The sequence below is a fragment of the Drosophila arizonae genome, chromosome 2, assembly GCF_054131065.1.
Source record: "Drosophila arizonae isolate 15081-1271.41 chromosome 2, UAZ_ARI_1.0, whole genome shotgun sequence".
In the NCBI taxonomy this organism is placed as follows: Eukaryota; Metazoa; Arthropoda; class Insecta; order Diptera; family Drosophilidae; genus Drosophila; species Drosophila arizonae.
Genome location: NC_142922.1, coordinates 10,971,820 through 11,072,956, shown reverse-complemented (window position 1 = coordinate 11,072,956; position 101,137 = coordinate 10,971,820). Strand labels below are relative to the sequence as shown.

The following is a 101,137-nucleotide window of genomic DNA, read 5'->3' as shown; positions in this document are numbered from 1 at the left end:
CTAAGCCAAGGAGAATGCAACTTTGACTCCTCCGCAACGTACCGCACTGCACTGCACTGCGCTGCACTCCACTGCAGTGCATCAGCACAAAAGGTGCATCAGCTGAAGGGCAATCCACTCCGCTCAACAATGAGTTGTTGCGCACAAACTTTGGAAAAGTTTAAGTGGCTGCCAGGGCAAGGCTCGTGTAGCGCAGTCAAGTGGACTTTGTGTGGCTTTCGATGTCTTTAATCTAATTTACTCAGCCATCTGCCCAACTGTCCAGCAGTCCAGCTGTCCAACTGTCTAGCTGTCCAAGTGCCAGCCAGCCAGTCATTTCACTCAACTCCAGCCATATTATGCAGGTATAATTCAAACTTTTTCCTAATAATAATGCTTGGCTTCAAACATCCATTAGCTGCTGCTATAATTTTTTGTCCCTTTTGTCAAGGTAAATAGGAATAAGCTGCTTAGTGTCGCATTGTATTAAATGTAATTAATACGTCCCAATCTGAACCCTTTGAAAGTCACAAATTTAATAACAAAGGAACCGCGTCCAATCCAGGTCGAGATATCTGGCTAAGATAATCTAGTCAGGAAATTTTAAATCTATATATATTGTATCATCAGTTTTCCTCATACCAATTTATTTGCCTAACATCGGTCAAACAAAAATTAAATCTCAAATAGAAATTATTGTTACATTGCTTATTACAGACGTATTATTATTACTCAAAAATAAATGAAGGCACTAAATTAATATATGAAGGTCGGTTATATATAATGATTCTAAGATTTCTACATTATTTTTAAATATTCTGGTCAGCTTACTGAATATAAAATGTTTCAGAGAATACAATCAACAAAATTAAATTATATATGTGGTAAGATATAATGTAATTTTGCTGAATTGTATTCCCTTTATTATAATCTTTATTTAATTATTTCTATAAAATTTATTTGATGGGCATTAAATTAAATTAAATTAGAGTGCAGTATTATGAAATTTGTATAAAGAGCAAGGCTTGAGAGCAAGAGAGTCGATTCGACCGAGTGTGCTGCAGTTGTTGCTTGATTGAAGCATTATTCTAGACCGAATCAACGATTGATGCACGAGTATAGAGGCGATACGAGAGACAAATATGCAGACAGTCCACCTATGGAAAAAGAAGAGAGACAACACAATTTTAGCTAGCTGCATTCTGAGCACAATTCAACTAGGCAAGGAATTGAGAAGGGATTGTGATATGCCTACTGGCATGAATCAAATTCAATACATTCCCCTTCACATTTGTCACATGGAAAATAAAGACAAATACGCAATTTTATTACGACAGCTCTTAAAATAAAAATATATTGTTTACTTTTTATATTCATATGAATAATATACAGATGTATTTCAGCCTTTACCGAAACTTGCATCCATGTCAAATAACAATTTCCATACAACCAATATTTTCTGATTTGAGGCATATTTCATTGAGAATTTTATTGAAAATACGAAACTTCAAGTCAACTGAAAGCTGCCAACAATAAGCTTAGGCCTTTACCTTTGGAAAGTTAGCAGTGAAGCGAAACAAACTTATCACACTAATCAATTTTCTGAAGTTGAGTGGTATGTGTTTAGAAATAAACTGGAACATAAGAAATAATGCAATTAAAAAGCAGGCAGATGATAAACAATCAATGCCTCTGCCGAATATTTATTAAAGTTTTGCCAGAAAGAGATATGCAAACCAGGCCAAATAAATACTGACAGGCATAAAGCAATTATAAAATGCAATCGAATCATTTACAAGCACATAAATATGTGTATATGTATATGTATATGTATGTATATATATTTGTGCAGAGCGAGTATGCTAGTGGCATTGGGTCACGTGCCGTCCCGAAAGACAATGTGATCGATATGCGAAAACTGCAACTAGTCCACAACAACAACAACATCGTTGAGGCGTAGGATATGCCGACATTGTCCTTAGACATTCAGCCTCAACCTGTGATACTATTTTGCAAAACGCCAAGGGAGGCATACAGACACACACGCACACACACACACACACACACACAGGCGTACACACGCATACGTGTATGTATATAGAATGAACGTGTGGGATAGACTCGTGCAGGCATAGCCGTACAAACATATAAACAGGATTACGTGTCTCAAGGGTTATGCAAGCAAGCTTCCGTTGTAAATTGATTTTGTAGCAGGCAGAAGGAGCACACAAAGGAAAAATGAAAGGCATTTTATCAACTTATTGTTGAGGGTTCAATATCGAAGTCCACCTGAATATACAATACATGTATTGTATGTATATACATCGACAAATCAGCTCATAAGCCATTCAAGCTCAAAGCTGTGTTGACGTGTGTATGCGTGTGTGTGTGTGTGTGTGTGTGTGTGTGGCGGATTTCAGTTCGCCTGAACAAATTATGCAGGACATTTGGGCATAAAAATCACAAGATTCTTTTTCTTGTACTATATTAAGGGTAGCACAAACCGGCATTGTCAGCCCATGCGTCATGAATATACATATTCCATATATTGAAGCTATGCATTGATTAGACACTGAAAGGATAAGCAGAAGGGTTAGCATTGCCGAGCAATTCGACGCTTGATTCATTTGACAGGCGGCAAGAGGTGGTTCGATGAATTGGCTTCTGTTATTCATGATGATGCCTCATAAAGTGCTTTCAATTAGCTCGGAATGCTGAACAGAACTTTTCATTCCATTATTTTTTTTACTTTTTGCGAATTCTTCATAAAGTGACTGTGAGCTGCTTCCAATTGCTCGTCTGCTGTCGGCATATTAATGGAGGCCAAACAGCCGGCTTTGGCTTTGGCTTTGATGACACACAAGCACACACAAAGCTATCTGCTAATTGCGCACACACGTTCACAATTTCACCTGGACAGGTAACTAGGCAACTCGTGTTCCAAATGAGCGCAAAAGCGAATAGCAAAAACGGAACGGACGACAAAAAAAAAAAAAAAATACTAAAACTGACGACATGTACGCCAAATTGGCGCTCAGCTGGATTAGCCGATGTCCAGTTTCATTCTACATATGACAACTGCGAACAGGTGGTCCTTGGAGCCTGTGCAAACATTTGCCTGAACTTTGCCCCTTTTTTCCCGCTTCGCAATAAATTCATGTGTCTGTGTGTGCGTAGGTGTGTGCGGGTGTGCGGGTGTGTGTGCTGGACTAATTTAGTGAACATCTGTGGCAGCTGAGCTTTGACATTGTTTTTGCATAACACCCAAACTAGAGAATGGTCCTGAATATTAATGTCGATTATATCAGCCCAATGGGAGGCTTATACGCACACCCACACATCCGGGCCATCAACATAATTTACTCGGCTCTGTTAGTTTAGTTACTCCTACTTCCTGCGCTCCCCTCACTTCTCTCGGCCTACACATGCATATTTTATGCCTTTTATCATAATTTATGCGTTCATACTGCAAATGCATAAAATTAAATTCAATTCATTCAGATATCTGCATGCATATATAAAGACATAAATATTGTCTCTCTCTCTCTCTCTCTCTCACACATACACCCACACACACACAACCACACTTAGCTGTGGTTATCTGGCCGCATTAGGTTTGCGTAATACGCAGTTTTGGTCAATGGATTCACATTTTATATAATGCCCTATCGGCCTCGGTCACGCCCCTTTGGCTGCCTTTGTCGAGAAATCATATTTTTTGCCATCATTTGCATAATTTTCTGTGAATTTATTGCAGTTAGATGGACAAAGAGGTTTGTCGCTTTTGTATCACATTGATAATAAATTTATAGGAATTGGGAGTTGGCGGAGTTAGTAAATCATTTTTAATTAAATCGCAGTCAATCAACTCGATTAAAGCTACAGTAATGAAATCTTCCAAGTACAAATCCCGATTTGCTGCTGCAATTTGATTACGTCTGTTGTCTATTTACCTATTTCCTTTTATTTACCATCTCGGCCCTTGTCTCCGTTGCAATGAAAATCTAATTAAATTAAGAATTGGCCGATTGCTCCAGCCAGATACATTGGTACATCCCACGCCCACTTTATTGAATTCGCTTGCGCAATAAAAATTTATGTTCAGTCCGCCCCAACTCCGGTCATGCTCCAACTCCAATTCCAACTCCAACTCCTCCCACACAGTTGATCACAAAGCGTAAAAATGCAAAAAATAAAAAAGAGAAAATGAAATGAGGAAAATCTAAAAGGGAAGACACAAAAAGAGGCAAAAGAGAAAACAAAAAGGAAAACATTTTTGAAAGAGCAGGCAAACTGATGATTTTATCACGGCCAGCATTTTTTCAGCTTGAGCTGTGGCGTTGGCCTTTTATTCAATTTGCGCGCTTCATTCAAATTGTGCGCCAACAAGTTTTGGCCGGGGTTGAACTTTTGGCATTGTTCTCCAGTCAGCGGAACAGCCACTGCTGGTTGGCTCCATTAAAGGAGCTACCAAATCGACGGTTATTTGGCCAAGCAATTCTAAACCTCATTAATTTTTTGTGTGATAAATTAAATCAAAGCAAATTGTGTGGCCTTTGCCATGACAATATATATATATATATGTATATGATGTGGAGAGCTTCTCTGAAAACATTTATTATTATTAATGTTTAACCAAGCAAAACAGGTCAAAAAAAATAAATAAAAATAAATATTCAGTTAAAAATAGAAAAGTTTTCATGGCGCTAATCTATCACGATGCTACCATTAAGACGTCCATTGATCTGGTGTTGACTGTACTCGATGAGATCGGTAAAGGCATCCCGTTTTGCCAGTTGGTCAACTATTTCAGCGCCAGAATCGGATTTCCCGCCGACGTTTGCAACACGATCGTCCAGGAAGCCCTCGAGTGTGGCATGGAGAAGAAGGCGATCATAAAAATGCGATCACATTACTATCTGACCCCGCCTCGTCGCCTGCGCAACCCAAGGGCACGCGACAGATTCATAGACTTTTGCAGCATTGTGAAATACAGGCGGAAGCTGAAAGCCAGGAGAACTAGACCAAACAGGGCAAAGCCAGCATCAGTCTGATATAATTAATTCATAATTCTATGAGTATCAGCTGGAGTGTGCCGGGAGTGCAGCGCAAACACTTTATTAAAATTAAAATTTATCTAAATTGCGGCGGCAAGCCATTTTGCCCGCAAAGTACTTAAACAACTTCGTCGACTCTTGTGGAGATGGTGCTGGCCACAGATTTTGGGAGAGAGAGAGAGAGCAAGAGAGAGAGGAGGGGTAGCTCAGGCGATGAAAGCTGCAAAGCCCTGCAGGGGTTGCTTTTGATTGTTGTTGCTGTGCGAGTTTTATAACCGAGTACTGTCAGTCAGGTTGTCAGCCTGGCAGTCTGGGAGTCTGGCAGTCTGGCAGTCCTCTACTCAGCTAGTCAGCTAGTCAGCCAAGTGTCGGGATCGCCTCGTCGGCTGCCTGCTTAGTGCTTTGCTCCAGAAATTGAAAGCCTTCTGTTGCCTCAACTGTCTTTGGCGAAGAGAGCTGCCAAGTGGCAGGCAACACCTTGCATTTTTCAATGTATCCATGCTGATTTATTATTTTTGACAGTTGTTTCTTTTGGCGCTGGCATTGCCTGCCTGCACTTCAATTCAAACATTGTGTGCTCACTCGTGTGTGTGCATGTGTGTGTGTGTGTGCGAGGGTGTGCATTAAAGTGCGCGGTTAGCTGCCAGGCGTTGCAGCTCGTGCACAATTTGTCATTTCCTTAGCATGATGTTCTGCAGCTCGCGCCACTTCACGTTTTTATTTCATTTATTTATTTTACAATTAGACAAAGTGAAGTGCAGCTCGAGTCAGACACAGAAGACAGACTGTTACAACAGAGAAGGAGGGTTGCCACTCTAAGGAGGCATTATGTGAGGGTGAGTGAGAGAGGGAAAGGGAGAGAATGTGTAAAGAGGGGTTGTCACCGTGTAATGGCAGCACGCCAACACGGGGCACCTTAAATCTGAAGCTTATGCCCAGAAATGCTTAAAATCCACATTAAGGCGCACTTAAGACCATCTGTAAGAAGATACACAATCATCCGCATAGATACAAATACCTTCATTCCGAGGCGGCAGCGACAGAAAGCAATAATCATAAAAGTAGCCCGCACGCCCAGCTGCCTGTCAGCCTAGGCTACCTTTGGAGCAAAGTTTTCGCATCTGGGTGCCACGGCTGCCTCGGCTGCCTCGGCTGCTACTGTTGCGCCCCTCTGCCCGTGTTGGGCGTGCTGTGCCAAAACAAATGGCAAATGGTCTTGGCGATGGAACACTTAAGCGCAAGGTAAGTGAAAACTCAAATAAAAAACGCTCCAGCACCAGAAAAGTTTCACAATGCCGCACGATACGGACATTGGAGCTGCAAGTTCCTAAAAGTAACTTCAAGGCTATTTTTGGGCCAAAGCGAGCCTTGGCTATATCCAGCGCCAAAAATGGCGGCAAATTCAATAAACAGTTTGTTGTCAGCCCTCTTTAAGCTCAACTTGAATAACTGATATGCGGGCTTTAAGACCCTTCGCACTGCCAACGCCTGTGGCTATGCAGCGGTTTATTTATCGTGAGGCTCCAGCTCCCTTTGAAGTTGCCCCATCCAAGCTGTGACTGCATTCGGCCAACGACTCGACAATTGTGATTATCTGCAATCATGGGCCTGCACTCTCGCCTATAATTCTCCCTTTCCTCTAAGACTCGACAGTTTCTGAAATGGCGGCCTTTGTTGTTTAGTGTTCCGTAAATGCGACACACAGCCCGGCGATATCACAGCAATCTTGCCTCAAATAAGCGATTGGGCCACTGCAATTATGTTGCACTATTGTGTTGCATCACCCAGCTGCAGCTCAATCAACGCTCTAATAATCGCGTCAATGAGGTACGCAGTGCTGGGCTGTAGCTTTTAATTATGTATGCAGGTATGCGGACTCAAACTTTATGAAAATTAAAGAAATCAAAAATTATAATTCAATTATTTGATAATGGGAAAATTAATGATTTAAAAGTCTTCTTTCTTTCTTGAGTTTGAATTTTTTATTTTTTTTTTTTATATTCAATTTAATTCGCAGATACTGTTTGTTCAAACTCTGATTGTTTAAACTATCTAATAAATAAGCAGAAAATCTATTTTAAGACTATATGTCTTCATTGTTTCTTATTATATTCAAATCTGTAATATTATATTCTAATCTACAATATTTTAAGCTCCTTACTCTTTTCAGCTTTCAGGCTGGTTTCAATACACTTCTCAAATATGATTTGTAATATATGTATTTATTTATTATATTTATGAAATATATTTATTGTATATAATTTATATTTTATTTCTATCTCCTATTAGTTTAAGATTTTACAGTTTGTAAATATTCACTCATTGTATTTTTGGCGGATACTTAATAATAAATAAATACATATACATATAGACCAATATATATTTATTTATTTAATATAAACTCAATAAAAAATTAAATTAAAAGTAGTCAGCTCAACTTAAAATATTCAGCTATTTTTTTTTTTTTTTTTTTTTTTTTTGCGCTTTTTAATTCAAGGACAGAAATCATGGACAATAAATTGGAAATTGATAGACAGGCGCAAATCATTCGTCAAGGTACAAAAATAACCTAGATTTTCTTTTGTGCAATTCATGCTTTCCGATTTTCCACTTCTCAATGGACGGACTATATAATTTATGAGTCCATAAGAACTTCCTTGCTCAACTTTGGCAATGAATAATTAATGTCATTATTACGACATTAATTATTTCTGATTTCCCACGCCCTCAAATGGATATTACGCAGATCCAATACACTCTTCTGCACAGCACATTCGACTATAAAAGTATAAGTATTTGTCAGAAACATTCATCGGTAAGTGTCACAAACCGCAAACTTTTTGTGTCAACTGTACTACAGCTAGAGCTTAATTAGTTGTTGCACTCATCATTGCTATTGCCATCCCGAAAAGCTCACACAGTAATTACTTGTAATTACATGTGTGCGAATATTATAAACTTAATTAGTGAATTCCTGAATGTGCGCTAATTGTGTATCATTTTTATTTTTTTTTTTCTTCTTTTGCTTTTTTATTTTTATTTTTTATTTTTGTCGAGTCTTGGTCAATTTTTGTGGTCATTAAAACAACTACTCGTAATTGACAGGCATTGCTCGATGACTGAATTAATAGATGCGATGAGATGGCAGAGGGAGAAAGAGATAAAGCGGCAGAAATTTGCACTTTGTTTGATTTCCGTTTCCATGTCATTGTTTAATTGCAGTCAGCGGCTATCATAGAACGTTGTATACCCTTTGATGGTATTAAAATTTAGAAGGCTTGATTTTTATTGACGAAAATGCTCTTTATTTTAGTTGATCAATAAAACAATAGTTGATTAAAAATATTTCACATTTCATTTGCATTTTCATGAGGAGCATTAGCATATTCGTTGGTCTAGGGCAGAAAAACTGATCCAATATAATTTTAGTTGATTTACAGTGAATTGTTGAATAACAGACGAAAGAGATACACTGAAATAATATGCATATGGACTGCACAAAAACATTCAAATAATACAATTCAAATAATTCAAGCAATTAAATACGCATCAATGTTAAAAATTTAATTTATTTTGCCTCCAGCCATGCAAAGCAGTCTATATAGATGTTTATTATGCTCATTTAACGAACATGCATGATAAAAAATGCACATGTGTGTGTGAAGGAGTGAGCGTGTGGGTGCACAGTGATAGCGAATGCAATAGCAACAGGCGAAGCATAACCTCATAATGCCAAATATCGTATAGTATATCTTAAATATCGTATATCGTTGTTCCGTTATATATACTTATTTAATTTTTTTGGGAGCACAACTACAAATTGCATCCTTAATATTACTGTATTCATGTGGAATATATCCTTTGCTTACTTAATTTTCCATGTGTGTATGAGAGAGCACATTACGAGTGAATGCAATAGCACATAGTGAATCGCTGAGCTACGAATATCGTATATCTTGCTTATTAAATCTAGCTAAGAGTTTGTTTCTGTGGGTGTGTTCCTATAAGAAGGAAATATAATGGTGAGACTGCAGCAGATCTATAAATATATCATATTAGATCGTAATAATGGTATATGGTATATATTTCGATATTCTTATATGGTATATTAAATAGTATATCGTATATTCTTGACAAATCAATAAAAAACTACAATAACTAACGTGTAGTAAATAAATATAGCATAATATATCCTTAATATAGTACGTATATAATTATTTGTTAATTCAATTCTTCTCATGGGCTTAAGTAACAGAGAGACAGACAGAGCGAGAGAGAAAGGGCGAGTAAGTGATATTTTAATGTGTTTTATTGAATACTGTATATTCTCTGTAACTTCATTGTTTGTTTGGCTAACTTGGTTAGCCTATCATTAATTTACATGGCAAATGCTCACTCCTGCACCTTTATTTTTCCATTGAAATCCATTAATAACTGTTAAGTGCTTCAGTTAGATAATTAGGCCCCTTACTTTTATTAATTACCAAACAATGATGGGGAAGCGAGCAGAACTTGAGCTGAGTGAATAGCAGTGACAATGCGGCAGAAGAAACTGACATGATTATCAGCTGCGATGTGGATAAGTACGGGGTCGAGGCGAGGCACACACTCAGGCGTTCACGGATGGCCTAGCAAGGCGACGCGACGTCAACAACAAGAGCAGCAACAACAACAACAACAGTAGCAAGAACAGCATCCCACAAGGGCGGCCACAATGCCGCTACTTAAGCTGCTTTACGTGCGCAAAGGACACACACGCAAATAACTGCGGGGTAGCTTTTAATTATCTCGTTATTTTTTAATTTCCAGCATTTCACTGATTTCATTTTGAGCACATTGAGCGAGGCTGTGGGCGGTGGGCGGTGGGCGGTGGGTGCTGTGCAATGGGTTGTGGGCGGTTGTCCTGAACGTCGCCTTTTTGTCACCACCCGCAGAGCTGGCTACTTGAAGCAAGTTGACGCCAATTGAATGCGGAACCTGATGCATTAAGCTGAATTGCAGCAATTTTCAGATGCGACCCATTGTTAGCTGGCCACGCAATTAACTTTACTTTTACCTTTAGCTCCGGCTTTAATGGCTGTGCGCACAAATTGTTAACGCTCGAATGACTCAGCTTTAAAGCCCCACAATAGCGCCAGTGTAAGGTGAGTCGAAAAACAATTAACTCGTCTACCCCTAAAACCCGCACGTCAACGTCAAATTAGTTTGTGGATTAACACGTTTTTTACATGTCCCGCCGGCGACCCGGAGAAGGTCAAAAGGGTGAGCAGGGATTCTATGCTTAATTACGCATACGACACGATGACGAGCTCAGTTTGCACTGCTCACTCACTCGGTTGGGCATGAGATGGGCGCATAGTTCTCAATTATTTTTAATGCGCTCGTTTTATTATTTTTGGCCATGTGTCCATCTTTAGCTGTCTATTATTAACAGGTGAAACTATTTTTAAGTATCTCATTAGTCCCTTCCAGTTGGCCCATCCATCTGCGTGACTGGCTACAGAGTGCAGGGATTATGAGAGCATTTAAATAAAGTTTTGTTCGCATTGTGAAAGTTTGCAGCCAGCAGGCAGCAAATAGGCTTCATTGTGCCATTGTCATGCTCTCGAAGCGCAGCCCGCTGCCAATATATCTTTAAGCTCAAATCACTGGCACAATGAACGTATTGTCTGTTTCAAAATTTAATGCTTACGTGACCGACTCGACTGAAATATGGAGCGGTCGTCGAGCGTATCAGAAAGGATAAGAAAAACTGTTGCAATGTATTGGGGCACATGAACGAACGCATCGATTGCGAGCAAAGCTCATAAATAAACGCAGAGAAACCTTGTCTTGGCTTAAAATAAAAGTTGCTGTTGCAAAAAAGGAAAAGAAAACGAAAAAAAAAGAAGAGAAAATACAATAAAATTGCACTGCATTGAAGAAAATCTTTTGCTGATTTACCCGCTGAGCCGCGAGTGCAGCAGCACCGAGCCACTAATAAAAGTTTCTGCAGTTCGTAGCCGCTGATGTTTGTTGTGCGGCAATACTTTCAATGTGGTTGCATACACACACACGTACACACAAACACACACTCTCGCAGACACTCACAAATGCCGGGCAGTGGAGAAAATTTTTGGCTTTTGTGGAATTTCAACAGCAAATGGCTATCAACCGCAGGGCAACCAGCATCCGGCATCATCCAACTTCACGGCACACGTACGCCCGGGAGAAACTTAATTTGGCCAACACTTTAATAATGAGATTTGTATTGAAGCGCCGTTGATTGACTGTTTGGGGCTATAGCTGCATCTAAACTTGGCTTATTCTCCCTGTTATTCGATGCCATTAGAAGCGGCAATCAAACTTATTAAGTCCATACACATTCTTTTAGAAAGATTTAAGTAACCAATGCGAAATATATTCAGTTATTTAACTCTATGTAATATTCCTAGCTAAAAGAGTTGTTTAAGCTGTCAAGCTAGAGTTAGAGATTTTCATATATCCCTAGATTTGCCTAGATAAGTTGTTTGCTTTTAATTATCGTCAATAATTACCATAACAATCAAAATAGTAATTACAATAATAATAATAATATCTATATCTAATCATTAAGAAAGTCATGAACGGTTCTTGTGGCGCCAGCTAGCGAAAATTTTTGCAAGCTCACTCCAGAGAGCTGCCACACCGGCAATAAAAGCAAGCAGTTAACGAACGGGATGCGTTGCAAAGCAGTTCAATTATTTGAATTCTAGACTAAGGAAAATGAAGCTGCCAATTCAACACAAAGCAAATTATAGATAATGATAAATTATGAAAATGTATCTTTAATTTAGTTTTATGTACACGATGGTGAATATAACAAAAAAATGTGTGTGTAATTACTTCTCTAGTACACAGTATTCACAATTTTAACAAGCAATGCTTTAAACGCCACATTGAGCAGAGCAAGCAGTGCAGAGCAGTTCCGAAGCTAAACTAATGTATATATGTTTATATAAAGCAAATAATAATATAAACTATATGAAATATATATAAAAAGTTTATTAAGAATAAAACATTTAACGACAAGTCTATTGATCATGATTTATTGAGCTGGCGAGATTTATAGGCAAGGAAAATGCAATCCCTATAAGCTGAACAAGCTAAGCTTATATTTCCTGCTTTAAGTCCGTAGCGACTTCTACAGCAATGACGAAAGAAACGCAATTAAACTGGATAAGCGACATCCAGCCCGAGCACCGCTGAGAAAACCACTCAAGAAAGTGGCTGCCACTGCTGCCAGCGGAAGTAAGCTAAGCTGGCAAGCATATATTCAATTAGGTGTTTGTTGCTGAGACAAATTGATTAATTTGCCAGTGGAAGCCCATAGCTGCCCTGACAACAGGCAAACAATATAAATACACTAAGAACTCTGCACTGCGGCAACAGTCGGTGTAGAACCAGTTTTCAGCAAACAAACCCGCCGCCAACGCCGAATCTTCGCTTTGCCAACGAACCCACCCACGTACGCGTTTAAGCCGACAAAACGTTTCCAGATCTTAAGATCGAACTACCGGTGAGTGTCGAGTGCTATTGCTGTGCCGTGTACGTCATCAGAGCAATTAGCCAAAACAAAAAGCTGTTGTCCGCTCAAGTGGCACGCCCACAAAACGTCTGTGACGTAGGCGCTGCACTTAGCACTCAATTCACATTACTCATACGTACGGCGCGTGTTAGCAATTAGCTCGAAAATAACAATAATAATAATAGTAGCAAAACTGTCTAAGTTGCATAAAATTAACATAACTTGATATTTTCCCACGATTTACATAGTTGACAGGCTAATATATGATTTTGTTTGCGCTCAAACTGTATACAAAAGTATAAACAAAACAAACTTTAAACAAAATTCCGAGAGTTGATGTTTGGATACTCTTACAGAAATAATCGTAATATACTCGATATTGATTGATGGCTTGGGAAATCAATCTAACTAAACTAACAATAAATGGAATACCAAAATTGAATTAGAATAGAATGAGAATCAATTTATTTCCAAGTTCATTGAGAGATCGTCTCTATCTAGCTCGAGTAGCTTGAGTACCCTCTGGAAGGGTAATGGAAGTGACGCTACCGTTGACAAGCTGCCAGACAGCGTGTAGCCACTGGCTGGCTATCGCGCTAAACCAGTCGCTGGCATCGTGTCCGGTTGGAACAAAAGAATTTCACGCATTTTATTGGGGCGTAACTTATTCGTATTGGCGCCAGCGCCAACACCCGCTGGCATCTGGACTAGCCGGCTCTCCCAACTCTGTTCTACGTTGTAAGCTTTAAGCTGCAGTCATTAATTAATGAGCGATCGGTTGATCGGCCGATCGCTGATTGGGCAGCCAACAACTACAACTGGTCCGCATTCGATTTGCATTAAATACAGTTTTTAACACACGACAACGGCTGCAGTTGGGCTCTGGCCGATTCCATGACACTTCCTGCTGTTACTTTCCGTGCGATTCTCTCAGCTTTCTTTCCCAAAGTCGGTGAAGTTTTTTTTTTTTTTTTCACTATTTGCTCTTGAGACTGGGGATTTTTGTGCCAACTCACCGCCAACTATTTAGTTGAAAGTGTACTTTTATTTAGAATAGATGAAATTTCGACGTATTTTATTTGTTTATTAGTTTATCTCCACAATAGTTTAAAACGCACTTTTATAATCACTAAACTATCTCATTAGAATTTATTTTTCCAAACCGCCCATTTACATATTCTAATGTTAGACGAGAAATATTTTGATTGTTATTAAAATACCTTTTAATCTGTTGACCACGCGACTCCCATACATAAGGCTTTGCTGGTTCCTGCCAGCATTTAGAATGAGAACAATATGTATTCTAATATATATCACATACATATACATAAAGTAATTTGCATACAGAACATCAAGCAAATTGGCATTTTATTGAATTTGTATTGAGTTGAAGTTGTTCTTCTTCTTCTTCTTTTTGTTTGATAACCTTACGTACGGCGAGCTCTCTGAGACCGGCTTGAAGCGTTGTTGTAGCCGCTGCCGTTGCCGTTCAGACTTCTTGACGTTGTTAAGCTTTCGCATCTGTGTTTGGGTTGCCTATAAAATAAGAAGAGACAAACGTGCGTTTAATTATTTCAACAACGCACTTGGCGGACAACGGTCGCAGCGCTGTACTCTACCATAAGCCAAAACAATTTTGAATCGTATATTTATCTAAATAGATTGATATATATTTAACTATTTGCTTGACTTAGATCTTGAACTTATATCAGCCATGTGCAGCAACAAGACCCTACTGCTGGCTAGTATTGCATTGGCCGCTCTGTGCCTCATGCAATACGGAGAGGCGTTACCGTCGATCGGGCACTATGGCAAGCGATTTGGTAAGTCGTGAGAAGTAGTTGGGGTAGTCATACGTTTAAGGTTAATTCGTCTTCTTGATTTGTAGATCCCATGGGTGGCATTGATTTCATACAGATTTGCCTCAACAATTGCGCACAGTGCAAGAAAATGTTCGGAGACTATTTCCAGGGCCAGACCTGTGCCGAGTCCTGCCTCAAGTTTAAGGGCAAAGCGATTCCCGATTGCGAAGATATCGGCTCTATAGCGCCGTTTCTGAACGCGCTCGAGTAGAGCTTTCAAAGATGGCTCTGCCGTGTATTAACAGTTTATTTATATATGTGTATGTGTATGTGTGTGTGCGATTATTTATCGCCTGTGACTCAGACGCGTTTTTTGGGTCAATGCGATGCGATGCGATGCGGTTCGATGCGATGCGATGCGATGTTTAACACGATCTTGGTTGACGACTACCACGACGACGACAACGACGACACTGAAACTGGCGCTTACTATACGATTAAATGGCTTTAACTATAATGCTTACCTAGAGTTTCCGGCAAACCTCAGCCTGGGTTTGCCGCACAACACGTAACCGATGAAGTTCCTATAGCACCTACTTATATACATACTTATACTTATTAGTCTTAACCAGCATTAAATAATTACAAGAATTTGAACAAACATTAACTCTGTTTTTATTTTATTTAAATCTTAGATTTTGCATATACAAAACTTACAAACGAAATATTCGTATGGTTTAACTTTATTCAAGGCCTCGCGTGTCATGACGACCTTCCTCGTTTCCTTTCTTTTTTCACTTACCCTGTACTTTTGCTATTTTTAAAAATAATACATATATACAAAAAATGTATGGATAATGCATGGAAATGTTGGAAATCACTATGGAAAATGGCAGTGTGCACCTACAACTGACTGGCTTTAGGATGTATCAGAGCGGAAATTGCGTGGCAGCGGGAGAGAAGACTAGTTAAAGAGACTAAGCGGTAGAGAGAAAGAGAGAGTTGAAAACTAAATGCTGTAGATGTGTGGGTTTTCTTCTTTGCCAGATGGTATAGAGAGACGTCCAAAATGGTGTATAGAAATGGATTGTATAAAATGATGTTTACTTTCTAAAGTTGAGCAACGTTTCGGGTATTTCGTTGATATAGTTCTAAGAGTAGAAAGAATATACATTATGTAAAGCTATATATGCTTATACTAAATGTGCCTGACTTACATAGACAGACGGGTCCAGGCCTTGGTTGCCGAAGTCGGCCCACTTGCTCAAATCGATGGAGGGTATAATGCCGCTCTTGCAGGGCACGCGCGGATTGCTATGGATAAGACGAAAGTTAGATCACATCACATCAGAGCAGATCAGATCAGCATTTATTAACTCACATTTCGTGATCTGGCAGAACCATGGGATATATCTGTACGGTATCGATCAAGTCGGTGTTGTCGCAAATCAAACGTGAGAGTTTGGCCTTGCGAATCTCTTGCAGCTGCTCGGGCGTAAAGGACGAGGGCTGATTGGGCAGCTCGTACCAGAAGCGATCGCCGCGACGCAAGTAGCTCATCTGTGTGGCGATGATGCAGGCAAACGTGGGTCCCAGCATGGAGCCAGGCAGCGACTTCTCCGACACGCCGCCAGACCACAGATCAATATCAGCCGGATGTCTAAGTGGGCGAAGCGAATGATTCACGAGTAAAAGCCAGCAACATAATCAACTACTCACTCGAATATACTGCCGTAGCGCAGTACAGTCTCGTTCGGCATGGAGCCGTACATCTCATCCCAGGTGTTCGATGTGGGCAGACCACAGAATTTGCGGAACTCCATGTAGCCGGGTATGCCGAATTCGCGTCCACGCTGCATGTTGAACGAGACCAGGTCCATGCCGAAGCGAGCGCCCTCCTTCTTGAAGAGATGATTGGTGACCTCTTGGGTAATCGAGTCGTCCATGGCCTGTGCCACCTGATTCATCAGACCCATAAAGTACTCGTCCAGCACGCCGGCTCTATACAAATCGTATGGACGTCGAATCAGGTCCGACAAGCGCTTTGAAGCAATGAATTTGTGAGCCTTGGACCAGCGCTCCACGGCGGTGGGCAGCAGCGAGTGACCGAAGCGGAAAGCAGCGCCTGCGAACGAGTCAATGATGCCTGGATTGACATTCGGATCATAGCCATCCCAGTAGCCATCCTTCTGCAATACCAGGCCAAACTTCTCCATCACTTCTTTGCCCAGCAGGATGGGCAGGAACTCGTTGTAGGTGACGTGCTGCACGATGGCAATGTTGATGCGGCGCGCCTCCTGGAACAGCGTCTCGTCATCCCAGTGGTGGTTTATTTGGGCCAGGCCCGTGGCCAGACGATTGTGCTCCCGCGCCATCAGAGTGTGCATGCAGGTCAGCACTAGCTGCTCATTGACTCGGATCTCTCCGCCCTCGAAGCAGTACATGCTCTTGTTGGGCCGCGTGCATCCCTCGTCGGGTATGTCCAGCTTGAGTGGCAGCAGGTCCTTCAGGCCGTACTCCTGGAACACGGGATTCATGCGCATCAGGCCGCCGTAGCCGGTGCGCAGCTTGCGTGCAAACGACTCCTTAACGCCATACACAGTGTTCGCATCAATCACACCGGTCAAGGTATTGAACTGCTGACGCGAGCCTGAAATGCAGGGCATGAGTATTAGTCATCAGGCCATTATTGGGCTTAACTTACCCAAGCGACAGCCGGGTCTGGGCGAGGGGAAGCCGCGCACGAAATCAATACACTTGACATTAAAGAGCCGATAGAAGTAGTCGTCGTCTGGGATGCGTATCTCGTTGCAATATGGATGCTTCTTGTGCAGCGGCCGCTTGCAGCACTCCTCCGGATCGTTGCGATTGATGGGGTCTGTAATGGGAGCGAATCGGATTCTATTCAACAATTCAATGCGCACAGGTCGAGCGACCTACCCAGAGGCGTGCCAGTCAGCGTAAAGTCGTGATCCATGAACTGGCCCCAGGCAATGACCATAACGGTGCCTGCGTGATCATGATACCCATCGTCTGGGTGCATTGTGCGCGAGACCACACGTGAGTAGGGCAAATCGCGACCGGTTACCGAAATGCGCGGCGCATTGATGCCGTCCGCATAGAGTGGGCCGATCAGACGCTGAAACGGTGCATTCGCCGCGCCCCAGGTGGGATGCTCAATGTTATTGCACAGTCCGTCGAAGCGACGGTATTTGCCCGGCCGGCACTCGACGCCCGCAAAGAACGGCGGACAGACCTCACGAATCAGTGTCTTCGACGTGTCTATGGTGGGTAGACCCTTCTCGATTTCCTCATAGGACAGGCCATAGCTGCAAGAGAAAACGCTAAATCAGTTGCCTGACCAACTATGGCTAAATGCTGACAAATTATTGCCAGCTATAACTGTATTGGCTGCGGATGTCGCCCAACTTGGCGTTTTCCTGTCGCGCCAGCTGCTTAGCCCGTTTGGTTCTCCTTTGATCTGTTATTTTTCAATCTTGTCAGAGAATTGCAAAACGATCGAATTAGCCCGGCTCGCAAGCGGCAGGCAATTAACGCGCTTTTGGCCCGGCTTACCGAGACAGACACTGATGCTGATATTTGAGATTTGAGATTTGACGTCGCCATCAATGACAGAAAAAAAAAATTTGAAGCCAGTTACCGTTTTATGGAATCGGACTGCGAGGCCTGTGGTCCGTGAATTAAACGCGTCTTATCTTGTATCTAATGCAGCGCAGAGTGCTGGAAAGCTCTGAACTGGCGGCTGCAATATAAATTACCATCCGCCACTTCCTCAAGTGCATGGGAAAGTGAGAAAAACGGCACTGGAAAGGGCGCCAAAGGTAGGCCAGAGCTATTGTTGCTGCCTCTGGCAGATGTGAAGTCAAAAAAGAAAACAAAAGAGAAAAGAAAAGCTACAGCATTTTACAGTCAATTGGGCTGGCAGTTAAACAGACTGAAGGTCCATAAATTAGAGCAACTGAGGAAATGGGCAGAAAAACTTGAGGCTATTAAAAGGAAACCTTTCAGCAGAGCGTTAAAACCTTTCGAAAAGGCATTACCAAATAACTGATCTCGAATTGGGTGGGATAGATAATAGCATTCAGTGCCTGCAGCCGGCTAATGCTAAGGCAATTTTTTCACTGTTATTTATTGTTTAAAAATTTGAATTTTTGTTGTTGGTAAAACTCCAAATAGTTATTGGTAATTAAAAAATGTGTATTAAGCCGCAACTTAAGTCTTTGAAGTTGGCGGTGCATTGCCTCAATAAAGCTCGCAGCTGGAACTGAAAGTTTGAGCACACCTCTGAGGGTTTCCAATAATGTACAAAAATATTAAATAAATTGATTCAAGACAGTATTATTAATAATATCTCTGTTAGCATAAAATTGCCATTCTAATCCTTTAGCTTATATCATCGACTTGAATAAAAATTACTTCACATATATGCGAAGCTGAGACTGTATAATCATAGGATTATACAACTACAACTGCAGCTGTTGCTGCAGCTGCTACGACTGATGATCCTCGAAGCCAAGCTTTGCATTCATATTAGATGAGCAGGAGTGCAGGGGGTGGAGGCTGGCCAAAAAAGAAAGTCAAGCTGCAACTGCGAAACGGCTGCTCTGACCAACTGACTCGGCAGCACGATTACCCACAAGCGACAGTTGGCCAACTGCAAGACTGCAAAACTGGTAATACTTTGTTGCATCCTCAGCTGGCTTCTGCTCGTTTTCTTGCCGGGGGGAGGGTGGGGGGCAGCCACTCGCGCACTCTCACTGCGACTGCCATCCCGAACCGACGACGCATTGCATAATTCGCGTTTGTTTACATTTTGCGCAGCGAGCACAACAAATAGCTAGCAGCCAAACAAAAACAAAAAACATATTTTTGGAAGCAGGTTAAAAAAAATGCAGTTGCGCCAGTTTGAAGACGACTGACTGTTTGCAGTTGCCCCATCGACAGCAGAGCTACAGGTGGCCAAGTGGCCATCAGTCAAAGCCACCGACAGCGACGGCGACAGCAAATTTGGCATTGCAATTAGCATTTGCATGTGCCAAACTTTCAAATTTCAAATTCATCTGAGGCTGCAGAACCTTGAGAGCAGGCACAGCACCAATTCAGTTCAGTTCAGTTCAGTTTAGTTCGGTTCCAGCTTTAAGCTCATACATATTTATGACTACAGGCGGTCTGGACGGAGCTCAGCCACAGCAGCAGCCACAGCATCAGCATCAGCATCGGCAGCACGAGCACGACTTAAGTGCCATGTCATGCGTTATTTGGCAATCGTTTATTGGGGCTGTGGGCGTGCCAGGCGCAACTTTCAAATGCGTTTAGCATTTATTACCGTAACATTTACTTACGTGCGAGCCAGCTGTATGGATATGTCGAGCAGTAGCTCGCCCACGGTGGCCAGCTCCTCGGGCTTCCAGTCGGACTTGGGCTCGGCCACACCTGAAACGCGTATCAGAAATATATATACATGTATATAAATGTCTATGTATGCATGTATGTGTGCAATGCTCTTGCTCTACTTACGTATACGCTTGCGTGCATCTACGTAGGCCGCATTGATGGCATCGTAGGTAATGCAAGTGCCCGTGCCAGTGTTGTAGGGATTTCTGCAATGACAAAGGCAACGAATGCCACACACAATTCGATTATTGAATGCTATTGACAATATCAGACAATTTGTCGTTATCACATGCTAACCACGCACACGCACACGCACACAAAACACTCAACCACCACCAGCAGCAGCACCACATACGCACACGCCCGCACCGTCTGCACTCGGTCTGATAATCGAGTTATTGACAGGCGAGCGACTCGAGCAGCTGGCCAGATGTCGCTAGGCGAGCAGGAAACGGAAATGTTGGCCACAGTCGACTACGCGACTCGGCCGAGGCAACATGGAGCAAGCACGCAGCCAGTTGAGACGCATTTTGTGGACTCATCGCAGCGGTGATCCAAGTGCCACCATGCAGCAGCTGTTGCAGCAGCACTGCTCAGCCTCTGGGTGCAGCCAAAAGCTGCTCAGGCTGACCAAAATCTTGTTATTATGTGTGCTGGCCATATATTTCTTGAGTTACTACCGAACGGAGTTGCAGGGACAGGTGATGGCATATGCGCAGAATTGTTGGGAATATATTTGTAAACATTTATATGTATTTTATTTTATTTTACTGCCTTTGTAATGGATTTACAGCGCTGTGCTCTGGCACTGCCACGCCCACTGCGCTATGCACTGCGGCCGCCCGAACGCTGTGACTTTTGTGCGAATATTCAAAGCGTGCCACGCCTTAGCAATCTGACGCCCGGCCAATTCGAGGCGGAGTACGCATACAGTGGAGCACCCGTCATAGTCAGCGATGCCATGCAGAACTGGACAGCTAAAACGGTGAGTGGGCTAACGAAATGAGGGGAGTCTCCGCTTGGCTTATGTGCAATGCATTTAGCTCTTTGACTACTGGTACTTTCGGGATGTCTATCGCAAGGCTAAGCGGAAGGAGCGCATACGCGACTGTCAGTTTCTGCCCTACAAGACAGGCTTTCGGGACATCTACGAGGCCTTGGACATGACGCCGGCACGCGTCAACCTCGAGCCGAACGAGGCGCCGTGGTACTTCGGCTGGAGCAACTGTCATGCGGAGACGGCCGAGGAGTTTCGTCGACACTATGGCAGGCCCTATTTCCTGCCCGAGCGCTCGGAGAACAATGCAGTCGATTGGTTTTTCATTGGCACCGCCGGACTGGGCGCCCAAATGCATGTGAGTGACGGAGCTCCCTCTCTCTCTTTCTCTCTCTTTTGATGGTCTCTTTTAATTCCTCCACTCCTGCCAGATTGACAATGTGCGGTTGCCGTCGTGGCAGGCACAGCTGGCGGGCAGCAAGCGCTGGCTCCTGGTGCCCCCGCCCGAGTGTTACTTTCAATGCCAGCGCTTCGATGTGGTCGTGCAGCAGGGAGATATAAGTGAGTATCGCTTGCAATTATAGAGCTGCCCATGTGATTGCCAGACAATTGTTTTGCAGTCGTTCTCGATACCAACCGATGGTATCATCAGACATTTGTGCAACCCGGCGCCATTAGCCTAACCATCGGCGCCGAATATGACTAACTCAGGCCGAATCCGAATTCGAATTCCAATTCGAGTTCGAATGCGGAGTGGGTTGCTCCGAACAGGAAACAAAATGCAGCCGCAGCAGATACCGCATCTCGGGGCATAAATAAATAAGCTAAACTCTAACTGTAACAGTAACAGTAACAGTAACAACTTAACTTAACATTTAACATTGCATTGCGTTTGTAGCCGGTTTGTTAATTAAATGCCAAAACACGCAAATTTCTCGTCTCGCGACTTACTCGCAAAAGGCCCCTCGAAAAAGAGGGGCACAGCGACTTCCTCAAATGGAGCGACATGTAAAACGCGTGTCAGGTGACAACGATACATGTTAACAATGCGTAAGTATTAAATAATTACAAAAACAACAACAACAACACACGCAGCGCACCCAAGACATTGCCCAGACACGCAATGCAAAATCCATTTAAGCTATAGACGACATTCTTCACGAACTTGCAGCCATATCTAGAGTGCAGCATTTGCAGCTGAGCAGCCTAAAGATATTTAACCAAGATATGTGGCATATGTATATCATGGGAAGCGACACAGTCTCACAGAGCTTCACTATTCATGCTTGTCCACCGTATGACTGAATTTGCATTCTATATTTATAGTAGAGCAACACCCTTTCAACACAATGATACCTTTTGAATAGACTGCATAGAGTTGCTTTTAATAGTCATACTATACAGATATATATTTACATAATACATGTATATATACAATCAATTCCATTGCAAAGGATTCTTAGAGGGGCCTCAAGAGCGTCGGGCAATCCCTACTATCCCTAGAGCATTTGCCCGTGTTAATGAGAATCCAATCTGAGTAAACGAATGCACATTAAGCAGTTGGTAAATGTGAAGGATTTTTGTTTATCAATCTTTTGACTTACTTTGTTTTCTGACGCATTGCTGTCTGTTTAACGCGCAGCTATTGGAAAAGGTGCACGCGCTAATTACTCGACCGCGTCGCAAAATGGCGCACACGGGCTTATAGTCCTGGGTGCATATCGTTGGGCAGTTTGACCTCGGTCTACTGGCACCGGAGAGCACACAGATGCTGACGACGATAAGCAATAGGAGAGTCACCGATTTCATGTTGAATGTACTAGCTTGAAGACTGAAGGAACTTCTATAATTTCCCTGGATTCGGCTGTGGTTTATATACAGCTCAAGAGCACTAGAAGGCTGTATAAAACAATGTTGCATATTATATTCATTGACAAGAATGAAACACATGCCATTTCGGCTTTTGATGAATACAAGATTCATTTAATGCTCTTCTAAAATACAATACAACAATTTTACAATATTGTATATTGTCAGAATTAAATGCTACACTTGTGGGCTTCTGCTGTGCCGTCAAGTTATTGACCTCGAATTCGGCTGTATGTAAAGACAGAGTCATGTGATAAGAACAGACGAGCTACAGTTGAAACCGCACAACAATATAAATATATTCTTATATTTATACAATTAATAACAATTTTAGTCAGACAGCCAAAAGTAACAACCATTTCTGTCTGCTATCAAGTTAATCGTAGTTGGACATCTCAATAATACGTATGATCTGCTAGTCACATGAAAGACATTAATCAATTCGCGGAAAGTCAACTTATAAAAATGTTAAAGAAAACTATGTGTAAGACCTGAGTAATCGCTTGAAAATAGTGCCTTAATTTCAGACATTTTCGAGATTGCGAAACAATTGAAAATAGCTCCACAAATAATCGTATGGATTCTAAACTATAAAGATTATTACGCAAACAACATCATCTGTTGAATAACTACAACATTAAAATCAAGCTGACTAACCCATTGTCAAAAGATTAGAGAAAATCCCTTTTAGTTCATAATACATATAATCCCTTTGATATTTACAATTAATGGCATTCAATTGTCTATATAGGTATACGCATATATTAATTCATATTTCTGTATATGAAGACTTTCAAAGATAAGATAAATATCTACTTAATGGCTTATCATAAAGTATAAATCTATATATAACTGCAAATGTGTTAGACAGCATATCTAACAACCATGGAATGTAAGATTTTTCAAAAATTTTAAACGCATTAATTTTCCACACTAACAATACGATAAATTAACATTTATTTACATAATACATGCGCCTGTTAACGCATTTATTATAAGCCAAACTTTCAATATATCTCGCTTAGTTGGGGTGCTCGCTAAAGACTGCATAGATTTTGAATAGTTTTCTTCTTCTTTTTTTTTTTTTTTTTTTTTTTTTTTTGTTGCATTTTTTTGCGTGAAAAATTTGTCAAATGCGAAATAGCGGCTGGCACTTAACTGGTCCGCCAGTTAACTTAAAAATTTATTGCTGATGGAAAGTTCAATGTGCGCATTGCACTCAGCCAGCGGGCAGTCCGAGGTAAAGTTTTGGGCCAGCTAGAAAGTTGCTTGCATGCGGCACGCACTGCAATCGACGTTGCATGGGGCTGGGACTGGGACTGGGACTGGGACTTGCTATCCTGATTGGGTGGCTGTGGCACAATGAATGTGCCTCTTGTTGCACTGTGAAATGAATTCGCGTCTGCAGGTGCGCAACTGAATGCTTCCTGCTGAAAGTGAAACTGTAGTTGGCTGGCGTGGCGTATGCGTAATATTGCGAGTTGTGAGTTGTGCGTTGTGAGCCGTGAGTAATTGCAAAAGCGTGTCGTAAAACGATATGCACACCATCCGAATATCAGTTATCTGTGCACGCGTAAGATTTTTGGGGCCTTGTGGCAGCGCAGAGAGCTCAGACGATCGCCGGCACTACCTTGCTTACGCAGACAGACGTGCGGCGGCGAAATGTAGGAGGAAACTTTATAGCCGCAGCAGCAGTTGCAGCAGCAAAAGCAATGAAAGTGTCCCGGGTCGTGAAACCTGTATTTATCATTTAAGTAGGTTGTTGTGGCTGCAATTGTGGACTGAATATTTGCCGGCCGCAGCAAGGCTCCATAGCCAAAGCGAAGCCGAATAGTGGCCAAGTCACGTTTTGCGCCAGGCAACCTCAAATTAGCTCAACTCGCTGCTGACCCCTATATAAATTCGCCATGGCCCGATCGTGCGACATTTAAAACGGTAACTGTTTGTGGCAGAGCCGCAATTTTTGTGGCGCATGGTCAGAGTTCAGGCATTGTCTCTTGGCACTTTTTTTTCAAAGTCACATTTCGAAATCGTTTGCCATCGATAGAAGAATAACAGCAGCTGCTGCCATGCTGCGAAACAGGTGCTTTTGGCGGCAGAAGTGTTGCAACGCCATTTATTTGTATAGCTGTTGTTGCTCACTTTGTTCGTCTCTGTTGTTGCTCAGCTCGCTGCAGCTGTCGTGCGGTTTTTACCAATAAATCTGTGGCGGCCTGTCAAGTGCCGTCAAGCAGACGCGCTCGCATCACATGACTCTGTCTTCACATACAGCCGAAGTCGAGGTCAATAACTTGACGGCACAGCAGAAGCCCACAAGTGTAGCATTTAATTCTGACAATATATTGTAAAATTGGTGTATTGTCAACAAGAGCATTAAATGAATCTTGTATTCATCGTAGACAAAAGCCGAAATGGCATGTGTTTCATTCTTGTCAATGAATAGAATATGCAACATTGTTTTATCCAGCCCTCTAGAGCTCTTGAGCTGTATATAAACCACAGCCGAATCCAGGGAAATTATAGAAGTTCCTTCAGTCTTCAAGCTAGTACATTCAACATGAAATCGGTGACTCTCCTATTGCTTATCGTCGTCAGCATCTGTGCGCTTTCCAGTGCCAGTAGACCAAGGCCAGTCTGCCGAACCGCATGCAACAGGATCTATGATCCCGTCTGTGCCACCTTGAAACGCGGTCGAGTAATCAGCAGGTGCACCTTTGCCAACAGATGCGAGCTGGCCAAACAGCGCTGCGTCAGAAATGAAAGTAAGCAATGACATTTAAATTTAATAATCCCTCACATTTACTAACTGCTTTCTGCACTTTTATTTAGATTGGGTTCGTGTTTCTAATGAAAAATGCAAGAGGAATACCAGGGATTGCCTGAAGCTCTTAAAGTCCCCCTAAGAATCCATTGGACTATTGAAACTCTTTGCGACAGATCTACAACAAATTTGTTCTTTTTTCATGTCATGAAAATTTTTATATTTCTGTTAAATAAATACAGGCACGCCACAAAAGCAAATTCCGAGCAAGACCTATACTCAAATATAATGAATATAATTTATAGAATCTACTGCAGAGTCTTTCTAATCCTGCTCAATCGCTCCCTCTTCAGCTGTCCCTTAGTAGAGGCGCATCAATTTTTCTTTATTTTTGTATAAGCCAAAGACTTTATAAGCCTAAGTTTACTTCCACAAAGAAAAAACTATTGACAATCCGAGGAGCTGTCACAGTAGAGTCACAAGATTTCAATCTTCTTTTAGGTCTGATGATAGACTAAAAAGTAATTTATATATTGCAGTATTCCCTCAAGTATAAATTTTAGCGTCTACTGCTAATGGAGCTGTTGATACAGACAGTTGCCCAAGCCAGTCCTGCCCCAAAGCAGATCCAATCACTCAGCGAGCCTTTGGCAACTGACACTGCAGTTGACTATGCGGCGGTTGCCCGCTGCGTTGCTAGCTCCACTCGGGTGCAAGTACGTCAGGCCTAGGCACGAGTTGAAGACTCGCTCCCAGGCGTGCAACAGTTGCCCCTGTTGCCCATTTGGCAAGACAAACAGTTGCAACATGCCGCCACGTTGTTGTCGCTGCTGCTACTGCAGCTGTTAATGATTAGCTCAAAGCCAACTGTCGCCATCGTTGTCGTTGTTGTTGTCGTAGGCGTAGAGTATCGACAGGCCGTGCACTTGCCCCCGCTGTAGCCGCAGTCAAGATTTATGACTGACAGCTAAGCTTTTTGTCGTTTTTGGTGTCAACGTTCAAATATTTGCTCGCAAACGTAACCCAGAATGCCACTTGAACATTTTCTATTTGTACTTACAGCGTGCCGCGAAACAAATTTACATTGTAGTCGTAGACAGAGGAGCGACCCGGTCCGGCCAGCAGCAGGGCGCACTCCGAGCCATGCGGCGACTGCAGCTGTGCGCCAAATTGATGATATTGCGACTGGGCAGCACTGAACAGGCTCAGCATAAGTATTCTGCAAATAGAGACAAGAATAAGGCATATTTATTGGCAACTAGCAGACGTGCATTGGATTGACTTAATGTCTTTAGGCAGAGAAAGTAACGTTGGCTATGAATATGTCGATTAAAGCTATAGGCCTATAGCGTGGCCTATTCAACAGAAACAACAATAACAACAACAACAGCTATCGAATTGCTGTCAGTGTAACGAATTTGAATTTCATTGTCTTTGTCTGTCGATTGTTGTGTGCCACGCTCGGCGGCGCCTGGCTGCTTGACAGCAACAGGCAACCTTGCTTTTATTGAGTCCAATTTATGACTTGTGGCACGCGTTGATGTTATTGGCTTGTTAGCCCATTGTCAACTCCACAGAGCCAAACACGTAAACATATTTTTGGTCAATTGTTAATGGTCTTTTATAAGTTTCGATTGTAAAGCCAGCAGCAGCAGCAGTGAAAGTGCCCTGTACTGTGGCCTGGTATCTGGTCAAGTTTCATTTATGATCTATTGCCTTTAGTCTTTTTTTCTTATTTTGATGAAAAGAGCTGCTTAGGGCATATCGCACTGTTTCGCTCTTCGGTATTGTGTAAGCGCAATGAAACGCACTTAAGTCCTTTCACTTTCCACTTCGCATTCAATTTGCTGGCTTGTACTGGGGCTTTCTTTCTTGCCAACTGGCCAAACACAAGAAACAAGTGTATCCCATTTCAGAGCAGCCCATTGATGCCGCCGCGTAATCTGAGCAACACGGTGGCAAGTGCACTGCCCTTAGCAATGCAGAGTACCATATATGACGAGCTCTGCAATGCTAAGTGCAGTTGTTAAACAATTTCGAAAATTTAATATTTATGCGATGGGATGCGCTGGGAAGAATTATAAATTTGGCATAAATTGTGCAAAACATCAAGATGTGACAAAAGCTCAGCCCCATAAATCCTTAATCTAAATGCTTATATATTATAATTGTTAATTTATCTGTATAGTCATATATCTGCTATGCTAACTCATCGTGGAAATCGAATGAGAGCTACAATTTATGTTGTATTCAGATGTTTGATAGAGAACACATTATGCTAAGCTCTCTCTATCGCTCTCTCTCTCTCACGCTCTCCCTCTCTCTCTCTCTCCCTCTCGCTCTCACTCTTTCTCTCTCTCCCTGTTTGAGAGTCATTTTACTGGTGAGGGAGACTCAGAGTGGCTAGATGGACTCAACAATAAAAGAGAACGAATGAATATGAATGAGAACAGCTAGATGTAAGATAAGTAACTGACAGCGATGTATGGTAAACGGCTTGTCTCTGTTAAAAATCATATAAATAAAACAAAACAAAAAAAACTTATACTCAAGTCATCTCTGTATCATATGTTTAATCAGTTTGGAATATTTAATTTCTTCACATTCTTCGGTTGATTTGACGGCTGGTAAACCTTTAACTTGCCCAGCCTACATTCGCATATATTTCAGTTAACATTTAGCTATTGTGAGAGACTCCGCCTTTTCTGGCTCAACAGCTCTTCAGAGACAATCTCGAGTTGCAAAAATAAATAAAAACGTACATAAAAGCATTTGAATAGGTACACGAAGCAAAATGGTTCAAGGCAGCATTTTGAAATCATAAGCCGTTAAATGCGAATAGCGTGCAATGCTGGTAATTAAATGGCCAGTAAGCTGGTTGCTTGGACCGTTTGGCTTATGAACCGTCAAGCCAAGGCAATTAGAACGCACCAATAGGCTCCCAATTGGCGCCCACGCAGTGATTGCCTAGCTGAATTCCAATTGGACACGCCTCTCGAAAATCGAGCTGCTGCGAGTTGATTGCATGCAGCCTGCTGCTGCGTAAGTCAATTAATTGTTGCTCGCCACTGGGGCGACAGCATTTGTGAAAGGCGTTCACGCACACATAATAATAATAATAAAAAAAAAGAGACAAGAAAAACATACAAAAAATAGGCAACGTCCTTCTAGCCGAAAGCCAAACAAAACGACAATATTTTTTGCATATTCACGCAGCGTCAAGTTTTACACCTGCCCGCAAGAGCCAATTAATTTTTAGCTCGCATACCTATCTTAAATATGCAGAGATACACACATATGTATATGTATATATGCACATACATACAATATATTTTTATATGCCAAATTGTAGCTGCAGTTTATCTAACGATCCAACGCATTTGCATCGCACTGAACTCTGGTCCAGCTCAGCCCCAATTTTGCTGGCAGCTGGGTGACCATATTTGGACTTGGGTCGCCACTGCTGTCCTCTTTGAGTACATGCCCAAAAATCGGGCGACCTTTTTCGTCAGCTATATGTGCTGCAGTCGGGCTAAAGCCACAGCGAATTAGGGGCACATACAATCCGTTAGCAATATCTGTCTGCTAACGATGCAGCACACTCAGTTTTGAACATTGTTAAAAACATACAAAAATAAAATATAAATAAAAAAATAAAGTAACTGCTGTTATATGCCCTAAAATGGAAGCTATTAATCTGCGCATATTAAAAGCGCGTCCACAGTTGACATTTGTTAATAATTTTTACCAGAGTTACGTTAATTGCCGGTTGCATTGTTGTTGTCCCATTGTTGTGGCATTGCTGGATGTTGCATGATGCTGTGCATTTGCATTGCACGATGCCCGCCGCCACCTCTCGGTTATGTCATCTCTGACTGGCTGACTGGCTGGCATTCATGTAAGACCCAACACAGCTCATCGCCCAGACCCAGGCCCAGGCCCAGGGGCGCGCCAAGTGCATAGAGGACCTTTTGTTGGGCTTAACATGTGGACTCAGTTTTTGCGCTTACTGCGGCTTAAGATTGTGCTTACCACATCGCTCAGCATTGTCTTTCGGATTTGTATGTAAATTGCTCGCGCCTCTCTATACAAAGTGTTGAAACGCGCATAATTTTCCCTGATTAATATTACTCAAATAGCATATGGAAGCGCATGCACAATAGGCCATTCAAGAGCGAATGAGCTGACTAGTGAAATGCAATCTTAAGATGCAACAATCAAGAATGAGCTTAAGCGACAAATATGTGACTTTGTCAACTCTCATTATATATGTAAATACGGGCATATTTGTTGGGCACATTGTATACATGGAAACAGTCAAAAATGCCGATATGATCGGCAATCAGCTTATTGCTATTTATAATTTTTAAATATATTTAAATATATAAGATATAAGATATAAGATAAGATAAGATAAGATATTAGATATATAAAATTTAATAAATAAATAAAAATAATAATTTATGAATAATGCACACATAATTAAGTGTCTATAAAATATGTTTAAGCAAGCTAACTAAAGGCTTCCTTTCATGTTTTATGGGCATTTGAAGTTGAAAAATAAAAAAAACGAATATTATGTTATATAAACGAATATATGTTATACACTGTATATGTTTAAGATAATTCACTAAAAGTACATATATCATAAAAAATTTATAAGATATGTTTGAACAAGTAATAATATTCAGTATTTTTTTAAGCTACACAATTATAGTCTTTAGTTTACCTAAGTTTAACTCGAGTTTCAATAATTAAATAAAATAAAATAATAGAAATGAAGTTAGCTTAAGGCTTAAAACGTCTATAATCCTGCAGAGTGCTAATGCCAACTTCAGTATAATACCAAGTCTTCAACTAACTGGCTGACAGCGTGACTGACAAAAACAAAAGCGGATCTGGCTAGATAGTCAAGATGACAAACAAATACTGCAGCTGAGTTCCTCCGCTTCCGGATCTATATCTAACTATCTGTATACCTCTTAAATTCAGTTGCATATCTTATATTATTTATTCAATAATAAAGCAATTAATAGAGATTTATTTCCATTGGCTAAACAGTTTCCATAGCAATTTGCAATTATAAGTAAAAATTGATTGTGTTAAAGCCACTTGACTTTGTGGTGCTTGAGATTGTGTAATAATTGGCAGTCATTCAAAAATATGAAACTCTCTGAGTGGCGGGCAACGCGTTAGCTGCAATAAAAACCTAGACATATGTAAGTGGGTCTTATTTCTATTCGATTGCTAATGTTGAATTCATGACGTTTTAATTGCCGCATTTAGTTTTTTCCATTTTCTCAATATTGTGTTGCGTTGGCCCATTGCTCAAGTCTAAGTGCATCTCGTTGGCCGGCCAGAATCGCGTCTGAGACTGACTAGATCAGGCTCTGGCCACCGGCCACTGTCATGTCTTCACATCCGCTCGCCATGCGAAACGCAACTGTGAAAAACATCAAATCAATAGCGCACACATGGCGCATACTTAATAAACTGTTGGCCAGTTGCAACACGAAGCGCATTTATGTGGCATTAGTGTCGCTCTTTTTTATCGACCACTTGTGCAGCGACAAACACGTTTAATAGATTCATGCAATGGGTTAATAGGCTCTACTTTAAATTGACCCAAAAACCATTGGCAATCGGGAACTTTTCAGTTTTGTGAACTGGAGTCGACGACGACATCTTGTGAAGGGTTTCATATATCACCGAATAGAGTTTAGCACGCAATCACTTGGCAGCAGATAAGCATCAGACATGGCTTACGTGCAGTTTATGGACTCGAATATCGAATTCACTCGATTAGAATGTAACGCGCAGACAGGCCAAAGCGCAGCAGCAGCAGCCAGAGCAGCTGTTGCAGCAACCCATTGATCTTTGTTGCTCATACGCCGCGTTGCACAGCTGCGCAGCCCCTGATAACTAAGTAGACGATCGGCGGGCTTATTAGCAGGCTAACGCCTTTGCAGATTTATAACTCGCAGTGTTTCGGCTAATTGCAAACAAATTGCAGTGCTTAGCGGCCAGTCAAATATTGTCTGTATCTGCGGCCACTTTCAATGCCAGCTTACTGACCAAACTGTTTGCCATTTTATTTTATTTTTTTATGTTTTATGAAGTGCAAAGCTCAATGCAAAACTAGCTGGGACTCAGAGCTGCGATCGATTGTAAATGCATAAATCAAATAAAAACAACTTTTGCATTTGATGTTGAACGCTGATATCGGCCTGCCTTTTTGTCCAACTAAACTGCCTTGACTTTCTTAGCCGAATCTGGCTGCGCAGTCGGTCAGTCAGTCACTCGGTCCGTCATGCAGACATCCTCATGCGACACCTACAGCTAAATTATATGCTCACTTATGGCAACGCCTTTCGCCAGTGCTCAAGCATTTGATTTCAACAATTACCAAATTGTTGCATGAATTCAATAACTCAGCAATTGTTGCTTCGACTTCAAATGTCTGGCAATTGGCACATCGTCGTCGTCATCATCATCATCATCATCAATTTAAGTACGAATGATGCAAGAGCCACTCCACTTGCTCTGCCTACAAATGAGCGGGTGATTATCGCTCAAGCATTGGTGGGTGCATTTGTATAGCAATTGGATATTTGGATATTTGGGTATTTGGATTTGTGTATTTGGCTATTGCATAGCGCCTCAGCATGCCAACATGCAGCATTTAGCGCTGCGCTTTGTTTAAATAGTTTTCCAGCTGATTTGGGGCGCTGCAACATGCTGCATAGTTTCGCTTTCAATTGCCCCATCATTTTGACAGGCGCACATGAAAAATACGAAACAAAAACCCTGCGCTACATATTTGGGTTAGCTTGACTCTCACGATCTATAAGACTTTGTTATTGTCGATCCGTGGCGCTTCATTCTGCATCACGATCGCCGACATCTACTGCATATTAATTAATGCCGCCGGCTGGCTCTTCTATACGCTCTTGACTGATAAGCGCAAAAAAAAAAAAAAAAAAAAAAACAAACAAACAAACAAACAAAAACGAAAAACTGCGTGGAATTAAAGTATGTGTACCAAGAGATCCAACTGAAATGAATTCAGACATTTCACTTTCGGTTCTCACGCTTCGCAGCCAACTAGCTCAGGTACAGAAATATCTAGCATACGACCCGTTGACACGAGCATATACATAACAATCACTTGTCACAGTTATTTGTAACACTTTCTCACCTCTGATTCAGCAAATTTGGCTGCTCATCTCAGAGAAGAGGAAAATTTCTACACTGTAAGCGGAATTAGCACAGACAACTGAATGAATTGCAATTTCATGGGTGATTACTGAGCATGCTGGGAGAGATGTAGAAGATGTACTTGGTGTTAACTCAACACACAAGAGTTGGGGTTAGGTAAATTTATGAGGAGTCTTCGGCTCTGGCCGTTCGTTATCAACTGCTGCTGCTGAGTTGGCTTAACCAGGCTATAATTTATTTCATTTGCACGCTTAACTTTCATTTGTTACGCGCCAAGCATCATTAATAGATCGCCTTTTGGCAAAAAAAAAAAAAAAATGCAATAAAATAAATAAGCAAATGCAAAAAGTCTATTAAATGTCCAGAGTAAATAAACAAATTCGAAGATAAAGCCTTATGTGGGCAGCTTGAGCATAATATTTTTTGAAAGCGAAATGATTTCGGTTAATTTAACATAATGTCGTGTATTATGGCGCATCATCAGTTGAAATACAATTTCAAAGATCTGTAAATCAAAAGTGAATGTTGGCCCAACATTCACTTTGAAAATCGAGCACTCAGCCAAAGTGCCGCAAAGCCCATCAATGTCAGGCGCACAGTTTTTGTGTTGAAAGCAAAAACAAAAACCAAGAAATGGAAAAAAAAGAGGCCGTCACGTGGTTAAAGGAGAGAGAAGACAAGGAATTGGCATTAAAGCAGTAATTGTAGCAAAGCTCATGACCAAAAATCGACTCAAGTACAAATTCAGCTCAAAAAGCCATCACAATCCACGGCTGCTGCGACTGCTGATGTCTTCAATTGTAAAACTTTTTTTGTTTTATGTAACACAAGTAAGAGCAGAGCCGAGCAATCGGTCAAATAAATGATACATATTGTGGGCCAGCGCTCATTAATACGCAGCACAAGGCCTCGTTATCGCAACGCCTCGATCTCCATTTGGGCGCTTTCCAATTGCCAGGCAACACGCCCACCGCATATCCACATATCGACAGCCGCGATTTGTGGCTCACCTGTGTGCTGGGGGTGCAGAAAGTGCATGCAAATGATCAGCCGCAAACGGTGCTGCTGCAGCCTTGACACAAATACGACGTGCAACGGCAAAGGCAACGGCAATGGCAACGATGCGATCAGGCACTTTGATTTCTGTGCAGCTACCTGTTGGCTTTGCTCAGCTCAGCTCAGCTCAGCTCGGCTCTGCTCTGCTCTGCTCTCTATAGTCACAATTATGTCTTCATTTTATAACATTTGTGCGAACCGGATTTCTAGCAAGTCACGCGGCAGATGCAGCCCAGTTTCAGAGCGGGGCACGCTGAGCGCGCAGCGCCAGTTGCAACAGCAGGAAATCAACTCGACATTGCACTTAAGGCAGCCTCGAGCCTGCCTGCCTTCTACATTTAAGGAGAAAGTAAAGTGGACAAATGCAGACGCTGTCGCAGACGTCGCAGACAGCCAACTGGTTCAACATGAATTCCAAATCGAAAAGAAAAAAAAATGAAATAAAAATAAAAATAAAAATAAAGAAACAAGAAACCAAAATGAACAATCATTTGGACAATTGTGTAACTCGCGCTGAACTTCGACTGCAATGTTAATGACCTCGTTAACGCCCCCCGTTTTCATGGCTTGGATATTTATTGTCTGCAAGCCAATGCTAATAGTCTGTTCTATTAATTCACGCTTGGTAATAGCTTTATTTTATGAATGCTGTCGGAACGCCCAGCAAATCGACACAAACGTGGCCAACAACTGACAATTTACAGCAAGGCGATAACTCAATATTGTTGCCGTAAATTATTGTTGGCCCAGTCTTGAGCTGTTGGCTTAGGTGCGAGCCCAGATGCCGTTAGCCAAAGAACGAACGATGGCAAAGAGAAACGAATATTTAACTATTCGCAACCAAGCATTGACTCGCAACTGACCTGGCCACGCCCACAAAGGCAGACGAGTCGACCGCCTTGCATTTATGCGACAATGCGCCCGAAGCTAACAATTCAGCTAATAACATATGCATGAGCGTATTCAATTCCGTGTAAGCCCATATTGTTTTGCCTGGCTTACAGACTTATCTTTCACCTTTGGCGCTGCTTAATTGCTTTTTAAATGAAACGATAGTCGAGCTGAGCTCAATTCAAGTAGGTGTGAATGACGAAACGAGCAGCGGGCAGCACTAAGCCAAGAGCATGACCTGTACGCTCATTAACTAAGCCTGCTCAGCTCTTGCCTAGAGGCTGTCTCCGATGATTTGTTTGGCTGTAGGTCGCTAACAATATCATTAGTTTTGTGCGCTCCGAGCCATGATTGGCGCGTGACAAACAAAAGATGTGTAGATGTGTAGAAAGTTTTCGGAAGCCAGCAAGCTGCGGATGTACGTACTTAGTTACATAAAGAGGAAGGGAAATGACAACAGCCAGAGAAATCATGTGGTACTCTAAGCCTTTCATAGAACTCATTAAGCCAAGCAACTTGAGCATGGGCCACTCACTGGGCCGCAGACAATCGAAAAACACCGTCAACCTGAATATAAATGTGATAATCAAAACACAAACATGGCCCAAGGTAGAAGTTTATTAAACAGCGTCAACAGAACGCATATAAATTTCTCCACCGGCCGGACAGAACTTTCCAGTGCCACGGCGCAGAGAAACGGTAAAATTTTTAACAGAAAGTTGTCATAACCCTAACAGGTAGGCACATAAAAATTACATAAAATTACAGGCATTCCCGAAACGAGCCGACTTCTTTGATTATAGTATTTGTGCCACACACGTTTCAAAATTAACTTGAAATATGTGTGTACTAAAGCGACATGAGCCATTCATGAAAATGCAACTCATTAGTGCGCCACACAAATGGAAACAAATCTGCACAACTGACCAACTACGATCTGTGGTGAGCGGGGCTGGGAATATAACATACCTTAAAATCATTTTCTTGACGTTGTACGTTGCCACTTGGCCGCCGATCGTGGTGACTGTTAATGACTTCTTTAAATGCGTTTTTGCGTCGATTTTCGCACGCAAAGACCAAAAGCTGCGAATTAATCCAATTATGGCCGGCGGAACGATAAAGTGGAACGTTGCGACAGCCCACGCAGTTTCTGATGATGGTTTTGCGTTTTTCTTCTTATTTACTTTTCGTTTATTTCTTAAACTTTTATTTTGACTTGGCCTTAATTATTTTTTGCAGCCTGTTGACTGGCCAAAGTGCAGCACTTTAGCTGCTGGCTTCAAACACGCGGCCACAGATCTATTTGCAAGTTTGTTGCTTAAGTCTTTTGTATTTGGTTCTGTTTAGGAAATGTCGAATTAACACCTGTTTGTCACTAATTTTCATAAATTTGCTTTCAATTTAATTTAATCACTGCACTTGTTGCATGCTGCGTTTGTTGTTCAACACGCTTCAACGTTCAGCACCCAGTTAACCGTTAGCCGCTTGCTGTACCGCCACGGCGTATGTCCAACAAATAACTGAAGTCGGCAGCCCATTGCTGCCACACAAAACCAAATTGCCTGCCGACTTGAATGCGGCTGCGTCAACGTCAGCGCCGTCGTCGCCAACGCCAACAGCGACAACAACATCGACAGCGACAGCGACTGCGGCAACAGCAACAGCAACAGCAACAACAACAGCCGCAGCAACATAATACCGATAGCCAGCCCAGACAACGGTCTCGATATTTGCCCAGTGCTTTGGTTATCAGCCAAGCAGCTGCCAACAACGCCGGCAAAACAAACGCCCAACGAAGCTGGCTCTGAGCTCAACTTTGAGTCGCTGCGTCGTGTTCGAGCTCGACTTGTGTTTGGGTTGTGTGCGAGTCGGGCTGCAGCAGCGAACATGTGTTGAGTTCACTCTCTGTGTGGTAGCTTACGGCGCAGTGGTGTATTAAGTAGAGTGCGTATTAAGTTCGTTGCCTAAGTCATTTGTACGCAACGCTCGCGACGCGCTGAGGCATTCGACTGATAAACTTGTAAATGCTATCGTAATTGTTGCCAATCAAAAGAAGACGACAAGCTGTAAAAAATAAATTTTTAATGAGTTTCTTAACTTAGAGTATTATAAATTATATAAGTTTATAATTATTAGTAATATTTTATATATTATAATATTCACTAAATATTCTGGTTTTTTATTATATATGTATAAATATTCTTTTATTATTTAATTTGCTTTATAATTTGTTTTAATTATTATATATTTAGTTAATTAAATATTTTAAATTTATAAAATTAATAGTCATATTTGACTAGACAAGATTTCTAAATTTTATTTAATATTTTTATTTATTTTATATACCACAAATATACATTTTTTATTTAATTTATTTTTACTATTATTAATAGTATTAATATTTAATTTATTATTATATATCTATAAAGATTTATATTTAATTTATTTTGATTTAAATTTGATTATTTAATAAATTTTAGTTAATAAATTTGCATTATTATAACATTTTTTAATTATTTAAATACTCATGTCTAGGATTTGGCTGGTTATTATTAAACATTAGTATTTAATAAATATAATAAAAATAATAAAATGTTCTTATAAGTGTTTCTACTTTTATTATTATTTCTACTCTCATTTTTATATAAATAAATACAATTTTTAGAGCACATATTTTATATGGCCAGGCAAGCAATTAATAATATTCCATTACAATAAACCTGTAATTGAATTTTACTGACTTTGCACACAAGTAAATCAAGACATGAAGCCATAATTAAGCTAAGCTCACCGAAAACGTCCAAAGGTTGAACCATTAAAATCAATTTAACATGCGCCAGGCTCGAAAATTCGTTTTTATCTTGAGATATTTTCCATATCGATTTTATAGCTTTTGAGATTGGCTTTGAGAGACTTCGTTGCCTTTACAATTGGTTTGCATGAACGCATGGAAATTGTGCAACTATTTCAGAAGCAACAACAAACAAGCGCAACACTTTGACACGAGCTCCACGCATTTTTGAAAAGTCGTTTGCTGAGCTCTGTTGCTGTTCTTTTATTAAAGACCAACAAGAGGCCATTTTTTATTTTTATTTTTAAGTTTAGTTTGTGGGCTTTAGAAGTCCGCGTTATCGACCTGGTTTGACAGCATTACATTTTGTTTCGTTTTTGTCTCGTTTTTCTTAAAGTTTATTAAACATGCCATTAGATTTTAATGGCGTGTGACATTTTTGTTTACGCACAGCTTCAATGTAGAGCAAAACATTAACATGTTCGCATATTAGTTGCTCACTCTCCTTTGCCCATGCCATTGAGTTGCTTAATTAATATTTATTGCATGCCATTTTGTTTGCTGGCCAGCCGAGTGCATCATAATGGAATCGTTAGGCGTTGGCCTGACAAAAAGCTCGTTGCTATGGCCTAACTTCATTGCAAATGCGCCTTCAAATTGGCAATTTGATTAGTCGGACAGAGCCGCCAGCTAGCCAACTAAGCCACAAATGGTCCATGTTAAGCCAATTTAATTAAGTTGGAGGCGCTGAATGGCTGCCACAGTGGTTGTAGACAACCTTGCGGGCATTCTTAACATGTTCAAGATTTTTACCAACGCACCACATGTATGTAGGCCTGTTGTTGTTGTTGCTGTGAGTGCTGCTGCGTTCACTTTTCAAAATGCTTACAAAATGTCAATTTTCGGCACAATGTTATTTGTTACTTGATCAATGCGATTGAGCAATTGCTGATATGTATGTACTGATTTAATAGCCGCCTGGCTAATTGTATAAGAAAAACGCACGAATATGGCATAGAAATTAAAACTTTTTGGCACTCTGCAGACACCCCAAAACGCGCAGCTGGCAACGGGGCTCCGTCTGAGTCATAGCTGGCTAAAGATTTAGAGCACCTCCGGCACATGCTCCCAAGTGGTCTGAAGTGTAGTATAAGCCAATTTTATTACGCTTACATAATTGTAAAATTGTGAAGTGAAGCATTTGCCACGATGGTGGCATTTGTACATTTTTTTTTTTCTCGAAATTTTGTCTATAGATTTCTTAAATCATTATTGCCATGACATTTCATTTTTGCAAAAAAGCACTTATCACAGCAATTGGATTTGCGATAGCTCAGGCGAATAGTAAGCATAATTTGCTCTTATTGTTGCATATCAGCCAGACACCAATAATCGACCAGAGCCGACCCTGAGCCATTTACCAATTGGGTGTGCGAAGGTTGATTTTCAAATGCCTAACGATCATGTTATTTCTTTTCACACTGCTTCGGCTTTCGCTGAGCGCCATTATAAAAGTTAAATAACTTTGACCAACAACCCCAAATCCAGCCGTGGCTGTAATGAAGTCTTCTATATGCCAATTATGGCAATCGTGACAACTAATGAGGAATTGCACAGGCAATGAGCATTAAGCCAACCCGGCTACGGTTTAAAGTACTTATGGCTTATGTATTATGTATATTGTATAAACAGCTGTCTGAATCTCATATTGAAGCAGCAGCAAAAACATTGTTTAAATTACACCAAAATATTTATGAATTTAAATTAAATGACAACAATTTAAAGCATTTTTATGTTATGTGTCAATTATTCATATTTAATTGGGAAGCCCGAGTAAACTTTTCGTTTTATTAAGATTTAATAGGGACCACGAGAATATTTATTGGGGATTCCCTGGTAGCCATAACCTGAAGAGATTGGAGACACAATGCCTTGTTGGTAGCCAGGGTTTATGCGAGGACGACCAACAATGCCAACGGGAGCACCGAATTTACGACCAATGAGGGATCCGTAAGCAGGTATCTGCTGGTTAACTCTACCATACGGATAGCCGGATGAAATTCCTCCAACTCCACCTATTGCACCAATGCCTCCAATTCCACCAACTCCTCCAATTCTACTAACGCCTCCAATGCCTCCACCCAACACAGATCCGTAAGCAATAGGGCCTGGAAGACCGGGTCTGTAACCCGGCGATACAGCTCCAATTGGCGACACATACGGCGGGACTGGAGGCACGGCTACGACTCCATAGGCCAGGCAGCTAAGCAGCAGCACCTTAATAATTGACATCTTTGAAAGTTTTCCAGCTGCTACTGATGTTCCTTTCCGTGATGTTGACTCTTTTATAGCTGCTGCTTGACCCACATCTTATTTGCCAATTAAATCATGCAAAAGGTCAAGCGTTAAGTGCTAAAAAATAAAATTTAATTTTAATTAACTTAATAACTAATTATAAATTATTATCTAATTATCTAATTGAAGAGTTATATTCGGAATTTCCCAGTGCGTAAATATTTAATATTATTGTACTCCTTAGTGCAACACTTTAGCTCTGCGATAAATATGTTATCATCTAATAATATATTTATTGCATATTATATAAACTCATAAGTTAGTACCTAGTACAACCTAAAATTGAATAGAACATTTATATATATGAATATAAACTATTTAATCTTTTCCACTAAGTAAGATGATGATATCTACCAAGATGTTCAGCTCTCTATGACTAATAGAGCAATGTTGTTGGGATCAATTACATTTGCAAACTCTCTCTTTCAGATTCATACGGGCTTATTACAGTCTAAACAAGTAAGAAGGCACCAGTCGAGACTGCTCGACTAGCCTGAACCGCCCAAGCTGATATTCTAATTATTCTGGACCTCTTTTATGCACACATACATACATATGCACTTATAAGCACGCGCTCTGCTAACTGCGCAGTAAGCAGCGGCTGCGCTTGGGCTGCGCTGCAATGTGGGCAATATTATGAGAATTTGTTTGTTGAATAATTTCTTTTGTAGCCGTATGATCTTAATGAAACTTTCAGAACGTAATCATAATGTTCTAAGGCACAAGACTCTAGTACTTGAAATGCGTTTTTTACAAATTGGGGGAGAAGGGGGCGTGGTATCCAAAATCTGTAAATTGCAAAATCTTTGTTTTCATTAACTTTATATACAACGAAAATTTGAAGTCTCCAGGTCTAAAAGTGCTCAAATTAGGCTGAAAAAACAATGTCGATTTTTCGATTATTCTCGATAAAAAAGTTATCAGATAAGTTATCGAAAAAATAAGATAAACTTGAACTGCCTATGGTATACACGAGTATGCATGCCAAATTTCAGCTCTCTAGCTCTTATATCTTCTGAGATCCTTTTGCTCATACTGACGGACGGACAGAGGGGCAGAGCTATATCGACTCAGCTCGTCGTCCTGATCAAGAATATATATGTTTTATGGGGTCTGCGATGATTCCTTCTGCCTGTTACATACTTTTCACAAAACCATTATACCCTGATTTCCCATTTTCAATGGGTTCAGGGTATAAAAAGTAGTTCATTTGGCTACCGTGAAAGATTGATAAAAACAAAGCAAGTAATTTAAGTTAGGTTTGTCTTACTTGAGTTGAGGTCAACGCAACGAAAAATACGATTTAACTGACAACGCAGCTTTTATAGATTTAATCTTATGAAACATTTTAAAGCCCTTTCTTAATTTGAAATCAAAATCACTTTATCTTATTTTGCTGCTTTCAGAATCAAACTACTTCATTTTGAAGAAATGGAATAACCATTGCTTAACACATATCGCAATGGAACAACCTTCAAAGATATGTTTGATTTCTTATAGTGAAAAACAAATTTAATTTTTATAATTCTGTCTTGCTTGAAATTTATTTAAGATTTTTTAGAGAACATATGCGATATGAAAAATAAAGATTATAAATTGATTTTTAGGAGTAGGTTTGTTGTTGTGTGTTCAATGTGATCAGCGATTTTCCGTTTCCATCTTCAAGAGTCATATTGCCGCCAAAATCGTTTAGTAAGGAGCCTTGGAGCCGACAGTGCGGGAACCAACAGTGCGAGAGCCGACAATGTCAGAACCCAGTTTCTGACGGATGGGTGAGATTGGACGCGCACCGCCAACTGCCGGTCCTCGTCGTACGGCACCGCCATAAGATGATCGCTGCTTGAGGGGGGCAGACAGACGAGATCCCGAGGCAATAGGACGCTGGATAACCTGGCGTTTGCCTCCGACGGATGGAGCTCCGATGACAGTTTGGCGATTCACAGATTGAGCACCAACAATGGGACGGTCAGCAGGTAGACGTTTGCCGCCCACATTGACTGGAGCGCGATTATCAACAGGGCGCTGTGCACCTGGTGCCAAATTGAGAGGAGCAGAAGCAGCTGGAGCTCTGACCACACCCTTAGCTGGGGGCAAATAGGCATTCGATGGTCTCGAAACAGCAGGTCCTGCCACTGGTGGGCGTAGAGGAGGAACGCCTACGTCTTGGGCAACCGGACGTCCTTCCACTGGCGATAGTTTGGATGGTGCTGCGCCGCCAGCCAAGGCACCGTACACCAGGCAACTCAACAGGATAATGTAAGTAGCGGCCATTTTAGTAATCGGAGAAAAGCAGATGTTTGTTTAGTTGGCAAATTAGTTCGTTGACAACTGATACTTTTTCTGATCAAGCTCGACGCTTTTATAGATCCAATCCCTGAATGCTCATTCGTCAAGTGCATTAATATTTCAATTAGTGTGTTCAAATTAGGCGCAGCTGATTTATCTCATGTGAACATTAATGCATTGATTACCTGATTACAGAATGAATCATATAATTAAAGAAAAGTTGACTTGGCCCAATTTCAAAAATAATATAGATTTAGATTTGTTTCATGTATTATCTATATATTTTTCTATTACTCTATTCCAGACAATGGAAACTCTGCAGCAACTAAGTCAATGTACCAATGCTTGCATATATTTAATAAAAATCTACCATATGTCGTTTCTATGTATAACGCTAGTTTCCCTTATAGGTAAATTCGTCTGCTAAATGCAAAGGTTATGTGAGTACACAAAATTTGCTAAATAATCTATATTTCATAGTAATATTTAGAAAATTATATGCTGATGGAGCAAATCAAAGGAAATCACACAGTATATCTATATATGTATATCAAAATGATTACTGTTTGCCCTTACTATCTAGCTATCTATAAAGTTAAGCTCAACTCTATGCTTTCAAGCTGGATTCAAAGACCATTCCAATAGTATAAGGACATACTATGAAAACCCATACGCTATGCAAATAAGAAGCAGATTCAGATAAGAAGTTTCAGTGCAGCAAATATTATTGTAACTCAGTCTAAACTCAATTTATGCTATTTCTATTTTCATAACCTGATTGAATCTGATTGTACTTCCGTTTTCTTCAACCTAGTCTATACCACTTTGGTTCATTCTTTTTTTTTTTGGGCATCGCGACTTTAGGCTTTCTTAATATAAACGGGAGCCATCGATAATTGGTTTTTAGGGGTTTCATAGTTTAAACGTAAAAAGTAAACGTATATTTTATAATATGCAATAAGACCATCAACGCCTGAAACTGTTATTTATAATTAATAGTTAATATAAATTAATAAGCAAGAAATTATTTTCTAAAATATTTTTATTTGAGTAAATATATAAATTTGTTGCGTATGTTTAGTAGTATCACAAGTGGAATTCATATCTTAATAATATTTAGTAGGGAGTCTTGGAGCGGTCTCTGCTTGGCTCCAAGATAGCACCTTCGGTAGTTCCAGCAAAAAAAGGCCGTTGTTGAACAGGTGTAAGTATAGTAGATCCAGCAGCAATTGGTCGTTCGAAGCTTACGGGCAATGTAGTGCCAGTACCCACGGATGGTCGATAGGGCCGTGAACATGCAACTATGCCGTATCCGAAAAAAATCAGAAGGATAACGAGAGTAGAACTCATTATTGCTATCGACAAAAGAATAAATATTTGAATTTTTAGTAAATAAATACAGCATTTATTTATTTAACAAATGATACTTATTCCTATCAAGCTCAGCGCTTTTATAGATTCAACTCTTACAATTAAAAAAGAAAATCATTTATTATTTAATTGGCAAAGAAGATTACAGCTTGACGTATATACTATATAACAATAATTTATAGGGACTCATTATTCGACACACGCCACTTTTAAATGAGAACAAACTTACTTTCGGAGATTCACCTCATATTATTTAAAAATGAAGCACGTGTATTAATTAACCAAAAATTTTACAAAAAAAAAAATTTTTTTGATTTTAAATCCCGACGACAGCAAAAATAAATATAAGTAAAATAATGTTAAGGTCTATGCAAATAGTAAATAATATAAATTTTTTAAGCTTTTAAAATACATTTTAATGATTTTTAATGAAGTGAAATGGGCATATTGGTTTTTGTAATTTAGGCAAAATACTTTAAATTCAAATAATATTCTCGGAATATTATTCCCTGTGGATTGTTTGGATAGGGTAAACTCTATTTGTCATATATTTCCCACTAGAATTACTTAACATGTTAGACATGTTTCTGTCTTTAAGAGAGACTTATTAAATCCAATTATACTTACCTCGGTAAATAACATAAATTTTAATTGATTTGAGTTTCATCGAAGCGTAAACTAGTATAACACGTTCAGTTGCATCCGACTACGTATATTCGACTTAGTATATTATATTAATTTCGATTCCCATCTAACGTGATGAATTCAGCTTTAAAGTTTTAGATAGAAATTGGTATTATAAAGAAGCTATCCCCATTTTGACTAAATAAAAATAATAAATTATTATAAATGAATATTAATTAAAAATTAATTGTCTTTAAAGTTACTAAATTGTAAACGTTTTTTTTTTTTTTTTTTTTTTTTTTTGCAATGAGTTTATCTTTAATATTTGTATGTAATAGAGTCAAGAATTCTATAATAATTGTTTTCATCATATGATTTGTGGGTCGTAAAATCCGATAAGTGCATACACATACACTTATCTGAAATCATGATGTTTAGTAAGGAGCGGTGGAGCCAACGGTACGAGAGCCATAACCGCTCTTTGGGTTTGGTGCAGGTACAACAGGACGCTGTATGGGACGCTGGATAGGACGCTGGACAGGACGTTTACCACCTCCTGGGCGTTTTATTGGTCCTGGAATGACAGGTCCTGGAAGGACAGGTCCTGGAATTACTGGTCCCGGAATAACAGGTCCTGGAATTACTGGTCCTGGAATGACTGGTCCTGGAGCTATTGGGCGACCAGAGGGTCTGCAAACAATTGGTGAAGGGCGTCTGCCTACTCCTTTAGATGGTGGCAAGTTAATCGCAGGTAGATCAACTGCGGGTAATGTAATTTCAGGAATGCGCACGGGAATTTGAGCTGGGCGTTCGGCAGGCTGGCTTCCGGTTGGTGGTGGTGGAATGGCTACGATGCCATATGCAAGGCAGCTCAGCAGAATAACGAGAGTGGCAGCCATTGTTGATATTATTTCAAAAGGCTCTGTATGATTGTTGCTTGTTTGTTGCTCAGGGACAACTGATGTTTTTGTTGAGAAACCTTGGCTTATTTATAGCTCAAAATTCCCGACAAAATTAGACCAAAACACTCAATTATGAATTTTAAGAAACCCTAGTCATTAAAAAGATAAGAAAAATGCGAAATGAAATACTTGATCTAATCTAAAAACCCAATTTGAACAGTGTTTGGATTTGCTTCAGTATGTAGCGGTGGTTGAACTCTGAACTTAGGACTACGAGACAGAACTTTAATGTATCAACTCTGATAAGCTTAAATGGGTAAACCCGAGTAATTCGCTTAGTGAGTTTGATGACTTTATCAAACAAATTGTAATACTTCTGTTTTTGTATAAAAAAAAAAGCCGTTGTACAAATAAACAGAAACAGAAGGGCATTACTTATTGAATTTACGATGGGAAATTTGTTATTGAATATTTTTTTCTAATGTTCCGATGTTCTATTTACCTTCTGTTGTACAAATTTGATTGATTGATATATACAAAATCCGAAATCTACTAAGTCGGTGTATTCATGTCCCGCATGAAGTTAAAGCCTTTTATATAGACTTCCCATAGCAAACTTAGAACATGTTTGCATTAAATAACCTATAACTTCTCCGTTTCATTGAATAAAACTAAACTTATATTAAAATCTGTATATGTCGTATATTAATTTTATTTATTTCAGAATAGAGCTTTCTTATTTACTCTTAATTAATTTATGACCTAAACCAGTGACTTTAGCAAGATAAATCGTCCGTGAACAAATAGTTATAGACTTTGTATATGAGTTCTGCGACAGAATCTATGAGCCTCTTAACAAGGTGTTTGTGACAATTATGAATTTGATTGTATGATAAGGCATCTATTGCTGATATATTGCTTCATTCACATTTCCTGAATTAAATAGGAAACTATACCATTGCCTGTGTTACTAAAAATAAAATCCAATTAATCTATTCAATTTTCTGCTTCGCTAGAAATAATAAAATACATGTTTTTTTTGTTGCAGCTATTTGTATATTTTTGTAATTTTATATAGTTGATTCGAAAGTTATACAATGATCATTTTCATCGAACGTTTTCAGTGCCACATGTCTCATGATATTTAGTAGGGAGCGTTCGGGCCGACGGTGCGAGATCCGCTCTTGGAGCGTCCAGCGGAGATCGGTCGCTGTGGAACAGGTGCAGGTGCAGCTGGTTCAGCAACAGGACGCTGAACAATTGGGCGAGGAGCTACGATGAGAGACGGCTTCTGCACAGATGGCTTCAGGACAGATGGAGCAGGAACAACAGGACGATAAGAAGATGGACGTTTGCCGCCCACGTTAGTTGGAGCCCGAACAGTAACTGGTGCAGGCCTAACAGTTGCAGGAGCTGGAACGGAGGGTTCGACCACTCCCTTAGCTGGTGGCAAGTAAGATGTTGATGGCTTGTTAACCACAGGAGCTGGTACGGTTGGACGACCGCCAGGTGAGCTTCCAATTTGCGAAGGACTAGCTACGATACCGTATGCGAGGCAGCTCAGCAGGATTACGAAAGTGGCAGACATTGTTGATATTTTAGAAGGTTCTGTATGTGTTCCTTGGGGACAACTGATGCCTTTCTTGAGAAACCTCGGCTTATTTATAATTCCAAATGCATATAAAAATTTACCCAAGGCACTCAATCAAGATTTCAATCTGTCCCTACACACAAAACAGTTAAGAACAACGCGAAGTTAAGTACTTGATAAATCTAGTAACCTGATTCGGTTATCGGAGAGCTGTAATTTGCTCCAGTTTTAGCGGTGGTTGATCTCTAAACTTAGCGGTACGAGTTTAGATTGTAGTGCAATAAAAGTATAGATTGTAATTCAATGTTGATCTGTACAAGTTTGAAATATACAAGCATGGCCGGGAGGGCTTAACTCAACTTTCAATCATTCCACGCTACGTATAATGTATACATATAATAAATTAATTATGGAAAATAAATTCTTATAAAAACTTTTATCACTCTTATGGCTAGCAGTTGCTATACTATAAAAATTAACCGCTTTACTCTTTCCGATCATAAGCATTAATTAAATTCAGCTATTAGATTAGCTCTTATGACCTTACATCTGCTCTAGTCTATAGATTTTACATCTAGTTTTATGAGAATTGGATATAGGCTCAAAATATTACAAAAATTGCATTAAAATCCATTAAGTAACTTTGAAATATTAATAAAAAAAACCTTTGACCTTTGACCAATTAGCAAAGGCACGTAGCAGCATATGCATTTTACGTTTGCAAAACTTCTAAGAATAGACATAGATATTGAATTATGTTTGAATGGATGAAGACTTTCTAGATTTTTAATCAGTGAAATGGCGGTGTATAAAAAGGTTATGCGTATTGCCCAAGAGATGCCGATTCTTTAGAAGATATATCAGTTCTTACAATACTTATTTTTCCCCTTCCCTCTTTACACCCTACAAACACATATAAACTGAGGAGAATATATAAAGAGACAAATCTGCCGGGGTTAAGGGTATTATCTAGTCGAGCAACATATACCTTCATTCTTGTTTCCAAATTGTTCATAACTTTATTTGTGACTTCGAATATAAATTCTACGTATTGAGAAGGTCCTAACTATGCGACTCTTCCAATCTACAATATATATGATGACTGCGCATTTGCGTGTATTGGTAGTAATATTTCAACCAGTATGGAAACTTTATTCTTCCTACTGCAACGTCTTATGCAATTTATACCTGAATGAAATCTAAAATGTTTGATAACTTCAGAATATCAAAACGCTTTATTTATGTACCTGTATTTCGAAACAACAATTTATTTATTTTCATTTTGTCTTCAAGATTAAAGATTAAAATACTTCTTTTTTTTTAGCTATGTGTTTGTTTTAGTAATTTAATGTATTTGGAAAAGTTGTAATAAATGTTTTCATCGCAAGTTTTGAGGGTCACAATTTTGAGTGGGGGTCTTGGTATTTAGTAAGGAGCGTTAGGGCCGACAGTGCGAGATCCGCTTTTAGAACCAGAGGAGACCGGCCGCTGCACAGGCACAGCAGGGGCAACAGGACGCTGGACAATGGGGCGAGGAGCTCCGATGAGAGATGGCTTCTGCACAGGTGGCCTCTGCACAGATGGCTTCTGGACAGCTGGCTTCTGGACAGATGGTTTCTGGACAGCTGGCTTCTGGACAGATGGCTTCTGCACAGATGGCCTCTGGACAGCTGGTTTCTGGACAGCTGGCTTCTGAATAGATGGATTCTGGGTAGATGAAGCAGGATCAACCGGACGGTAAGATGATTTACGTATGTCAACCACGTTGACAGGAACTCGACCAGAAACCGGGCGCTGCGCAACTGGTGCGGACACAACAGATCCGAGAGCTGGTTGAGCTGGATTCGAGGGTATGGACACAACAGGCTCAGCACTTGGACGTCTGCCCAGCTTAGCTGGTGGCAAGTAAGATGGCGATGGTTTGCTAACCACAGGAGCCGGGACAAGCTGAGCTGGGCGACCGCCAGGCAAGCTTCCAATTTGCGAGGGACTGGCTACAATGCCGTATGCGAGGCAGCTCAGCAGGATAACGAAAATGGCAGCCATTGTTGATGTTACTTCAGAAGGTTCTGTATGTGTTGCTTGTGGACAACTGATGTCTTTAAGGAGAAAGTCCGGCTTATTTATAACACCAAACTCCCAACAAAATTTGGCTAAGGCACTCAATTAAGATTTTAATCTGTCCTTACACAATCAAATTAAGAACAAGGCAAAGTTAAATACTTGATATATCTGATATATCTAATAACCTGATCCCAAAATAAATTACTGACATTGGATTTGCTCCAGTTTGAAGCGATGTCTGATCTCTGAACTTCATATTTTATAATTTAAATTACAACTAAAAATACAAAGTGTGTGAAGCTTAAGGCCCGAATAATTGGAGCTCTGTCTGACTTTGTGAAATGAGTTGAATGACTTTTGTGTATGGATATTTTTATTGAATACAAAAATAAATTTTAATGTTTACAATTATTGTTCTCCACAAAACAATTAATTGCATTCCTTAATTTTGCGATGGGGGAAACCTAACACATTTCCCAAGATCGTAGAACGAGTAGGCTGTTGAGAAGTTTGTAGATCAGTTGCTTATTATTCTCAAACACTCACAGTTAATACTCACCCCTTTCGTGGGTGCATATATAGTTGCGCATCTCGCACTCATTGCTGAAGGTTATGTACTCCTCCTGGAAGAACTGAGCACAGACGGGCTCAAAGTTTCTCTCGCACGGCCTCTCACAGGTCTTTTTGCAAGTCTCTCGATCCGTCTCCACCAACTCCGCCTTGCCCTGATCACGGCGCGCACATTGCTCGACCTCTAGCAGGCACCTGTTGTGGATAACATGACAACGCTCTTCGTCGGTTGCCCAGATGTAATCTTTCTCCGCCGAGCACTTGTACTTCACATTACAGTCGAACAGGCTGTGTCGAGCCTCCGTTCCCTTCAGTATGGCCAGAAGTGAAAGCAAGGCGATTGCCAATGCCAATTGATTTTTGCTGCTATTCCACATCTCTCTCATTGACGGTTTGCTTCGTAACTTGGCTATTTCAGCGGCATCGGCACGTTTTTATATGACTTTGCATGCATTGACGTCACTTCGTGGGATTTTTGCAAGCCGACAGGTAACGAACCTATATGTTTGTTTATACAACCACAATAGATATTAATTTTATCGCTTCATCGACAGCTTTTAATTATTATTCATTGAAAAACGTAGTTGCTCTTTAATTGGACTTTTATTATAGTATATCACTACCATCTTCACTCCATGTGAATATAATTTAGTAATATTATATTTCGTCGTATAATAAATGAATCAAAATGTTTGTTCTCTGACTCATGGTCCTAGATTACTGAAATCATTAACCTCAAGCTATTTCATATTATATATCCATATTCAATTAGATACACATGTTCAATCTGTTATCTCGATCAGAGTTAAGCTCAACATTATAATTTCTATTGCAAAAACAAAATCATAACAAAACATTCTCTATATCTGGACAATTGACTCAGGGTCATAGAATTAAGACTTCTTTATTATTTGTTTGATCAATGCCGTCTACAAAAAAAAAAAAAAAAAAAAAAAAAAAAAAAAAAAGAAAACAACACTCACTTTTGATCAGTATTCAAATTTCAAACTCATGTTGAATTGCTCGTATATAGTATATAGTATATAGTAAAAATCCATCTAGACAGCAATTGCCACTGTTTTTTTTTTCTTTCGAACATTCATTAAAGTTATATATAACAAAAATAACTGTGTAAATAAAAAGTAAACAAGTTTTGCGCGTCTTTAAGTTATAAAACAGGTTTCAATTTAGGAAAGTAATATTTGGCTTTTTTGCACTTCTGCTACTTTTTTAATACTTTTATAGTTTTTAATATGATGGAATTATTATAGTAGATGAAATAGAATTATTATAGAATATGTTGCCCATTCATATACGATTTTAATGGAGCCAAGTTCCGTAAAATATGAATTAGATAATATTGAATCTAGAAAATAGACGAAATTTCATGAAGCTCCTGGGAAAGGGCTTAACACAGACACCGAAACCTATTGTTTTCCAACATACTATAATTGTTAAAGTATTAATTAATTGGAGTTTAAAATTGAGTTAAAGTTTATACTAAATTTTGATTATATTGATCGAGCCTATTTCTTATTTACTCTAAACTTAATATTTTGACTTTGCTAACAAGTCTTCTTAACAAGTAAATCGCAGGGCAGAAATGCATTGAGAGAAGCCTAACCTGTCTAACTGTGTTTGGAATTCGTTTTAAAAGCTTGTCTTAAAAGACTCTGATTGACAATCATATATATCAACACAATCACATTAAACCAAATTTAAGGTCTATATAAAATATTATCTTTTTAATGATACACAAAAGTTAATTAACAAATTAAAGATATGAACAAAAATCACATAAATACGTTGAGGTCAAGACAGAGCAGCTAATTACTTTTGACAGCTGTGACCCAAATAAGGAAAGGTTTTTTAAATAATTCAATTATAGCATATTCAAAATGTTCAAATCCTCAAACGTTTCCTATCCTATATTTGTATGATATGAGTACTAAATGTAAAAATAACTAAAAGATAATTGAAAATTTTGCTCTATTCGTTCACTTAATTAAAAGTTTTCATTTTAGTCCAAGAAAGCTGAAAAAAGAAAACAGATATCAATTAGGCTTCTGGTTTATATAAAAGATTACGTACTTTCGCCGGTTCGGCAGGTGTGCACAATCTTTTCGCATGCATTGCCAAAGTGTCTTGATTGGCCCTTATAGGTGCCCCCAATTGGTTGATAAATTAGTGGGCAGACACTAGGGCAGAGCTTTTGACACTCCTCCTTGGTGGAAATGGTCAGTGCTGTCAATTAAATATGATTTTAATGAAATATTCACTGAGATGAATTGACAAGTTCAGTTGCTTACGCGGCTTCCTGTGACAGTTCTCCCTGTCGAAGTAACACTTATTACGGAAGACACTGCAACCGCCACCAACTGCCCACACCACATCCTCAGTGTCGGGACAATCAGCCGAGCAGCTGGCACTGGCGTGACTTAAGGCCAGGCCAAGCAATACGCAAGCCGCGTAAATGAGCTTCATTTCGACTGTTTAGCATCAACTGCTGCCACATTGCCCAATGTAATCGGAATATATAGCACGATCTAAAAATGAAACTAGCTTGAGCATTTGAATATATTTGTATATTAGTATGTATGTTTACTAAAATGCTGAGCAGCTGATAAAATAAACAGGTTTTGTTCACACACACACACACACACATACACATACACAACAGTTGTTCATAGAGCGAGAACTCTCCATGCAAACAAACAAAATTCAGATTTTACTCATTAGCTTATTAAATATGACGTAAATCAAGAGACCGTGTTGATAAGGTTAATGAATTCTGTACAGTAATTGGATAAGTGAATAGTTTAATCTATCAATGGGTGAATCCCCATCTGAATGCGAGCTCATATATCATTAACTAAACTAACCCACGTAAATCTATAAATGTATATTTAGTTCTGGCTAAGAGCTAATAGGTTTCTCTTTTGTGTTAATTATCATTTCTTTGATAAACAAATCACATAAATAAGAACAATAATACTTGTTTTAATATTAGAAAATCAACAAAATTAGCCATGTAATAATGTGTAATATTACAAATTAAAGTTAAGGTTGTTCAAATGCCTTGATTTATTGAAATATTAATATCACACTCCAAGAACATTTAAAGATCTGAAACTTTGATTTGAAGTTGGCGATTAACTTTTCTTTAATGATTTCTTTTTTATTATTTATAATTTTAATTAATTTATTAATTTATTTTATTTATTAATCTTTTTTTTTTTTTTTTTTTTTTTTTGCATACAACAAAATTCATTTAATTAAATAAATTGAGATTTTTGTTAAAGAGAACTTTTTAAGCTTTCAAAAATATCAAACCTATTCAGTTGAGCAGCACTGTATAGGTTTATATACCATATACCAAATGATATAGAAATATTATTTGGTAAACTATTTTAAACTTTCTTCATTCATATTATGCTAATTCTCCTCGAGAACGGCTTCGGCAAAGCCAACACGTTTGGCGTCCGCATCGAAGACGCTGTAAACGCGCGTCAGGAATATATCGCCCAGCACCCAGAAGCTCTCATCGATTGGCATAAATCCAGCGATACAGATCGTTTTACTGGGAGTTTCTAGCTTAACCACATAGTCGGCAGGGCTTAGAGTAAACTTTTTCTCCCCGATATGGAAGTAAACATCTTGCAGATTCTCCGCCTGGCAGCTAACGACGCTCGATCCGTTCACAATGATGGCCCCGATGGCGCGCTGCAGCTCCTCAAAGAGATCGATTGGCAGCAGAATGAATGAGGTGCCCGTGTCCAAGATGACTTCAATCTTCTCAGCCACTTGTCGATTGCCCACAGCCACGCTGGACATCTCGAACTGCCAGTAGCCGACTTTGGACAACGGCACATAGTGGAGATCGCCCAGGTAGCGGGACTCGTCAATGCCCCCAAATGTGATCTCGCCACCGTACAGCTCGCCAGGCATGCGCCGCAGATAGACGGAGAACAGGCAATGCTCGACGAGATGCTGCTGGCAGAGGAGCTCCAGGAAGGGAGTCGTATTGCGCCAGCCAATCTCGCCGAAGCCTAGGCCCACGATGCCATCGAAGGTCGTCGGAATGAAGGCAGGCTGATAGTGCGTCAGCGTCTCCCCGAAGGTCACGCCGGGCACAACGACATCCGCTAATCGCAGCGTGTCCTGCGACAGATATCCACTCACATAGCCACTGCCGTAGGCCATCGAGTAGTTGCGACCATTTGGCACGTGGCTCTTCGACTTGCGCGCCTTGTAGCGGCTGTGCAGCTGGCAGGCGATATTGCTCTCCGGGCAATTGCTCGAGGGCAGCCACGTGTTGGCCGAACCCGTGTCGAAGATCACCCTGAACAGCTGTGGGGGCGTGCCCATGCTAATGCGCCCGTAATACTCCATATTGTCTCTATTTTCCAGCGTCAGCTTCAGCGTCTCAGTTGCAAGAAAACTGTGCAATTGCGGACTGGCCAGAGGCTTCGCCTTCACCTCCAGTGGCACTCGGAGCATGAGAGACTTGGTCAAGGGGCTGACATATACTTGAAGTAGGCAAAAAACTATTATACACATTTGCAACATCTTCGATGAGGCTTGTCCGAGAACTGAGCTATTTCGCTCTGGGCGCTGTTAGCTGCCAATACACCTGTTGGCTGTAATGAGCCCATTAAAGCCAACCCGCAACGTGTGTTTAGGCATACCAATATATTTATAGGCAATACAATATTAAGGGTATATAACGGATACAGCTATGTTTTTTTTTTTTTAACATTTAATACGGAATGTTCCCGTTTTCAAATGCGGCTATCAGTATTATTCATATATTGATTTGATTTAAAAATTAGGAAAACCTATAACAGTATTTTTTATGTTTGAGTAATCAACTTAGTTCTTCAGAGCATCGCATAGTGGTGAGAGTCCTTTACAAGACGATTCCTGCCAGTCTGTAAAATAAAAAAATTATATCAAATAAAATATATATAAATATATTAACGAAAGATTTAGTCACGTAAGACTAGATTAAGTTGCCACTCAGAACAATTGCTATACATCCAATATTGTATATACGTATATAAATATGTGACTTACTGATTCCCTTAGTGCAGGCATTAACTCCCATCACACAGCTGTTTGAGAACTCGCAGCGCACCGGCCTGCCCTTGACTGTGGCCTGTCCACAGACAGGTTTATATATCGCTGGACAGATGCTCGGGCAATCGTAGGCGGCGAATATTTGGCCACAGCAGAGCAGCAAACCGATTAGCGCCAAGCAGAATTTCATTGCGATGGAGAGTGACAATAGAATATTTGTTAGTCAAATCATCCGCAAGCTTATATAGCGACTGTTTGGCATTTGGCTAAAACTGGTTTCCTCTCTGAGAACGTTGGCATGGAGAGCAAAACAATTGTCATCTGCGTAGATGTGCGAGCATATTAATTAAAAGTGAATCCCAATTCGTATATGAGTGGAATCAGATAAACAAACACACTACTATTATTTCTGTGAACAACCTCTTCCAGGTACTTATTACACCTGACTTGCAAAATAATTACACGAGTGTGAAACTTGAAGCCAGCTATCGAATGACTCTCGCTCAAAGCTGAACATTAATCTGGGCTTGACTGAAAGATTGTAAACAATTTCTGTGGGTCAACAGAGTTGACCATTCCGTTTTCCATTTACAAACCTCATTTTATGCCACGAATCGATTCGTTACATAGCAATCGCTGGCAAGCGTGGCGATAATTCGAATAATATTCAGTACGCCGCTATGTATACCAGCTGGATGTGGAGCGTCTTGTGGCTCGTAGAGGTTTCGAACTGCTATTTCATACGCGAGCATGTTGCGATGGGAGACTTCGGAATTGGAGTTCATTACGATAACATCAATTGTTGTCCGCACCCTTGTAGCTATCCTTGTGTTGAGCTACTGAAGCCATACAAACCACACCGACCACATAAGCCACACAGGCCCCATAGGCCACACAAGCCACACAGACCTCACAGGCCACACAAGCCAGTAACACTCATAACAACCGAGAATCCTTGCTCGACCACGACGTCTTGCCCAACCACAACGACGCCTTGTCCGACCACGACGACACCCTGTTCGACCACAACGACACCCTGTCCAACCACGACGACACCCTGTCCGACCACCAGACGGACCACGACACCCTGTCCGACCACCAGACGGACCACGACACCCTGTCCGACCACCAGACGGACCACGACACCCTGTCCGACCACCAGACGGACCACGACACCCTGTCCGACTACCAAGCGGACCACGACGTCCTGTCCGACCACCAGGCGGACCACAATGCCCTGTGCAACCACGACGACGCCATGTCCGACTACAACGACGCCCTGTCCGACTACCAAACGACGGAAAAAACACAGGTGCTGCAAAAAGTCCCATAAAAACATTTATATAATCATAAATCAAATCAAATGATATCCATAAGTTGCCTAAGGAGAGTTAAGGAGAGGAGGAGAAAACCACGGGAGTAACACAGATGAACACAATTCATAAACCAAATAAATAAAGTGTTTGCCAAATATTGTCATAAATCATATGTGTATTTAAGTGCAGCTCTTCTTTAGTTAATGTGAGCTTACATATAAATAGAGGACGTCAAATTGAAGAAGAGATTCATTACCTTTTCATTCAGTACAGTCAAGTGCCTTAAGCGTATTCAATTTAAATCCAAATGAAAGACTTTACTTTCGAAAGGGGCGAAAAAGTATGCGACTGCAAAGCTATGACAGAAGAAGGGAATGTGCCCGGCCAAGAAATACCCTAAAACGTGCTCTATCCATTTTTGTTATTGAACTCGGACTGAAATGAGTATACTCTGAGTCACGTCGGACTATACCTAGAGGCATAGGTAGCTAAATATGTATAAAATAAAGTGTGACGATTTTTGTATTCGCCCTTTAGATGTATGGCAAATCAGCAATAACTATATCAATTTTCACGTTGATATTCAAAGAATTTCCTGAATGCTGTAACTTTTACGAGCTTTACAGCTGGACGTTGCCGGCGAAAGGCTCGAGACTGGCCACAAATATAATTAATATATATAATATGATACAAAATATATTTATATATAAATATACTTATATATAATATATATATATAATATACCCCCAATAGCGAATTTCAATGCTCACAGAGTATATCAACATGCATAACAACATCTCTACATGTGGATGACTTTCAAAAGCGTCTCTCTGTCCAGACCACTCGACTCCAGTCCAGTCCAGTCAAGTCAAGTCCAGTGGACAACTGAAAAAGATATTGTTGCCAGAAAGCCAGGTGCCTGTTGTGTTTTGGCAATTAAAATTATGTATGGTAAGTTGAAATTTCATGCCAAATTATTTACAACTGAATTCACAAATCCCTTTGAAACTGCTATTGAGATTCATCTGTTGTTATTTGTACTTTATAAGTACGTAAGATTCCTGAAGTATATAAATATAATAAAATATAATTTTACAGAAGAAGATTTACCATAATAATTAAAAAAGACTAAAAAACGAATTAAATACGACTAAAATATACGTAGCATCCACAATTCTTACTTTTGTTGGAAATTCATATATTTTATTCGTTTTTTTTTTTTTAGTTAAAAAGGGTATATTCGCTCTTGTACATTGTTCGACTGGCTTTAGAGAATTTAAATTTAGAATACTAAGCTGCAGCCATGTTTATGATAATTTTTTTTAACAGAAAAGGGAATACAATTATAAATATTCATATATATATTTGATAAATACAAAATTTATTAAATGTTTATAGAATGAACGAAGCACCCAGAAAGTAAAAATGTACTATATTAAAAATATATGATATATGTATAATTTAAAAAAAAAAATTGTATTTTTGTTTTATTATATCACATATTGTTTTCAAAAATTTTATTTTAATTTTTCACTATAAATTTATTTAATAATTTTAGTTAATATAGTAATATTTTTCTCATATATAATAAAGAAATATTTGTTGTATATTAAAAATATATATTAAAAGAGAAATGAACTCTACTGAACACAAACAATATGTTCATTCAAAATCATCCGTGATCGACTGAAAAATTCTCTACCGACTTTTTCTCTACACTCTTGCACCGTTTTTCTAATGTTATTCAGCTTCGCTCTTGGCACATTTACTGTTTGATTTTGTGAATGCCAAATTGTTGTTTTATTTACACATCAAATATTGTTTATTTAATTTTGAATATCTTCAGAGATGAACAATTGAACAATTAGGCTTGCTCTTCGCTGCCTCATATCACAATGTCAGACAGCCCAATATTGAAATAGAATTTTGTGAGTAGTGACGTACATAAACTATTATTATTTTAATAACTCTGTGTATTATTTGTAAATAGAATTCTTAGCTTTTCTGTTTAGTTTCGGTTTTTTCATACTCACCTTTATACACGTACACAAATGGGAATTTGCACAACTGAAATGAAATACAACAAAAATGTGTAAAATAGCAACATTAAAAGCACATATTGTGATTAATTAAACAACGCAAATGATAACGGCTGAAAGGCAAATCGGTATAAATGCGAGCTTCAGATGAGTCAAAATTCTAGTTTCACAACTGCAACATGTGTAAATTGTCGTTCTCCATCGCACTGTGCGCCGTATTCGTCTGTCTGAGCACGGCTCTGTCCCGGTGTTGCCCTCGGAAATGCGAGCTCGCATTTCGCTGCGATCCCTTTTACAGGGAACCAGTGTGGAGTATTGTTGATGGATTCTGCCGAGGCTTCCAGAATAGCTGCATATTCGAATCGGAGAACTGCAATCGTGTGAACAGCTGCCGGAGAGGTGAGTTGCATAGGAATTTCTAGGTATATATGTATCTATTTAACAACCTCTGTTTATCGCGTAGCTTTGGTAAGAACAACTCGAGAGGCGTGCAAGAAACGTTGCGTTCAGATCTGCCCACTGGGCGGCAGTGGAGTCTGTGCCACATTCGCAGATACTAGCAGGGAAGGCGCCCGCATAACGAGCACCAGAACTTTCCTGAATCGCTGCCTCTTGGATCAACACTCCTGCGTAAACGGAATACGTATGAAAATATAAAATACCCATACTCGAAATACCTCCACTAAATATAAAAAAATAATATCATTGCAGCGTATATCGGAGTAGAAGAGGGCGAATGCAGGCAATAAGTACCTTAACTAAAATTGAGTTGAGTTGAAGTACCGGAACTTGGATATTTCATCAGACAAAAGCGAAAGTGCACAGCTCGAACCGATCACTTGTTATTGACCCCCAACAAGTGTTAAAGTATTTTTATAAATTTTATAAAAATATTGACACAATTTTTGAAAACAAATAAACACGGCAGAAGTAAATGAGAAATCGAATGAATGTTGAGTTTTAATGTCATTACAAAAATTGCACGCGAGAAACAAGTCAGAATGAAAACCGGACTAGCTCCTGGCTTCAAACTTATTTTGCTTATATTGCTCGGTTCGATTGGCACTATCTATGGACAGTTGTTCTCTTTGCAAGGTGCGTCAATGTCTCGTTGACAACAAAAAATTAAATTTTCAAATAAAATAATTGCCATTCCCAAAATTTTTCAATAGGACCCAACAAGTGCCACGACGTTTGCCCCACAGGATATCGCGTGGTCTGTGCCCTGCACGACGGTTGTCTGCGAACATTCGCCAGCAGCTGTGTGATGCGCATGTATAACTGCAAATATCAGAAAGGTGAGTGCTTGCTGAAGTGTTGGAAATAAACGTCGCGAAATTTCAGTCCTTTTCACTCTCTATCTGTGGCTCTCTTCCAGACTATCGAATAATATCTAAAAGAGCCTGCGAGTTCATAAGCAACGAGGACCTTCAAAAATTGGAGCTCTAGCGGCGACAGCGCGGCCGACAGCACCCAGCAGCAGTGGGAGATGGACGCTAGATGTCGCCACAGTGCCGCGCGCATGCGTTGCAATAGATGTATATAGTTCAAAGTGGCTGTGGCATGACAGCCGCCAGGATATACATATATCCAACCACTGCTGTTGCTGCTGTTTTATGTGTAACTTTCTCTCTGGCTAAACTGTCGTCTCGTCACGCCACAACTAAAAGAAGCGTACATTTTAATTTAATTTAAAAGCGCAACTTTGACCTGTTTTAATCGTATACGTATACAATTGTGCTAATCTTTTTTCGTGATCTAAATTTATACCAACAAGAATAAAAATAACGGTGAACGCGACCACTGAATAAAATATCCTCCCATATTAACATAGTCAAACCGTAGTGTAAGGACCAACAAATAAGTGTACATAATACAAATCGCAGACAACGACAAGAAAACTCGCTTTGGGCAGGCAGCAATATAACCTGCAACACACACATAAACACACACAGAGACACACGCACACACACACACACACAAAAACATATGCACATACGCAGTCGAAGGCTGCTTACTGTGAAGGCTCCAAAGATTTTACAGCTACTCGGGTGGCGGTTCAATAACAGGTTAGTTGCCCAATTACTAATTGTTTTGACATTTAGCCAGTTACCTGCCATACACATAGTTTCGATTTCAAAGCCAAACAAATTGCGCATCAATTATGCAGAACAATACCATGTCACTCACTCAATTGTTCCGGTCGTGTGAGTGTGGAGCAGCAGCCGCTGGCCACATTTCGAAGCATACATTTCAGCCCCATTGTTGCAGTATGAACTATACCAACATGTCTGCGACACATACACGTACACACATACGTGCTTGAGGTATGCATGTGCTGGTGGAGTTTATATGGGAGCATTTACATCTCTGTGTCTGTGTGTGGCTGTATCATGCATGTGACAGTAAGTGTGTACACACATACACACATGCCAGCTTGTGAATATGTGCAAACAAACAATGTAAGGACATGTGTGTGTGCGTGTGTGTGTGTGTATGTGAGTGAGTGAGTGAGAGTGCCAGCGTCCGTGTGTGTCTAATGCGTATGTAAATGTGAGAGTGCGACCCTGCCACTGGATAACAATAGCCACACTTCAATGACCTAGACCTCGACCACGAGAGATTTAAATGCCGCCAAGTGGGAGAGTGCATTGCAGTTGGCCTCCCACAAGTTCTAGGTCGTAATTTAAACTGCGCAATTCCAATTATGTCCATGTTGGCGCGACAAAATGTAAAATTCGAATCTCATTGCGGATAAATCATATATGCTTTCAATTAATCAATTACATTATTTATTTACACTGTACGCGACTCCTTTGTTATGTTCCAAATCCTCTACTGCATTTGATAAGCTACCTTCAGATATTTGTTTCTATTTTTTAAATAAATTTCTTTATACATTATTTTAGTTCAATAAAATCGTTTTAAATTTGACACTTTGAAATTTTGATAGCGCCATCTAGGTTTCATATCATTTTTCACGCTCATTGGTAGGCACTTTAATTTGTATCGCTGTTAAGACCAATTTTTATCGAATCATTTCCTGCTCACTGGTGCAATATTTTATGTAGAAAAATAATCGTATTTGCCAAGCAACAGCTGTTCTGTTATTTTTCTGTAGGAGTATTTCTCTTATTTATGATAATCAATAATTGCGTACCTATTGATATAAATGAATCAAAACATTGATGTCCCTCCCATCAGCTTAACATCAAACACTTAAAAACTTTTTAAAATTGCGCGAAAAATCAATCTGAAGTAACGGAATTTTTATCAGAAGCAAATGTTTGCGCGCTGTTAATAACATTTTAGCAACTGTTTGATGCTTTTGAGTGCCCACATATGTAAAAAACATTCGTCGCTCATTTGCGTTGTTCTTTGGTCGCTGCCGCTTCTCAGATTTGTGATTGTGAACTTAAAAAAAAAAAAGATAAACAAATTAATTCAAAAGATAATAAATTGATGTTAACTAGAAACCGTAAGTGTTAATGTTGCAGATGACTTGTGAGTGTGTGAGTGTGTGTATGTATGCGCGTAGGTGTGTGTATATTGTTTGTATGGGAATTGTTTGTTAGAGATGAGCAATCGAAGTGACTTGGATTAAAATGTGATTTTAACTGCTGGCAGTGTATGTGAATATTGTATAAAATTGCATAGTATCTCTGATAACAGTGTAGACAGATATGCTATCGCAAGATAAGAACTAATCGGTAACTTGTGGCCGTCGGCTAGATATAAGGTGTTTTATGCCTTTAGTGCAAATGTATGTATTTGCAGCCAATGAACCATTCACTCAAAAGTCACAGGTAATCCATGCATACCTACATACATACATATTACGCATCACTATTGTGCAGTTGCTTCGTTTCGTTTCCGCCACCCACAACAACAGCGCAGCGCAGCGCTGCGAAATTTATGCGACGATATGACAACAACGACAACAACATGAAAAAGACGACTGAATATAAAGAAGGAATAGCGCACAATACCCCATAATTATCAGAGAAGATTGAAGAAGCAATGGCAATTTGTCATGAATCAGAAGCCGCCGCGGCAGCAGAATCATACTGAACTGACTTACCCAGCCTTTTGTTATGTTTAGCTCGTTATCAAATAAGTAGCGAACAAAAATTCCGCAATGTTTGCCAGCTATAATATTCAAGTAAAATATTCTGAACTGTTTTACATATATGTATATAGATGCATACATATGTACATACATATGTAAGTGGGTACACAGGCTTCTGTACCCGGTTATGATTTGTGCGAAATTTGATAGGTTCAAATTCGAATAATGCACAGAGCTGTGTGTGCGGTGGCCCCTCTTTGCATACGTCTGCTGGATGTGCGTGCGCGAGTGTGTGTGTGTGTGGATGTGCGTGTGCGTGCGAGTGTGTTGGTGGTCATGCGTGATGCCATATAACGGTAATTTGAGGTTTCTCTTGCCATCGCACTCGTTATTGTTGGTGTTTTTATGTCCGCTCTTCACCTTTGGCATTGGTCTTCTAGGAATTGTCAGCTCCTCTGACCTTGACACTCAGCCAACCACATGGCCATTTATGCAGCATTTGTGTGGGCGGATGGGCGGGTGTACGGACGGCTGCAGTCCGCTCGTGTGCGTTGATGTCACCCGCTTCTGAAGTTTGCAGTAGATGCACATTAATTATGTGTGGGCAGGTCGCTAGGGATACAAATGCACTTAATTAATGTGCGCTGTAAACTTATTATGCCTGGTTAAACTAATAATAAATTGAATATATCCAGATGCATAAGGCAAAATACTGAATCAATATCTATCTATAGCAGATTGAAAGAGATAGCTAGAGAGAGAGGGTGAAGGAAATATAAGAATACAACCAAATAAAAGCTCTATACTATACAAAATTTGTTGAAACAAAGTTATTTTGAGTTATTTCTAGATTTATTGTGAATCATATTTCTATATGACATAAATCTCTATCATGATATTGATTGATATTATATTAGTATGAGACGCTTGAACTGTACTATCATTATTATTTATTAGATCTAAAAATATCTTAAATTGAGAATAAAAATTAACAGCTTGACTCAATGTACTTCCAAGGTTTCAGTTGAAAGGGTGCTTATGCTTAAGAATATTATATTAATATAAGAGTACTCCGATTACTCTTTACTGTTCTCCTTTAAAAACAGAAAAAAATCTTGCATTAGCTTATATTTCATGATCATATTTGGGGTATGAAAGACCAATGGAGATCGATTACCTACATATATACTACCCTCATTTAAGTATACATATAGGAAGGAAATTATATAAAACGATGTATTGGGTCTGAGACTAAATTAGTTAACTTTGAAGCAGACAAGTTTGTATGGGAATGTTTTACTGCAATATGTATAGACCAATGGAGATCGATTACCTACTTCTATATTGTTGTACATATATGTACATAGGAAGGAAATTATCTATCTAGACAGGGCATACTCCAGTCAAGTACTTTTGATTATGTCACTCTTACTTTTTGTTATCACTACCACTAAGTACTCCAAGTATTACGTCTCAAACTGTTTGTGTAGGATCAATATAGTACAATCACATTTATTCAGTTCGTTTTAGTGAGTATTAAAAATTAGTAAATATTAAAAATATCATCCTTATACATATATTATTTCTTTGTTCGTGAGTATATATTATTTTTGTTTGTATTAAATTTATTGTGATTCGAATTGAATAAGGTGAACGAATTGTTTTTGTGGTGACTGTGGGCATGCTTATTGATTTGTCCGTAGAGTTTCAGCAAACTTTATGGGCAACTTGTTGGAGCGCATGTTAATAAGGACCGAGAAACAAAAGCAAAAGTAATAAATTGCTTGGGTGGGTGTGGGCTGTGGTCTGCGGCACGGTGACTGGGGCCTGGGGGGCTTGGGGCGGCGGGTTAGCCATTGATGATGACGCACGGCGTGTCTTGTCTTTTTATTGGCCTGTGGCCGGGTCTGACGCACAATTGATAAACTGCAACAATAAACAGCTTACACTCCACACTTACGGTTGTCTCATTGCTCGCCTTTATCTGAACGTTGCAGGGAAAAGCAACGAGTTCCACTGGCTGCGGCTGGAGCAATTGCTGTTGTCGCTTTGGCATACTTCTGGGCAACGCATTGTCGCCGGCGACCGCAAGACTGGGCAAAATTATGAACTTGTGCTCCTCGGCTGGTGCGACCGCATCGACTACATCGCTATCGTCCACGGGGCACGGAGAGAATAACGGGAGCAGTCCCTCAGAGGTTACGCATTGTTTTGGCGGCGGCGGCGGCGGCAGCGGCGGCGGAGGAGGAGGTGGTAGTAGAGGCGGCGGCGGCGGTTGCGGAACTGACACCACAGCACCCACACTTAGGAATCGAAGCACTGTGAACGGTGCCGGTGGCAATACGACAAGCAGCAACGGACACAATCTGACATATAACGAAAACAACGCAAACATGCCGCCCGAGACACGTCCCAAAATGGTGACGGTCAAGCATCCGGAATCAAACAAACCCAAGCCCACCACAAAGAAGATTGTGAAAAATATTCAGGCGGATCAGGATGTGATTAAGGCGTTGCAGAGGTGCCGTGACGAAGGTGAGTTGACGAAGCTAACTATACGAAATCCAATTCTAATATAAATGAATTTTTGAATTCCAGGCATCAAGCTGCTAGACTTGAGCAAGTCGTCAATCACTGTCCTACCGACGACGGTCAGGGAGTGCGTCCATCTCACCGAACTCTATCTGTATAGCAACAAGATTGTGCAGCTGCCGGCGGAAATTGGATGCTTGGTCAATTTGCGCAATCTGGCCTTGAACGAGAACTCGCTAACATCGCTGCCGGAGTCGCTAAGGAACTGTACACAGCTCAAGGTGCTAGATCTACGCCACAATAAGCTGGCCGAAATACCGCCAGTTATTTATCAGCTGCGCTCACTGACAACACTATATCTGCGCTTCAATCGAATCACTGCCGTGGCAGATGATCTGCGCCAGCTGGTCAACCTCACCATGCTCAGCCTGCGGGAGAACAAAATCAAGGAGCTGGGCAGCGCGATCGGCTCGCTGGTGAATCTGACAACGCTGGATGTGTCGCACAATCACTTGGAGCACCTGCCGGATGACATTGGCAACTGCGTGAATCTGAATGCGCTCGACTTGCAGCACAACGAGCTGCTGGACATACCGGACAGCATTGGCAATCTGAAGTCGCTGGTGCGGCTGGGCCTGCGCTACAATCGACTGAGCTGCGTGCCCGTTTCGCTGAAGAATTGCAAGAGCATGGATGAGTTCAATGTGGAGGGCAACGGCATCACGCTGCTGCCAGACGGCATGCTCGCTAGCTTAAGTGCGTTGACCACAATCACATTGTCGCGCAATCAGTTCACCAGCTATCCAACTGGTGGGCCGGCGCAGTTCACCAATGTCTATAGCATTAATCTGGAGCACAATCGTATTGACAAGATTCCGTATGGCATATTCTCGCGCGCCAAGGGCCTGACAAAGCTGAATATGAAGGAGAACATGCTAACTGCGTTGCCGCTGGATGTGGGCACCTGGGTGAACATGGTCGAGCTGAACCTGGCCACCAATGCGTTGCAGAAGCTGCCCGACGATATCATGAATCTGCAGAACTTGGAAATACTCATACTGTCCAACAACATGCTCAAGAAGATACCCAACACCATTGGCAACCTGCGCAAGTTGCGCATTCTGGATCTGGAGGAGAATCGCATCGAGGTGCTCCCGCATGAAGTTGGCCTGCTGCACGAGCTGCAGCGACTGATATTGCAGACTAATCAGATAACGATGCTGCCGCGTAGCATTGGCCATTTGAGCAATCTAACGCATCTTTCTGTTAGCGAGAACAATCTACAATTTTTGCCCGAGGAGATTGGCTCGTTGGAGAGCCTGGAGAACCTCTATATCAATCAAAATCCAGGCCTGGAGAAGTTACCGTTCGAGCTGGCGCTGTGCCAGAATCTAAAGTATTTGAACATTGACAAATGCCCGCTGGGCACCATTCCGCCCGAGATCCAAGCTGGCGGCCCATCGCTTGTGCTGCAATGGCTCAAGATGCATTCACCCTATCGGCAGATGTGAGATGTGGATGGCGTCTGGCGCACCGTTTACGTTGGCAGCGACTGCTACTATCAGTACGAGCTGCAGGCGGCGCAACAGACGCAGGGTAAGCAGGCGGGACGCTCCACCAATGAGCGAACCAATGAGCGGCGCTAACGGTGCGAGCTTTGCTAAGTTTAGCAATCCATGTTAGCCCCACCCCCACCCCGGTCATGCCTGTGGGCCACACCTCTCCCCATAAACATAAACACCGCAAACAGAATACACACAGATTACCCCGACTGGAGTGCGTTGCCTGGCAAATGATAGCTTTAAACAAATTGTTATACCAACGTCCCGCGTATTGTAAAACTGCCCCGATTTGCTTTTACCTTATGTTTAACTCTTAAGTTCACACGTTCGAAGCTGCTTAGCGACATCTGACTTGGTCCTCAACGTTTAGGTTTTAGTTGTATGCTTCCAAGCTAGTCATAAAAAAAAACTCACAAACAAACGAAACTAAATCTAATTTAATTATATTAAAGCTTTAGAAAAGAACAAATACTTTTTTCGTTTCGTTCGATACTCGTTTAAAGACATTAACAAAACAAAACAAAACAAAAAAACGAAAAAAAGAAAACTAACTGTCATTAAGGAAAGCTAAATCGAATGTTCAAAAACACATAAAAATACGCAAGCGCCATGGAATTGTTTGGAAAAAAGAATTAAAAAATTAAATGAAAAAAATTAAATATACATACACATACAAAAATTATTATTAACGTACTTTGTACACAAGTATAAAAACTAAATGAAAAGTATTAATAATTTGATTACTATTGAAAGTTTTTTTGAGCGCTTCAAGCAAGACTATATTGATATGGAGCACCCTATATATATACATACATATATATATAAGTACATATTTGTGGATCTGCTTGTAGCGCGTCATCTAAGTTTATATTAAAGCACAGGCATTATAAGTATTTTAGACACTTGAATGTTAAATAAAAAAGAAAAAAAACTATGTCAATGTGTGTGCGTGTATAAAAAATAATTGTTAAATTTGATTTCGACAATTTTAGTTAATAATAATCACATACAATTTTTGTATGGCAAACAAAGAGAAACACATACTTGCAAGAGTATAATGCCACCTATTTGATAAGCGAACTATATAAGTCGATATACATACTATATACATATAGATAACAATTGAACTGCAGACATTCTGACATTGTAGACATATATACATATATTTAACACGTTTTGGTAACCAAGAATCAGACTATACGAGTACATCCGAACCAGTAGAGCAATTCGACAAGGAATTCCGTTTTCCTAGTACATTTGAAGTACTCAGAACTAGATCGAAGATATATTTGTTCAAATAGACAGTTCGAAGTCTTTGTTCCTGGGATATCGTCCATTGAGTTTCCAACAGATGATATCTCGCTGAAAGAGTACAAATTTGTAAGAAGCTGAAAAATCGATTTTTAAAGCAACGTTTTTTTACGCAATATAAGATTTTTCGATTTTAAAAATATTTTGAAATCAGTTCTGGTTTCAAACTCGGATATGTCAAAGATTATGAACTGATTCTTGGACCCTATAATAATTGTTAAAGTGTGTTTAATGAATTTTATGTCTAAACAGCTCAAGATTCATAATTGTTTATTTTTCTTAGACGAAAACTACAAGTTTTTCTCTCATTTTAAACATAATTAAAAGACAACATACGGCATGCTATAAACTGAGCAGCTTTCTGTCGCAACGCAAAAGGGCTTTAAAAATCATTTTGAATACCAAGTACATCTGAATCAACGAAACTAACTTTAAATACTATAATACATGCATGAATCATGTTACGAGCTATAGCTATACTTTTACATACATATTTTACATAGGCATACATATATACGACTATTTTTTAGAAACACTTGAATGCTATACATACATACATACATACAAACAAATTCATACACTCATACATACATAATACATACATATATGTTTTATCTGAAGATATAAGATATTATACTCATACAATTGTAATTGAATTACAAAACGCTTAACAAAAATAGTAAACAAAGTACGAAAATCGTAAAATGCAAACGGTACAAAACAAAAATAAATAAGATAAATAGAAACTTAAAAAAATAGTTTAATAAATGTTACAAATTGTTCGCACACCTGAAGCACACACATAAAACATAATATTGAATTTAGAAATGAGCAAAAATACAAACTAACGTAAATTTGAAGATGAAAATTGAAAATTGAAATGTTAGTACAAGTACGTCATATATGTTAGACTAGAACGATGGATTCGATAAAGTCAAAATGTAAAGATATTCCTAAACATACAAAACATATTTGTGAAATAAACATAATGTTAAAATTCAATGTTAAAACACTGAGAAATGCAATCCACCAATCTCCAAAGCTTTGTGTGATCTCCATGCACTGTTAAATGATTCACTCAAACGTGTGTGGTCACTGTTAAAAGACTCGCGAGATCACTGTTAAAAATGTTAATGTGTGCTGGGCTGCGCACTGTTAACTAACCATTCTGTTAGTGCGCGCTGTTAAAGAATATGAGTCTTTTAACAGTGGTGCTGGAGCCGAGCTCTAGTGGGCGACTCAAAAGAATTGAGCATGAGGGTAACAGTATAAATCACACGCTTACAAAACAGCTGTTAGCTTTCTCCCACTCTCTAGCGATGGCTCTCTTTGTCTACCTCAGTCGCTTACTCACAAACTTACAAGTTGCGATAATAAAAGCTCAAGTGCTCGCATCATTCTGCCAGTCAGCGTCTAGAAGAAAACAACGCAGTTTGCAACCGAATTAATAGTGCAAACAAAAGCCGTTTAAGGACTTGAGTAAACAATTTTATCAATTAAGCAGTAAGCGAACAGGTATGTTTCTTGGCGAAATGTAAACTGTGTATAGCATTGGAACTGATAACGATTAAAAGAAGCTCCAGTACTTTTCTTTGTTCTTTTGGCTCGATTGTTTAATGCGTATATACATACATATGTATATAAATATTCATTGTTTTATTATTGAAATAATGAATTTCGATTCGACTTGATAAGGTCTTGCCTTTAAAAGTGTCGCATTCCCGTTGAGCGCTTCGCAGTGCGCATATCAAAAGCAATTCTTATCCATCTTCCGTACCGAACTCTGATCTCTTCGCAGCTTCCGCAACACAATGCAAGTGTTATTGCTCTTTTTTGTTGCCTGCGTATCCATTGGCCATACGCAGGCATACTCGGCGTATCGGGATGCTCAGATTATAGCTGAGTATAAGCGGCAGCTGATATTGAATCATGCCAAGATCGCGCGTCAATTGGTCCATCGCGCCAATTGGGCGTCTGTGGGCAGCATTTCGACCAATAAAATTGTGAAAGACTATCCCATGGTGAACATTATCTCAATTGACGACAATAACCTGGAGGGCAAGTCTTCGGGCGTGATTCGTTTCCTGCTCACCGATTTGGACTTCACGGGTCCGGACTGGCAGAACAATAACAAAGTAACTTTCCTGTTTTCGGATGAGCAGACGCTGAACTGCAAAAATGCCAACAAGGATCCGATGGAGCCTACCTGTGCGCGCGTGATAATCAGTGGCCAAGTCAAGAAGGTATGTAAAGCTGAGATGTAAAATGCTTGAAAATAAAAATTTATACATTACATATTATGTATCCCATGTAATAGCTCCCGAAGGATGAACCTAGCTATACTCCAGCCCTTAATACATTTATTGCTCGTCATCCGGCAGCGGCTAATTGGATAAAAAGTATGCGTAGCAAATGTTATGGGGAAATAACTCGATAAATTTTAAATACTTCTTTTTTAGAACACAACTTCTATCTCTGTGAGCTCGATATTCAGAATATATTCGTGCTGGACTTCTATGGCGGGCCGCACCAGGTTAACGCCTCGGACTATTATGCAATTAAAATTTAAGACTGGGTTTGAGTAGGTCTCCCTATAAGACCCACAAGTCTTTTGTTTACAATCCGAGAAATGTATATAGTGATAAGCAAAAGTCTATATAATGCTCTACTGAACAAGCGATCCTACGTGCTTCCCGTCTCGCCCTCTTTTTTTTTCTATCGGACTTTGCATGTGATAAGCTTTAACATAATATAGAACAAATGGTGATAAATGTGTATATATATGCCACATATGTTTATACTATGGAAGGGTGTTACATGGGAACGAGGAGCATTTCGTTTGTCCACTGCATTTTAGGAAAAACAAAATCAATTACTTGTAACATTTTGAATATATATTGTAAGTTTTAGGTGTATAATATAATCATTGGATTCGATAATTGCCATGTGCCAGGACGTTACGCATGTTGGCCCGGCAGCACGCAGAGGGTGGCATCTATTTTCTGTAACTGGGGCAGAATGTCGCGTAGCTTGGAGCGATAGCGGACATCTGTGGCCACGGGATTATGTTCCAGGTAGATCGTCTGCAAGGCTTTGTTGACCTTCAGTACCTCGAGATTTTTCCAGTTGTCGATCCCATTGTCGTTTAACCAGAGCTCTTCGAGCTGCTGCAGCGCCTCCAGGTTGGCAATAACCTTCAATCTGTTTTTAGCTAAGTCGAGTGTGTCCAGACACTTGTTCTCGGACAGATTCTCAATGGTCTCGATGCCATTTTCTGATATGTACAGCTCCTTCAGATTGGTCAGCTTCTCCAAATTCTCGATCTTGACAATACGATTTGCCTGCAGACTCAGTATCTCCAGGTTGACTAGCGTATCTAGATTTTCAATCTTTGCGATTTTGTTCTTGCCCAGAAATAGCTGACGCAGATTTACCAATGTCTCGATGTTCTCAATTTTCTTCAGCTTGTTGTCGCCCAGCTCCAGCATTGTCAGATTGGTCAACATACCCAAGTTCTCGATGACAGTTAGTTTGTTGGCCACAAAGTAGAGTTTCTCTAGTTTTACCAGTTTGTCCAAATTCTCGATTTTGGTCAGACGATTGAAGCTGAGGTCGAGTATTTCCAGGTTGACTAACTTATCTAGATTCTCAATTTTTGTGATCTGGTTATCATACAGTTCCAGCTCCACCAGGGTTTTTAGCATGTCCAGGTTTTCGATCTTTTTGATGAGGTTCCATCGCAGATACAATCGTTCGATCTGTTTCAACGGCTCGAAATTTTCGAGCTTATCGATACGACGATGATTCAGATCCAGTTCATAGCACTCGGGATCAATCATCACGATTTCCTCAATTGACGCCACCAGCTCTCCCGGTATGATCTGCATTCCGGCCGTTGGCTTCGCTTCTCCACTAATCGGGACTGCATTGTCGCCGTCAGCCATACTCATAAGAATGCTGTACGTTTTCTTAATTATATATACAAATTTAATAAATTATAAATGCCGCCTGCCCTGCCCGACGATTTTCTTGTTGGTTTTTCTTATTATTTGCCGAATGTTATTTAGTGTTGTAAAAGAGTACGAAAAAAATTGGCAAATTAGTGTGGTAAGGGATTTTACTGTGCTCGGTATGCTACTCATATAGGCGTATTTCTCATTTTTGGTTGTCAGTAGAAATTATCAAATAATGTTTTGGCTGTAATAAATGTCTAAGTCTGTATCTGGTTTTTATCAAATATATTGAGTTGTAAATCAAATAAAAATTCTCAAAAATTGAATTGTTGCACTTGCTGCAAAAATTTTGATCGTTTCGTTTATTATTGTTATCAGCGTACTTGACACAGCAGCCAGACTCTTGTTGCATTTCAGCTGAATGCTATTAGTGTTGAAAAAGTACAAAAAGTTTAAAACGCAGTGTTGCCAGTTAGTTGTTGAGATAGGTATGCAGCTCATGAGAGCTGAGATAAAATTAAAATATATTGTTAAGTAGATAATAAATATTATAGTTCATATTTTGGTTTGCATAATAATAATAATAATAATAAATATACATTTATTGCCGTTATTATTGCAGCTTTAGTTCAGTCTAGCTCAAACAAATTTTTATCTACCACTTCGATTGTCAGCGTACTGTCCGTAACAGCTGTTAATAAGTATTTTGAACTTTTGTGAGAACGCGTGCAGCATTAGTTTTAATGTGTAATGCTAGTAAAAGTTTTATGTTGAGTTTGTAGGGAAAATGTCGTGAAAATTGAATCCAATGGCAATTTGTGCTCACATTAACGACTCGTTAGATATTCTGTTATTATCAAGCAGCTGAACAAACAACATGTCGACGGGCTTCAAATGCCGCAACTGCGGATCCAATGAGATCGAGGAGGACAATGCACGCGGTGATCGTGGTAAGCAAGCAGCCGAGAGTCCATAAATTCCACAATTCTTCGACTTTAGACTTCTTGTGCTTCTAGTTTGCATGAACTGCGGCTCTGTGCTGGAGGATTCGCTTATTGTCTCCGAGGTGCAGTTCGAGGAAATGGGCCATGGAGCCTCCGCTATTGGACAATTCGTGTCGGCGGAGTCTTCAGGCGGCGCAACAAACTATGGCTATGGTAAATTCCAAGTTGGCTCCGGCACAGAGTCGCGCGAGGTGACAATCAAGAAGGCCAAGAAGGACATCACTCTCCTCTGCCAGCAGCTGCAGCTGACCCAGCACTATGCGGACACAGCGCTCAATTTCTTCAAAATGGCCCTGCATCGACATCTGACACGGGGACGCAAAAGCACCCACATCTATGCGGCCTGCGTCTATATGACCTGCCGCACCGAGGGCACGTCACGTAAGTGTATATAGATATTACTGTAGTTACTTCAGAAGTACTTATCCAATCTCTGCTTACAGATCTGCTCATCGACATCAGCGACGTACAACAGATTTGCTCCTACGAGCTGGGACGAACTTACCTGAAGCTGTCACATGCTTTGTGCATAAATATACCATCCGTAGGTGAGTTTGAACTCAGAATTTGTATATACCCGAAAATGGGGAATCCGGCTGTGATTTTGCTAAAATGCAACAGGTGGAAGAAGGCGTGGCTAACCCCTTTAAGTTTATATATTCTTAATCAAAACGACAAGCTGAGTCGATTTTGCCTCACCCGTCTGTCTATCCATCCGCCCATCCGTCCGCATATATTGACGCATCGATATCAAAACTTGTAAGATCTAGGGTCTTCAAAATTTCTTGTAAGATGAATCGTCTAGAACAGGCTTAAAGGTTGAAGAATATTTTCTATCCCCAGCTTTCATTTCATAATCTCCTTTAAAAGCGTTTAAATTCGAGAAAAATCTAATAATATATTTTATTGGTTAATAGTCGTAATACATAATTCATAGATTCATAAACAATATATAGGATAACATTCGTCTTACGCATATGGTATATAAAAAGTTTGTTTTTTATTTTGAAAAAATAAAAAAATCAGTACAATTTTCAAGGAATTGAAAACTTGAATTCAAATATGATTTTTGCGCCGTGCAGCTCAAGAAGATTCATGCAGATTCGTTTATTCGATATTAGGGGAAATCAAGTCTATAATTGGTTTATGTCGGGCTGTAAAAAGGCTTTTATATTACGTTTATAGAAATAATGCAACTACAAATGCACGCTACAAGAAATACATAGTTATATTAATTAATTTTAGCGCGTATATAGCATGTAATCTGTGTATGTTTCTGTTTTGTGAAGAAGAATTTGGGGATTACTAATGCTAATTAAGTGTGTAAATCTGTTTACGGTTAACTTGGCTTTCAAATTCGTACGCATACTTTAACATGGCGTAATAGACTCTTTCAAGTGTATATAGTATATATATATATGTAGGTTTAGTATATGCTGGCAAAAAATATTTCTGATATTTAATATGTATATATATATATATTCTTGTTTTGCATTCAGTTGTTTATTTAGAATATATTTAGTTATCATTAGCTTGACTGATTGCCCGTTGTTTACTTGCTTATTGAAGATGCCTTCGATTACCTTATCTGCTTGCTTGCTTCGCAATTTCTCTTGGAACGTATATAGTATTAGTAGTAGGTTGGGTGTATATCATCAACTTTTGGGGGCTTACGTTATCCAAATTTTAAATAGTTTCTTTTTGTATGCATTTACCAACAGACGTTATATGTGTATGTGTGTTTGTTTATATGTATGTACTACGATAACTAGAGCACTCTACTGTATTGTGATTCTATAAGTGTTAAGTGTATATATAATAACTACACATGTATATATATGTATCTATATATATATATCAATCTAATATCGCTTTCCTTAAAACTCCAATTTGCTTTGTTGTGTTGCACTGAAAACCCATGAGTTTCGATTTTGTGTTTGTTGTGGTTGAATCTGTGTTGGTCTCTTCGGTAGCTGCTGCTGCTGGTGCTGTGGCTGCTGGCGGTAGTAGCAGGCACCCTGCCACTCCGCACAGTACAACTGTGCGCATCAGGTGTTGCTGCCATCGCTGCTGGCGCTTGTGCTTCCGACTGGCAGCTCATCAGCAGCGTTGTTAGCATTGTTGCTGCCATTGGCTGTGACTGTTCCGCTGCTGCCGCTTGTAATGGCTGGCGTTGCTCCTATGGGCGTGGCGCAGATTGAGCTTGTGGGCGAGTTGAGCGCGGTGACTGCTGTGGGTCCGTAAAAGATCAGTTCGGGTATCTGGCCACCCTGCACGCCGGTGCCGTTGGTGCTCTCCGACGAGCACTGGAATTGGAATGTAACATTGCCCATGAGCACCTCAGACATGCCCTCTTGCCCGAAGAAGCTGAGCTCGTTGCCATCCAGTATTACTGAGGCTGTGTAGTGACACTCCGGCTCTATCTGTATGGGATTTTCGAAGAATACGTGGAAAGTGTTGCTCGAGCCATCCGAAAAGAACTTTGTGTCATTCTCCGCCAGCGTGCGGCCCAAACGCTTCAGCTCGATCTTTACATTGTAGTTAGCTGCACCCGTGGACGAGCCGTAGAGCCCAAAGCCCACAATGAATATTCTGGACAAGCAAGAAATAGGTATGTGAATAGCTGATTGATTTTAGCCGGGTTTGGTTTGACTTACCTGCGATCCACTGAGAACTGTATGGAGTCGCAGCGGCCTCGATAGCGCCACTGATTGGAGCGATAGGCGCACGATTGAAACCGATGGCAAACTTGAGTTTTGAGACCAGCACGCGGACGCGTGGGAAAGCTGAGAGTGGGCTTGATTTTTGCAGTGAAATGCAAAAACATGTCAATTGTCTCCTGGGACGTGAGTATGCCCGTTTGGGCAACGCCATTGGCGAACTCCTCCAGGCTCATTGTCGGTATGCGTATCAGATGCAGTGCCTGGCCTAGAACGCGGCGCTTGTTCGCCGACGTCTCGTCAATGCTCATCTTCTCGCAGGCATTCACGGCCCAATTGAGCGCCGCTTCAAATAGATGAATCTCCTTACAGTTTAGGGTCTCGCGCGACAATATCGATTCGAATGTTTTGAGGTCAATGTCCACAAAATCTTCGGACTTAACCGCCATCTCGGCCTGGGCATCTATCACTTCCCAGCAACGTTGCATCAGTTCGGGCTCCTCGAAAAGACGCGATTGACTGAGAAGTAGGCAGGCGTTTTTTGCCGTCAACTTGACTTCGAGATAGTTGACGCAGGCGCGCGCCAAGTGTGGCACAATATACTTTTTAGCTGCGTACAATGTGGCCAGTATGTGTTCAGGTTCCAGTTTGATTTCATCACAATAGAGATACCTGTAGATAATCATAATGCCAAAGCGTCTAAAATTTCTCACTAAGAGAATTTTGATTGACTCTTACCTTAGCAGCGTTAAGAAGGCTGTGGGCTCTACATCGGGTACCTTTATCTCCTGCTTGTTCTCCGCCAATCCGCCGTAAAACATGGCGTAAAACACAGAGCTGCCCGTGGCGAGAATGTACTTGTGTGCGGGTATGGTTTGAATGGGATCGAAATCTATTCAGTTTGGAGGACATTGGATTCGGAATTGATTAAATTAATTTGATGAGATGCATGCTTCGGTTTAACTCACCGAACTCGCTGCCCACAATGAACTTCACGTCCGACAGCAGCTCATTGTTGAACATCGCTGCATTGCGCTCCAGCACGGTTGCCTTGCTGGCCTGCCAGTTCGGATCGGCCGTGTCAATGGCATTTGAGGCGCCAACGGCGGCATAGCTGCTATTGCTGCCCGCTGCACAGACGTACGATCCGCTGCCGCTGCTGGGCGTTGTTGTTGCCGTCGCCGCATTGGCTGCAGCCACCGCCGAGGCAATGGCCGCGGCTGTCGCTGAACTGGAGGGCAGACAGAATGTGGTCGGACTGCTGCCACTGTTGTTGCTATTCAAGGCGCCAGGCGAAGCCAGCGGCGAGGATGGTGCACTGATCGGCTGTGTTATTTGTATATTGTGATCAGCGGCGCTGCCTGACCCCGGCCCCGGGGATGTGACTGCAGCACCACGTTGCTGCTGCTGTTGCTGGTGGTTATGTGGTGGCGAGTGCAAGAGGCCGTTGCCATTGTTAAGCGTCTCCACTGTAAAATTGAATAGTTATAAATTACGCATTTAGAATATAGTCTTAGCATTATATCTAAACCGTGGCCAACCGAACTCCGCCAGTTTCTGCACAATTCGCTGCAGCATTTGCTAACCGCTAGACGTCGAGGCCTCACTTCCACGACTGTGCCAGCAGCCATCGGTGCCCCCATTCGTCGTGGCTGCAACAGCTGCGGCCCCCTCCTATTATACTCCCCCATATCGGATGCGAACGTAATGTGGAGCGTCCAAAAATAGCGGCTCTTCTGTTGCTGCTAAATCTGCAGCTCGCGACTTTTAGCACGGACCCCAAAATCTGTTTTTTCTGTGTGTGTCTCTTTGATATTAATAATACTCTGCGTGTGCATGTGTACCTATGTGTGCGTGAGTTACTGATGGCGGATGATTATAAAATTTTCACTTTTTAGGCAGAAATATTTGTACATTGTTATTCTAATAATAATGGAGAACTACATAATTCTATGCGTAAATAATCAATCTTAAATAAACAAACCCCGCCTCCTTTCTCTTTCACATCCTTCTACTGATATCTCAACTGTTATTTATTTTGTGGAAAATCGATAACATACACAGACAGGGACACACACACATGCATATGTGCACATACACACACGCGCACCTGCTATTTTGTCTATTTGGATGCATTTTTCTTACCATTAATCCAGCCGCCGTTAACCTGGGAATGTGACATGGATTCTTGATTGCGCTTATTTGTCGATTTCAATGAGAATCGGTTTAGTGCGCTGTTGTTATTGCTGCCAGTATTGCTGTTATTATGATTATTGCTGCTGCTGCTGCTACTGGCCATGACTACGTTTTGTGTTTGTATTATTTGAACAGCAGTCAGAGAGAGATAGAGAAAGAGAGTGGAAAATTTGGAGCACTATGCAAAACAATTCTTGTCCGCAATAACCATATGATACCACTATAGTTTTACTTTTGATTAAGTGCGCTATATACTATTTCAATTAACTGACGGCATTTGTAATGCCATTTTAAGAATTAAACTAAGCTGCGTATATAGGCTTGAGAGAACTTGCAGCAGTCGGCAGATTAAAACGCAAATCGATAGACAGTGGCGGTAAGACGATATGCGATCCACAAACAACATCCACGACAGCGATGCATTTGTCTGTTGGCATGTGATATACCAACCAGCTTTTGTGTATCTGTGTGAGCGCGTGTTTTGAATGCGAATTAGCTGAATTTCAATTTACTGTGGATTTGCGTCAGTTTCGCAAGTTTCGCTGGGCCACAATTCATTGATTATATCATGGTCGCGGTTAATATGTATTTCCGTCATGCCAATTTGAAGCTCAGGCCGCGCACTCGCGCACTTGCCTCTGTCCCATATAAAAGCGTCAATGCGTACGTGAGCCTTAAATATTACCATAGCCTTGTGCAGCAGCTGGGGCTAGCATCATGTACATATTAGTCCATGCTTGAAGCTTGTAAACTTGACGCATATTTTGTGCTTGAATACGGCTATTGATTATGGCCCGGCTGCGCATATTTAATATGACCACAAAAAATTTGAACTTGAAATCGATTTGCTTGCCAGAGTTTGGTCATCGCTGCTGTCACCGCTGAAGGTTTGTCGATTTCTTACCATACTAAAAATCACACATGCACTCACACACACACAAAGCAAATCTTTACAAATCGAACACGCACATGCACATAAACATCTAACAAAAAGTAAAACAAGTTTTTGCTTCTGTGCAGTCCGCCGACTGCGTGTTTGGGCCATGAAAACAAACAACAACAAAATGTTGTTGACCTTTGCGTAAACGAAAACTCATTTCGGCAGCTTTTCCTACAAATTTTCACTCAATATGTTGAGTACTTACTGTTAGATTGGCGTTGCTGCTGCGGCTGCTGCTGATGTTGTTGTTGTTGTTGTAGTTGCTGCTCTTGTTGTGGCTCGGGCGGCGGCATTTCCTCGTTTTCCGGAACCCGCGCAGCGTATTCCGGCTCATAGTTGTGCGCATAGGCGCTGCCCCAATGGCCGGCAAAGTCGTCCTCTTCGAGCGTCAGCAGGTGATCCAGCACCTGGACGCCGCGTTCGAGGGGACCGTGAAATTTATTAATTAGCTCGGAGAGACGCAGATTGAGGCCGTAACTGGCGCCGCTGACGCCACTTGGCGTCCTCGTGTCGATCGCCCAATAAAATAGATGACGTCCCAGATGACTGCTCAGATGGTTTGCAAAGGCCTCGATCATCTTTCCCTTGGCATCATCTCAGCCCCATTTAACATTTTCCGACTCTGGCACTGCAAAATGGAATAAAGAGCAGACTTTGAGGTTATGTAATGTAATCTAACAGTCACTGAACTCGCTCTCTCACTCTCTCTATCTGTCCCTCTCTCCTTCTCCCTCTCTCTCTCTCTGCTCATCTAACATTGCCTGTTTCTTTAACCCCAAATCTCGATTTACACTTTCACTTCCAGTTCCCACTTCCACTTGCCATTTTCATGTCTATTTCCACACGCATTTCGGATTAGCTACAGGAAGTTATTGAAATTTGGCTCGGCCTTGGCATTTTTTGTTTGCTTGTTTGTTTTGTTTCTCTTTTTCATGTCTCATGTAATGCGATCTGTTCGCATTTGCTTTCGTTTTTCCCAGTCATTTCTGAGGGAGAATCCACACCTGTCATCGTCGCGTTGCCTTTTCAGATTATGCAAGCAGCCACGTTTAATTGACAGCAATGCGAAGTCCGTAACCAAAACAAAACTGCGAGAGAGAGAGAGAGAGATACACACACACACACACACCGATACAGATAAAGGCAAATATTGTGGTGTCATGCAGCGCATGCGGGTGTGCGTCGCGACGCTTAACAATCAGCGAACAGCAGCTGCCACGCCCCCTCTCTGCTCCGCCTCAGATCTAGCAAATAATTTGCCGAAACCGAGTGGAATTTTTGGCAAGCGCTTGTTTCCGGGGCGACCAGCTTTGTATATAGCCATATTTGAGCAGATCTAACACTCAATTAGCTGATTTATTTTTTATTTATATGAAATAATTGAATTCAGTTCCAAAGATATCATAGCTCTTCTCTACATATAGTCTTTGTTGATAATGTTCAAAGAAATAGCTGTTCCTAAAGTTCTTGTACAGAATAAAGACTAAATAAATAAATTATCTAGTCAAAAAATGTCATCTACTCATTTTATTACTTTTTAAAAACTAACACAAGTGATGAATTACAATATTATAGACCCAACCACATAAGAAAATCTAAGTAAATTTGATTATATTTGCTTGCTATATCTACTCTATCACATAATACCCTCTCCTTGAGGAAGGTTGTAGGGTATACTACAATTATTTAAATTAAACAAGGCGCATCAAATTAGTTAGCTTTTTATATACATGCATATAGATAGAGTCTTTATAAAGGTGTGTGCCATAGGCAACTCCGCTCCATAAGAACGTATTTAGGTATATACCTCTATGTATATTATATATTATATATATACTGTATATAGTATAGGCGCGTATGCCAGAAATGCAAAATGCATTTCGTTGCATTTGACAGCAAAGTCACGTTTAGCATGCAGCAGACGTAGGCTTAATTGTTTTTATCTTTTCTACCTTTTTACAATCAGATATACATATGAATATAGGAAGTATATGAACGAGAAATTGATCTTTATTTAGTATCGTTAACTAGATTAGGCTAATTAAATTACTATTTCATAGGCTAGTCTACATACATACATATGTAACGTATATGGAATGAATCAGATCGATTCGATCGAATTAAGCTGACAAAATATTTTAGCTTATATGTATTACATTTAGGAATAAAATGCTGCTGTCAGAAAAAATGTGTATAATTATAAATAACATAAATATGTAGGTAAATACATATATAAATATCGCATTAATATAACATGATATCGTGTCACGAATTTTTCTTCTTCTCTTGTCTATCGAATTTTCCTAATTCTGCTAATTTGCATCGTGATTAACTCGTGCTTTTGGAATAGAGTTAAAGCACTAACCAGAGAACAATTTGTTCTAGATGTCTAGTCTATGTGTTCTCTGGTTAGTGGTTAAAGTGACAGCTGCTAAAATGTTATTCGAGTGAGTTAGCTGCTCTTCTTCTTCTGCTTTTTGCCTTGCATCCTCTAATTCTCACTCTGTGTGAGACAGGGAAAGATGGCTGTTGCTGAACGTAGCTGACTGCTGCTGAGCGTGAGCGAGATGGCCATATAGACCACTCAGACAGGGCCGTTATGATTGTCAGTGGCCAAAGAGAAGCGACTAGAATTTGTCATTCTGAAACAAAGCACATTGTGTGAGACAGCCCAGTGAAAATTCGGTATTGTGGAGGATTTTGAAACATATACAATTAAAATGGATGGTGAGCAAATTGAGAAACACTAGGCATACACATATCGATATATATAAATTATATATCAAATACTTTTAAATGTAGGCAGCAGCACATCTAAGTTGTCTGAGCAGCGCAATAAAATTATCGAAAATAATTATCCATAATAATAGAAATCATATATCAATCATTTTGTGCAGGGTATCTGCACTTCTGCCCACTCGTTATGATTCCCTTTGCTGTTTGTTTACGCACATTTGACTTAATTTGTTGTTGTTATTGTTGTGGCTGTTGAGCTTCGCATTGGCTTTTGCAGTTTGTAAGCGCATTCGAAATTTGCGCTTGCATTAACTTTGTGCGCCCTTTTCTTAATTTATGTATTTCTTTTGGTTCGGGCTGGGTTGGCCTGGCGCTCGCTGTTTTCATTACATTTTTTCATAGCCTCTTTAATTGCGAGTGTCGACCCACTTTGACCACGCCGGGTCAGACCGCAGGCGACCCATAGATAAAGCGACAGACGGACAGACGCAAGACAACAACAATGAAGAAGACGACGACGACGGACCCAAACCCCAAAGAGACCCCAAAACCGACGCCCGCGTAACACTTTCGATTTTTATTTCCTCATTACACGCGCACCATGCAAAACAAAAGCAAAAAGACAACAACAATATATTTTTTATATATATATATGTATATAATATATATAAGAGTTAAGAAAAAAGTGAAGACTTGACTCTTTTTTTTTTTTTGAGCTGCTGAGTTGGTTTTGCTGTTCGCTTTGTGGGCCACTTTAAGCAAATATATCTCATTGCATTTTCACGTTTCAGTACAAATTGTGCAATCGCAACGCATTTGCGCTGATTGGCAAAAATATGGCAAGGAGAGCAGCGATTCGTTTTACCTGACTTAATCAGTTATTGATACACAAAAGCCAAAAGCTTGGCCTTAAGTCTAAGCCATCGCTCAGCCACAGGTGAGCGGACAGGTCATTCGGGCTCACGTGGCTGTTGATTTGACGATTTTGCACTTTAATTAATGACTGCTTGTCAGATCGTTCAGTTATGGGTGCTTTATGCTTTATGGCTCGTAGAACCAAGTCGTTTACTTTCATTCGAGTTTTCGTGTACAATTTTGAAATGTTTTGTTTATTAGCTGATATATATTATTTCATTGTTGATATATGAAAATTTTATAGGGTATTTATTTTTATAGAATATATTTGCATTTATATTTATCTGTATTCATATAGAATATTTTATCATATATCTGTATTTATATAGAATAAATATGAATTTGAATTATTAAATATTGTACATCCCGAATATAAAAATCTATAGAGTAGAGATAAAATTACAATACTCGTTGGTATTAGACTTGTAACTATAATGTTTCGCTCTTTAAAATAAATACTTCCCAAAAGAAATCAGCACTTATTTGCAAGATAAATGTTCCCATTATATAAGTATTATAAATAGAAGATTTCTCTATTAGGCGTGATGATAAGTTTGGCATGGATCGCTGTAGCGCAATTAAATAAAAAATACTCAAACTCTTGTTTACAATGCTTGAAGCAAAAGAAGTAGGTAGAAACCATGCTAAACAAAGAAATCTGATCATGGAATTTATTTCATTAGCTTAAACAAACTTTTGTATAAAAGAGAAAAAAATGCTTTAGGGAGAATCCCAAAGACAACAAAATTCCTGAGACCCAAAAGCCAGTTTAGACTATGTAAATAAATAAGTTAACTTCCACTTCCAATATTGAAAAATAAGAGAGATTAGCTTTAGCTGATATAAAATATACTTGCAACAGCCCTTGGCAGAAAATGAATCTGAAACGCTTTCGTTTCAGCATCTGGCACTGCAAACAAAATTCGTTCGCAAATGCATTTCCACGAATGAAAAATACGTGCGCTTGGCACAGAGCTTATTCAATTTCCTCGTGAGCTGGCAAATTTCTATGAAATTCTCAACATGTTCTGTTGGATACCTAGCAAACCATAAAATTTGAAGACATGTTTGGTTAAATTTACATAAAATTAAATATATCATAGCTATAGTTTGATTAAGTTTATAATCGATGTGCTTGACAGTTGAAAACTGATCGATTAGTTAGAAATAGAAAGAATTGAGCAGAATTGGGAATCTGAAAAGAGTATTCACAGCTCACAGATATAGATGGATCTATGGAACCCAAGATCGCAACGCTTAAACGGGCAGACGACTCGACTGTTGATCCTCGCCAAAAATAAAAGTATATAATAATATATTTATGAGATCTGACACGCCCACTTCATTTCAAATGCTAATATTGTTACTAGAAAATTCCATTTTGAGTGTGTTCAAGGTAATAAAAGTTGGCATTTTGAACTTTTAGGTGAAATTGTTGTTTCAGGTCTTCTCCATTTCCAGATTCGCATTCAGCTACCATTGTTTGTTTGCTTAACGAATTTATTTGATTTTGAATAACTTAGCGCTTATGGCCGTTGAAGAATCAGGGTCAGGGACATCTCAGCTCCCATATGCTCCACAAATAAATATATATAAACGCATTAGCTTAGCTCTTGAAAGTTGCTCTAGAGATTAGTTTTTAGAGTATCTGTCGCTTCGCTTATGTGTGATCTTAGCTCTCATCTTTTAGTCATTGTCGCTTAGCATTTTGTTTTGTATTTTTCTGACGCCTGAATCTGAAGCTGAGGTGTATCTCAAAGGTGTTGTCAAATTACTTAATGCCTCGTTTCGAGTGCCCTTAGGTGGTTTCGCAATCACCCAGCCAGTCAGTCTGTCAGTCAGTCACTAAGTCAGGTGTCGGTCGGTTGGGCCTTGCGGTTTAGACGCTTTGATTTGCAGATAATTTTATAGACATTAGTGTGCAGTTTTTTTTCTCTTCTTGTATATTTTTAACATGAGCCACAATCTAGTCGCTTTAAATATTTCTCTATATGCAATTACATGCATGTACATATGTATATATCCAATTTTGCTTCGCTTTTTTTTTTTTTTTTGGTAAGTCATGCTGCATTTTGCCTAATGACTTGACGACTTGGCTTTGTGAAGTCTTTGAAAAGCGTTTCGCAATGGGCCCAGAAAATAAAAACCCCCAACGCCACGCACACACAGACAATGCGATTTACTTAAGTTCTTTATCGAGATCAAATGATTCGCATAAATTTGTTTATCATCTTCACTCGACGGTCTCTGGCCGTGTATTTTGTTAAATTGATACATTGATATTATTATTTGTTGCTGAAACCGGTTCTTGAAGCTCAATCACTTGGCTATTCTATATCCGCCGCTTTGAATTGTCATCAGGTTTTTGGGCTGTTCAGAAATGCTCTGAGCTCTTCCTCTTCTATTTTCGTATTATTTCATATTTAGATATTCATGTCTCAAGTTGTGCGCGCTCTGCGTGTGGAATTTCAATAAATTATTTGCCAACGAGAATAAAGAGACAGTTTTTGTTTTATTTGTATTTGTATTTTTACTTTGTCTCATGCTCGGGGGCTCTGACAACGGGTGGGGCCAATTTGCAATTGTGGTTGCTGTTGTTGGTGATGGATGGTTCTCAAACTAAATGGAATCGTTTGTCAATATGGGAAGCTGTGCTGTGCTGTGCTGCGTTGCCGTGCCCAAAACTACAATCAACAAAAACACCTCAGCAAATTAGCCATAATTAAATATTGTTAAATTACACAGCTCAGCTTAAGTTGATTACACAAAGCTTTCAAAACTTGGGAAAATCGCATTATATGCATATATCTTATATATAATATTATCGAATCTAGCATTATATATTATATAGTATAAATATAGTTGAGACGTGGTAAGTTAAGTGTGCGAATTCGCGTTGAGCTTTCACGATTGTTGCATAGAGAGTTCATTCTAAATAGAATTGCTATTTCTTCTAGAAATCGACTGACATTTGATGCACATCTTAGACAGATATTGTAGCTTTTATAGAAGTACACACAGATCTTTTAATTTTCAAGTCACTGAAAGTATTTGAAGTTGGGAGGCAAGTCAGCTTCTTTAAAACTCTTAATCATTTCAATTTGTATAAACAAAGAAAAGCATTGTAAATCTGTATACAATCGAGTCGCGATAATTAGAATGCATATAGCAGAAAACTGTGAATATGCCAGTTTGAAATGTAATACGCAACTAACTCAGAACAGAATTTAGTTACTGTTTAGCTAGTGTAGTAGTTAGTGCGAATGACTTTATTATTTTCGCGACGCTGTTGCTAATTTCTATAGAATTGAATGTAGAATTGAATACTCTTCGATTTTTCATTTAACACAATAGCTAATATCGATAATATTCTATTTATCGTTCACTTTAGTGATAATCCCTACATAAATAACACTAAAATAATTAATGGCGTGTTCGACTAGAAGATATACAGATCCGTAAGAGGGTTCACTTAATTGAATGTATAATAAATCAAAAATTGTCAATGATAAGCAAAGACGTTTAGGATTTGCTATTTTTGCAATACAACTTCGACTGAGTTCATTTTGTAGTATTGAGAGCTAATATATAAAAATATTTAAATAATAGACACCAAATTATAAAATTATTAGTTATAATTATAAATTTTGTTATCTATGAACTGATGGAATGAATTAAATCAGTTTAAAACATTAATCTAGAGATGTATACTTATGTCTTAGGCTTTTCATGGTAGATTGAATGGAAATTAAGTGGAATAAAATATGCACGAGTAGAGAAAAATCTATAGCTATATTATTAGCTTCAGAATTTGAGGACACAAAAAAGAAATAGGAAATAGGAATAGGGAAATAGAGAAGGCCTAATTTAACTTGGCTATTGTCACCGGTCAAGAATATCTATAAATAATTTATAGAGTAATTTTATTATTTATATTGAATGCAAACCTTTTACTGCTTATCAATTTTCAATGAGTAATCAATAAAGAACACTTAAAAATTTCTGTCTTTCATCAGCAATAGACTTTTCTAAATTGCAGCCGAGTGATTGGCACACCTTTAGAATATGCCTTAGAATTAGTAATTAGTGTAAAATTAACTTAAGGCTCGACTAAAGTGTGCAAGTGCCATTGAGGCAGCACAAGTAAGCGCTCATTAGACTCCGTTAGGGGTGGGGGGGGAGTCGCAATGAATGACCAATCAATGAATTGTCAAAAATATGCTTAGATCACAATTTGCGCGCTCAGCTCGCTATAGATAGTTAGGGTGGCTCAACATTCTGATCGAGTCGTGCGACTCGTACGACTTACGGCAAAACTTTGAACCTTAATTTGTTAGCATATACTAAAGTGTTTAAACACAAGTTTTATTTATATTTTTCTAGCACTTTCTTTTCAGTTTTTATTATTGTTTTTCTGCTTTAGCCGGGTTTTGAAACCCTTTTGTTGACTTTGTTATGTGGTTGAGGCTTTACTCGGTCAACAGCTTCTTTGTTGTATTTTTGTTTATATTGACGTCATTAAAATTATCGATAAACTATTTTATTTTTTTCTCTATTTATAATATATGTCAAGGGGCAGTTTTGGAGAAAAAGAGAGAGAGAAGGAGAGAGCGAGAGAGTAGAGAGTGAGAGCGCGTGAGCTGAATGTTAATTATTTTGATTTACAGCCGGTAAAATGATAATTAAACACTTCATTCTTTTTATTATTTATTTGTTTGGGTCTTTTAATTGCAAAGCACTTCACTGCCCTGAGAACTTTTGTTGTCTGCTGCTCGTATTTTTTTTACAGAAATTTAGATATTTGTTTATACACATACATAAATATGTATGTAAGTAAATTTGTTTGTTTTTGCACGCACTTTGCCGGCTCTCAGCTCAATTGCACATAAATTATAGCGTCAACAGAAGAACGGGCTTGTTATTTATGTTTCAGCGATTTCTACACCAACACACGCTCACATCAAATTTAACTACATATATAGAAAAAAAATAAAAACTTTATAGAAATCTGTTTACATGTTATTTATTTTAGTTTTGCGCATGCGCGTCGATCGATTTTGCTGCTGCTGCTGCTGCTGCGGTTTGTTGCTTGTTCGCGAGCCAACGAACGAATTCGTAATGAGCCACGATGACAGCCACGAGGCAGCTGCTTGACGATCGACGTGTTGCCGCTCAGGTGTTTCGCCTCTCAGGTATTTCGAGATTGCGGTGAGCGCAGCTTGTGTGAGAGAGAAAGAGAGACTTATTCAGAGTTTGTGCACAAATCGCATGGGATATTTGCGCTGAGTTTCCTATATGAATCTTAATGTCTTGTAGAGTGTTAATAAAATATTATTGTTTGCCATTTCAATTTCGGTTTTATGCTCGGCTTTGAAAAGCGTTAATTTAATTTATGAAATTCGATTTTGAGATCAGTCAGAGACAGAGCTAGTAAGAAAAGGTATATACAAATATAAATTACAATTTATTTTTCATATTTTATTTAGATTTATTTATTATCTATTTTTTATTTAAATTTATTTAACAGTGCTATTATTATTATCTTTACTTTTATATATTTTTTAAAAGCCGCATAAATAAAAACTAATTAGAGCTATATATATTATTAATATATATGTATGTAATGAGATTTAATAGCTTTAATGAGTTTTTAAGTGAATCTCAGTTTTAATTTCTAATTCTGGCTTAGCTCAATTAGCTTTGGCATGAAATTATAGCTTGGGAAGACCCCAGCTTTTTTTGATATCAGCTTCAGTTGGATTTTTTTTTTTGGTTTGGCCAAAAGTTTAGCCTTAAATTTAGCTCTAATTCCACTGACACAATTTTGAGAGTCGAGCTTAATTCGTTGTTAATTGATTAGGACAGAATGCAGAAATCGAAGGTTGCTGGGGTCGGTTCAGTTGAAGCCAAATATTCCAGTCGCGCTGCTAGTTAATAATTAATCGTGGCTAAATTAAATAGCAATTAGGCCGTCGTGTTGAGTTAATTGCGTCTTGGAAAGCGCTTGTCCCAAATTGCTGGCATTTTGCAAGGGCAACAAAGTGTTTGCCAGTCAATAGGGGCGGGGCCGCCCAAAGGGGTTGAGGCTGCGGCGGGCGGGTGTTGCGTAACACGCCCAAAAACGATAATTGCTGTCATGACAAACGCAAAAATAAAGTTTAAATAATAATAATTTCGCTGGCTCCTGCGCGGACAGGGAAACATTAAGAAACCATTAGCAGCAGCAGCAGCAGACATTTGTGGCCTCCGCTGGCTGTTAAATAGTGAAGCTACTGCAACAGCTGCTGCTGCTGCTTCTGCTGCTGCTTCTGCTGCTGCTTCTGCTGCTGCTGGTTGAGTGGGTCTGCTGCACAGAAGGGTCAATGCAGTCGACAGTCGAGCGAGAGCAGCGACAACGGCATCATTTTTCAAGTGCCACCACTCGACAGTCGCATGAGTGGGTGGCTTGAACCCGGGCGGGGCCCGGGCCGCCTCAAATATGCGCATTCATTAGGGTTTAATAAATATTTTTTTTGCGAGCACACTTGCTGCTCGCGCTGAAGAGCGGCGTGGTCAAAGGGTCGATTGCCGTCAACGTTTAGCAGCTGCCGCAGTGTGTCAAGTTGTGGCTCAAACAAGGCTTAAGGACTTCAATGTGAACAGTCACACGCACACACATACAAAAACAGCAAGTCAATACATATATAGTTTTATATTCGCATTGTTCAATGCAAATTTGTAGCTTCAGATTGACGGTCAATCGCTCGCACCGCACGTTTGTCAAATATTAGCACCGTCTCGCTTGGCGCAGTTCCGCCGCAAGGTCGACCTGGTCCAAGTCCATTGTGGACTTAGTGTTTTGTATTTGATATTTGGCGTTCATGTTTGTGCTCTTCACACTCTTTTCGCACGTCATTTTCAATTTTTCCAGTGCGTTTTGTGCACAGTTTATGATGTGGCCTGGCTACGGCCTGGTCTTGGCCAAATACTAATTACTGCACGCTGTGCTGTCTCACCTATTTTCCATGCCCAGGCCAACTAATTACCGCACTAATAAGCAAACAGTAATGGCCCAAAGAGCATAAACAATGCGAGTCACAGGCGACGTGACGTATGCGCAATATTTATCAAAATCTATCGCATGCTATATTCAAAATATACCAAACCTCTCACCGTCTCTCTCTCTCTCTCAGTCTCACTCTGTCTCTGTCGCCGTCTTGGCTGGCCTCTCTCGAATGTCTCCGCTCTCTCTCGCCCTCTCTTTCTGTCTCGGACGCTGTTCTCTTTCGTGACTGCGCTCAATGCCAGCGTCTTGTAAAAGTTGAATGAATTAAAATATATATGTATGTATATATAAATCGTCTTGGCGTTCGGGTTCAAGTTTGTTTTTCGGCTGTCGCTTGGCCGGTTATTGGCTATTTTCGATTACACTGCTTAGAGCCGCTTTGAAGGTCGCTGAGCAAGTTCTTCTGCTGCGGAATGTTATCAATGTGTGTTGACCATGAGCCTCCACAGACAAACAAAAGGCCGATAAAACAAAACAAAAAAACGAAAACAAAAACAAACACAAACTTGTTGCTGTTGCAGTTTTGTTGTTGTTGGGCGAGTTAATTGACGAGTTCCTCATTGCATGATTGTGACGCCTTTTACAGATCCCTGTCTCTACATAATGCGCTTCGCCAACCGCCTGCAGCTGGGCCCGAAGACCCACGAGGTGTCCATGACGGCGCTGCGCATCGTGCAGCGCATGAAGAAAGACTGCATGCACTCGGGACGACGGCCCACCGGACTGTGCGGCGCCGCTCTCTTGATAGCCGCGCGCATGCACGAGTTTAGCCGCACCATAGCCGACGTGATCGGCGTCGTTAAGATACACGAGTCCACGCTGCGCAAGCGCCTCTCCGAGTTCGCCGAGACGCCGTCGGGCGGCCTCACGCTGGAGGAGTTTATGACCGTCGACCTGGAGCGGGAGCAGGATCCGCCCTCGTTCAGAGCGGCGCGTATCAAAGATCGTGAGCTCATACAAAATGTAAGTAAATAATTCTCTATCAATATAATCTAGCAGAACTAACTTTCGTTCCTTAATGTAGATGGGCGTGCACGAGCTGACCGAGCTGCAAAAGGAGATCGATGCGCATTTGGAGAAGGATATTGGCAAGTATACCGAGAGCATGCTGCGCAAGGTGACCAAAGGCAAAGTGACGACGGCATCGATACAGGAAAAGTCGGACAAATTTGCGCAGAAATCGGAAAAGGAACTGGAGCTGGAGGAGTCTAGACAATTCATTGAGGCTTCCAATGCTGAGGCCATCAAGGAGTTCATTGCCAACAACACGGACGCGGACACGGAGCTGGAATCGAAGCCGCATACGGCCATGGCGAATGCCATGATTGAGGGACTGCGGCCCGACATCGAAGCCATTTGTCGTGTCACCGAAAGCGACTTGGAGGATGTGGAACGGGCCAGGCAGCCAATGGAGACGGAGCTATATATTGACGATTTGAATGACGAGGAGCTGGATCAGTATGTGCTGACAGCGGAGGAGGCCGACACCAAGCTGAGCATGTGGAAGAACCTGAACGCAGAGTTTCTACGCGAGCAAAAGGAACGCGAAGAACGCATGGCCAAGGAGCGTGAGGAGGGCAAGCCGGAGAAGAAGAAGCGAAAGCCGCGCAAGAAAGTCATTGGACCCTCGTCCACAGCTGGCGAAGCCATTGAGAAGATGCTGCAGGAGAAGAAGATCTCTAGCAAGATAAATTACGACATTCTGAAAACCCTCACAGAGGGCATGGGCTCCCTTACGGGCGATAGCGAGGCCTCAGCGGAGGCGCCCAAGCCCAAGACGTTGGAGGAGCTGGCCCAGACGCCCGCCATTGTGGAGGAGGGTCCGATTTCCAGTAAGCAGAGCCGCGGCAAACCGAGCTACGACATGCCTGGACCCAGTCGAAAACGCGTCAAGCTAGAGGCCGGCCTGCCCGTGAGTCAGCCAGAGGAGCAACTGGAAAAGAAGCCAGAGGTCGCGCTGGAAACAGGTAAGCCAACGGCTTCACTTGCATTGCTGAAAAACTCATTGCTATCTCTGCTATTTCAGACGAGTTGGACGAGGATGCCGAGGTGGATGAAGCTGATGCCGAGCCAGAGGCGGAACCAGAGGCTACGCTGCAGGATATGCTAAACCAGGGCGCTGGCGATGAGGACGACGAGTACGGCTACGGCTTCGACGAGGAGGAGGAGTACTAGCCACAGCGACATGGCATGACATGGCATTTAGCAATCATTATGGCACATTCTGTATGGTCGCTTTTATACACAAATTGATAATCAGCAACTACTCATAATCTAATTAAATTAAGCTTTAAATCTACAGACATCTTTTCCATCATATTCCACGTCTATTTCTTGCTGCACTCTGCACTTGTTGCAGTTTCTTGTTCTCCTTTTTGCGTGTTAGCAGCCATTAAATCATCGGCCCCTCCTGCCCGGCGGCCTTAGCGCAGCCATTTACATGTTGAAGCCGTGTTGCCGCTGTCTACCCGCCTGCCTGCCTGCCTGCTGGCGCTGCTCGAGTGGCATAGGGCGGCGGAGTCGAGGTTTTTGCTGCCTCTCTGTTGCTAGTTTGCTTCTAATTGTTGGCGCTGCCGTGGCGCGCCTGCAAGTGCTGCAAATAAATATTTCACTCTTAATCATGTTTTGCACTCGCTGTGCACTGTGCGCGCGCTTGCCTTTGTGCTTGTGTTGTTTTTGTGCCGTAGCGCCCTGGGCGGCCAGACGGCCAGACGGGCAGCCAGGCAGTCGGGCAACCAGTCGGCCGACCAGCCAGGAACTTGACTTGGCTGCTCGCCTCACGGCCTCACGGCCTCACTGCCTCACTGCTTCGCTGCTTCACGGATTCACGGCCTGGCAGACTGTTGAGTGCCAAGTGCCCGGCAATGAGCTGTTGGGTCCTTGGACCACTTGTCTTTGCGATTTTATAGTTATTATGTTGTAATTAGTGTTAATTTAGTTGCTTCCCGAACTTGGCGAACAATTCGCAAAGTGCTTCATACTTTTAGGCAGCTGCAATATATCAAAATCTACTTTAAAGCCACAGCTCACACGGCTTAAGCTCTTGAGTGCCGGAAGTCTTAAGCAGATTAAAGAAACAGAGACCTACATGCTATATGCAGAAATACGATTATATCAATTACAAGAAATCACACAAATGCATTAAATATTAAAATACCATTAGAATATAGATTAAGCAATTGATGATAAATTAAAGGTAAAGTTAAAAAAAAATAAAAATAAATATATATATATATATACATACATTGATATTCGTTTTTTTTTTTTTTTTTTTATATTCAGCTTCAACTTCAAACGTCTAAAAAACAAATAAAATTAATTGAAATTAAAAAAGTGTAAGTGCTAATTGGCGGTTGAAAAATAATCCTTCCGATTAGGTATATATCAATATATTTGATATAACTAACAAAGATTATACTTAAACCGGAAAAAGGTGAAAAAAATCGAATATCAATGTTATTTTATTTTTTCATTTATTTAATTTTTGTATTTTTTAAGTTTTTATATAAACAATAAAAATCATATTGAATGGAAATGCATACCTTTGCCATACTTATTTAATTATATATACAACCGAGTCCCGATAAATCGAAATGGCAAAGGGATCAGTATTTACTCTAAGTGTTTTTTGCTAAGCATTTCCTTTAAGTATTTTTTCTATGTCTTTAGTGATTAGCTGAACGATCAATAAATATTTCCACAAACTTCAATTTTCTATTATTTTTTATTTCTTCTAAATATTTCTTCAAAATATTTCTTGCAAGTATTTTCTGCACGTCTTTAACGCTTAGCTGAACGATGATCTTTAAATATGTATTTACACACACTTCGATTCGGTGCTTATTTTCTTATTCCTCTAAGTATTTCATCTAAATATTTCTTCCAAGTATTTCCTCCAAATATTTCCTCCAATATTTCCTTTAAGTTTTTAATGCTTAGCTGAACCACTAACAACTTAGTGGCTGAACGTTGAACATTAATGATCATTAACTATTTGCACGCACTTCACTTCATTCTACTGCACTGCGCGACTGACCCCCACCAGGCCTGGGCTGAAGACTGGACTGGACTGAAGAAATGCTGCAGCTGCTGCCCTTTATATAGGGCGACTTTCACTCACTCTCTAAGTCTCTCTCAAATGTTGAGCCCGGCGCCAGGTAGAGGTCGTTACAGTCGATCTTTAATTGACCAATGGGAACACTCTCTGCTGCTTCAAGCATTCTAGCTTGGTTTTACTCAAAAATAAATACCAAATGAATACTACTACATACATATAGACAACTAAAATGATCTGTAGTTCTTCTTCGTCCCTTGCTTAAGTTAAGAGAGACAGACTTTGAGATAGGCAGATACACATACATACGTATATATAGGCAAATAAACAAGCCCAGTTAAATCGCATTACCTCATTACGCTGCTCAATAATACATTTGATTATGTCTACCATTTATTGCAAATCGGATCTTTCGATATAAGTCCAAACTTCCAAAGACAAAGCAATTTAGCTGTGTGGCGCTGTGCAAATACAAGTATATCAAAATTTCTTAGCGATTATCAAAAGTATTTCTTCGGCTTATTGCAAAAAGTTTAAATTGAAGCTAAAGGATCTATGCAGGACATGCAGGATATGCTGCAGCAAAGGTATAAAGTTGCATCTTGACTGTGTATATACTTATTATATATGTGCGCCTGTTGTTTCTCTAGTCTATGGCTCTATGTTGCTGCGCTGATAAACGACTTTGTTTTGCATGTGCCGGAGGATGAGGTCGTAAATATTAGCAATGGGTCAAGGAGTTGCGCAAATTTGCGTGCATTTAATGCCTGAATGGTAATTTGCATAAGCGGCGGGCTTTAAGCAAATGATTAATAAAACGCACACGTTCACTTCTAGCTCGGAGTGGCAGTTGAAGTAGAGTGGGCGTGGCAGCGGCTGACAGTGACAGTGGCTTAGCTGGCCCACGGCCAACGGGCAACGGCCAACTTCAAATAATAATGTCAACTGTATGCACATGTAAATCCAGCTAAATGTGACAGCCCAATGGCAATTAGTAGTAAGACGACGCTCTCGACCCGCCGGCCACTTGAAACTTGTTCGCATGCCAGTGTGGGTGATGTGGCGTGTGCAGCGAATTGTTTTAATAGTTCGCCTTTGATGTGCATAATTCTAGCATAATCCCTTCATTAATAATTAAAGCCATAAATATTTAAACATTTCAGGCGCAGCACAAGGCCCGTTGATGCCTTTGTAACTGTCGGAGCTGTGGTCTTTAATTAAAAAATTCTTCAACACACGCCCACATACATATAAAGATATGTAAATACATGTTTATTTACGTTAATGCATTATATACCTACATATATACATGTATTGTATAATGGCTGCATTTTATAGTTGAATATATTTTAATGTAATTTAATTAAAAAATTATCCAAGCAGAAACCATTTTTATTGTTTTTTTTTCTCATTCTCGCTACTGTCTGTTCGGGTCTCACCTCACTTTGCACTTTATTTGCGGATTTGGCCAGGCTCTATTATTAATTGTAACGGCCGTAAGTTGCGATTGGCCGAGTGCATGCCCGAAGTGTCAGTGCCACAGAAGAATTCGCAAATGATTTCAAAATGTACTTTAATTAAAATTATACTACACCAAGTGTCTGTTGTCAATCGCATAAAGCGTTCATATTAAACAGCATTAAGTATACGCCGCGTACGCATTAACTGTTCGCTCACTATTAAATTTACACTTGCTGAGCCCAAAAGTTGATTAATTTGGCGTGATTTTCATAGTACACATACACACATACATACATACATACATATGTATATATAATTATATATATCTGTCGCAAAGTAGGCAGAACTTCAATTTTGTTAAACTTGATTTATTTCAGCTCACAAATACACATCAATGTGTATATCTCTGTGTGTGTGTAAGTGTATTCTAATTTATGCGCTAATTATGTATGTTGGGTTCGTTATTTTGCATTTGGATTGTTCCGGGGCTATGAATAAATTAAATGCTTTTTACCCAGCTACCTGCCAATTAATTAGGTTACTAAATGATTTGTTTTGCAATTTGTTTCTATATATCCACTGCGGTCCATGACATTTTAGCCAGCGATTGGGCGGCTGCCTGGCTGACTGCATGAAGCGTTTTAGAAATTCAGCTAAATGGGTCAAAGTTGGAATTTATTGTACAATTACTCTAGTTTTTCTGTGTTGACCATGTCACGCAAAAATCTGTCTATGCGAATCATATATAAATTACTTTCATAATTTATATAATATATGCCATTTACTTTACATATTTATAGAATTTTTTCATTTATATACAAATCTGTTCAAGTTAGGCTCATGCTTAGGCTTAATCGTTAGATTACAGCTGTAGAATAGAGATTAACGGAAAGCTATACAATCTATAAATGCAGTTTGGCGACATGCTCAAGGTGTCCTTATGCAAATGCCACTTGGCCATTGTCAATCGGCCAACGTTTGCACACAGCCGATGCTAAATAGCAGAGGCAACGGAATGCGTTTGCGACTGGCGGTCACTGATAACGGGCGAGCAGTTGAAGCAGCCAGCAAATGGCCAAGTAATGGCTGCGGACTGCACTGAGCAGCAGGCGGTGCAGTTAAGTGTTGGTCAACTGGTAAAACATACGCACACACGCACACACATACACGCAGAGGGAGAGAGAGAGATGGACTCACAGGCATAGTTTGCGTAGCAATAGCAGTTAACAGACAATTTCCAGCTGCCTAGCAGCAGGCAAAGCATAAGCCCACAAGCATTTGCACACACACACACACACACACACACACACACACACAGAGATACACGTACGCATTGGCATAAATAAACCACGCACATTTTGGCCTGCATGCAAATATGCAGTAATAAAGTAAATAAACGCTTACCACCCGCCATTATGTCGCTGGCAGCAACAAACACACAGACACAAACTTGCAGATACATATGTGTGTGTGTGTGTGTCTGTGTATTGAACATAAAGTGCCTCGCAAACTATGCACGGCTATGATTGCAAAACACGACTGCAATTACCTGGCCTGCCGGGCAAAATTCACTCACTCACACACACACACACTCACACACATACATACAGAGTGAGAGAGAAGCGCTGACATGCTAGCGCCTGCATTTATGACAGCAGCTTGGCTGGGGGCGCCGCAAAGTAGGCAACGATAATGGCATAAATTCAATGAATAAACATAAAATGGCAAGCACATAAAGAGCACATACATACATACAAATGTACATATGTGCGAGAGTGTGTGGAGCTATAGTAACAACGACTGCAACAACAGCAACAACAACAACAGCAATAGCATCATCCGCATAGCAGTGGAAAAATATGTATTAGCCCCAAAGTTTACTAACAAAATTAATTATGCGAATTAAGCGTAGTAAAAGCACTTTAAGCAAGTTAACCCCCAACCGAAGGCCCAGTCCTCGCCACACCCACACCATTTATAACATGTGCCGCATTTTGTGCCGTGTCACAGTCCATAGCACAGGAGCAGCAGCAGCAGCAGCCGTAGCAGCAGCCTCAGCAGTTAGAGCCAGGGACATCGGCGGGTAGCGCGAGGCATTGTTCAATTTATGCGTATATGGTCTTTACTCTGAAGTTGTTGTTGTTCTTGTTGTTGCTGTGTTGGGTGTATTGTGTTAGCCAGTTAGTAGTTTGCGGACAGAAAAGTAGGCCAAGCATCCAGGAGCCAGGCTGGGACTCGGACTACAGCAGCTATAGCTAAAACTCGAGCTCGGTTGCAAGCCAGCAACTGCCGCTGACGCTGCCGCTGCCGCTGCCTCGGCCGTCGCCTGGAAGTTGTTTATTTAAGTGTGAAATTTGAGTGCAGTGCTGCGTAATGTGTAAGACCCAACGACGAATATTTAGCGTTATGTTGCGGCAGTGCGAGATAAGCGGCGTGGACCTTAATAACCGACGCGTTGCGAATTCCCATAATCATAAATCGACTTGCCGCCGTTCGCCTGCCACATATTAGATAACAGGACAAAAAAAAAAGAGAGAAGAAGAGGAAAACTAACGGTACATGTCGTGGGCGCCGCAAAAAATCTTGCACTTTTTTTTTTTTTTTTTTTTTTTTTTTTGCTTTTCTGTACAATGCAAGTACAATATGAAAAACGAAAAAAAAAAAAAGAATTAAAAGCTAACTGTTACAAACGGCTTTTCGGCGCCATCGCCAGCCGTACGAAATAAAACAAAATGGCGGCGCTCAGCTGACGCCAGTTGGCAGCGCTGCCTTTGGCTGCTTGACGCCATGCCAAATTAGCTAAGAGTCGGGCCAGTCATTTAGTTAATTGCAGCACAGAACTGTCGCGTTGACTTGGCAAACTCACTAAATCACACCGAGCTGCGTTTTAAATTGAAAACATAAATATCGCCAAGCAATAGTGGCTAAAAAAACCAACACAAACACACACACCCACACACACACACACACTTGTGACCATAGTGTTAGTTAGTTTGTTGTTTTTATATTTAATTTTTTGTTTTTAAAATTTTTTTTTATTGTAAATATTGTCACACACAATAGAATTTTAAGTGCTTTGTAATTGTGGCTTCGAGTATCAATTCAAACAACCGAGTGCCATGAGGTTGGCATAAATTGTGCCACTTGAAATGTTTTGCGGTTCGCTATTGTAACATCCTGTGAAATGAGCAAACCCAGAGCTAACACACAAAAAAAAAAAAAAAAAAACATGAAAACTCTTGGCATGCAACAATTGCAAATTATTTTTATAATATTTGTATTTTATGTATTTTAATATTTGTATTTTATGTTTAAAAGACATGATAAGCTGAGCTGAGCAAATTGGCAAACATAATATGTTACGTAGCATATTGTGTAACAAATTACTAGAGGCAGACCAAGGAGCTCTTCTGTTTGTCTGTATGCTTGAGCATATATTGGTTAGGTATAATGATAGTTTATTTATATTTATGGCAGAGAGAATATAAATTAAAATGGCAAATACACACGTAACGTTACGTTATATGTATAAGTAGTCCAATCAAATTGTATATTTACTTGCATCAATTCATTTCACTTTGTTTTCAACATTTGGCTAATATTCCAAATAATATCCTTATATGGATACATATTTGTTTGTGTATATAATTTGTGGCAAGTGTGGATTTATTAAAATTTCTAATATATATAGCTAAATTGTGTACTCAACATAAGTCTAGCATTAGTTGGAATATTACAGTGAATAAAAAGTCTGAATCAGTTTAGGTAATACTTTAGAAAAAACTAACCTTATGTTTTATAGTTATGTTACAATGTCTCACACTTTAAGAAAAACTCAGAGAGCGATCGATTACGTCGGTTCTTCAGTAAGATCGTTCGTGATCCGAACTCGCTCTGGTCTTTTTCCGATCGTTTTTGTAGAGTGCAAATAAGTAAAAAGTCTTGTATGTATCTGTATGGGTATGTGTATGCCTGCGATTATTCTCTTCGCTAAACATATGATTGGGATCGTGAATTTAATCTATAAATGTGAATTTGAAGACTTTTTGAGTTCTAGCTCACTTATTGGGTCTCATTATGCTAACGTCAATCATATCGCTTCCCAAATGATGTTCATTAAAAGAGCGTCATACGAATAGTTCATCTCAAGGCTCACTATAGAAAACTCAAACGAAAACCGATAAAGTGAAATGGAAGTTGCTCAGAGCGAGAGCGAGTGAATGTGATTTGATTTGATTTTATGAACAGAGTATAGAGAATCAAACAGGAAACTATTAACTGGTTAGATTCTTGCTGCGCTTTAGGCAACTTAATAGTTACTGAAATCAGCCTAATATAATTTTTTTCTTAAGGGAAGAACAGATGGGCGTGCACTGAACATAGGTAAAGTTGAAGATATGTGAAATGATATGTTTTGGTCTTTACTCATTACATACAAAATTGTTGAGCATGGCGGCTTCTGAGTTCACTTGAACTGCAATACCTGCTCACCTGGTCTGGTTGATTGAGTGATAGTTTATTTTCTTGTTGTATTGACCATTGACGTCTCTAGCGATATTCCTGGTACGCATATCCCCAACATTTTCCTATTTTATTGATTTACCAATACATATAGTTTCTACTACACCAGACTCTATAGTCTTATTAATCGAGGGTACCTTCACAGTTAGCAGTCTGGCATAATTATCGTAATGTTTCTGCATATCTTTTTATAAAATCGACTGCTATAAACAACTTTTGCTCAGTTGAAAGAAATATATGTGTATTTTATATTTTTATACATTTTTTTCCAGCTTATGCAAATTAAACTTATAATGAACTCTTTTCATGCTTAAGCCGTACATTCATCTGCTTGTCGAGTTTTCTTGGCGCTTCTGACTCGACGATTAAATCGCCTCTAATTAGCGGGCAAAGTTAAACAAAAATCAGCGAAAAATCAGCTTTCAATATGGTGTGGCATATGTCCAGATAATTAATTAGCGCTCGCTCGACTGATTGGTAAGCAACGGCGACGGCGACGGCGACGGCGATGGAGTGAGCCCAAACAATTAGCCAAGCTTCCAGTCGGGGCCCAGCACAATGGCAGGCAATGATGAAGCAGCCTGTGCAGCGTTTGCTTGATTTTCATTTGGTCAACTGGGCAGCCAGGCAGCCAGGCAGCCGAAAGCCAGCCAGTTCACAACTTGATGTTGCGCCCACATTAACTGGGCGTGGCAGATTTACTTGATATACTAAAAACGTTTGTATTTGCTTTGCTGCCCTTTGCCTTGCTGTTGTTGGCTGGCTGCTTCGCTGGCTGTGTAGCTTGCTTGTGCGCTTGTTTCTCGAAAAATAATGACTGCACATTAAGTATACGTCAAACATGGCACACGCACAAGTGCACACAGACACACACAGTAAGCATGCCATCCTAACATAAAGCAAGTAAAATGTCAACAAATGACAACAGAAATATGATGCAAATGGCTCATGTAAGTGGTTCTTGCCGCCAACATTTATAAAAAGGGACAACTGACAATGCAGCAGCGACAACATAGAAACATCCACAGCGTATGGCTGCGATGACGGTCGCCTCTCCCCTCCGCCCTCCTGCCTCCAGTAGTACTATAGCTTCAAAGTCTGTGCTTACAAATGCATATTTGTAAGTACAAGAAGTTCTATTTTACTTAGAAATTTGTCATTTAACGCCGTTACACAGTGTGCGCTGTGGAAATTAGCTGGTATGCTTGAATCGCGCATACGCCGCGTTGGCTGCACAATGGGCGTGAGTGAGTGCGGGCAGGACTCATGTCAAGAGCAATTTCCATGTCAACGAATGGCTTTAAATCGCCTTGAAACTCCTGCACCTCAGTGCCACTCACTCTCTATCTGCCTCTCTTTTCCTCTATCTCCCTCTCTTTCTCTACATGGCAATTAAAAGCACATTTAATATAAATTGTTTGCATGCGCTGCTTTCCGCTTTGCAAGCACACGCAAAGCAAAGTCTGAAAGGTTTTCTCATAATAGCAACACGAATGACGTTTTCTTAAATTCTGCTACCTTATTAAGTGGCTGTTGCTAAAGTGCATTCGGCCCTCATCTGGCCGCCTGCTAATCCCAGTTATGTGCGTCAAATCAGCAGCCTTATCATCATTATTTGTACAAAATAATACTGGCTAAGCGCCACACAGACACAATTTGCCGATTTGTGGCGAGCAAAGTGCCCCAAAGCCAGAGTCTGTCTGTCTGTCTGCCCCTCTGCCAGTCAGCTTGGTCAGTCAGTTCGCTCAGCCAGTTAGTCAGTTGGTCAGCTAGACCACACTTGACCACATTGATATTCCATGCTTGATGCGCGCTGCTGTTGCGATTGGTCATTGATGCTGCTCTTTGCTGTTGCTCCTGCTGCTGTTCCTGCTGCTGATGCTGCTGCTGGTGCTGTTGGGCTACTAACGAAAGATGTCCTTAAGCCAATATACACAGACTCACACACACATACACACCCACACCCACACACACACATGCTGTGTGGACAGTGCCATACAAAAATATTTATCTATATGGCGATATATAGCGAGTCTCTGCCAAAAATGTTGCCGAAGCAACGTCGAAGCTTTGTTAACTTTTTACGTTTAATGAAATCAATTCACAAGTCACGTTGCTGCCGGACAATAAATACATCAGAGTCCATTTAATAAAATCATGATGTGCACTTTGCCATGATATACGAACACACACATACTCTATAAATACATATATAGCATATATGTATATACTTATATATATAATATAATATAATATATATACGTATCGATTCTATATTGTAAACAACTTTTTATCTCATTGGAATGCCGCATATGGCTTGGTCATATATTCCTCCTCCTCCTCCCCCCCCCCCCCCCCCCCCCCCACAAAAATAAGAAGAAAACTTTTCTCTGCTTGTGTGTTTGTGCTTCTGCGTGTGCTTGTGCGGGTGTTTACCGAGCTCTATATCAATATCAATTGCGCGATAAGTGCAGCACCGCAAAACCTTAAATCAAAATCCGCATGAGCAACTGCTTTGGCTCTGTGGCAATTTGTTGTGGCTTTTGGCTTCCATTTGCAGCTCATTACATACATAAATATCATTTTATATATATAGCCA

General features: G+C 40.2%; 18 protein-coding genes across 24 annotated transcripts; 8 read left to right on the top strand and 10 right to left on the bottom strand.

The window, feature by feature from the left end:
- The first annotated feature begins 12,175 nt into the window (after positions 1-12,175).
- On the top strand, positions 12,176-15,058 carry Eh (Eclosion hormone). 2 transcript variants are annotated; one of them, XM_018000959.2, is made up of 3 exons: positions 12,176-12,573; positions 14,277-14,405; positions 14,471-15,056. In XM_018000959.2, the coding sequence occupies exons 2-3, from the start codon at positions 14,297-14,299 to the stop codon at positions 14,653-14,655; spliced, it is 294 nt and encodes a 97-aa protein (XP_017856448.1). In that variant the 5' UTR covers positions 12,176-12,573; positions 14,277-14,296; the 3' UTR covers positions 14,656-15,056. The 2 variants fall into 2 exon arrangements, with proteins under 2 accessions (XP_017856448.1, XP_089323447.1); XM_089467321.1 differs by lacking the exon at positions 12,176-12,573 and having other exon boundaries at positions 14,143-14,405; positions 14,471-15,058.
- On the bottom strand, positions 15,036-36,142 carry cysu (peroxidase homolog). The gene is made up of 10 exons (XM_018000957.2): positions 35,561-36,142; positions 26,487-26,645; positions 19,923-20,005; positions 19,748-19,838; positions 17,325-17,713; positions 17,089-17,262; positions 16,104-17,034; positions 15,766-16,044; positions 15,602-15,698; positions 15,036-15,535 (listed from the first exon to the last, which is right to left on the bottom strand). Exons 1-10 carry the CDS (start codon positions 35,569-35,571, stop codon positions 15,488-15,490), a joined length of 2,262 nt encoding a protein of 753 aa, XP_017856446.1. The 5' UTR covers positions 35,572-36,142; the 3' UTR covers positions 15,036-15,487.
- Positions 20,257-21,721, top strand: LOC108609222 (bifunctional arginine demethylase and lysyl-hydroxylase psr-1). The gene is made up of 5 exons (XM_018000958.2): positions 20,257-20,500; positions 20,593-20,784; positions 20,843-21,154; positions 21,228-21,357; positions 21,417-21,721. The coding sequence occupies exons 1-5, from the start codon at positions 20,297-20,299 to the stop codon at positions 21,500-21,502; spliced, it is 924 nt and encodes a 307-aa protein (XP_017856447.1). The 5' UTR covers positions 20,257-20,296; the 3' UTR covers positions 21,503-21,721.
- LOC149270295 (vasotab-like) lies at positions 22,154-22,659 on the bottom strand. Its single transcript, XM_089467305.1, has 2 exons — positions 22,401-22,659; positions 22,154-22,329 (listed from the first exon to the last, which is right to left on the bottom strand). The coding sequence occupies exons 1-2, from the start codon at positions 22,603-22,605 to the stop codon at positions 22,256-22,258; spliced, it is 279 nt and encodes a 92-aa protein (XP_089323431.1). The 5' UTR covers positions 22,606-22,659; the 3' UTR covers positions 22,154-22,255.
- LOC149270294 (uncharacterized) lies at positions 25,177-25,686 on the top strand. Its single transcript, XM_089467312.1, has 2 exons — positions 25,177-25,427; positions 25,495-25,686. The coding sequence occupies exons 1-2, from the start codon at positions 25,223-25,225 to the stop codon at positions 25,566-25,568; spliced, it is 279 nt and encodes a 92-aa protein (XP_089323438.1). The 5' UTR covers positions 25,177-25,222; the 3' UTR covers positions 25,569-25,686.
- Positions 36,143-41,248: 5,106 nt separating the features above from the next.
- LOC149270293 (uncharacterized) lies at positions 41,249-42,093 on the bottom strand. The gene has a single exon (XM_089461674.1). It carries the CDS (start codon positions 42,006-42,008, stop codon positions 41,427-41,429), a length of 582 nt encoding a protein of 193 aa, XP_089317800.1. The 5' UTR covers positions 42,009-42,093; the 3' UTR covers positions 41,249-41,426.
- A 5,634-nt stretch (positions 42,094-47,727) lies between these two features.
- On the bottom strand, positions 47,728-48,629 carry LOC149270292 (uncharacterized). The gene has a single exon (XM_089462544.1). The coding sequence runs from the start codon at positions 48,555-48,557 to the stop codon at positions 47,937-47,939; it is 621 nt and encodes a 206-aa protein (XP_089318670.1). The 5' UTR covers positions 48,558-48,629; the 3' UTR covers positions 47,728-47,936.
- A 301-nt stretch (positions 48,630-48,930) lies between these two features.
- LOC108621202 (uncharacterized) lies at positions 48,931-49,594 on the bottom strand. The gene is made up of 2 exons (XM_018018381.2): positions 49,135-49,594; positions 48,931-49,073 (listed from the first exon to the last, which is right to left on the bottom strand). Exons 1-2 carry the CDS (start codon positions 49,529-49,531, stop codon positions 49,018-49,020), a joined length of 453 nt encoding a protein of 150 aa, XP_017873870.1. The 5' UTR covers positions 49,532-49,594; the 3' UTR covers positions 48,931-49,017.
- A 1,268-nt stretch (positions 49,595-50,862) lies between these two features.
- Positions 50,863-51,675, bottom strand: LOC108621206 (U-Kazal-Dg21.2). Its single transcript, XM_018018387.2, has 3 exons — positions 51,455-51,675; positions 51,237-51,389; positions 50,863-51,179 (listed from the first exon to the last, which is right to left on the bottom strand). Exons 1-3 carry the CDS (start codon positions 51,627-51,629, stop codon positions 51,166-51,168), a joined length of 342 nt encoding a protein of 113 aa, XP_017873876.1. The 5' UTR covers positions 51,630-51,675; the 3' UTR covers positions 50,863-51,165.
- A 639-nt stretch (positions 51,676-52,314) lies between these two features.
- Positions 52,315-53,714, bottom strand: LOC108619031 (cathepsin D). The gene has a single exon (XM_018015358.2). The coding sequence runs from the start codon at positions 53,712-53,714 to the stop codon at positions 52,581-52,583; it is 1,134 nt and encodes a 377-aa protein (XP_017870847.1). The 3' UTR covers positions 52,315-52,580.
- Positions 53,715-53,818: 104 nt separating this feature from the next.
- LOC108621205 (vasotab-TY2) lies at positions 53,819-54,556 on the bottom strand. Its single transcript, XM_018018386.2, has 2 exons — positions 54,222-54,556; positions 53,819-54,076 (listed from the first exon to the last, which is right to left on the bottom strand). Exons 1-2 carry the CDS (start codon positions 54,412-54,414, stop codon positions 54,018-54,020), a joined length of 252 nt encoding a protein of 83 aa, XP_017873875.1. The 5' UTR covers positions 54,415-54,556; the 3' UTR covers positions 53,819-54,017.
- Positions 54,557-57,717: 3,161 nt separating this feature from the next.
- On the top strand, positions 57,718-58,526 carry LOC108621203 (salivary glue protein Sgs-5). The gene is made up of 3 exons (XM_018018382.2): positions 57,718-57,978; positions 58,043-58,222; positions 58,291-58,526. Exons 1-3 carry the CDS (start codon positions 57,759-57,761, stop codon positions 58,326-58,328), a joined length of 438 nt encoding a protein of 145 aa, XP_017873871.1. The 5' UTR covers positions 57,718-57,758; the 3' UTR covers positions 58,329-58,526.
- Positions 58,527-58,529: 3 nt separating this feature from the next.
- On the top strand, positions 58,530-59,097 carry LOC108621204 (uncharacterized). Its single transcript, XM_018018383.2, has 3 exons — positions 58,530-58,674; positions 58,752-58,877; positions 58,958-59,097. Exons 1-3 carry the CDS (start codon positions 58,530-58,532, stop codon positions 59,026-59,028), a joined length of 342 nt encoding a protein of 113 aa, XP_017873872.2. The 3' UTR covers positions 59,029-59,097.
- Positions 59,098-61,120: 2,023 nt separating this feature from the next.
- Sur-8 (leucine-rich repeat protein shoc-2) lies at positions 61,121-68,055 on the top strand. Its single transcript, XM_018018377.2, has 3 exons — positions 61,121-61,385; positions 63,646-64,183; positions 64,247-68,055. Exons 1-3 carry the CDS (start codon positions 61,326-61,328, stop codon positions 65,689-65,691), a joined length of 2,043 nt encoding a protein of 680 aa, XP_017873866.2. The 5' UTR covers positions 61,121-61,325; the 3' UTR covers positions 65,692-68,055.
- Positions 68,056-68,407: 352 nt separating this feature from the next.
- Positions 68,408-69,834, top strand: CREG (Cellular Repressor of E1A-stimulated Genes). Of its 2 annotated transcripts, XM_089462543.1 has the most exons (4): positions 68,408-68,568; positions 68,852-69,296; positions 69,371-69,452; positions 69,513-69,834. In XM_089462543.1, exons 2-4 carry the CDS (start codon positions 68,865-68,867, stop codon positions 69,620-69,622), a joined length of 624 nt encoding a protein of 207 aa, XP_089318669.1. In that variant the 5' UTR covers positions 68,408-68,568; positions 68,852-68,864; the 3' UTR covers positions 69,623-69,834. The 2 variants fall into 2 exon arrangements, with proteins under 2 accessions (XP_089318669.1, XP_017873869.1); XM_018018380.2 differs by lacking the exon at positions 68,408-68,568 and having other exon boundaries at positions 68,750-69,296.
- Positions 69,835-69,925: 91 nt separating this feature from the next.
- On the bottom strand, positions 69,926-71,370 carry sds22 (protein phosphatase 1 regulatory subunit sds22). Its single transcript, XM_018018379.2, has one exon. The coding sequence runs from the start codon at positions 71,001-71,003 to the stop codon at positions 70,011-70,013; it is 993 nt and encodes a 330-aa protein (XP_017873868.1). The 5' UTR covers positions 71,004-71,370; the 3' UTR covers positions 69,926-70,010.
- A 256-nt stretch (positions 71,371-71,626) lies between these two features.
- On the top strand, positions 71,627-90,801 carry Brf (Brf RNA polymerase III subunit). Its single transcript, XM_018018376.2, has 6 exons — positions 71,627-71,956; positions 72,023-72,391; positions 72,454-72,558; positions 89,089-89,465; positions 89,527-90,469; positions 90,529-90,801. The coding sequence occupies exons 1-6, from the start codon at positions 71,884-71,886 to the stop codon at positions 90,675-90,677; spliced, it is 2,016 nt and encodes a 671-aa protein (XP_017873865.2). The 5' UTR covers positions 71,627-71,883; the 3' UTR covers positions 90,678-90,801.
- On the bottom strand, positions 72,889-86,584 carry lute (BTB/POZ domain containing protein 3 lute). Of its 5 annotated transcripts, none has more exons than XM_018018372.2 (6): positions 86,474-86,584; positions 78,012-78,434; positions 75,639-76,139; positions 75,409-75,562; positions 74,668-75,342; positions 72,889-74,602 (listed from the first exon to the last, which is right to left on the bottom strand). In XM_018018372.2, the coding sequence occupies exons 2-6, from the start codon at positions 78,382-78,384 to the stop codon at positions 74,059-74,061; spliced, it is 2,247 nt and encodes a 748-aa protein (XP_017873861.1). In that variant the 5' UTR covers positions 78,385-78,434; positions 86,474-86,584; the 3' UTR covers positions 72,889-74,058. The 5 variants fall into 5 exon arrangements, with proteins under 5 accessions (XP_017873861.1, XP_089318666.1, XP_089318668.1 ...); XM_089462540.1 differs by having other exon boundaries at positions 78,012-78,458; positions 86,474-86,546; XM_089462542.1 differs by lacking the exon at positions 86,474-86,584 and adding an exon at positions 86,317-86,333.
- Positions 90,802-101,137: the final 10,336 nt, after the last annotated feature.

Excerpts from the sequence above, each read along its gene's own strand:
- LOC108609222 (XM_018000958.2), top strand. The coding sequence starts at position 20,297 with ATGGAGCAAGCACGCAGCCAGTTGAGACGCATTTTGTGGACTCATCGC. Across the intron at positions 20,501-20,592 it reads GAACGGAGTTGCAGGGACAG|CGCTGTGCTCTGGCACTGCC; the intron begins GTGATGGCATAT and ends ATGGATTTACAG. Across the intron at positions 21,358-21,416 it reads CGTGCAGCAGGGAGATATAA|TCGTTCTCGATACCAACCGA; the intron begins GTGAGTATCGCT and ends ATTGTTTTGCAG.
- lute (XM_018018372.2), bottom strand. The coding sequence starts at position 78,384 with ATGATCGAGGCCTTTGCAAACCATCTGAGCAGTCATCTGGGACGTCAT. Across the intron at positions 75,343-75,408 it reads GCCTTCTTAACGCTGCTAAG|GTATCTCTATTGTGATGAAA; the intron begins GTAAGAGTCAAT and ends GATTATCTACAG. Across the intron at positions 74,603-74,667 it reads CAGTTCTCAGTGGATCGCAG|AATATTCATTGTGGGCTTTG; the intron begins GTAAGTCAAACC and ends TTGCTTGTCCAG.
- LOC108619031 (XM_018015358.2), bottom strand. The coding sequence starts at position 53,714 with ATGTTGCAAATGTGTATAATAGTTTTTTGCCTACTTCAAGTATATGTC.
- LOC149270295 (XM_089467305.1), bottom strand. The coding sequence starts at position 22,605 with ATGAAATCGGTGACTCTCCTATTGCTTATCGTCGTCAGCATCTGTGTG. Across the intron at positions 22,330-22,400 it reads GCAATGCGTCAGAAAACAAA|ATTGGATTCTCATTAACACG; the intron begins GTAAGTCAAAAG and ends TCGTTTACTCAG.
- LOC108621205 (XM_018018386.2), bottom strand. The coding sequence starts at position 54,414 with ATGAAATTCTGCTTGGCGCTAATCGGTTTGCTGCTCTGCTGTGGCCAA. Across the intron at positions 54,077-54,221 it reads TGCCTGCACTAAGGGAATCA|ACTGGCAGGAATCGTCTTGT; the intron begins GTAAGTCACATA and ends TTTATTTTACAG.
- LOC108621203 (XM_018018382.2), top strand. The coding sequence starts at position 57,759 with ATGTGTAAATTGTCGTTCTCCATCGCACTGTGCGCCGTATTCGTCTGT. Across the intron at positions 57,979-58,042 it reads TGTGAACAGCTGCCGGAGAG|CTTTGGTAAGAACAACTCGA; the intron begins GTGAGTTGCATA and ends TTTATCGCGTAG. Across the intron at positions 58,223-58,290 it reads CTCCTGCGTAAACGGAATAC|CGTATATCGGAGTAGAAGAG; the intron begins GTATGAAAATAT and ends ATATCATTGCAG.
- cysu (XM_018000957.2), bottom strand. Across the intron at positions 17,263-17,324 it reads GCTGACTGGCACGCCTCTGG|ACCCCATCAATCGCAACGAT; the intron begins GTAGGTCGCTCG and ends CTCCCATTACAG. Across the intron at positions 17,035-17,088 it reads CAGACCCGGCTGTCGCTTGG|GCTCGCGTCAGCAGTTCAAT; the intron begins GTAAGTTAAGCC and ends CCTGCATTTCAG.
- LOC149270293 (XM_089461674.1), bottom strand. The coding sequence starts at position 42,008 with ATGGCCGCTACTTACATTATCCTGTTGAGTTGCCTGGTGTACGGTGCC.
- LOC149270294 (XM_089467312.1), top strand. The coding sequence starts at position 25,223 with ATGAAATCGGTGACTCTCCTATTGCTTATCGTCGTCAGCATCTGTGCG. Across the intron at positions 25,428-25,494 it reads GCGCTGCGTCAGAAATGAAA|ATTGGGTTCGTGTTTCTAAT; the intron begins GTAAGCAATGAC and ends ACTTTTATTTAG.
- CREG (XM_089462543.1), top strand. The coding sequence starts at position 68,865 with ATGCAAGTGTTATTGCTCTTTTTTGTTGCCTGCGTATCCATTGGCCAT. Across the intron at positions 69,297-69,370 it reads TCAGTGGCCAAGTCAAGAAG|CTCCCGAAGGATGAACCTAG; the intron begins GTATGTAAAGCT and ends CCCATGTAATAG. Across the intron at positions 69,453-69,512 it reads AGCGGCTAATTGGATAAAAA|AACACAACTTCTATCTCTGT; the intron begins GTATGCGTAGCA and ends CTTCTTTTTTAG.
- LOC149270292 (XM_089462544.1), bottom strand. The coding sequence starts at position 48,557 with ATGGCTGCCATTTTCGTTATCCTGCTGAGCTGCCTCGCATACGGCATT.
- sds22 (XM_018018379.2), bottom strand. The coding sequence starts at position 71,003 with ATGAGTATGGCTGACGGCGACAATGCAGTCCCGATTAGTGGAGAAGCG.
- Sur-8 (XM_018018377.2), top strand. The coding sequence starts at position 61,326 with ATGCCTTTAGTGCAAATGTATGTATTTGCAGCCAATGAACCATTCACT. Across the intron at positions 61,386-63,645 it reads CATTCACTCAAAAGTCACAG|GGAAAAGCAACGAGTTCCAC; the intron begins GTAATCCATGCA and ends TGAACGTTGCAG. Across the intron at positions 64,184-64,246 it reads GCAGAGGTGCCGTGACGAAG|GCATCAAGCTGCTAGACTTG; the intron begins GTGAGTTGACGA and ends TTTGAATTCCAG.
- Eh (XM_089467321.1), top strand. The coding sequence starts at position 14,297 with ATGTGCAGCAACAAGACCCTACTGCTGGCTAGTATTGCATTGGCCGCT. Across the intron at positions 14,406-14,470 it reads GCACTATGGCAAGCGATTTG|ATCCCATGGGTGGCATTGAT; the intron begins GTAAGTCGTGAG and ends CTTGATTTGTAG.
- LOC108621204 (XM_018018383.2), top strand. The coding sequence starts at position 58,530 with ATGTTGAGTTTTAATGTCATTACAAAAATTGCACGCGAGAAACAAGTC. Across the intron at positions 58,675-58,751 it reads ACAGTTGTTCTCTTTGCAAG|GACCCAACAAGTGCCACGAC; the intron begins GTGCGTCAATGT and ends ATTTTTCAATAG. Across the intron at positions 58,878-58,957 it reads TAACTGCAAATATCAGAAAG|ACTATCGAATAATATCTAAA; the intron begins GTGAGTGCTTGC and ends GCTCTCTTCCAG.
- LOC108621202 (XM_018018381.2), bottom strand. The coding sequence starts at position 49,531 with ATGAGAGAGATGTGGAATAGCAGCAAAAATCAATTGGCATTGGCAATC. Across the intron at positions 49,074-49,134 it reads TATATGCACCCACGAAAGGG|CCTACTCGTTCTACGATCTT; the intron begins GTGAGTATTAAC and ends ACTTCTCAACAG.
- Brf (XM_018018376.2), top strand. The coding sequence starts at position 71,884 with ATGTCGACGGGCTTCAAATGCCGCAACTGCGGATCCAATGAGATCGAG. Across the intron at positions 89,466-89,526 it reads ATCGTGAGCTCATACAAAAT|ATGGGCGTGCACGAGCTGAC; the intron begins GTAAGTAAATAA and ends TCCTTAATGTAG. Across the intron at positions 90,470-90,528 it reads AGAGGTCGCGCTGGAAACAG|ACGAGTTGGACGAGGATGCC; the intron begins GTAAGCCAACGG and ends CTGCTATTTCAG.
- LOC108621206 (XM_018018387.2), bottom strand. The coding sequence starts at position 51,629 with ATGAAGCTCATTTACGCGGCTTGCGTATTGCTTGGCCTGGCCTTAAGT. Across the intron at positions 51,390-51,454 it reads GAACTGTCACAGGAAGCCGC|CACTGACCATTTCCACCAAG; the intron begins GTAAGCAACTGA and ends TTTAATTGACAG.